This window comes from Salmo salar, chromosome ssa26 (assembly GCF_905237065.1).
Source record: "Salmo salar chromosome ssa26, Ssal_v3.1, whole genome shotgun sequence".
NCBI lineage: Eukaryota > Metazoa > Chordata > Actinopteri > Salmoniformes > Salmonidae > Salmo > Salmo salar.
In genome coordinates, this window is record NC_059467.1 from 43,359,935 (window position 1) to 43,494,587 (window position 134,653).

At 45.7% G+C, this 134,653-nt stretch overlaps 1 protein-coding gene across 1 annotated transcript; it reads right to left on the bottom strand.

The window, feature by feature from the left end:
• Positions 1-34,219: 34,219 nt before the first annotated feature.
• Positions 34,220-100,840, bottom strand: LOC106595007 (mothers against decapentaplegic homolog 3). The gene is made up of 8 exons (XM_045708292.1): positions 100,207-100,840; positions 61,483-61,676; positions 60,617-60,751; positions 53,912-54,037; positions 45,588-45,800; positions 42,280-42,417; positions 41,964-42,108; positions 34,220-34,751 (listed from the first exon to the last, which is right to left on the bottom strand). Exons 1-8 carry the CDS (start codon positions 100,407-100,409, stop codon positions 34,628-34,630), a joined length of 1,278 nt encoding a protein of 425 aa, XP_045564248.1. The 5' UTR covers positions 100,410-100,840; the 3' UTR covers positions 34,220-34,627.
• Between the last annotated feature and the right edge of the window lie 33,813 nt (positions 100,841-134,653).

A 134,653-nucleotide genomic window follows, 5' to 3' on the forward strand; every position in this document is an offset into this window, starting at 1 on the left:
AGAGATACAGAGAGAGAGAGAGAGAGATACAGAGAGAGAGAGAGAGACACAGAGAGAGAGAGAGAGAGACACAGAGAGACACAGAGAGACACAGAGAGACACAGAGAGACACAGAGAGACACAGAGAGGGTGGTGGAGTTACAGCATGCAGGACCCAATGAGTTTCCATTTGGTTGGCAGATGTTTGGACTCAAAACGTGCATTGATCAGTGACAGAATGGGACATTCATCAAGTCATTCATCAAGTCGCAATGAATGCAAAAGAAACAGAACTGGTCTGTCTTCGGCTTTAACAGGAATGAGCAAAGCATGAATTATATTAATTCAATCAATTACATACTTAGAAACATCTACTCTCAATTAATTCAATTAGCCGGCTACATGATGCCACTGGCAAGGGGTAGATTAGAGGATGTAATTATCGGCGTATGAATGTTTTGAAACACACACACATAGTGAGCACTAATTAAAAAGCAGTCTGTTTTTGGAGATGGTTCCAAACGGCAGATGACAGCTCTGACAGGGGTTTTACTGTTCTATTCATTTTAAACCATGTCTTCATGCCATGCAACACACTATGGCATTTTGCATATCAAACACATACCACACAAATAAATGTTACATTTTTAATGGCTGTTGAGGTCAAATACTGTTGCATCTCTCTCTCTCTCTCTCTCTCTCTCTCTCTCTCTTATAGAAAAATAAAAGCAATAACAATAGTAGTAGTGGACATGTGATTACCATTAACAACAACAACAATATTAATGAGAATAATAATACATTAAAGCAATAGTAGTAGACCAGTCTTAACATGACTGAGAAGACACATGACATGGTATGAAAGACAAACCAAAACAAGATGGGAAATATTATCCAGATTACATTGCATTTTTCACTGGCTGTCCCTCAGGTTGTGGCAGGAGGACACATATTTGGCTGCCAAAATTGCACATTTTGGCTTTTCACCCAATAAATATTTGATTTTTTCTTCAGCTTTTATAGTTTCAAATTCTTTGTATTGAATTATGATTTTGGGAAATAAATATTCTCTTAGGTCTGAGTATTTGTCACTGTGTAATAGGAAATGCAGTTCTGTCTCTACCTCTCCCCTGGAGCAGAGTGAGCACAGCCTGTCCTCTCTGGGCAGCCAGGTTTGCCTGTGACAACCGGTCTCTATAGCCAGACCGTGCTCACTGAGTCTGTACCTAGTCAGTGTTTTCCTCAGTTTTCTATCAGTCACAGTGGTCAGATAGTCTGCCACCATGTTACTGTCTGTTTAGAGCCAAATAGCATTGACGTTTACTTAGATTTTTTGTGGTGTCTTTCCAAAAGGTGGTATATTTTTATTTTTGCTTTCTGATGATGGTTGGGCTAGATTTTCTGAGTGCTGTCCTGAGGCTCTATGGGGTTGGTTTGGGTTAGTGAACTGAGCCTCAGAACCAGCTGGCTGAGGGGACTCTTGTCTTGTTTCATCTCTTGACATTGTAGAGCTGTGTGATGGAATGTTTTGGGGTCACTTGTTTTTAGATGGTTGTAAAATGTGATGTCTCTTTTTTCTATTTGGATGAGGAGGGGGTAATGGCCCAATTCTGCTCTACATGCGTTATTTAGAGTTTTTCTTTGAGCTTGCAATACAGTCTGGCAAAACTCTGCATGCAGTATTTCTACTGGATGTTTGTCCCATTTGGTAAATTCATTATTAGAGAGTGGACCCCATACTTCACTGCCATATAGAGCAATTGGATCTATAACTGATTGGAACATTTTGAGCCAGATTCTAATTGGAATTTAATTTTAATGTTCCTTTTAATGGCATAGATGCTCTTCTTGCTTTGTCTCTCAGCTCGTTCACAGCCATGTGAAAGCTCCCTGTTTTGCTGATATTTAGTCCCAGATACGTGTAGTTTTTGGTGTGTTCTAATAGAACTGTGTCCAAATAGAATTTACATTTGTCATCCTGATTTCCAGACCTTTTTTGGAATATCATTATATTAGTTTTTTTTAGGTTAACGGTCAGAGCCCAGGTCTGACAGAACCTGTGAAGACGATCTAGGTGCTGCTGTAACCACTCTTTAGTGGGAGACAGCAGCACCAGGTCATCTGTCTACAGCAGACCCTCTTTAGTGGGAGACAGTAGCACCAGGTCATCTGTCTACAGCAGACCCTCTTTAGTGGGAGACAGGAGCACCAGGTCATCTGTCTACAGCAGACCCTCTTTAGTGGGAGACAGTAGCACCAGGTCATCTGTCTACAGCAGACCCTCTTTAGTGGGAGACAGGAGCACCAGGTCATCTGTCTACAGCAGACCCTCTTTAGTGGGAGACAGCAGCACCAGGTCATCTGTCTACAGCAGACCCTCCTTAGTGGGAGACAGCAGCACCAGGTCATCTGTCTACAGCAGACCCTCTTTAGTGGGAAACAGCAGCACCAGGTCATCTGTGTACAGCAGACCCTCTTTAGTGGGAAACAGCAGCACCAGGTCATCTACGTACAGCAGACACTTGATTTCAGTGTTGTGTAGGGTGATACCAGGTGCTGCCGATTCTTCTAATGTTTTTGCCAATTCATTAATGTAGATGTTAAATAGTGTTGGACTTATTGGACAGCCCTGTTTCACTCCCCATCCCTGAGAGAAGAAGTCTGTTTGCTTGTTGCCAATTTTAACCGCACATTTGTTTTTAGTATACATTGATTTAATAACATCATATGTTTTCCCTCCAATACCACTTTCTATTATTTTATAAAAAATACCTGCAGTGAGGATAATGTTGAAGAGTTTGAGTATAGCCAATTTGAATTTGTGGTGTGTATATTTGATCATTTCATTTAAAATACCATCAGCACCACAGGCCTTTTTGGGTTGGAGTGTGCATAGTTTTTCCAATAATTTTTCTTCTGTATTTGGGGTATCCACAGGATTCTGATAGTCTTTGACTGCTGATTCAAGGATTTGTAATTTTTCTTGAATATCTTCTTGTTCTGGGCTCTTTGTTATATTACTGTAGAGGTTTGCAAAGTGATTTCTCCACATATCCCCATTTTGGATAGCCAATTCCTCATGATGAGGTTTGTTTAATTTATTCCAATTCTCCCAGAAGTGGTTTGATTCTCTGGATTCCTCAATTCCATCCAGCTGATTTCTAATACGCTGTTCCTTTTTTCTTCTCAGGGTGTGTTTGTATTGATTCAGTGTTTCCCCATATTGAAGGCGTCTATTTTTGTTGTCTGGTTCTCTGTGTTTTTGATTAGATATATTTCTCAATGACTTTCTAAGATTTTGCAATCATTAACAAACCATTTTCATTATCTGTTATTTCTGGTTTGCTCTTATGCTTCTTTAGATTAGCCAAGGAGGCTAATTTGTCAAATATAACGTTTATGTTCCAAATGGCCAAATGTACACCTTCATTGCTGAAGGAGAATGTTAAGGCTAAAAAGTTGTCCAGGAGAGATTGTATTTTTTGGCTACTAATTGCTTTTTGGTAGATGTCTGTACTGTTTGCACTCCATCTATAGGCCTGTTTAGTACCATGTCATTTATTGGGTAGTGATGCTTCATGGTTGGGTTCCGCTCTGCTCAGATACACTGTGATTTTACTGTGGTCTGAGAGAGGTGTTAGTGGGCTGACTGTGAAGGCTCTGAGAGACTCTGGGTTTAGGTCAGTGAGGAAGTAGTCTACCGTACTGCTGCCAAGGGATGAGCTGTAGGTGTACCTACCAAAAGAGTCCCCTCTCAGCCTACCATTGACTATGTACAGACCCAGTGTTCGACAGAGCTTCACGAGCTGTACTTTCACTTTGTCATAGTTGTTTCTGTGGGGTTCTCTCTCTCTCTCTCTCTCTCTGTGTGTGTGTAAAAGAGAAGTGTATGGGTGTGTTTGTGAAGCACATTGTGTGGAGACAGCATGCGGGCTGAGTTCACCTTTCCTATGCTGAGGTAATTCTCCAGGTGCTACAGCCATTGAGCCCTGGGGCCTGTACTGAAGCTGCTCACCTGAGCGTGAGTGCCATCCTGGAGAGTGTGCACGAGCCAAGAGATATAGATCAAATGCTGTGCAGACTGTGCACGTTCCAGGACATGATAACACTGGTAGTCTAGAAGGGACACGGGTAGTCTAGAAGGGACGGTGGTAGTCTGGAAGGGAGGCCGGTAGTCTGGAAGGGAGACCCGGTAGTCTGGAAGGGAGGCCGGTAGTCTGGAAGGGAGGCCGGTAGTCTGGAAGGGAGTCCGGTAGCCTGGAAGGGAGGCCGGTAGTCTGGAAGGGAGGCCGGTAGTCTGGAAGGGAGGCCGGTAGTCTGGAAGGGAGACAGGTAGTCTAGAAGGGAGACAGGTAGTCTAGAAGGGAGACAGGTAGTCTAGAAGGGAGGCCGGTAGTCTGGAAGGGAGGCCGGTAGTCTAGAAGGGAGACAGGTAGTCTGGAAGGGAGACAGGTAGTCTGGAAGGGAGACAGGTAGTCTAGAAGGGAGACAGGTAGTCTAGAAGGGAGACAGGTAGTCTAGAAAGGAGACAGGTCGTCTGGAAGGGAGATTGGTAGTCTAGAAGGGAGACAGGTAGTCTAGAAGGGAGACAGGTAGTCTGGAAGGGAGACAGGCAGTCTGGAAGGGAGACAGGTAAACTGGAAGTCTAGAAGGGAGACAGGTAGTCTAGAAGGGAGACAGGTAGTCTAGAAGGGAGACAGGCAGTCTGGAAGGGACACTGGTAGTCTAGAAGGGACACTGCTAGTCTAGAAGGGAGACAGGCAGTCTAGAAGGGAGACAGGCAGTCTAGAAGGGAGACAGGCAGTCTAGAAGGGAGACAGGCAGTCTAGAAGGGACACTGCTAGTCAAGAAGGGAGGCAGGTAGTCTAGAAGGGAGACAGGTAGTCTAGAAGGGAGACAGGTAGTCTAGAAGGGAGACAGGTAGTCTAGAAGGGAGACAGGTAGTCAGGAAGGGAGACAGGTAGCCTGGAAGGGAGACAGGTAGCCTGGAAGGGAGACAGGTAGTCTAGAAGGGACACTGCTAGTCTAGAAGGGAGACAGGCAGTCTAGAAGGGAGACAGGTAAACTGGAAGTCTAGAAGGGAGACAGGTAGTCTAGAAGGGAGACAGGTAAACTGGTAGTCTAGAAGGGAGACAGGCAGTCTAGAAGGGAGACAGGTAGTCTGGAAGGGAGACAGGTAGTCTAGAAGGGAGACAGGTAGTCTGGAAGGTAGACAGGTATTCTAGAAGGGAGACAGGTAGTCTAGAAGGGAGACAGGTAGTCTGGAATTGAGACAGGTACACTGGTAATGTAGAAGGGAGGCCGGTAGTCTAGAAGGGAAGCCGGTAGTCTAGAAGGGAGACAGGGAGTCTGGAAGAGAGACAGGGAGTCTGGAATGGAGACAGGGAGTCTGGAAGGGAGACAGGGAGTCTGGAAGGGAGACAGGTAGTGTAGAAGGGAGACAGGTAGTCTAAAGGGAGACAGGTAGTCTAGAAGGGACACTGGTAGTCTAGAAGAGGGACAGGTAGTCTGGAAGGGAGACAGGTAGTCTAGAAGGGAGGCCGGTAGTCTAGAAGGGACACAGGTAGTCTAGAAGGGACACAGGTAGTCTAGAAGGGACACAGGTAGTCTAGAATGGAGACAGGTAGTCTAGAATGGAGACAGGTCGTCTAGAATGGAGACAGGTAGTCTGGAAGGGAGACAGGTAGTCTAGAAGGGAGGCCGGTAGTCTAGAAGGGACACAGGTAGTCTAGAAGAGAGACAGGAAGTCTAGAAGGGAGACAGGTAGTCTAGAAGGGAGACAGGTAGTCTAGAAGGGAGACAGGTAGTCTAGAAGGGAGACAGGTAGTCTAGAAGGGAGGCCGGTAGTCTAGAAGGGAGACAGGTAGTCTAGAAGGGAGGCCGGTAGTCTAGAAGGGAGACAGGTAGTCTAGAAGGGAGGCCGGTAGTCTAGAAGGGAGACAGGTAGTCTAGAAGGGAGGCCGGTAGTCTAGAAAGGAGACAGGTAGTCTAGAAGGGAGACAGGTAGTCTAGAAGGGAGGCCGGTAGTCTAGAAGGGAGACAGGTAGTCTAGAAGGGAGGCCGGTAGTCTAGAAAGGAGACAGGTAGTCTGGTGGTTAGAGCGTTGAGCCCGTAACCGAAAGGTTAGATCCCCGAGCTGACAAGGTTAAAAATCTGTCGTTCTGAACAAGGCAGTTAACTGACTTGCCTACTTAAATAAAGGTTAAATTAAAAAAGAAGGGAGGCTGGTAGTCTAGAAGGGAGGCAGCTTTTGTGGTTTACACTATTCACCATACCTCCTATGGAAGATAGAATTCTCCCAGTCTGGCCTGAGTCCACCTACTCTTCTCTCTGTTTCAGACCAGTCATCCCTGAGGTCTACTGTAGGAAGCTCCAGTGGTTGGACTGGACCAACATTCTCCCATAACATCCCCACAGGAGACCACAGCAGAGCTACATGTGCTCCCCGTAGACTGCAGTCTGTCATGGTTAATCGTTCCTGTAGTGATGATGGTGGGGATGGAGCGTTTAAAACTGCCAACCCAATGTAGTTGTTAGAGGGTCTGGTGAGAGAGGAAGGGAACAGGACCCTGATGGCTTATTGCCTATCTCCCCTTCAATGGTTTGTTGCAGGTTTGTTTTGGACTGTACATGTCGACAGACAACCACTTCACTCTCAACGCCACACTGTCCTTATGAAGCACATCCACAGACAACCACTTCACTCTCAACGCCACACTGTCCTTATGAAGCACATCCACAGACAACCACTTCACTCTCAACGCCACACTGTCCTTATGAAGCACATCCACAGACAACCACTTCACTCTCAACGCCACACTGTCCTTATGAAGCACATCCACAGACAACCACTTCACTCTCAACGCCACACTGTCCTTATGAAGCACATCCACAGACAACCACTTCACTCTCAACGCCACACTGTCCTTATGAAGCACATCCACAGACAACCACTTCACTCTCAACGCCACACTGTCCTTATGAAGCACATCCACAGACAACCACTTCACTCTCAACGCCACACTGTCCTTATGAAGCACATCCACAGACAACCACTTCACTCTCAACGCCACACTGTCCTTATGAAGCACATCCACAGACAACCACTTCACTCTCAACGCCACACTGTCCTTATGAAGCACATCCACAGATAACCACTTCACTCTCAACGCCACACTGTCCTTATGAAGCACATCCACAGACAACCACTTCACTCAACGCCACACTGTCCTTATGAAGCACATCCACAGACAACCACTTCACTCTCAACGCCACACTGTCCTTATGAAGCACATCCACAGACAACCACTTCACTCTCAACGCCACACTGTCCTTATGAAGCACATCCACAGACAACCACTTCACTCTCAACGCCACACTGTCCTTATGAAGCACATCCACAGACAACCACTTCACTCTCAACGCCACACTGTCCTTATGAAGCACATCCACAGCGTCAGAGTCAAGAGCCTCTGATCTGTTGGTTTTCATTCAGTCGGGCTGAGGAACAGGTTCACCTATCACCAGATTCTGGATCCCCGGCCCTCACCACCAATCTGACTTACAATAACACAGCATACATTAGTAACAGGACCTCACAAGGAAATAAACCCCAAACCAGCAATTAACCTCGCCGTCACTCTGTAATCATCAATTGAATGTCTAGTGTGTGTGTGTGTGTGTGTGTGTGTGTGTGTGTGTGTGTGTGTGTGTGTGTGTGTGTGTGTGTGTGTGTGTGTGTGTGTGTGTGTGTGTGTGTGTGTGTGAGTGCGTGCGTGTGTATTCCCTGTGTTGATTTGGAAGGAAACCATGGAACATCTGGTAGTGAACAGATAGGGGCTGGCTCTACATGGGAGAACAAGTGCCTGAGAGCTCCATTATGGCCCAGCTGTTGGCTTCCTGTCCCCCTCAGCAATACAGGCACGGCGGGAAGGATTTTTTGGCAAATGTTGGACTAACAAATGAGTTGAAGAAACCTCTGTGGTTTTATTTGAAATTGTTTGAAAGGCAAAATGTGTAATATTTTCTAATGTGTTATGGTGTCATGCAGCCTCAGAAGCAGTCCTTTGAGTGTCTCGTGTTGTAGTGTTATGCGAATATTGTTCACAACGGAGGCCAAACCTGAATGTAAAACTCCAATAAAAATATAATTACCGAAAATAAAAAAGGCAAATGTGCTTTGGGTGGTGTTGTATGGTGTTGGTTACTGTTGTAACAGCTAGATGAAAAATAGCTACAAGTATTGACACTGAACAAGATGACTGTCCATGTGTAGCTCCCAACAACACAACATTCCCCCTTTAAAGTTTCCACCAACTGCAATGTATAAATGCTTAAGTTTAAAGTGGGACCATGATTACTATGCTCTTTGGGCAGCCTATTTTTCAGTCCTGTTTACCTCAACCATCATGACCAAAACCACATCTGAGCTAAGAAACAGAAGAAGAAACAGAAACCTAGTGGACACAATATACAGTTGAAGTCGGAAGTTTACATACACTTAGGTTGGAGTCATTAAAACTAGTTTTTCAATCACTCCACATATTTCTTGTTAATAAACTTCTTATGGGTACCTGGGACGGTAGCGTCTCACCTGGCCAACATCCAGTGAAATTGCAGAGCGCGAAATTCAAAAATACTGAATTCAAATATTTAACATTCTTGAAAATATATGTGTTATACATCAAAATAAAGCTTAACTTCTTGTTTATCCAGCCGCCGTGTCCGATTTCAAAAATGCTTTATGGCGAAAGCAAACCGTGCGATTATCTGAGGACAGCGCTTAGCACACAAAACATTACGTACAGTTACCAGCCAAGTAGATTAGTCACGAAAGTCAGAAATAGCAATACAATTAATCACTTACCTTCTGAGGACATCCCAGGGTCCACTCACTCAATGTTGTCATTCTCCCTAATTTTTCAGAATAAAAGCCTGAAAATGTCTAAAGACTGTTCACAACTAGTGGAAGTCATAGGGAACGGAATATGGGTCCTATCCCTTTAAATGGTGGATAGGCTTTCATTGGAAAAACAGCCATTTCAAAGTAATGGCACTTCCTGAATGGATTTTCCTCAGGTTTTCGACTGCCATTTCAGTTCTGTTATACCCACAGACATCATTTGAACAGTTTAAGAAACGTTGGAGTGTTTTCTATCCATATGCATATCCCAGCTTCTGGGCCTGAGTAGCAGGCAGTTTACTTTGGGCCCGCTTTTCATCCGGAGGTGAAAATAGTGCCCCCTACCCTAGTGAGGTTTAACAAACTATAGTTTTGGCAAGTTGGTTAGGACATCTACTTTGTGCATGACACAAGTGATTTTTCCAACAATTGTTTACGGACAGTTTATTTCACTTATAATTCACTGTATCACAATTCCAGTGGGTCAGAAGTTTACATACACTAAGTTGACTGTGCCTTTAAACAGCTTGGAAAATTCCAGAAAAGTGTGTCATGGCTTTAGAAGCTTCTGATAGGCTAACTGACATAATTTGAGTCAATTGGAGGTGTACCTGTGGATGTATTTCAAGGCCTACCTTCAAGCTCAGTGCCTCTTTGTTTGACATCATGGGAAAATCTAAAGAAATCAGCCAATTTCCAAATGCCTGAAGGTACCACGTTCATCTGTACAAACAATAGTACGCAAGTATAAACACATGGGACCACGCAGTCGTCATACCGCTCAGGAAGGAGACACGTTCTGTCTCCTAGAGATGAACGTACCTTGGTGCGAAAAGTGCAAGTCAATCCCAGAACCACAGCAAAGGACCTTGTGAAGATACTGGAGGAAACAGGTACAAAAGTATCTATATCCACAGTGAAACGAGTCCTATATCGACATAACCTGAAAGGCCGCTCAGCAAGGAAGAAGCCACTGCTCCAAAACCGCCATAAAAAAAGCCAGACTACGGTTTGCAACTGCACATGGGGACAAAGATCGTACTTTTTGGAGAAATGTCCTCTGGTCTGATGAAACAAAAATAGAACTGTTTGGTCATAATGACCATCCTTATGTTTGGAGGAAAAAGGGAGAGTCTTGCAAGCCGAAGAACACCATCCCAACCGTGAAGCACGGGGGAACAGCATCATGTTGTGGGGGTGCTCTGCTGCAGGAGGGACTGGTGCACTTCACAAAATAGATGACATCATGAGGCAGGAAAATTATGTGGAAATATTGAAGCAACATCTCAAGACATCAGTCAGGAAGTTAAAGCTCGGTCGCAAATGGGTCTTCCAAATGGACAATGACCCCAAGCATACTTCCAAAATTGTGGCAAAATCGCTTAAGGACAACAAAGTCAAGGTATTGGAGTGGCCATCACAAAGCCCTGACCTCAATCCCATATAAAATGTGTGGGCAGAACTGAATTTAAAAAGTGTGTGCGAGCAAGGAGGCCTACAAACCTGACTCAGTTACACCAGCTCTGTCAGGAGGAATGGGCCAAAATTCACCCAACTTATTGTGGGAAGGTTGTGGAAGGCTACCCGAAACGTTTGACCCAAGTTAAACAATTTAAAGACAATGCTACCAAATACTAATTGAGTGTATGTAAACTTTGGACCCACTGGGAATGTGATGAAAGAAATAAAAGCTGAAATAAATCATATTTTCTACTATTATTCTGACATTTCACATTCTTAAAACAAAGTGGTGATCCTAACTGACCTAAGACAGGGAATTTTTTACTAGGATTAAATGTCAAGAATTGTGAAAAACTGAGTTTAAATGTTTTTGGCTAAGGTGTATGTAAACTTTTGACTTCAACTGTACAACCCTCAAATTCTAAATCTGGACCTGGAAGCCAGTGTTTTTGTTTATTCTATCCCTCTAATCGGTCCCTGGTTTAGACCTGGGACACCAGATGGGCACAATTGATTGTCAGGTGGAACAGACAACCAGCAGCAGTCCGGACCTCACAGGGTAAGATTTGAATACCCCTGGTATACAGTATACTTTACCTTTACTACCCAATGTCAACAAAACAGCAGATCTGAGGTCAGACCTAAAACAACCCAGCTAGCACATAACGTTCTGAGAACCATATGTTTCTTAGAGCTTGGTGAGAGCGGTTATTATGGTTATTTTGCATAAAAACTTCCTACAACTTTGTGGTAATGGTGCAGGATAGTTGCTTGGCTTTGGAACATTCTCAGCACATTTAAAGAACTTGACAAAAAAAGATATTGGTATTTCATTACTATAGCAGAACACTTCCTAAAAGTTTAAACATGGTTACATTTAATTTCAATTTCGGTAATATTCTAGGAATGTTCTCTAAATTGTTTGACATTGGGAATGTTCTCAAATAGTTCAGAGAACGTTAAGAAACAACGTTCTTTTGTGGGAATTTCAGTACTTCAGCATAACATTTCCTACAGGTTTCCTCATGGTTCTATTTCAAGTCATGTTCTCAAATTGTTCCATGAACGTTAAAAAACGACATTCTTCTGTGGGAATTTCAGAACTTCAGCATAACGTTTCCTACTGGTTTCCTCATGACTCTATTTAGCGTAACGTTTTCAAATTGTTCAAAGAACGTTAAGAAAACTTTCCATAAAAAAAAGACATTTAGTAACATTCAGGGAATGGTCTAAGAATGTTACTTAAAAACATACATTCTGTTCTTTGCATCAACAAACTCTCTCTATCCTTTATCTTGTTAAGTGTGTAGGTGTGTTGCCACGCCCTCTAATTGACCACACCTGATCTTAATGAATGCTACTTTCCTTTGAAATGGGGTCTGTTTGACTAGACAACAAAAACTTGGCATGCTAGCTCCATCCTGTTGGTGTTGTGGACTAATTCCATGGATAGAAAACAGAAGATTATAGGTTTGAATCTCACTGATGCCATGTACAATAATGTGATTTGCATGATTAATGGCTAAGGAAATTAATTTCCATGTGTCCTATCTGTGCTTGGGGTTAAAAAAAAGCTAACCCAAAATAAGCTAGCAGTGTTTTCAAAAGTCATATTGAAACATTCAGTCAAAGTTTTAAGGAAGTAATTAAAAAAAACTCCAAATAACCTAATTTCCATTCTCAGAGCGTTAATAAAACCTCCAAGGAAAACGTTCAAGGAACCAGAGTAAAACGTTCTCAGAACCTCTCTGGAACCAGAGTAAAACATTCTCAGAACCTCCCTGGAACCTAAAAAATAAACATTCCCAGAACAGGCAAAAACATTTATTCTGTTCTCAGAACATTTAAAAAAGTACATTTTTACCAGTCAGGAAACGTATGGCTTTGTTCCAACAACCAATTTGGAACCAAAAACATACGTTCCCACAACTTCCAAGGAACCAAATGTGCTAGCTGGGAAGTGAGTTCAAAGGCATTGATAGGGACATGGTGAGCTCCTACCCTGCCTCCAGATCAAAGTCCTTGATATGGATATGGTGACCTGCTTCCCTGCCTCTAGGTCAAAGGCCTTGATATGGATATGGTGACCTGCTTCCCTGCCTCTAGGTCAAAGGCCTTGATATGGATATGGTGACCTGCTTCCCTGCCTCTAGGTCAAAGGCCTTGATATGGATATGGTGACCTGCTTCCCTGCCTCTAGGTCAAAGGCCTTGATATGGATATGGTGACCTGCTTCCCTGCCTCTAGGTCAAAGGCCTTGATATGGATATGGTGACCTGCTTCCCTGCCTCTAGGTCAAAGGCCTTGATAGGGACATGATGACCTGCTGATGACCTGCTACCCTGCCTCCAGGTCAAAGGTCTTGATAGGGACATGATGACCTGCTACCCTGCCTCCAGGTCAAAGGCCTTGATAGGGACATGATGACCTGCTACCCTGCCTCCAGGTCAAAGGCCTTGATAGGGGCATGGTGAGCTACTACCCTGCCTCCAGGTCAAAGGTCTTGATAGGGACATGATGACCTGCTACCCTGCCTCCAGGTCAAAGGTCTTGATAGGGACATGATGACCTGCTACCCTGCCTCCAGGTCAAAGGCCTTGATAGGGACATGATGACCTGCTACCCTGCCTCCAGGTCAAAGGCCTTGATAGGGGCATGGTGAGCTGCTACCCTGCCTCCAGGTCAAAGGTCTTGATAGGGACATGATGACCTGCTACCCTGCCTCCAGGTCAAAGGTCTTGATAGGGGCATGATGACCTGCTACCCTGCCTCTAGGTCAAAGGCCTTGATATGGATATGGTGACCTGCTTCCCTGCCTCTAGGTCAAAGGCCTTGATATGGATATGGTGACCTGCTTCCCTGCCTCTAGGTCAAAGGCCTTGATATGGATATGGTGACCTGCTTCCCTGCCTCTAGGTCAAAGGCCTTGATATGGATATGGTGACCTGCTTCCCTGCCTCTAGGTCAAAGGCCTTGATATGGATATGGTGACCTGCTTCCCTGCCTCTAGGTCAAAGGCCTTGATATGGATATGGTGACCTGCTTCCCTGCCTCTAGGTCAAAGGCCTTGATATGGATATGGTGACCTGCTTCCCTGCCTCTAGGTCAAAGGCCTTGATATGGATATGGTGACCTGCTTCCCTGCCTCTAGGTCAAAGGCCTTGATAGGGACATGATGACCTGCTGATGACCTGCTACCCTGCCTCCAGGTCAAAGGTCTTGATAGGGACATGATGACCTGCTACCCTGCCTCCAGGTCAAAGGCCTTGATAGGGACATGATGACCTGCTACCCTGCCTCCAGGTCAAAGGCCTTGATAGGGGCATGGTGAGCTGCTACCCTGCCTCCAGGTCAAAGGTCTTGATAGGGACATGATGACCTGCTACCCTGCCTCCAGGTCAAAGGTCTTGATAGGGGCATGATGACCTGCTACCCTGCCTCTTAAGGTCTCTGTGGTCGTACCTTCCTCTCACCACTGCTAGTACATACAAGAGAACAGAGCACGCACACTCAGGTTGGATGGCTTGTTCCAGTCCAATGTTATTAGTTTCAGGTCAGTGCCTGTGCTCTCACTACACCTTTCCACCAGGCAAGGACACGGCCAGCCATTAATCAGAGCAGTGACAGCGTGCTCATGTCAGTAAAGATTTTTTACACGCTCCCTTTTCATTCGTTCCTCCTGCTCTCTTTTACCTCGTCTTTCTCGGCTCCCTCTCTTTCTCTTTCGCTCTCTCTTTCAGGGTTCTGTGTTACACCGTTCATACTGTCTCTTTCAGGGTTCTGTGTTACACTGTTCATACTGTCTCTTTCAGGGTTCTGTGTTACACCGTTCATACTGTCTCTTTCAGGGTTCTGTGTTACACCGTTCATACTGTCTCTTTCAGGGTTCTGTGTTACACCGTTCATACTGTCTCTTTCAGGGTTCTGTGTTACACCGTTCATACTGTCTCTTTCAGGGTTCTGTGTTACACTGTTCATACTGTCTCTTTCAGGGTTCTGTGTTACACCGTTCATACTGTCTCTTTCAGGGTTCTGTGTTACACCGTTCATACTGTCTCTTTCAGGGTTCTGTGTTACACCGTTCATACTGTCTCTTTCAGGGTTCTGTGTTACACCGTTCATACTGTCTCTTTCAGGGTTCTGTGTTACACCGTTCATACTGTCTCTTTCAGGGTTCTGTGTTACACCGTTCATACTGTCTCTTTCAGGGTTCTGTGTTACACCGTTCATACTGTCTCTTTCAGGGTTCTGTGTTACACCGTTCATACTGTCTCTTTCAGGGTTCTGTGTTACACCGTTCATACTGTCTCTTTCAGGGTTCTGTGTTACACCATTCATGCTTACAACATAGTTAAATATGTAGTAGGAAAGTGTCTTGCTGTATTCTGTATGGACGTGTTTCTCTCATGCGTGGATGTTTGAGGGTCACACACACATTCAGAGTAGACAACTATAACAAAATCCCAGCCTGGCGCCAAGCATAAAAAAAACTGCTTTGAGGAGTGAAACAATTAAAGATCCTCAGGCTGCCGCCTAGACAAACAACATCCCACAACCTCTCCTAATTTCTGCATACTTTTACATTTCTCAGCTGCAGAGTTTTCAAACGGAACAGAAGCACTGGCCAGGTGCTTTTGAATGTTGTTGGAGAGAAAAGCCCTGTAGTAGTGAAAGGGTGACAGCCTCCTCGCTGGCATGGGTGACAGAGGAGGACGAGCGCTGGCTTGCACGGTAGGTGCGGCGTGGACGGCGATCGGGCAGAGGGCCAGTGGGCGCCAGTTGGGGAAGCTGACGCCCGTCTTCGTTGGCATGCAAGGCCAGGTACTCGCTTCTGTCCGGAGACAGCTGTAAACCAGCCGCCCATGGAGGAGCAATCAGGTTGGTGGCGACTTCTGCCGAATGCTGATGATGCTACAATCTGCGTTTTTTCGCCAGGGCCTGGCTGGCAGACGGAACAAAGACCCGGAAGTGACAGCCGCTTTCCTCATGACAAACTCACGGTACAGCGAGATAAGTTAACGAAGAGTGGAGAAAGGGAGGGAGAAGAGGGGAGGAGGGTGACAGAGGGAGGGGGAAGAAGACGGCGTGAAACAAATGGTGACCTTTCAGAAGATTAATTTGTTTACTAACAAATGTTCTCACTGTCATCACCTGCGCCGTAGTGACCTTCACGTCGGCCCATCTTTTTGTGGAGACGAGGCTGACTGCAGTCATCTGTTCATTTAGGCCTCTCTCATCACAACAGAGGAAGTCATAGACTACCAACCCAGTATAGACATGGGGCTGCTACAGCTCTGATCATAGACTACCAACCCAGTATAGACATGGGGCTGCTACAGCTCTGATCATAGACTACCAACCCAGTATAGACATGGGGCTGCTACAGCTCTGATCATAGACTACCAACCCAGTATAGACATGGGGCTGCTACAGCTCTGGTCATAGACTACCAACCCAGTATAGACATGGGGCTGATACAGCTCTGATCATAGACTACCAACCCAGTATAGACATGGGGCTGCTACAGCTCTGATCATAGACTACCAACCCAGTATAGACATGGGGCTGCTACAGCTCTGATCATAGACTACCAACCCAGTATAGACATGGGGCTGCTACAGCTCTGGTCATAGACTACCAACCCAGTATAGACATGGGGCTGCTACAGCTCTGGTCATAGACTACCAACCCAGTATAGACATGGGGCTGCTACAGCTCTGATCATAGACTACCAACCCAGTATAGACATGGGGCTGCTACAGCTCTGATCATAGACTACCAACCCAGTATAGACATGGGGCTGCTACAGCTCTGGTCATAGACTACCAACCCAGTATAGACATGGGGCTGCTACAGCTCTGGTCATAGACTACCAACCCAGTATAGACATGGGGCTGCTACAGCTCTGGTCATAGACTACCAACCCAGTATAGACATGGGGCTGCTACAGCTCTGATCATAGACTACCAACCCAGTATAGACATGGGGCTGCTACAGCTCTGATCATAGACTACCAACCCAGTATAGACATGGGGCTGCTACAGCTCTGATCATAGACTACCAACCCAGTATAGACATGGGGCTGCTACAGCTCTGATCATAGACTACCAACCCAGTATAGACATGGGGCTGCTACAGCTCTGATCATAGACTACCAACCCAGTATAGACATAGGGCTGCTACAGCTCTGGTCATAGACTACCAACCCAGTATAGACATGGGGCTGCTACAGCTCTGATCATAGACTACCAACCCAGTATAGACATGGGGCTGCTACAGCTCTGATCATAGACTACCAACCCAGTATAGACATAGGGCTGCTACAGCTCTGGTCATAGACTACCAACCCAGTATAGACATGGGGCTGCTACAGCTCTGATCATAGACTACCAACCCAGTATAGACATGGGGCTGCTACAGCTCTGGTCATAGACTACCAACCCAGTATAGACATGGGGCTGCTACAGCTCTGGTCATAGACTACCAACCCAGTATAGACATAGGGCTGCTACAGCTCTGGTCATAGACTACCAACCCAGTATAGACATGGGGCTGCTACATCTCTGATCATAGACTACCAACCCAGTATAGACATGGGGCTGCTACAGCTCTGGTCATAGACTACCAACCCAGTATAGACATGGGGCTGCTACAGCTCTGGTCATAGACTACCAACCCAGTATAGACATAGGGCTGCTACAGCTCTGATTATAGACTACCAACCCAGTATAGACATGGGGCTGCTACAGCTCTGATCATAGACTACCAACCCAGTATAGACATGGGGCTGCTACAGCTCTGATCATAGACTACCAACCCAGTATAGACATGGGGCTGATACAGCTCTGATCATAGACTACCAACCCAGTATAGACATGGGGCTGCTACAGCTCTGGTCATAGACTACCAACCCAGTAAAGACATGGGGCTGCTACAGCTCTGGTCATGGACTACCAACCCAGTATAGACATGGGGCTGCTACAGCTCTGATCATAGACCACCAACCCAGTATAGACATGGGGCTGCTACAGCTCTGATCATAGACTACCAACCCAGTATAGACATGGGGCTGCTACAGCTCTGATCATAGACTACCAACCCAGTATAGACATGGGGCTGCTACAGCTCTGATCATAGACTACCAACCCAGTATAGACATGGGGCTGTACTACAGCTCTGATCATAGACCACCAACCCAGTATAGACATGGGGCTGCTACAGCTCTGGTCATAGACTACCAACCCAGTATAGACATGGGGCTGATACAGCTCTGATCATAGACTACCAACCCAGTATAGACATGGGGCTGCTACAGCTCTGATCATAGACTACCAACCCAGTATAGACATGGGGCTGCTACAGCTCTGATCATATACTACCAACCCAGTATAGACATGGGGCTGCTACAGCTCTGATCATAGACTACCAACCCAGTATAGACATGGGGTTGCTACAGCTCTGATCATAGACTACCAACCCAGTATAGACATGGGGCTGCTACAGCTCTGATCATAGACTACCAACCCAGTATTGACATGGGGCTGCTACAGCTCTGGTCATAGACTACCAACCCAGTATAGACATGGGGCTGCTACAGCTCTGGTCATAGACTACCAACCCAGTATAGACATGGGGCTGATACAGCTCTGATCATAGACTACCAACCCAGTATAGACATGGGGCTGCTACAGCTCTGGTCATAGACTACCAACCCAGTATAGACATGGGGCTGCTACAGCTCTGGTCATAGACTACCAACCCAGTATAGACATGGGGCTGCTACAGCTCTGATCATAGACTACCAACCCAGTATAGACATGGGGCTGCTACAGCTCTGGTCATAGACTACCAACCCAGTATAGACATGGGGCTGCTACAGCTCTGATCATAGACTACCAACCCAGTATAGACATGGGGCTGTACTACAGCTCTGGTCATAGACTACCAACCCAGTATAGACATGGGGCTGCTACAGCTCTGATCATAGACTACCAACCCAGTATAGACATGGGGCTGCTACAGCTCTGGTCATAAACTACCAACCCAGTATAGACATGGGGCTGCTACAGCTATGATCATAGACTACCAACCCAGTATAGACATGGGGCTGTACTACAGCTCTGGTCATAGACTACCAACCCAGTATAGACATGGGGCTGCTACAGCTCTGATCATAGACTACCAACCCAGTATAGACATGGGGCTGCTACAGCTCTGATCATAGACTACCAACCCAGTATAGACATGGGGCTGTACTACAGCTCTGGTCATAGACTACCAACCCAGTATAGACATGGGGCTGCTACAGCTCTGATCATAGACTACCAACCCAGTATAGACATGGGGCTGCTACAGCTCTGATCATAGACTACCAACCCAGTATAGACATGGGGCTGCTACAGCTCTGATCATAGACCACCAACCCAGTATAGACATGGGGCTGCTACAGCTCTGATCATAGACCACCAACCCAGTATAGACATGGGGCTGCTACAGCTCTGATCATAGACTACCAACCCAGTATAGACATGGGGCTGCTACAGCTCTGATCATAGACTACCAACCCAGTATAGACATGGGGCTGCTACAGCTCTGATCATAGACTACCAACCCAGTATAGACATGGGGCTGCTACAGCTCTGATCATAGACTACCAACCCAGTATAGACATGGGGCTGCTACAGCTCTGATCATATACTACCAACCCAGTATAGACATGGGGCTGCTACAGCTCTGGTCATAGACTACCAACCCAGTATAGACATGGGGCTGCTACAGCTCTGATCATAGACTACCAACCCAGTATAGACATGGGGCTGTACTACAGCTCTGGTCATAGACTACCAACCCAGTATAGACATGGGGCTGCTACAGCTCTGGTCATAGACTACCAACCCAGTATAGACATGGGGCTGCTACAGCTCTGATCATAGACTACCAACCCAGTATAGACATGGGGCTGCTACAGCTCTGATCATAGACCACCAACCCAGTATAGACATGGGGCTGCTACAGCTCTGATCATAGACCACCAACCCAGTATAGACATGGGGCTGCTACAGCTCTGATCATAGACTACCAACCCAGTATAGACATGGGGCTGCTACAGCTCTGGTCATAGACTACCAACCCAGTATAGACTTGGGGCTGCTACAGCTCTGATCATAGACTACCAACCCAGTATAGACATGGGGCTGCTACAGCTCTGGTAATGGGGCAGGTTGGGGAGAGGCAGTCCATCGCTGTGTAATAACACTCCATTCATCTCCATTAGCTGTAATAATTTGTGTAATAATTTCTAATCAACTAGCCCCCGGAGGATGAATACAAGTCAGTATTGATGCGATACACTTAGCGGAGATGAAGAGGCAGAACATCGATAGTCTGCAGTGAAGAAATTCATAACGTTAAAGGAATTGGTGTGTGTGTGTGTGTGTGTGTGTGTGTGTGTGTGTTCTTATAACATGCCCAGAGGCTATACATAACCTAAACAATTACTCATGTGTAGCACAAACCACGCAAGTGTTCAAGTGCGGTCTCACTAAGATGGTTACGATAAATAATGTCATGCTGTACAATATATGGTAGATATTTGGTTTTGGTCCATTCGTTTATTTTTATTGTCCAAATAAATAATGACTGAATATAAAGTAATGACGTGATAAATCAGTTTAGTTCACCTTTTATTCCATCGGTATACGCAAGGACCATATTATGGACGGATGATATTCAGCAACTGCGTGAATGTGTTTGGAATCAACATGCATTGTCTAGCTGAAATACATGAGTTGCAGTGCCTTGAGATTCATAACATATTATCATATGTATTCATTGGTGGAACAAGTACTCAATTGTCATACTGAAGTAAAAGTAAAGATAGCTTAATAGAAAATGACTCAAGTAAAAGTGAAAGTCACCCAGTAAAATACTGCTTGAGTAAAAGTCTAAAAGTATTTGGTTTTAAATATACTTAAGTATCGAAAGTAAAAGTACAAGTATAAACCATTTAAAATTTCATATATTAAGCAAACCAGACGGCACGGTTTTCTTTTTTTTTTTTTTTACATTTACAGATAATCAGGGGTACACTCCAACACTGACACATAATTTACTGATAGTCAAGGGTACACTCCAACACTGACACATCATTTACAAACAAAGCATTTGTGTTTAGTGAGTCAACCAGATCAGAGGCAGTAGGGATGACTAGGGATGTTCTCTTGTGTGAGAATTGGACCATTTTCCTGAGTACTTTTGGGTGTCAGGAAAAATGTATGGAGTAAAAAGTACATTATTTTCTTTAGGAATGTACATAAATAAAATAAACGTTGGCTAAAATATAAATAGTAAAGTAGAGATACCAAAAAAACGACTTAAGTAGTACTTTCAAGTATTTTTTACTTAAGTACTTTACCACTGTATGTATTCATGTTCATTAAGGGACATACTGTGCATTTAATACTTCATCTAATGTACTGTATGATATCAAGTGAGAATACAATACTAAGGTCCAATGTTAGTTATCGCTCATTTCACTTTGCTTCAGCAGTATAGCCAGTAGATGGCGATGTTGAATTTACTACAGTTACTGAGGTGGTGTGATGATCGTCAATTCTCTACCACCATCCAGAGGTAACGTCTTCAGTTTGGACATTGACAAAAACGCCATTATTAATTATCCAGACTCATAAATGATCAGCAAATATTATAATATGACTATAACTAGCTAACCTAGTTATCTTAAGATGCATGCACTAATTGTTAGTCGCTCTGGATAAGAGGGACTACTAAATTACAAATAGTGGGCCAAAAAACACTAACGAATAAGGTCTACACCAGTTTTTGATCAATTTGTCTTTTACGAAATTCGAACGTAAGGACGGTTGTTGCTGCTTTCTTTTCTCAGCGAAGTCGGCATTTTCCCTCATTCGGGAATCTGACATGTCCAGTGTCACCACTCTAACGTCATTGAAAAAATAAAAAAAATAAAAAATAATGTTTGAAATGTATGCATTCACTACTGTAAGTCGCTCTGGATAAGAGCGTCTGCTAAATGACTAAAATGTCAAATGTCAAATGTCATTGGCTGGGCAGTGCGTCATTTGGGGTTTGTGGTTAGACGTTTGTTTACGATACGGACTACGCATCCTAAACGGTACCCTATTCCCTATATAATGCACTACATTATGACCAGGACCCATAGACTCTGGTTAAAAGTAGCTGACTATATATGGAATATGGCCCATAGATTCTGATCAAAAGTAGTGCACTATATAGGGAATAGGGTGTCATTTGCTACTCTGACAGTGTCAATGCAATTCAACCACATGCCGACAGAGGGTGTAATAATCCAATGTTTAGAATAACAGGAAGACGTGACACAGCCAGTCAGAGACAGTAGAGACATTTCTGAGGAGGACTATTGTCCTCGTGGATCTGAACTGTCCTCATGGATCTGAACTGACTGGATGTCTGACTGGATAAGTGAAAAGGATTTGAGGAAAAATCCATCTTGCCCACTAAAGGGAAAGGAGAAGCATTGTTACGTAACAACTCCTTATGTAGGATGCATAGCCACACACCGTATCAATGTCCCCAAAACAGCTGTGCTTCTAAAAGAGTGACATAACACAAGTTAATTAAGATGCAATTGCTGAAGGGGTTGAATCCCCTTTAACTGGCAACAGCAAACCAGGATAAATAATTACAGGTCCTGGTTTGGTGTTGCCAGTTGAAGGGGATATTACCAAGATGGATCCTGGTTAAATTAAGACAACGGCATGTTTATGCTAAACTAAGCTAATAACATGCTGTCAGTAAATTGAACAGGATAAATTAAGACAGCGGTCTGTTTATGCTAAGCTAATAACGTGTTTTCAGTAAATTGAAAAAATCTAATCAAATCATCAAATAAAATATTATTTGTCACATACACATGGTTAGCTGATGTTAATGCGAGTGTAGCGAAATGCTTGTGCTTCTAGTTCTGACCATGCAGTAATATCTAACAAGTAATCTAACCTAACAATTTCACAACAACTACCTTATACACAAGTGTAAAGGAATGAATAAGAATATGTACATAAAAATATATGAATGAGTGATGGCCGAACGGCATAGGCAAGATGCAGTAGATGGTATAGAGTACAGTATAAACAGATGAGATGAGCAATGTAGGGTATGTAAACATTATATAAAGTGGCATTGTTTAAAGTGGCTATTGATACATTACATCAGATGGCAAGATGCAGTAGATGGTATAGCGTACAGTATATACATATGAGATGAGTAATGTAGGGTATGTAAACATTATATAAAGTGGCATTGTTTAAAATGGCTAATGATACATTTATTACATCAATTTTGAACAGGCTAAATTAAGACAGCGGCCTGTTTATGCTAAGCTAAGCTAATAACATGCGGTCAGTAAACTGACCAGGATAAATTAAGACAGCGGTCTGTTTATGCTAAGCTAAGCTAATAACATGCGGTCAGTAAACTGACCAGGATAAATTAAGACAGCGGTCTGTTTATGCTAAACTAAGCTAATAACATGCGGTCAGTAAACTGACCAGGATAAATTAAGACAGCGGTCTGTTTATGCTAAGCTAAGCTAATAACATGCGGTCAGTAAACTGACCAGGATAAATTAAGACAGCGGTCTGTTTATGCTAAACTAAGCTAATAACATGCTGTCAGTAAACAGACCAGGATAAATCAAGACAGCAGTCTTTAACTTTATTTACACGTTGTCACTACATGGCAGGTACATTTCTAGCATGACATGACAGTTACACCTGCTGTGCTCCAGGCAATACTGTGGTTATGGAGCCTTTATGTAGGCTATATATTTATGTATGCTATATAAAGCCTTTACATGTAGACATTTGTTTAAAATGGGACCGAAGAACCAACAGTTCTCTCTGACCAGTTTGCGATCTGAGGGAAATTCCTTCACTTTCCTTCTATCTCATGAATATCCCTAACCAATCCCTATAACCAATTCCTACCAATTCACCATTACTTCTCAGCTTAGAAGAGTCTATGACTGTCTATGGCTAGTATGTGACTGTAGCGTCTCTCTCATATTCATTAGGATCTCTGTCTATGACTAGATGTGACTGTAGTGATTCTCTCCCATTTATTATGACTAGATTATGACTAGATGTGACTGTAGCATCTCTCCCGTTCATTAGTATCTCTGACTGTCTATGACTAGATGTGACTGTAGCATCTCTCCCGTTCATTAGTATCTCTGACTGTCTATGACTAGATGTGACTGTAGCATTTCTCAAAAAAATAAGTTTTCATTTAACATTTATTTAACTAGGCAAGTCAGTTAAGAACAAATTCTTATTTACAATGACGGCCTACCGGGGAACAGTGGGTTAACTGCCTTGTTCAAATCAAATCAAAGTTTATTTGTCACGTGCGCCGAATACAGTGAAATGCTTACTTACAGGCTCTAACCAATAGTGCACAAAAGGTATTAAGTGAACAATAGGTAAGTAAAGAAATAAAACAACAGTAAAAAGACAGGCTATATACAGTAGCGAGGCTATAAAAGTAGCGTGGCTACATACAGACACCGGTTAGTCAGGCTGATTGAGGTAGTATGTACATGTAGATATGGTTAAAGTGACTATGCATATATGATGAACAGAGAGTAGCAGTAGTGTAAAAGAGGGGTTGGCGGGTGGTGGATGGTGGACACAATGCAGATAGCCCAGTTAGCCAATGTGCGGGAGCACTGATTGGTCGGCCCGATTGAGGTAATATGTACATGAATGTATAGTTAAAGTGACTATGCATATATGATAAACAGAGAGTAGCAGCAGCGTAAAAGAGGGGTTGGGGGGGGGGGGCACACAATGCAAATAGTCCGGGTAACCATTTGATTACCTTTTCAGGAGTCTTATGGCTTGGGGGGTAAAAACTGTTGAAGCCTTTTTGTCCTAGACTTGGCACTCCGCTACCACTTGCCATGCGGTAGTAGAGAGAGCAGTCTATGACTGGGGTGGCTGGGGTCTTTGACAATTTTTAGGGCCTTCCTCAGACACCGCCTGGTGTAGAGGTCCTGGATGGCAGGCAGCTTAGCCCAAGTGATGTACTGGCCCGTACGCACTACCCTTGCGGTCAGAGGCTGAGCAATTGCCGTAACAGGCAGTGATGCAACCAGTCAGGATGCACTTGATGTTGCAGCTGTAGAACCTTTTGAGGATCTCAGGACCCATGCCAAATCTTTTTAGTTTCCTGAGGGGGAATAGGCTTTGTCGTGCCCTCTTCACGACTGTCTTGGTGTATTTGGACCATTCTAGTTTGTTGTTGATGTGGACACCAAGGAACTTGGTGCTCCATTACAGCCCCGTCGATGAGAATGGGGGCGTGCTCGGTCCTCCTTTTCCTGTAGTCCACAATCATCTCCTTAGTCTTGGTTACGTTGAGGGATAGGTTGTTATTCTGGCACCACCCGGCCAGGTCTCTGACCTCCTCCCTATAGGCTGTCTCGTCGTTGTCGGTGATCAGGCCTACCACTGTTGTGTCGTCTGCAAACTTAATGATGGTGTTGGAGTCGTGCCTGGCCATGCAGTCGTGGGTGAACAGGGAGTACAGGAGGGGACTGAGCACACACCCTTGGGGAGCTCCAGTGTTGAGGATCAGCGTGGCAGATGTGTTGCTACCTACCCTCACCACCTGGGGGCGGCCCATCAGGAAGTCCAGGATCCAGTTGCAGAGGGAGGTGTTTAGTCCCAGGATGCTTAGTTTAGTGTTGAGCTTTGAGGGTACTATGGTGTTGAACGCTGAGCTGTAGTCAATGAATAGCATTCTCACATGGGTGTTTCTTTTGTCCAGGTGGGAAAGGACAGTGTGGAGTGCAATAGAAATTGCATCATCTGTGGATCTGTATGCAAATTGGAGTGGGTCTAGGGTTTCTGGCATAATGGTGTTGATGTGAGCCATTACCAACCTTTCAAAGCACTTCATGGCAGAACGACAAGGGCAGAACGACAGATTTTTACCTTGTCAGGTCAGGGATTCTATCTAGCATCCTTTTGGCTAACCGCCCAATGCTCTAACCACTTGGCTACATGCCGCCCCAGCATCTCTCCTGTTACACTAGGGTATACACCCTTATGTTACACTAGGGTATACACCCTTATGTTACACTAGTGTATACACCCTTATGTTACACTAGTGTATACACCCTTATGTTACACTAGTGTATACACCCTTATGTTACACTAGTGTATACACCCTTATGTTACACTAGTGTATACACCCTTATGTTACACTAGAGAAATTGTGTTTCCATAGCTAGGGCTGACAGTGAGGACTTGTGAAGAGCAGAATCAACAACCTCTGCATCATCAAAACAGTTGCTTTGTGAGAAGGTGTTAAAGTCCACAGGCAGCCATTGTTACATAGCTGAAAAGTACCAGTTGATCGACTTTGGTTGGTCCACTGTGAGAGCAGGTCCGCTGGAGCCATGGCCCAGTGAGGCATGGGTTCCGGCCAGCGTAAATGAAACAGAAAGTCTGAGCCTTTTGGGTACAACACAATGTGCCAAGATGGCTACCCATAAAACATCCTACTACTACTCTTCTTTAATAATGAACAATGGTTTGGGGGGAAATCTACAACACAGGGGGTCTATGAATCATTGATTGAGCTCTGTCTCTATGTAGCTTGTAACTTTGGTTGTGTGGATTGACCCAGTTTGTCTACACTTTCCATCATATTTTTACTTTGAACGCTTGTTTTGACGTCATGACTGCTGCTTTCCAACATCTTATCTCCAGACCTTCAAACCACGAAGGCACTCATGTTATTCTAGTAACTATACACATGTTTATGTAAGTTATGAGGGAATACTTTATGGCAACCACAAATTTGTTGTGGCAAACCCCAATGAACTATAGAGATGCTCCAGTCACATACTAGTCATAGACAGAGTTCCTAATGAACTGGAGAGATGTTACATTCATAGACAGTCAGAGATCCTAATGAACTGGAGTGATGCTAAAGTCACATACTAGTCATAGACAGAGATCCTAATGAACTGGAGAGATGTTACATTCATAGACAGTCAGAGATCCTAATGAACTGGAGAGATGTTACATTCATAGACAGTCAGAGATCCTAATGAACGGGAGAGATGCTAAAGTCACATACTAGTCATAGACGGAGTTCCTAATGAACGAGAGAGATGGAACAATCACAGACAGTCAAAGATCCTAATGAACAGGAGAGATGCTAATGAACATAAGGGTGTATATCCTAGTGTAACATAAGGGTGTATACACTAGTGTAACATAAGGGTGTGTAACATAAGGGTGTATACACTAGTGTAACATAAGGGTGTATACACTAGTGTAACATAAGGGTGTATACACTAGTGTAACATAAGGGTGTATACACTAGTGTAACACTGGTGTTACAGTGGTAAAGCAACATAATAATATACATCTCAGCTGAAGACGTAGCCAAGGCCATCTACATGTGTACCTGCTCTAAAGGGCTGAAGGCTCAGCCTGGTAATGAGGTGAAGTGTGGCGCTGAATAAATACAAGTAGAGACGGTCAGAGACGAGAGTCATAAAGACATCAAAACACAAGGATCAAAAAGACATCAAAACACAAGGGTCAAAAAGACATAACAACATAAGACTTTAACAACAATGAGTCAGCAATCATTTCATTGGGTATATGTCTGTGAGAATGTCTGTGACTGCTAGTGGCAGGTAACCTAGCGGTTGGGTGAGTAACCAAAAGGTTGCTGGTTTGAATCCTAGAGCTGACTAGGTGAAATCTGTTGACGTGCCCTTGAGCAAGGCACTTAACCCTAATTGCTCCTGTAAGTTGCTCTGGATAAGAGTGTTTGCTAAATGACTAACATGTAAATGCTAGTAGGAATAAGCATAGGCCTAACTATCTGAATAAGATATGGTGATATCTTTCCCATTCTGGCCTGCTGAGACATTGACTGGCCTGGGACATATGCATCTCAACATAAGACTTGAGGTCTGAAAGATCTGACAGGCTTTTTGAAGTGTAATAAGGAATGTCCATCTGGACCTAAATCTCCACCCTTCAGCCCATTGTCTGTTGTGTCAGTGGGTGGTGCTTCCTGAAGTGACAGCAGGTTCTCCTTGCCCCACGGGCGTCTGAACAAAGCCCGTCTTCATATCGCAGTGGCCGGAGCTGTGATTCTCACAGACGTGGGCATGGTTTATATTAGCCGTTACCTAGAAATGGTGAAACATGGAGAGCGAAACAGCTCGCGTTGGGCTGCAAGCCTGTAATTAGTGGTCCTGTTCATGTCTGCAGCCCAGAGGAGCGTCAGATTACTCGCCAACCAGGGCCCGGCTATACCCAACCTAACAGAGGAACTATCCAGGTCTCTCTCTCTCTCCCTCTCTCTACTTTGCAGTTAACATGTAATCGAGAAGGTTTTGGGGAAAATATTTCAACCCACAACAGGTATCACATCAACTGGCTATACACAGAGTGATAGACAAACACGCGCACCACACAGACAGAAAGACAGGCAATATTGATGGAAATGAATTGGCAGATATCGTGATAGGTTTGGCTTTTTAAAGCAATAGCGGCTAACAGGGGTGGAATCATGTCAAGATTGCGTTGGTTAGATAGTAGCTGGGAGCTGCTGTGTCTGATAATTGGGAGATTTGTTTATTGCCGTTTGCGGTGGAAAACATGTACTTTCAGAATTGTTTGGCGAGCTACTCATACACTACATGACCAAAAGTATGTGGACATCTCTTAGTCGAACATCTCATTTCAAAATCATGGGCATTAATATGAAGTTGGTCCCCCATTTGCAGCTATAACAGCCTCCACTCTTCTGGGAAGACTTTCCACTAGATGTTGGAACATTGCTGCTGGGACTTGCTTCCATTCAGCCACAAGAGCATTAGTGAGATCGGGCACTGATGTTGGGCGATTAAGTCTGGCTCGCAGTTGGCGTTCCAATTCATCCCAAAGGTGTTTGATGGGGTTGAGTTTAGGACTCTGTGCAGGCATGTCAAGTTCTTCCACACCAATCTTGACGAACCATTTCTGTATGGACCTCGCATTGTGCACGGGGCATTGTAATGCTGAAACAGGAAAGGGCCATCCCCAAACTGTTGCCACAAAATGGAAGCACAGAATTGTCTAGAAAGTCATTGTATTCTGTAGTGTTAAGATTTCCCTTCACTGGAACTAAGGGGCCCAAACCATGAATAACAGCCCCCGACCATTATTCCTCCTTCCCAAAACTTTAGTTGGCACTATGCATTAGGGCAGGTAGTGTTCTCTTGGCAACCGCCAAACCCAGATTTGGACTGGCAGATTGTGAAGCGTGATTCATCCATCCAGAGAACACGTTTACACTGCTCCAGAGTCCAATGAAACCCATTTCATGAACCTCCCAACTAACAGGTATTGTGCTGACGTTGCTTCCAGAGGCAGTTTGGAACTTGGTAGTGAGTGTTGCAACCGAGGACAGATGATTTTTACACACTATGCGCTTCAGCAGTCCCTTTCTGTGAGCTTGTGTCCTATCACTTCACGGCTGAGCTGTTGTTGCTCCTAGACGTTTACAGTTGACCGGGGGCAGCTCTAGCAGGGCAGAAATTTGACAAACTGACTTGTTGGAAAGGTGGCATCCTATGATGGTGCCACGTTGAAAGTCACTGAGCTCTTCGGTAAGGCCATCCCACTGCCAATTTTTGTCTTTGGAGATTGCATGGCTGTGTGCTCGATGTTATACACCTGTCAGCAACGGGTGTGGCCGAAATAGCCGAATCCACCATTTCGAAGGGGTGTCCACATACTTCAGGTGCGCTGCGAGCTACTGGTAGCTCACTATCGACCTTTTGGAGACCCTTGGGTTATAAACTATCCAGGTAAGCGCTTTATGCTTTACACCAGGGACGGCCTTAGAGCGTTTCGTTGGCCCAACTATAGGTCCTCAACGTACAGTAGAATATCTGAACTAAAGTGCAAAACATGAAGTCATGGATCATGGCACTATCCAGATTTTACCTCAGAGAATAAAATGTGTTAAAAAAATAATTCACACAGTAGATATTTAAAGTCTTTGTAAATTGTTAATAAGAGAACTCTGAAAAACAGCGTTAAAATAACATTCTATTGGTTTTATGACTTGATTTGTGAACAGCTCTCGAACTTAATGTGTCTCATTTCCCCTCTTACAGTAGTTATCCCTACAGTATGTATATCTGATGTGGCTGAAGTAATGTCAGCCAATCTAAAACATGGAGAGTACCTCCCGATCATTAATCCCACCTGTCTCACTCCATCTAGATAAGTGCTGCCTGGACACAGAGAACATAAAAGGTTGACAGCAAAATGGCTGTAAAAGCAAGAAAATGTACATATAAATATACATGTTTTGGTGTGCGAATAAACTTAAAGATGCACTATGCAGAAATCGCTCCGGCATTTCCTGGTTGTTAAAATTCAAGTAGTTCTCCTAATTTCAGTTTATGTGACAAAATAAGCAAGTAGTGTAGAGAATCATTGTACCATCTAAACCGCTGTAAAATCTCTTTTCCATAACCAAACAGATTGTATTTCCAGCTGTTTGGTGTACAAAACCTAAAGTAAAAGAGGAAAACACAAAAACTTAAGAATGGGAAGCATAGAAATATCGAGCATAGAACCAATCTACCGCTTCTTAGACTTGCTTTCCATGACAATGACTGATCTATAACTCATATTACTATGTGAATTTGATCGGGGTGCCCCAAAAAAGTCACATATAGCAGCATTAAATGTATTGACTTGGTATAAAAAGGGATTTGTCCTAGCTAATAAATTGATAATAGGCTACACCGGAATCGTTTGAGATATGTATTTTTTTATTAAAAGACCAACAATAACAGATACAAGTATGATGCATCATTTTGACAACATTTCCTATGCAAAGAAAAAAATAAGGATATATATTTATACAAAATGACATTAAAAGATTTGGGAGCATAAAAAGGACAAACAACTAATACACAGAATAGTACGGGTGGAAACAAGAACAAGCAATACAACTTGAAGAGCAGATTAAAAACATTTCTTTGCTAATAAAATATATTCTATCAGGTAAATGCATGTACCATTGGATTTTCAATGGTCCTATAGGACGGTGAGTTTAGGTTCAATTCACCTGGACACTTGGGGACAGCTTTACAAAGAGCAAATCTCTTTCTCCAGATCGGTAGATACTACTTTTTCTGAATGTCCTTGTAGGACAATGTACATGGAGAGCAGTGAAAAACAGTGATACAGTATACCCTCATACACACTGCTCTGTGTCACTGTAATGTTAACGGATAGCACCGTTGGCTTAGCATCAATGTAATGTTAACTGCTAGCGCCTTTGGGTTAGCATCACTAATGTTAACAGCTAGCACCGTTGGGTTAGCATCACTATAATGATAACGGCTAGCAGTTAGCACCGTTGGGTTAGCGTCACTAATGTTAACAGCTAGCAGTTAGCACCGTTGGGTTAGCATCACTAATGTTAACAGCTAGCACCGTTGGGTTAGCATCACTGTAACGATAACGGCTAGCAGTTATCATCGTTGGGTTAGCGTCAAGACAGACGCTTGCGCTTGGTCAATGCACTTAAGTAACTAAGTGCTGTAGGAGACCATGGTTCAATTCCCTCCACCTCTACCAAGCACCTCCATACAGTAAGATGGGAATGGAAACACCCAAAACCCAGACCACTCCTAATAAAGACAAATGGGCTGCATCTGGAATGGCACTTAGTGCACTACTTTTGGCCAGCGCCCTATGGGTAGTAGTGCACTACTTTTGACCAGCGCCCTATGGGTAGTAGTGCACTACTTTTGACCAGCGCCCTATGGGTAGTAGTGCACTATGTAGGGAATAGGGTGCCATTCCGGATAGTGCAGTCTTCAGTGAGGGGATTTTAATAATAAGCAATGCTGTCGGTCATTACAGGGAGATCTAATCTCCCCCCTACTTCCCTTCTGTCCTCCTCTAGCCCAAAACCATCAGGACCACAATGATCATATTCATATTGACACAAACACTCATACACTTCCACGCACACAGTAAGAAGGCTTAAAATCCTGCATTTCATTAGAGGAGTAGAGTATTGAAGAAAGTACTGACTGACAGAAAGGGGACTTGGTCCTACTATGTACATAGCCTGACCGTGGCAAACATTTCCCTTAAAAAAAACTAAATAAACAAAACCTGCTTTCCCCAAAACAGTATCCTCTCCACCTGACAGCAGTATGTCTCCATCGCCGTGACGACATCAGGAGCAGAGCATATAATGCTATACCATCCCCTTTCTACAAAAATACTTGGTAGCAAAATAGAATCTACATTACAAAAGAAAGGGGACGAGTGTGAAAATAAGCATGCATTTGACTTTTTCTAGATGTATATACAAGTGTTTTTTGGGGGTGAGAGTAGCACCCCTGCTGGATCTGAGTGAGTACTACATCAAATAAACAGTGATGAAACAACCGTAATACTACAGACCATAGTTCAGGTTCAACTCTTACCCACAGTTATCACTTCCAGGGGAAACCATGGAGTCCTAGAAAATGTGCAGATTGAGACGGGTATCAGCCAAGGACGGGAGCATGGCAACTGGTGTGTGTGTGTGTGTGTGTGTGACAGAGAGAGATCAGACTAGGTAGCTTTTAACAAGTGATAGTGCACCTCTCAGGGTTTTCACATCAGCACCATACAGTCTTGCGTGGCGTTTCATTACAAAATACAGAACATTACACTTCTGTAGTAAAATAGAGATGAGGAAGGAACACTGTATCAACAGTCCAGGATACATAGCTTAATCCTAGGTTCTGAGAACAACAGCTGACTGGCAACACTCTGCAATGCCCATAAGCAGTCAATAGTCACTTTTCCAAAATGGACACTAAGAATTGCCCCTTGAAATATGTTTGCCTATATAAATTATTGGATCCCAGAATTTGAGATTTCTTGTAAAATGCAGGGGCAACGTCGCTCAACACGACCATTGCCATGACAAAAGTTTGTGTCAAGGCCTCCCGAGTCGCTCAGCGGTTTAAGGCTTGAGACGTCACTGCAGACCTGGGTTCGATCCCAGGCAGTGTCACAAACGACTGTGTACGGGAGTCTCATAGGGCAGTGCACAATTGGCCCAGCATTGTCTGGGTTAGGGGAGTGTTTGGCTTTATTTGCCTCATCGCGCTCTAGCAACTCCTAGTGGCGGGCCGGGCGCCTGCAGGCTGACCTCGGTCGTCAGTTGAACAATGTTTTCTTCGACACATTGGTGCAGTTGGCTTCTGGGTGAAGTGGGCGGGTGTTAAGAAGTGTGGCTTGGCGTGTCATGTTTCGGAGGATGTACGGCTCGACCTACGCCTGTCCCGAGCCCGTTGGGGAGTTGCAGCGATGACACAAGATCGTAATACGATCGCAATTGGATATCACAAAAATGCAGAGAAAAAGGGGATAAAATACAAAAACAATTTTTGTAAAGTTCTAATTTTGTCAAATGCTATGGATAATCAACCCACTTTCAGATGTATTGAGAAATACACTGCTATGTCAAACTCCTCAGACAGTCAGAGGATATCTGGGTGACAGTACAAATCCACAAGCCAATGGTCTCTGACTGTGCGGGAAAGAGTTTTGGCGCGCTTCAAAAAAGACGGATTACAAACACGATCTGCACTGTTCCGGGACAAACTGGAGAACATGGGAAACCCGCCCAGGGGAATGGACAGACAGGAGGACATCGACCTCGCCTAAAAGCTTCTTACTAGATTTCCCTTTACACACTACTCAGAAGTGGCAAGGGAGGAACATATTTCATTACGACAAATTCATATATTTTCAATCAGCTTACAAATGGGCGGCATTCTGCAAATTTGCAACAAAAAGACAACGAAAAAAAAACACCTAACCATAGAAACAAACTCCACTGAAATGTGTAAAACTTCATGTTATTCTAGCATGCTATATAAAAAGCAGTATCACTCACCATTCCGAAAATACCCAATCTAGTAATTATCTTGCGCCGCTACATAAACATATGTACAACTAACTACACAATGATAACAAAAACAGAAAAGAAAATGGAGGAATCTCATGCCTTAAAATCTCCCATACTACAGCGGTGTTGGCACTAGATGCCGACATATTGAACATGTTCAATAAAAAAAAATGTCTATGACAGAGGCGATAACGCCGGCCTGTTTTAATGCACACGCCCCCTTTTGCCACAAACATGTAAAAAAAAAAACGTCAAAAAAGTGCTGTCAGTTGTTGGGGAGAGCATGTCGCAGACCAGGGTCGGGGAGAGCATGTCGCAGACCAGGGTCGGGGAGAGCATGTCGCAGACCAGGGTCGGGGAGAGCATGTCGCAGACCAGGGTCGGGGAGGGTATGTCGCAGACCAGGGTCGGGGAGAGTATGTCGCAGACCAGGGTCGGGGAGAGCATGTCGCAGACCAGGGTCGGGGAGAGTATGTCGCAGACCAGGGTCGGGGAGGGTATGTCGCAGACCAGGGTCGGGGAGGGTATGTCGCAGACCAGGGTCGGGGAGGGTATGTCGCAGACCAGGGTCGGGGAGAGTATGTCGCAGACCAGGGTCGGGGAGGGTATGTCGCAGACCAGGGTCGAGGAGGGTATGTCGCAGACCAGGGTCGGGAGGGTATGTCGCAGACCAGGGTCGGGGAGAGTATGTCGCAGACCAGGGTCGGGGAGAGTATCGTCGCAGACCAGGGTCGGGAGAGTACGTCGCAGACCAGGGTCGGGAGAGTACGTCGCAGACCAGGGTCGGGAGAGTACGTCGCAGACCAGGGTCGGGAGAGTGCGCGTCGCAGACCAGGGTCGGGGAGAGTACGTCGCAGAGAGTACGTCGCAGACCAGGGTCGGGGAGAGTACGTCGCAGACCAGGGTCGGGGAGAGTACGTCGCAGACCAGGGTCGGGGAGAGTACGTCGCAGACCAGGGTCGGGGAGAGTACGTCGCAGACCAGGGTCGGGGAGAGTACGTCGCAGACCAGGGTCGGGGAGAGTACGTCGCAGACCAGGGTCGGGGAGAGTACGTCGCAGACCAGGGTCGGGGAGAGTATGTCGCAGACGAGGGTTGGGCTTTCTCAGCCTACAGGCTCTTCTTCCAAAAACTCAAAGCCTTCTCTCAATGCCTGCCGAACCCTTTCTGATCCTTTAGTTGATGTGTCTATGGTGTCTGTTTTATTCACTGGTGCTGTGACAGAGAGGTGGGAAGAGTATTCCTACGACACGCTGGAGCAGCGGATGCTAGGGGAACCCATTTGCATGAGCACCTTGTCCAGCCACTGCAGGGGGCCGTTGAGGTGCAGCTCGATCCAACAAGGGGTGCTGGTCACGGTCTGTCGCCTGGGTAGAGAGACCGAAGAGGAGGAGGAGACATAAGAGACAGAGGATTGTTCACTGCAGTACACAATCAACTAGGATCTGGATTCTACCAGTATGACAGTGACAAAGACTCATCCATTTTTTGGTAGGTTTTCAACACAGTTTGTGAGTTTGTGAATAAGACTTGCATAACAACAGCCCTTAGCTTTGGTATATTGGCCATATACCACACCACATTGTGCCGTATTGCTTAAATATATCATACAACTCAAAGCAGATCCTTTTCAGTGGGAGGAGGAACCACCCCTGTTTTTCAATGTTCGCCTAAATGACATACCCAAATCTAACTGCCTGTAACTCAGGCCCTGAAGCAAGGACATGCATGTTATTGGTACCATTTGAAAGGAAACACTTTGACGTTTGTGGAAATGTGAAAGAAATGTAGGAGAATATAACACAATAGATCTGGTAAAAGATAATACAAAGAAAAAAAACAACCGTTCTTTTGTATTGTTTTGTACCATCATCTTTGAAATGCAAGAGAAAGGCCATAATATATTATTCCAGCCCAGCTACAATTTATATTTTGGCCACTAGATGGCAGCAGTGTATGTGCAAAGCTTTAGACTGATATAATGAACCATTACGTTTCTGTTCAAAATTTTGTGTCAAGACTGCCCAAATGTGCCTAATTTGTTTATTAATAACTTTTCATGTTCAAAACTGTGCACTCTCCTTAAACAATAGCATGGTATTCATTCACTATAATAGCTACTGTAAATTGAACAGTGCGGTTAGATTAACAAGAATTTAAGCTTTCTGCCAATATCAGATATGTCTATGTCCTGGGAAATGTTCTTGTTACTTACAACCTCATGCTATTCGCATTAGCCTACGTTAACTCAACCGTCCCATGGAAGGGACACCGATCCCGAAGAAATAGACTGGTCGAGATGTCTGCTGTTTTGCCAACCCCTTAGATCTGGAACCAGGCTAGCGTAGACTGGGCAGTAATACTACAGTGATCTGGAACCAGGCTAGCGTAGACTGGGCAGTAATACTACAGTGATCTGGAACCAGGCTAGCGTAGACTGGGCAGTAATACTACAGTGATCTGGAACCAGGCTAGCGTAGACTGGGCAGTATCTACGTATCTGAACCAGCTCGAGACTGGGCAGTAATACTACAGTGATCTGGAACCAGGCTAGCGTAGACTGGGCAGTAATACTACAGTGATCTGGAACCAGGCTAGTGTAGACTGGGCAGTAATACTACAGTGATCTGGAAGCAGGCTAGTGTAGACTGGGCAGTAATACTACAGTGATAAAAAAGTCAACAGTGGGCAGTGTCTGAAGGGACAAGGAGAGCACACAACGTCCCACCCTGGGACAGAAGCACTGCGCCCCACTCCCTCCCTCGCTCGCTCTTCCGCCTCCCTCCCTCCCTCGCTCGCTCTTCCGCCTCCCTCCCTCCCTCCCTCGCTCTTCCGCCTCCCTCCCTCCCTCCCTCGCTCTTCCGCCTCCCTCCCTCCCTCGCTCTTCCGCCTCCCTCCTCCCTCCCTCGCTCGCTCTTCCGCCTCCCTCCCTCCCTCTCTCGCTCTTCCGCCTCCCTCCCTCCCTCGCTCGCTCTTCCGCCTCCCTCCCTCCCTCGCTCGCTCTTCCGCCTCCCTCCCTCCCTCGCTCGCTCTTCCGCCTCCCTCCCTCCCTCGCTCTTCCGCCTCCCTCCCTCCCTCGCTCTTCCGCCTCCCTCCCTCCTCGCTCTTCCGCCTCCCTCCCTCCCTCGCTCGCTCTTCCGCCTCCCTCCCCGCTCTTCCGCCTCCCTCCCTCGCTCGCTCTTCAGCCTCCCTCCCTCCTCGCTCGCTCTTCAGCCTCCCGTCCTCCAGTCTCTCTCCGCCTCCCTCCCTCCCTCCGCGTCTTCAGTCTCCCTCCCTCCCTCCGCGTCTCCAGCCTCCCTCCCTCCCTCCTCGCGCTCTCCAGCCTCCCTCCCTCCCTCGCTCTTCCGCCTCCCTCCCTCCTCCGGCTCTCCAGTCTCCCTCCCTCCCGGCTCTTCAGCCTCCCTCCCTCCGGGTCTCCGCCTCCCTCCCTCCCGCGTCTTCAGTCTCCCTCCCTCCCTCCGCCCTCCGCTCTCCGTCTCCCTCCCGGCGTCTCCCTCCCTCCCGCGTCTCCAGTCTCCCTCCCTCCGGTCTCCAGTCTCCCTCCCTCTCGGTCTTCAGCCTCCCTCCCTCCTCGGTCTTCAGCCTCCCTCCCTCCGGTCTTCAGCCTCCCTCCCTCCGGTCTTCAGCCTCCCTCCCTCGCACGCTCTTCAGCCTCCCTCTCTGCGTCGCTCTTCCGCCTCCCTCCCTCCCTCCCTCCGGGTCTCCAGTCTCCCTCCGGGTCTCCAGTCTCCCTCCGGGTCTCCACTCCCTCCCGGTCTCCTTCCCTCCGGGTCTCCAGTCTCCCTCCGGGTCTCCTCCCTCCGGGTCTCCGTCTCCCTCCGGGTCTCCAGTCTCCCTCCCGGGTCTCCAGTCTCCCTCCGGGTCTCCAGTCTCCCTCCGGGTCTCAGTCTCCCTCCCTCCGGGTCTCCAGTCTCGTCTCCCTCCGGGTCTCCAGTCTCGTCTCCCTCCGGGTCTCCAGTCTCGTCTCCCTCCGGGTCTCCAGTCTCCCTCCCTCCGGGTCTCCAGTCTCCTCTCCCTCCGGGTCTCCAGTCTCGTCTCCCTCCGGGTCTCCAGTCTCCCTCCAGCCCTCCGGGTCTCCAGTCTCCCTCCGGGTCTCCCTCCCTCCCTCCGGGTCTCCAGTCTCCCTCCGGGTCTCCCTCCCTCCCTCCCTCCGGGTCTCCCTCCCTCCGGGTCTCCCTCCCTCCCTCCCTCCGGGTCTCCCTCCCTCCGGGTCTCCAGTCTCCCTCCCTCCAGGTCTCGTTCCGCTCCCTCCCTCCGGGTCTCCAGTCTCCCCTCCCTCTCTGTGTGTCTTCCGCCTCCCTCCCTCCCTCCCGCCGGGTCTTCCGCCTCCCTCCCTCTGGGTCTTCCGCCTCCCTCCCTCCCTCCCGCTGGGTCTTCCGCCTCCCTCCCTCCCTCCCGCCGGGTCTTCCGCCTCCCTCCCTCCCGCCGGGTCTTCCGCCTCCCTCCCTCCCGCCCGGGTCTCTCCGCCTCCCTCCCTCCCTCCCTCCGGGTCTCCAGCCTCCCTCCGGGTCTCCAGCCTCTTCCGCCTCCTCCCTCCCTCCGGGTCTCCAGCCTCCCTCCGGGTCTCCAGCCTCCCTCCCTCCTGCCTCCCTCGCTCTACCCTCCCCCTCTTTCCTGCATTCCATCCCCCTTACACAACTCCCTCTCTGTCTCAGCCCTGTGTGCTCTGGGCTGAGCTGGTCTTTCTCTTATTGTGGAAACACATGGAAACTTTATCAATGGCTGCTGATGGAAAACGTCTGTACAACTGTACCTACGGCATGCGCATGAATAGTTCATTACAACTAAATATTTGAGTGAGGAATTGCACAGGGGGAAAAATAAGCATAGCTGGGCAGTGACTAAAAATGAAACCATCGGTAGATTAAAACAAGAGAAAATATTTCATTATTTTGTTTGCATTCTCCCCCTCACGTTCCCTTGGCGTCCTGGCACTTGGGAGAAACAGTTGAAATAAAAGTAGCCACTACAGACGGGCTTGGGCTATTGATCTCAATACCTCTCCTCCTGGTTCCCCCCACGTCTCCTTGACATTAAACCCCCTCACTGTGTGTCTGTCAGGCCAGAGAACTACCAGCAGCCAAACTCCTGCTTCTCTCACTGTGTGTCTGTCTGCCAGACCAGAGAACTACTAGCAGCCAAACTCCTGCTTCTCTCACTGTGTGTCTGTCTGCCAGACCAGAGAACTACTAGCAGCCAAACTCCTGCTTCTCTCACTGTGTCTGTCAGACCAGAGAACTACTAGCAGCCAAACTCCTGCTTCTCTCACTGCGTGTCTGTCAGGCCAGAGAACTACTAGCAGCCAAACTCCTGCTTCTCTCACTGTGTGTCTGTCAGACCAGAGATATACTAGCAGCCAAACTCCTGCTTCTCTCACTGTGTGTCTGTCAGACCAGAGAACTACTAGCAGCCAAACTCCTGCTTCTCTCACTGCGTGTCTGTCAGGCCAGAGAACTACTAGCAGCCAAACTCCTGCTTCTCTCACTGTGTGTCTGTCAGACCAGAGATCTACTAGCAGCCAATCTCCTGCTTCTCTCACTGTGTGTCTGTCAGACCAGAGATCTACTAGCAGCCAAACTCCTGCTTCTCTCACTGTGTGTCTGTCAGACCAGAGATCTACTAGCAGCCACACTCCTGCTTCTCTCACTGTGTGTCTACCAGACCAGAGAACTACTAGCAGCCAAACTCCTGCTTCTCTCACTGTGTGTCTGCCAGACCAGAGAACTACTAGCAGCCAAACTCCTGCTTCTCTCACTGTGTGTCTGCCAGACCAGAGAACTACTAGCAGCCAAACTCCTGCTTCTCTCACTGTGTGTCTGCCAGACCAGAGAACTACTAGCAGCCACACTCCTGCTTCTCTCACTGTGTGTCTACCAGACCAGAGAACTACTAGCAGCCAAACTCCTGCTTCTCTCACTGTGTGTCTGTCAGACCAGAGAACTACTAGCAGCCAAACTCCAGCACGGTCCACAGTGGTGAATGATACATCAAGACAGCCGCTCTGTCTGTCAGAGCACTTCATCTTTATAGAGAAGAAAAGAGAGGAGAAGAAGAAGAGAGGAGAAGGAGGTGGAGAAGAAGAGGAGAAGAGAGAGGTGGGTAGCTGTGATTACAATAGATTAATACTTATTGTTCTAGGAATACAGAGGGGGAAGCAAGGGCTTGAAAGGCCTCTGGTGTAGGGACTGACTTCTGAATGAGACACTGTATACAAGAACCTATCTGGGTGTTCTATTTAACATCCCAGACTGTCTCTGCTACCATCAGACTTCTGAATGAACCACTGTATACAAGAACCTTGCGACATGGGGCTGTGCATTATCATCCTGAAACATGAGGTTATGGCAGTGGATGAATGGCACAGCAATGGGCCTCATGATCTCGTCACGGTATCTCTGTGCATTCAAATTGCAATCGATAAAATGCAATTGTGTTCGTTTTCCGTAGTTTATTCCTGCCCCATACCATAACCCCACCATGGGGCACTCTGTTCACAATGCTGACATCAGCAAACCGCTTGCCCACACGATGCCATACACGTGGTCTTGAGGCCAGATGGACGTACAGCCAAATTCTCTAAAACGACATTGGAGGTGGTTTATGGTAGAGAAATTAATATTCAATTCTCTGGCAACAGCTCTGGAGGACATTCCTGCAGTCAGCATGCCAATTGCACACTCCCTCAAAACTTGACATCTGTGGCGTTGTGTAGTATGACACAACTGCACATTTTATAGTGGCCTTTTACTTTACACAGCACAAGGTGCACCTGTGTAATGACCATGCTGTGTAATCAGCTTCTTGATATGCGACATGTGTAATGACCATGCTGTTTAATCAGCTTCTTGATATGCCAGACCTGTCAGGTGGATGGATTATCTTGGCAAAGGAGAAATGCTCACCAACATGGATGTTAACAAATTTGTGCACCAAATTTGACAGAAATAAGCTTTTTGTAAATATGGAACATTTCTGGGATCTTTTGTTTCAGCTCATGGGACCAATACTTTACATGTTGCGTTTATATTTTTTCTCAGTGTAGATAGATTTCAGATTGTGGACAGGTTATAAACTGAGTAATCGTATGACCCCACAGGAATCACTGAGATTGAATGAGAGAGAGAGAGAGAGAGAGAGAGAGAGAGAGAGAGGAAGAAAAGAGAGACCCTGCACCTAAGTGTCTCCACATGCTGAGTTGGAGTCTCTGATCTCTCTCTTCCTGTGTGTGTGTGTGTGTGTGTGTGTGTGGATCTCCCTGGTGGAAAGCAATCACTGACTCCCAGTAGAGAAGCCCCTGAGGGCTCTCCCCTCTCTTCTCCGACCAGATGAGTCAGACTACAGCATGGAGAAGAGGATGAGAGGGGGGGTGGGAACTCTGACAGCTCCCTTTGACGCAGCACATGTGTGTTTGGGTGAAACAGACCTGTTTCTATGGGGAAGAGAGGGGAGACACTAGCCTGGTACAATCCATCCAGATCTCATGAGCTTACATTCTGTTTCACTACACGGATACAGTCTGGCCACGATCACATTCAAACCATCTGAGCCCTTCCACCCACCATATGGGTAGACCAATCAGCACCTTCCGATAATCTGTGGGGTGGTTTAGTTGATGACGACAACGAGAAGCGGTGTTACTTAACCCTGTACCCCTCAGCCATCCCACATAGTTGTTACTTAACCCTGTACCCCTCAGCCATCCCACATAGTTGTTACTTAACCCTGTACCCCTCAGCCATTCTACATAGTTGTTACTTAACCCAGCACCCCTCAGCCATCCCACATAGTTGTTACTTAACCCAGCACCCCTCAGCCATCCCACATAGTTGTTACTTAACCCTGTACCCCTCAGCAGCCATCCCACATAGTTGTTACTTAACCCTGCACCCCTCAGCCATCCCACATAGTTGTTACTTAACCCAGCACCCCTCAGCCATTCTACATAGTTGTTACTTAACCCAGCACCCCTCAGCAGCCATCCCACCTAGTTGTTACTTAATCCTGCACCCCTCAGCAGCCATCCCACCTAGTTGTTACTTAACCCTGCACCCCTCAGCAGCCATCCCACATAGTTGTTACTTAACCCTGTACCCCTCAGCGGCCATCCCACATAGTTGTTACTTAAACCTGCACCCTTCAGCCATCCCACATAGTTGTTACTTAACCCAGCACCCCTCAGCCATCCCACATAGTTGTTACTTAACCCTGCACCCCTCAGCAGCCATCCCACATAGTTGTTACTTAACCCTGCACCCCTCAGCAGCCATCCCACATAGTTGTTACTTAACCCTGCACCCCTCAGCCATCCCACATAGTTGTTACTTAACCCTGTACCCCTCAGCAGCCATCCTACATAGTTGTTACTTAACCCTGCACCCCTCAGCCCATCCCACATAGTCGTTACTTAACCCTGCACCCCTCAGCCATCCCACAGTTTCTCCATTCCTGTACCGTCTCACCTGAATCAACTAGTCAGCTAATCAGGTAGGAGCATGGTATCGACTCCTGACAGGGTTGACTCTTGTTTAATACATGAAACCTTAATGAGAGCGTGCAGGCCGCTGTGGACTGTGCGTTACCTGTACTCTGCTCCCCAGCCCTTGACGAAGCTCATGCGGATGGTGCACATCCTGGTGAGCTGGTAGACAGCCTCGAAGCCCTGGTTCACCGACTGGGCCAGCAGGGCAGCAAACTCCTGGTTGTTGAAGATCTTCAGGTTGCAGCCTACAGAACCGTCCGACAACCGTTACCGTCAAAACACAATGAATGAGGTGTGTGTCGTACGTGTGTTGGTGAGTAACCACAGTACGCCAGTCATTGTGGAAATTAACCTACTGTGTGTCAACCTTTTGTATCGCTCTCTTTGCCACACACCACCCCCCCCTCAGCTCTCACCTGGGGGGATCTTGCAGACCGTGGCGGGGTGCCAGCCATAACGCTGGTTACAGTTGGGACTCTGGACGAAGATGGCACTGTCGCTGAGGCACTCTGCAAACACCTCTCCTCCAATATAGTACAAACGCACCCCTCTGCCTGCAGACATACAGAGAACCATCCGTCTAGGACCAGAACCACCCCTGATGTGTACACACAGACCTCCATTCAATTCTCAACATTGATGACGATGAACATGTGATGTATACCTAAATACAGTGCATTAGGAAAGTATTCAGACCCCTTGACCTTTTCCACATTTGTTACGTTACAGCCTTACACTAAAATGGATTAAATCGTTTCCCCCCCTCATCAACATACACACAATACCCTATAATGACAAAGTAAAAAAAGTTTTTACATTTTTGCAAATGTATTAAAATACATGAAATATCACATTAACACAAGTATTCAGACCCTTTACTCAGTACTTTGTTGAAGCACCGTCGGCAGCGATTACAGCCTCAATTCAACTTGGGTATGATGCTACAAGCTTGGCACACCTGTATTTGGGGAGGTTCTCCTATTCTTCTCTGCAGATCCTCTCAAGCTCTGTCAGGTTGGATGGGGAGCGACGCTGCACAGCTATTTTCAGGTCTCTCCAGAGATGTTTGATCGGGTTCAAGTCCAGCCTTGGCTGGGCCCTCAAGGACATTGAGACTTGTCCCGAAGCCACTCCTGCGTTGTCTTGGCTGTGTGCGTAGGGTTGTTGTCCTGTTGGAAAGTGAACCTTTGCTCCAGTCTGAGGTCTTGTGCGCTCTGGAGCAGGTTTTAATCAAGGATCTCTGTACTTTGCTCTGTTCATATTTTCCTAGACCCTGACTAGTCTCCCAGTCCCTGCCGTTGAAAAACAACCCCACAGCATGATGCTGCCACCATCATGCTTCACCGTAGGGATTGGCGCCCCCCTTTGGGCTGTGCCGTGGCGGAGATCTTGGTGGGCTATACTCAGCCTTGTCCCGGGATGGTATGTTGGAGATATCCCTCCAGTGGTGTGGAGGCTGTGCTTTGGCAAAGTGGGTGGGGTTATATCCTACCCGTTTGGCCCTGTCCGGGGGTTTCATCAGATGGGGCCACAGTGTCTCCTGACCCCTCCTGTCTCAGCCCCAGTATTTATGCTGCAGTAGTTTATGTGTCGGGGGGCTAGGGTCAGTCTGTTATATCTGGAGTATTGCTCTTGTCCTTTCCGGTGTCCTGTGTGAATTTAAATATGCTCTCTCCAATTCTCCCTTTCTCTTTCTTTATTTCTCTCTCTCGGAGGACCTGAGCCCTAGGACCATGCCTCAGGACTACCTGGCTTGATGACTCCTTGCTGTCCCCAGTTCACCTGGCCGTGATGCTCCTCCAGTTCCAACTGTTCTGCCTGCAGCTATGGAACCCTGACCTGTTCACCGGACGTGCTACCTGTCCCAGAGCTGCTGTCCCAGACCTGCTGGAACCCTGACCTATTCACCGGACGTGCTACCTGTCCCAGACCTGCTGTTTTCAACTCTCTAGAGACAGCAGGAGCGGTAGAGATATGCTCAAAGATCGGCTATGAAAAAGCCAACTGACACTTACTCTTGTGTTACTGACTTGTTGCACCCTCGACAACTACTATGATTATTATTATTTGACCATGCTGGTCATTTATGAACATTTGAACATCTAGGCCATGTGCTGTTATAATCTCCACCCAGCACAGCCAGAAGAGGACTGGCCACCCCTCATAGCCTGGTTCCTCTCTAGGTTTCTTCCTAGGTTTTGGCCTTTCTAGGGAGTTTTTCCTAGCCACCGTGCTTCTACACCTGCATTGCTTGCTGTTTGGGGTTTTAGGCTGGGTTTCTGTACAGCACTTTGAGATATCAGCTGATGTAAGAAGGGCTATATAAATAAATTTGATTTGATTTGATTTTAGGGATGGTGCCAGGTTTCCTTCAGACGTGATGCTTTGCATTCAGACCAAAGAGTTCAATCTTGGTTTCATCAGACCAGAGAATGTTGTTTATCATGGTCAGAGTACTTTAGGTACCTTTTGGCAAACTCCAAGATGGCTGTCATGTGCCTTTTATTGAGGAGTGGCTTCCATCTGGCCACTCTACCATAAAGGCCTGATTGGTGGAGTGTTGCAGAGACGGATGTCCTTCTGGAAGGTTCTCCCATCTCCACAGAGAAACTCTGGAGCTCTGTCAGAGTGACCATCGGGTTCTTGGTCACCTCCCTGACCAAGGCCCTTCTCCCCCAATTGCTCAGTGTGGCCGGGCGACCAGCTCTAGGAAGAGTCTTGGTGGTTCCAAACTTCTTGCACTTAAGAATGTTGGAGGCCACTGTGTTCTTGGGAACCTTCAATGCTGTAGGCATTTTTTTGGTACCCTTCCCCAGATCGGTGCACAATGGCTTGGATTTTGCTCTGACATGCACTGTCAACTGTGGGACCTTATATAGACAGGTGTGTGCCTTTTCAAATCATGTCCAATCAATTGAATTTACCACAGCTGGACTTCAAGTTGTAGAAACATCTCAAGAATGATCAATGGAAACAGGATGCACCTGAGCTCAATTTCGAGTCTCATAGCAAAGGGTCTGAATACTTATGTAAATAAGGTATTTGTTTTTTATTTTTAATACATTTGCTAACATTTCTAAAACCTGTTTTTTCTTGCTCATTATGGGGTACTGTGTGTAATTGAATCCATTTTAGAATAAGGCTGTAACGTAACAAAATGTGGAAAAAGTCAAGAGGTCTGAATACTTTCAGAATGCACTGTATTTAGGAAACCTGTTCCCAAGTATGCCCCCCCCAAAACAAATTGACATTTGTGATCGTGTCTCACTGTAATCAAGATATGAAATTATTGTATTAGAAAATAATCAAATTTTGGGCTTAGCAGTGTACAAAATATTATAATTATGTTATGGCCTCTTGACCATTCTCTCCGACAAAAATTGTCCCGCAGGTGAATCTATTTGCCCACCCCGACCTAAGGCCCAACCCCCGATCTAAGGTCTAAGGCCCAACCCCCGATCTAAGCCGCCTAAGCCCCCCCGACCTAAGGCCCAACCCCCCCCCCTTGACCTAAGGCCCCCCCGACCTAAGGCCCAATTGTGTTTCAAGGTGCTACCATGTGTGGGCAGTACAGGTGGTTCAGGTTGGAAGTAGGGGTAGTCCTAAAGTTGACAAGTTATCCCATCTAACAAAGCTGTTTCATTTCACGTTCCCCTCATGTCAATGACCTAGCGTCGGACCAAAAGTCATTTTTGTCAGCGGTTTATTTTCAAAGTGTTAGTACCGATGTGTCTGCGTGTCAGCTCCACAGCGGCGTTCCGGTTGACGTTGGAGAGGAGGCCCAGGCAGAAGCGCTCTGAGTTGGAGGGGTCGGTGAAGCCGTCCACGGTGAGGGACGGCTGGGAGGCGTGGAAGGTCTCACCCACCCGCTGGTTCAGCTCGTAGTAGGAGATAGAACACCAGAAGGCTGGTTCACAGTACATCACAGGCTGTAGGTCTGACAGAGAGGAGAGACATGGGGAAACATTTTATTTAGATAGTCCCCAGTAGGATGTTCAATAGGATGTTGAATTACTAACCCTTAACCTTTACCCCTACCAAGATCATCTATATGGGACTATTCACAAAGTGTGAACGAGAGACTTGTTGTACTGTATCGCTTTGGCAACTTTGGATTGCTTCTTTCATGTAAACGATCAATTATATTTAACAGAGTAAAATACAGAACAGGAGCAGATAAGGAGAGAGAGAGGTGGGTAAGGACGGGGGGGAAGGAGAGAGAGGTGGGTAAGGACAGGGGAGGGAGAGAGTGGGTAAGGACAGGGGGAGAGGAGGGAGAAGTGGGTAAGGACAGGGGGGAGAGAGAGGTGGGTAAGGACAGGGGGAGAGGAGGGAGAGGTGGGTAAGGACAGGGGGAAGGAGAGAGAGGTGGGTAAGGACAGGGGGAAGGAGAGAGAGGTGGGTAAGGACAGGCGGGAAGGAGAGAGAGGTGGGTAAGGACAGGGGGAAGGAGAGAGAGGTGGGTAAGGACAGGCGGGAAGGAGAGAGAGGTGGGTAAGGACAGGCGGGAAGGAGAGAGAGGTGGGTAAGAACAGGGGGAAGGAGAGAGAGGTGGGTAAGGACAGGGGGGAGGAGAGAGAGGTGGGTAAGGACAGGGGGAAGGAGAGAGAGGTGGGTAAGGACAGGGGGGAAGGAGAGAGAGGTGGGTAAGGACAGGGGGGAAGGAGAGAGAGGTGGGTAAGGACAGGGGGAAGGAGAGAGAGGTGGGTAAGGACAGGGGGAAGGAGAGAGAGGTGGGTAAGGACAGGGGGGAAGGAGAGAGAGGTGGGTAAGGACAGGGGGGAAGGAGAGAGAGGTGGGTAAGGACAGGGGGGAAGGAGAGAGAGGTGGGTAAGGACAGGGGGAGGAGAGAGAGGTGGGTAAGGACAGGGGGAAGGAGAGAGAGGTGGGTAAGGACAGGGGGGAAGGAGAGAGAGGTGGGTAAGGACAGGGGGGAAGGAGAGAGAGGTGGGTAAGGACAGGGGGAAGGAGAGAGAGGTGGGTAAGGACAGGGGGGAAGGAGAGAGAGGTGGGTAAGGACAGGGGGAAGGAGAGAGAGGTGGGTAAGGACAGGGGGAAGGAGAGAGAGGTGGGTAAGGACAGGGGAGGAGAGAGAGAGAATGGGTAAGGACAGTGGGGAGAAGAGAGGAGAGGTGGGTAAGGACAGGGGGAGGAGAGAGAGATGGGTAAGGACAGGGGGAGGAGAGAGAGATGGGTAAGGACAGGGGGGAGGAGAGAGAGATGGGTAAGGACAGGGGGAGGAGAGAGAGAGTGGTAAGGACAGGGGGAGGAGAGAGAGATGGTAAGGACAGGGGGAGGAGAGAGAGAGATGGTAAGGACAGGGGGAGGAGAGAGAGAGATGGTAAGGACGGGGGGAGGAGAGAGAGAGATGGTAAGGACAGGGGGAGGAGAGAGAGAGATGGTAAGGACAGGGGGAGGAGAGAGAGGTGGGTAAGGACAGGGGGAGGAGAGAGAGGTGGGTAAGGACAGGGGGAGGAGAGAGAGGTGGGTAAGGACAGGGGGAGGAGAGAGAGGTGGGTAAGACAGGGGGAGGAGAGAGAGAGATGGGTAAGGACAGGGGGAGGAGAGAGAGAGATGGCTAAGGACAGGGGAGGAGAGAGAGAGGTGGGTAAGGACAGGGGGAGGAGAGAGAGAGAGATGGGTAAGGACAGTGGGGAGAAGAGAGGGAGAGGTGGGTAAGGACAGGGGGAGGAGAGAGAGAGATGGGTAAGGACAGGGGGAGGAGAGAGAGAGATGGGTAAGGACAGGGAGGAGGAGAGAGAGGTGGGTAAGGACAGGGGGGAAGGAGAGAGAGGTGGGTAAGGACAGGGGGAGGAGAGAGAGGTGGGTAAGGACAGGGGGGAAGGAGAGAGAGGTGGGTAAGGACAGGGGGGAAGGAGAGAGAGGTGGGTAAGGACAGGGGGAAGGAGAGAGAGGTGAGTAAGGACAGGGGGGAAGGAGAGAGAGGTGGGTAAGGACAGGGGAGGAGAGAGAGAGATGGTAAGGACAGGGGGAGGAGAGAGAGATGGTAAGGACAGGGGGAGGAGAGAGAGAGATGGTAAGGACAGGGGGAGGAGAGAGAGAGATGGTAAGGACGGGGGGAGGAGAGAGAGAGATGGTAAGGACAGGGGGAGGAGAGAGAGATGGTAAGGACAGGGGAGGAGAGAGAGGTGGGTAAGGACAGGGGGAGGAGAGAGAGGTGGGTAAGGACAGGGGGAGGAGAGAGAGGTGGGTAAGGACAGGGGAGGAGAGAGAGGTGGGTAAGGACAGGGGGAGGAGAGAGAGAGATGGGTAAGGACAGGGGAGGAGAGAGAGATGGCTAAGGACAGGGGGAGGAGAGAGAGAGAGGTGGGTAAGGACAGGGGAGGAGAGAGAGAGAGATGGGTAAGGACAGTGGGGAGAAGAGAGGGAGAGGTGGGTAAGGACAGGGGGAGGAGAGAGAGAGATGGGTAAGGACAGGGGGGAGGAGAGAGAGAGATGGGTAAGGACAGGGAGGAGGAGAGAGAGGTGGGTAAGGACAGGGGGAAGGAGAGAGAGGTGGGTAAGGACAGGGGGAAGGAGAGAGAGTGGGTAAGGACAGGGGGAAGGAGAGAGAGGTGGGTAAGGACAGGGGGAAGGAGAGAGAGGTGGGTAAGGACAGGGGGAAGGAGAGAGAGGTGAGTAAGGACAGGGGGGAAGGAGAGAGAGGTGGGTAAGGACAGGGGCAAGGAGAGAGAGGTGGGTAAGGACAGGGGGAAGGAGAGAGAGGTGGGTAAGGACAGGGGGGAAGGAGAGAGAGGTGGGTAAGGACAGGGGGAAGGAGAGAGAGGTGGGTAAGGACAGGGGGAAGGAGAGAGAGGTGGGTAAGGACAGGGGGGAAGGAGAGAGAGGTGGGTAAGGACAGGGGGGAAGGAGAGAGAGGTGGGTAAGGACAGGGGGAAGGAGAGAGAGGTGGGTAAGGACAGGGGGGAAGGAGAGAGAGGTGGGTAAGGACAGGGGAGAAGGAGAGAGAGGTGGGTAAGGACAGGGGGAAGGAGAGAGAGGTGGGTAAGGAAGGGAAGGAGAGAGAGGTGGGTAAGGACAGGGGGAAGGAGAGAGAGGTGGGTAAGGACAGGGGGAAGGAGAGAGAGGTGGGTAAGGACAGGGGGAAGGAGAGAGAGTGGGTAAGGACAGGGGGAAGGAGAGAGAGGTGGGTAAGGACAGGGGGAGGAGAGAGGTGGGTAAGGACAGGGGGGAAGGAGAGAGAGGTGGGTAAGGACAGGGGGAGGAGAGAGAGGTGGGTAAGGACAGGGGGGAAGGAGAGAGAGATGGGTAAGGACAGGGGGAAGGAGAGAGAGGTGGGTAAGGACAGGGGGAAGGAGAGAGAGGTGGGTAAGGACAGGGGGGAAGGAGAGAGAGGTGGGTAAGGACAGGGGGGAAGGAGAGAGAGGTGGGTAAGGACAGGGAGAGAGAGAGAGAGATGGGTAAGGACAGTGGGGAGAAGAGAGGGAGAGGTGGGTAAGGACAGGGGGAGGAGAGAGAGATGGGTAAGGACAGGGGGAGGAGAGAGAGAGATGGTAAGGACAGGGGGAGGAGAGAGAGATGGTAAGGACAGGGGGAGGAGAGAGAGAGATGGTAAGGACAGGGGGGAGGAGAGAGAGATGGTAAGGACAGGGGGAGGAGAGAGAGAGATGGTAAGGACAGGGGGAGGAGAGAGAGGTGGGTAAGGACAGGGGGAGGAGAGAGAGGTGGGTAAGGACAGGGGGAGGAGAGAGAGGTGGGTAAGGACAGGGGGAGGAGAGAGAGGTGGGTAAGGACAGGGGGAGGAGAGAGAGAGGTGGGTAAGGACAGGGGGAGGAGAGAGAGAGAGATGGGTAAGGACAGGGGGAGGAGAGAGAGAGATGGCTAAGGACAGGGGGAGGAGAGAGAGAGGTGGGTAAGGACAGGGGGAGGAGAGAGAGAGAGAGTGGGTAAGGACAGTGGGGAGAAGAGAGGGAGAGGTGGGTAAGGACAGGGGGAGGAGAGAGAGAGATGGGTAAGGACAGGGGGAGGAGAGAGAGAGATGGGTAAGGACAGGGAGGAGGAGAGAGAGAGATGGGTAAGGACAGGGGGAGGAGAGAGAGAGATGGTAAGGACAGGGGGGAGGAGAGAGAGAGATGGTAAGGACAGGGGGGAGGAGAGAGAGAGATGGTAAGGACAGGGGGAGGAGAGAGAGAGATGGTAAGGACAGGGGGGAGGAGAGAGAGAGATGGTAAGGACAGGGGGGAGGAGAGAGAGAGATGGTAAGGACAGGGGGGAGGAGAGAGAGAGATGGTAAGGACAGGGGGAGGAGAGAGAGGTGGGTAAGGACAGGGGGAGGAGGAGAGGGAGAGGTGGGTAAGGACAGGAGGGAGGAGGAGAGGGAGAGGTGGGTAAGGACAGGAGGGAGGAGGAGAGAGAGGTGGGTAAGGACAGGGGGGAGGAGAGAGAGGTGGGTAAGGACAGGGGGAGGAGAGAGAGCTGGGTAAGGACAGGGGGAAGGAGAGAGAGGTGGGTAAGGACAGGGGGAGGAGAGAGGTGGGTAAGGACAGGGGGAAGGAGAGAGAGGTGGGTAAGGACAGGGGAGGAGAGAGAGGTGGGTAAGGACAGGGGAGAGGAGAGAGAGGTGGGTAAGGACAGGGGAGAGGAGAGAGAGGTGGGTAAGGACAGGGGAGAGGAGAGAGGTGGGTAAGGACAGGGGAGGAGAGAGAGCTGGGTAAGGCCAGGGGGAGGAGAGAGAGCTGGGTAAGGCCAGGGGGAGGAGAGAGAGCTGGGTAAGGCCAGGGGGAGGAGAGAGATGGTTAAAGAGAAGGAGGGAGGAGAGAAGTGGGTAAGGCCAGGGGAGGAGAGAGAGCTGGGTAAGGCCAGGGGAGGAGAGAGAGCTGGGTAAGGCCAGGGGGAGGAGAGAGAGCTGGTTAAAGAGAAGGAGGGAGGAGAGAAGTGGGTAAGGCCAGGGGAGGAGAGAGAGCTGGGTAAGGACAGGGGAGGAGAGAGAGCTGGGTAAGGCCAGGGGGAGGAGAGAAGTGGGTAAGGCCAGGGGGAGGAGAGAGAGCTGGGTAAGGCCAGGGGAGGAGAGAGAGCTGGGTAAGGACAGGGGGAGGAGAGAGAGCTGGGTAAGGACAGGGGGAGGAGAGAGAGGTGGGTAAGGACAGGGGGGAGGAGAGAGAGGTGGGTAAGGACAGGGGAGAGGAGAGAGAGCTGGGTAAGGACAGGGGGAGGAGAGAGAGCTGGTTAAAGAGAAGGAGGGAGGAGAGAAGTGGGTAAGGCCAGGGGGAGGAGAGAGAGCTGGGTAAGGACAGGGGGAGGAGAGAGAGCTGGGTAAGGCCAGGGGGAGGAGAGAGAGCTGGGTAAGGACAGGGGGAGGAGAGAGAGCTGGTTAAAGAGAAGGAGGGAGGAGAGAAGTGGGTAAGGCCAGGAGGAAAGGTAGAGAAAGAGGGATACAATGTGAAGGTATAAAGATAGAGGGAAGAAAAAGGGAAACAGAAGTGAGGAGAAAGACATAGCTAGAGATAAAGATGGAGGGAGATAACAGCAGAGCCAGGGAAGCAGAGGATATAGAGATGGAGGGAGACTGAAGAGAGAGATAACAGCAGAGCCAGGGAAGTAGAGGATATAGAGATGGAGGGAGACTGAAGAGAGAGATAACAGCAGAGCCAGGGAAGTAGAGGATATAGAGATGGAGGGAGACTGAAGAGAGAGATAACAGCAGAGCCAGGGAAGCAGAGGATATAAAGATGGAGGGAGACTGAAGAGAGAGATAACAGCAGAGCCAGGGAAGCAGAGGATATAAAGATGGAGGGAGACTGAAGAGAGAGATAACAGCAGAGCCAGGGAAGCAGAGGATATAGAGATGGAGGGAGACTGAAGAGAGAGATAACAGCAGAGCCAGGGAAGTAGAGGATATAGAGATGGAGGGAGACTGAAGAGAGAGATAACAGCAGAGCCAGGGGAAGTAGAGGATATAGAGATGGAGGGAGACTGAAGAGAGAGATAACAGCAGAGCCAGGGAAGCAGAGGATATAGAGATGGAGGGAGACTGAAGAGAGAGATAACAGCAGAGCCAGGGAAGTAGAGGACATAAAGATGGAGGGAGACTGAAGAGAGATAACAGCAGAGCCAGGGAAGTAGAGGACATAAAGATGGAGGGAGACTGAAGAGAGATAACAGCAGAGCCAGGGAAGCAGAGGATATAGAGATGGAGGGAGACTGAAGAGAGAGATAACAGCAGAGCCAGGGAAGTAGAGGATATAGAGATGGAGGGAGACTGAAGAGAGAGATAACAGCAGAGCCAGGGAAGCAGAGGATATAGAGATGGAGGGAGACTGAAGAGAGAGATAACAGCAGAGCCAGGGAAGTAGAGGATATAGAGATGGAGGGAGACTGAAGAGAGAGATAACAGCAGAGCCAGGGAAGTAGAGGATATAAAGATGGAGGGAGACTGAAGAGAGAGATAACAGCAGAGCCAGGGAAGCAGAGGATATAGAGATGGAGGGAGACTGAAGAGAGAGATAACAGCAGAGCCAGGGAAGTAGAGGACATAAAGATGGAATATGGAATAAGAAAAGAGAGGGAGAAAAACAAAAAAGGTCAAAGTCTGCCAGTTCCCAGAAGCACAACCCAGAAATGTGGGAACTCAGCCCTCACGCGGAGACAGTGGAGACAACGGCAAATTACAGGGTTCCGTTACCAAAACATTCAGCAAACGCTTGCACAGTTCTCGTAACAGCAAAGATGTATTTTTACTTTTCCATTCTAACTACTTCCAACATTTGCCTTTGAAGTACAGTGAACTGTCTGGGCCCATGTGAAGGCCCAGTCTATTTGAAGTACAGTGAACTGTCTGGGCCCATGTGAAGGCCCAGTCTATTTGAAGTACAGTGAACTGTCTGGGCCCATGTGAAGGCCCAGTCTATTTGAAGTACAGTGAACTGTCTGGGCCCATGTGAAGGCCCAGTCTATTTGAAGTACAGTGAACTGTCTGGGCCCATGTGAAGGCCCAGTCTATTTGAAGTACAGTGAACTGTCTGGGCCCATGTGAAGGCCCAGTCTATTTGAAGTACAGTGAACTGTCTGGGCCCATGTGAAGGCCCAGTCTATTTGAAGTACAGTGAACTGTCTGGGCCCATGTGAAGGCCCAGTCTATTTGAAGTACAGTGAACTGTCTGGGCCCATGTGAAGGCCCAGTCTATTTGAAGTACAGTGAACTGTCTGGGCCCATGTGAAGGCCCAGTCTATTTGAAGTACAGTGAACTGTCTGGGCCCATGTGAAGGCCCAGTCTATTTGAAGTACAGTGAACTGTCTGGGCCCATGTGAAGGCCCAGTCTATTTGAAGTACAGTGAACTGTCTGGGCCCATGTGAAGGCCCAGTCTATTTGAAGTACAGTGAACTGTCTGGGCCCATGTGAAGGCCCAGTCTATTTGAAGTACAGTGAACTGTCTGGGCCCATGTGAAAGCCCAGTCTATTTGAAGTACAGTGAACTGTCTGGGCCCATATGAAAGCACAGTCTATTTGTTTTTTTTCTATGGTAGCTTGGGCCAGAAACAGTGATTTAATAAACAACAGGATATTATTATTGATGTCAGTGTGGGCTGACTGAGTTGGCCACAGCTCTGGGCTCAGATGGGACCGACACAAAGGCCTTTCATGAGCAGACCGGGTTTCCTCTGTTACAATACAGAGCAGTGGACTGGCTTCCCGAGGGAGGGCTGCGGTGCAACGCTTTTCAGCACACACACACACACACACACACACACACACACACACACACACACACACACACACACACACACACACACACACACACACACACACACACACACACACACACACACACACACACACACACACACACACACACACACACACACACAACCAGCTAGCAATTTATGTTTTTATTTTTTGTTCGAGGTAACTGCACCAAAAAAATAAATTCTCATGCCCTCTCATCTCTCTGCAGCAGACAATTGGTGAGCAATATGTTGGGAATATCAAATTGCAGTATTGAATCACAGTACATACAGAATGTGCACCTATGTATGGTGATAATATTGTATTGTGAGGTCCCTGGCCATACCCAGTCCTACCGCTTACCTAAATTGCTGTGTGTTGGAGACACTGGGTTTGGTGACAGGTTGGGTGAACTGGTGTCCATGCTGTGGTTCATCAGGTGATCACTGGTCTCTCCATCTTCACTGAGATAGCCAGGTGGAGGAGTCTCTGAAACACATACACGATTAGTAAACCACAGCAAATAGAGTAAACAATGATTGGTTGGTAGGTTCCTTCTAATAACATGTACCAAAGGCTCCTACACTGCTCCACATATGCATATTAACAACTCCCTTTATCATTGTGCTCTCGAACTTTTATTCAGGGAAGGGAAGGAGAACCCAGTAGAAAACAGGCTGAATGTATTGACCGAGTTGGTTCTCCTCCTGACAGGCTGAATGTATTGACCGAGTCCTCCTGACAGGCTGAATGTATTGACCGAGTCCTCCTGACAGGCTGAATGTATTGACCGAGTCCTCCTGACAGGCTGAATGTATTGACCGAGTCCTCCTGACAGGCTGAATGTATTGACCGAGTTGGTTCTCCTCCTGACAGGCTGAATGTATTGACCGAGTTGGTTCTCCTCCTGACAGGCTGAATGTATTGACCGAGTTGGTTCTCCTCCTGACAGGCTGAATGTATTGACCGAGTTGGTTCTCCTCCTGACAGGCTGAATGTATTGACCGAGTTGGTTCTCCTCCTGACAGGCTGAATGTATTGACCGAGTTGGTTCTCCTCCTGACAGGCTGAATGTATTGACCGAGTTGGTTCTCCTCCTGGCAGGCTGAATGTATTGACCGAGTTGGTTCTCCTCCTGACAGGCTGAATGTATTGACCGAGTTGGTTCTCCTCCTGACAGGCTGAATGTATTGACCGAGTTGGTTCTCCTCCTGACAGGCTGAATGTATTGACCGAGTTGGTTCTCCTCCTGACAGGCTGAATGTATTGACCGAGTTGGTTCTCCTCCTGACAGGCTGAATGTATTGACCGAGTTGGTTCTCCTCCTGGCAGGCTGAATGTATTGACCGAGTTGGTTCTCCTCCTGGCAGGCTGAATGTATTGACCGAGTTGGTTCTCCTCCTGGCAGGCTGAATGTATTGACCGAGTTGGTTCTCCTCCTGACAGGCTGAATGTATTGACCGAGTTGGTTCTCCTCCTGACAGGCTGAATGTATTGACCGAGTTGGTTCTCCTCCTGACAGGCTGAATGTATTGACCGAGTTGGTTCTCCTCCTGACAGGCTGAATGTATTGACCGAGTTGGTTCTCCTCCTGACAGGCTGAATGTATTGACCGAGTTGGTTCTCCTCCTGACAGGCTGAATGTATTGACCGAGTTGGTTCTCCTCCTGACAGGCTGAATGTATTGACCGAGTTGGTTCTCCTCCTGACAGGCTGAATGTATTGACCGAGTTGGTTCTCCTCCTGACAGGCTGAATGTATTGACCGAGTTGGTTCTCCTCCTGACAGGCTGAATGTATTGACCGAGTTGGTTCTCCTCCTGACAGGCTGAATGTATTGACCGAGTTGGTTCTCCTCCTGACAGGCTGAATGTATTGACCGAGTTGGTTCTCCTCCTGACAGGCTGAATGTATTGACCGAGTTGGTTCTCCTCCTGACAGGCTGAATGTATTGACCGAGTTGGTTCTCCTCCTGACAGGCTGAATGTATTGACCGAGTTGGTTCTCCTCCTGACAGGCTGAATGTATTGACCGAGTTGGTTCTCCTCCTGACAGGCTGAATGTATTGACCGAGTTGGTTCTACTCCTGACAGGCTAAATGTATTGACCGAGTTGGTTCTCCTCCTGACAGGCTGAATGTATTGACCGAGTTGGTTCTCCTCCTGACAGGCTGAATGTATTGACCGAGTTGGTTCTCCTCCTGACAGGCTGAATGTATTGACCGAGTTGGTTCTACTCCAGAGAGCCTGTAACAGGGGGGTCAACTTGTCCTCCAGAGGTAGTAACAGATCATGTGCTGGTCTGGTCTCCACGAGGCAGTCTGCTTCTGATGGCCTCTCAAGCCACCACAGACACCATTTGTGCCAGGCAGAGGCTGCCCACCTCCTCTGGACTCAGTGTGTGTGTGTTTGGCAACTGTTCATCCAGTCTGCTGATGTAGCTCGCACCTCTGCTAGAGTCTGTCTGAAGGTAGGGGTCTACGTGGCTGTCACCCAAACTCCCTGAGAAGGAAGGAGAGGGGTCTACGTGGCTGTCACCCAAACTCACTGAGAAGGAAGGAGAGGGGTCTACGTGGCTGTCACCCAAACTCCCTGAGAAGGAAGGAGAGGGGTCTAGGTGGCTGTCACCCAAACTCCCTGAGAAGGAAGGAGAGGGGTCTACGTGGCTGTCACCCAAACTCCCCGAGAAGGAAGGAGAGGGGTCTACGTGGCTGTCACCCAAACTCCCCGAGAAGGAAGGAGAGGGGCCTAGGTGGCTGTCACCCAAACTCACTGAGAAGGAAGGAGAGGGGCCTAGGTGGCTGTCACCCAAACTCCCTGAGAAGGAAGGAGAGGGGCCTAGGTGGCTGTCACCCAAACTCCCTGAGAAGGAAGGAGAGGGGCCTAGGTGGCTGTCACCCAAACTCCCGAGAAGGAAGGAGAGGGGCCTAGGTGGCTGTCACCCAAACTCACTGAGAAGGAAGGAGAGGGGCCTAGGTGGCTGTCACCCAAACTCCCTGAGAAGGAAGGAGAGGGGCCTAGGTGGCTGTCACCCAAACTCCCTGAGAAGGAAGGAGAGGGGCCTAGGTGGCTGTCACCCAAACTCCCTGAGAAGGAAGGAGAGGGGTCTAGGTGGCTGTCACCCAAACTCCCTGAGAAGGAAGGAGAGGGGCCTAGGTGGCTGTCACCCAAACTCCCTGAGAAGGAAGGAGAGGGGTCTAGGTGGCTGTCACCCAAACTCCCTGAGAAGGAAGGAGAGGGGTCTACGTGGCTGTCACCCAAACTCACTGAGAAGGAAGGAGAGGGGTCTACGTGGCTGTCACCCAAACTCCCTGAGAAGGAAGGAGAGGGGTCTACGTGGCTGTCACCCAAACTCCCTGAGAAGGAAGGAGAGGGGTCTAGGTGGCTGTCACCCAAACTCCCTGAGAAGGAAGGAGAGGGGTCTACGTGGCTGTCACCCAAACTCCCCGAGAAGGAAGGAGAGGGGTCTAGGTGGCTGTCACCCAAACTCCCCGAGAAGGAAGGAGAGGGGTCTACGTGGCTGTCACCCAAACTCCCCGAGAAGGAAGGAGAGGGGCCTAGGTGGCTGTCACCCAAACTCACTGAGAAGGAAGGAGAGGGGCCTAGGTGGCTGTCACCCAAACTCCCTGAGAAGGAAGGAGAGGGGCCTAGGTGGCTGTCACCCAAACTCCCTGAGAAGGAAGGAGAGGGGCCTAGGTGGCTGTCACCCAAACTCCCCGAGAAGGAAGGAGAGGGGCCTAGGTGGCTGTCACCCAAACTCACTGAGAAGGAAGGAGAGGGGCCTAGGTGGCTGTCACCCAAACTCCCTGAGAAGGAAGGAGAGGGGCCTAGGTGGCTGTCACCCAAACTCCCTGAGAAGGAAGGAGAGGGGCCTAGGTGGCTGTCACCCAAACTCCCTGAGAAGGAAGGAGAGGGGCCTAGGTGGCTGTCACCCAAACTCCCTGAGAAGGAAGGAGAGGGGCCTAGGTGGCTGTCACCCAAACTCCCTGAGAAGGAAGGAGAGGGGTCTACGTGGCTGTCACCCAAACTCACTGAGAAGGAAGGAGAGGGGTCTACGTGGCTGTCACCCAAACTCCCTGAGAAGGAAGGAGAGGGGTCTACGTGGCTGTCACCCAAACTCCCTGAGAAGGAAGGAGAGGGGTCTAGGTGGCTGTCACCCAAACTCCCTGAGAAGGAAGGAGAGGGGTCTACGTGGCTGTCACCCAAACTCCCTGAGAAGGAAGGAGAGGGGTCTAGGTGGCTGTCACCCAAACTCCCTGAGAAGGAAGGAGAGGGGTCTACGTGGCTGTCACCCAAACTCCCTGAGAAGGAAGGAGAGGGGCCTAAGTGGCTGTCACCCAAACTCCCTGAGAAGGAAGGAGAGGGGTCTAGGTGGCTGTCACCCAAACTCCCTGAGAAGGAAGGAGAGGGGCCTAGGTGGCTGTCACCCAAACTCCCTGAGAAGGAAGGAGAGGGGCCTAAGTGGCTGTCACCCAAACTCCCTGAGAAGGAAGGAGAGGGGCCTAGGTGGCTGTCACCCAAACTCCCTGAGAAGGAAGGAGAGGGGTCTACGTGGCTGTCACCCAAACTCCCTGAGAAGGAAGGAGAGGGGCCTAGGTGGCTGTCACCCAAACTCCCTGAGAAGGAAGGAGAGGGGTCTACGTGGCTGTCACCCAAACTCCCTGAGAAGGAAGGAGAGGGGTCTACGTGGCTGTCACCCAAACTCACTGAGAAGGAAGGAGAGGGGTCTAGGTGGCTGTCACCCAAACTCCCCAAGAAGGAAGGAGAGGGGTCTACGTGGCTGTCACCCAAACTCCCTGAGAAGGAAGGAGAGGGGTCTAGGTGGCTGTCACCCAAACTCCCTGAGAAGGAAGGAGAGGGGCCTAGGTGGCTGTCACCCAAACTCCCTGAGAAGGAAGGAGAGGGGCCTAGGTGGCTGTCACCCAAACTCCCTGAGAAGGAAGGAGAGGGGTCTAGGTGGCTGTCACCCAAACTCCCTGAGAAGGAAGGAGAGGGGCCTAGGTGGCTGTCACCCAAACTCCCTGAGAAGGAAGGAGAGGGGTCTAGGTGGCTGTCACCCAAACTCCCTGAGAAGGAAGGAGAGGGGTCTAGGTGGCTGTCACCCAAACTCCCTGAGAAGGAAGGAGAGGGGCCTAGGTGGCTGTCACCCAAACTCCCTGAGAAGGAAGGAGAGGGGCCTAGGTGGCTGTCACCCAAACTCACTGAGAAGGAAGGAGAGGGGTCTACGTGGCTGTCACCCAAACTCCCTGAGAAGGAAGGAGAGGGGTCTAGGTGGCTGTCACCCAAACTCCCTGAGAAGGAAGGAGAGGGGTCTAGGTGGCTGTCACCCAAACTCCCTGAGAAGGAAGGAGAGGGGTCTACGTGGCTGTCACCCAAACTCCCTGAGAAGGAAGGAGAGGGGCCTAAGTGGCTGTCACCCAAACTCCCTGAGAAGGAAGGAGAGGGGTCTACGTGGCTGTCACCCAAACTCACTGAGAAGGAAGGAGAGGGGTCTAGGTGGCTGTCACCCAAACTCCCTGAGAAGGAAGGAGAGGGGTCTAGGTGGCTGTCACCCAAACTCCCTGAGAAGGAAGGAGAGGGGTCTAGGTGGCTGTCACCCAAACTCCCTGAGAAGGAAGGAGAGGGGTCTACGTGGCTGTCACCCAAACTCACTGAGAAGGAAGGAGAGGGGTCTACGTGGCTGTCACCCAAACTCCCTGAGAAGGAAGGAGAGGGGTCTAGGTGGCTGTCACCCAAACTCCCTGAGAAGGAAGGAGAGGGGTCTAGGTGGCTGTCACCCAAACTCCCTGAGAAGGAAGGAGAGGGGTCTACGTGGCTGTCACCCAAACTCCCTGAGAAGGAAGGAGAGGGGCCTAAGTGGCTGTCACCCAAACTCCCTGAGAAGGAAGGAGAGGGGTCTACGTGGCTGTCACCCAAACTCACTGAGAAGGAAGGAGAGGGGTCTAGGTGGCTGTCACCCAAACTCCCTGAGAAGGAAGGAGAGGGGTCTACGTGGCTGTCACCCAAACTCACTGAGAAGGAAGGAGAGGGGTCTAGGTGGCTGTCACCCAAACTCCCTGAGAAGGAAGGAGAGGGGCCTAGGTGGCTGTCACCCAAACTCCCTGAGAAGGAAGGAGAGGGGCCTAGGTGGCTGTCACCCAAACTCCCTGAGAAGGAAGGAGAGGGGTCTAGGTGGCTGTCACCCAAACTCCCTGAGAAGGAAGGAGAGGGGTCTAGGTGGCTGTCACCCAAACTCCCTGAGAAGGAAGGAGAGGGGTCTACGTGGCTGTCACCCAAACTCCCTGAGAAGGAAGGAGAGGGGTCTAGGTGGCTGTCACCCAAACTCCCTGAGAAGGAAGGAGAGGGGTCTAGGTGGCTGTCACCCAAACTCCCTGAGAAGGAAGGAGAACTAAAGGAAAAGTGACTGGATAAAATCCCTTGGCTGTCACAACTAGACTGTGTGAGAGTGGGCAGACAAGACCAAATCCCAGACACTGAGCTGTGTGAAACAAGGTCATGCATTGCAAACTCTTGGCCAGTCTCCCCTACTCACCTGTCTTGTCCGCTTCAACCGGATTTTAACTTGTTTTAAGACTTTTCTCACCGACCTTACATTCATTTTAAACTTGTCTCACGTAAACCAGTAAGGCTTTCCTATAACATGCTTCATAAATCCTGACTGGTCTCACCTGCTCTAGGAATCTGTGTGAGGACTAGTTTCACCCCCTTTACCACTGGTCTCACCAGTAATATGACTGATATCGCACCTGGTATGTAGACTTGTCTCAGCAATAATATGACTGATATGTAGACATGTCTCAGCAATAATATGACTGATATGTAGACTTGTCTCAGCAGTAATATGACTGATATGTCACCTGGTATGTAGACTTGTCTCACTAGTTACATGACTGATATATCACCTGGTATGTAGACTTGTCTCACTAGTTATATGACTGATATATCACCTGATATGTAGACTTGTCTCAGCAGTAATATGACTGATATGTAGAGTTGTCTCAGCAGTAATATGACTGATATGTCACCTGATATGTAGACTTGTCTCACTAGTTACATGACTGATATGTCACCTGGTATGTAGTTGCTCTGTGGCTCGATGCCGGCGGGGAAGTTGGTGTTCTCTGGGATGGAGTGGCTGTAGTCGTCCAGAGGAGGAAACTCACTGGGGATGTCTGTGTGTCTGGGAACCAGCACAGGAGGCAGCACTGCAGACACACACACACACACAAAGAACACAATTAGACGCCACACACAAACACAATTAGACACCACACACACACACAATTAGACACCATACACACACACAAACACAATTAGACACACACACACTTAGACACCACACACACAATTAGACACAAGCACAAAGAACACAATTAGACACCCCACACACTTAGACACCACACACACAATTAGACACAAGCACAAAGAACACAATTAGACACCCCACACAAGCACAAAGAACACAATTAGACGCCACACAAACAGAAAGAACACAATTAGACACAAACAGAAAGAACACAATTAGACATCACACACACACAGACAAACACACAAACACAATTAGACATCACACACACACAGACAAACACACAAACACAATTAGACATCACATACACACAGACGAACACAAAGAACACAATTCGACATCACATGCACAGAAACACAAAGTACACAACTAGACATCACACACACACGCACACAGAAACACAAAGAACACAAATGCACAGACACGGTGCATTGTTTCTCTAACACACTAAAAGGTATAGGTAGCCTCAACTGTCATTTGTGAAAACGTAAAAGAGCTGAGCCTCTCACACCTGTCAAACTAGTAGTAGGCACAGAGGCAATACATTTACAAGATGTGCAATACATGTTAGTGAGGTGAAGCTGAGTGAACCTCTGGTGGTTTTTAATGAAAGGGGACAGTTTTTCGTACCTGGCGTCTCCACCCTCTGGTAGTGGTATGGGTTGACACACACCTCATCCTTCTTGGTGTGGAAGGCGTACTCACAGAGCTCCACGGCCCGCAGCTCGTGGTGGGACTGCAGGTCGGGCCAGCGCCACAGACGGCAGTAGATGACGTGGGGGAGGCCCTTCCTGTGGGACACCTGTAACCGTCCATCCAGAGACCTGGAAGAGACAGAGAGGTTTGTTTTGTTGTTACTGCTTTGGACTTATAAGTTCATCAACTTGTTTGCCTTTTGGCACGTTGCTTGAATAGTTTGCTGTTCTTGAAAATGGCCAAGAAGGCCAACTCCAAAAAGGTAAGTTCACAATCTCACGACTGCGAGTGTACAGAGAAGATCCCACCCCATACACTGAGTATAGGCAAAAACATTTCACCCTCCCCACCCACAATTATATACATTCTACCATTGGTCCGGAGAGAAGAGTGTGCAATTTTATACAATACATGAAATGGGTTTCCATGGCCGAGCAGCCGCACACAAGCCTAAGATCACCATGAGCAATGCCAAGCGTCAGCTGGAGTGGTGTATAGCTCACCACCATTGGACTCTGGAGCAGTGGAAATGCGTTCTCTGGAGTGATGAATCACACTTCACCATCTGGCAGTCCGACGGACGAATCTGGGTTTAGCGGATGCCAGGAGAATGCTACCTGCCCGAATGCAGTGCCAACTGTAAAGTTTGGTGGAGGAGGAATAATGGTCTGGGGCTGTTTTTCCATGGTTTGGCCCATTAGTTCCAGTGAAGGGAAATCTTAACACTACAGCATACAATAACATTCTAGACGATTCTATGCTTCCAACTTTGTGGAAGGACCTTTCCTGTTTCAGCATGCCCTGTGCACAAAGTGAGGTCCATAAAGAAATGGTTTGTCGAGATCGGCGTGGAAGAACTTGACTGGCCTGCACAGAGCCCTGACCTCAACCCCATTGAACACCTTTGGGATGAATTGGAACACTGGCTGCGAGCCAGATCTAAATCGCCCAACATCAGTGCCCGACCTCACTAACGCTCGTGGCTGAATGGAAGTAAGTCCCTGCAGCAATGTACCAACATCTAGTGGAAAGCTTTCCCAGAAGAGTGGAGGCAATTACAGCAGCAAAAGGGAGGAACAACTCCATATTAATGACCATGATTTTGGAATGAGATGTTGGACTAACAGGTGTCTACATACTTTTAGTAATGTAGTATATACAGTTGAAGTTGGAGGTTTACATACACCTTAGCCAAATACATTTAAACTCAGTTTTTCACAATTCCTGACATTTAATCCTAGTAAAAATTCCCTGTCTTAGGTCAGTTAGGATCACCACTTCATTTTAAGAATGTGAAAGGTCAGAATAATAGAAAATAATGATTTATTTCAGCTTTTATTTCTTTCATCACATTCCCAGTGGGTCAGAAGTTTACATACACTCAATTAGTATTTGGTAGCATTGCCTTTAAATTGTTTAACTTGGGTCAAACATTTCGGGTAGCCTTCCACAAGCTTCCCACAATAAGTTGGGTGAATTTTGGCCCATTCCTCCTGACAGAGCTGGTGTAACTGAGTCAGGTTTGTAGGCCTCTTTGCTCACACAGGTTTTTTCAATTCTGCCCACAAATGTTCTATAGGATTGAGGTCAGGGCTTTGTGATGGCCACTCCAATACCTTGACTTTTTTGTCCTTAAGCCATTTTGCCACAACTTTGGAAGTATGCTTGGGGTCATTGTCCATTTGGAAGACCCATTTGCGACCAAGCTTTAACTTCCTGACTGATGTCTTGAGATGTTGCTTCAATATATCCACATAATTTTCCTGCCTCATGATGCCACCTATTTCGTGAAGTGCACCAGTCCCTCCTGCAGCAAAGCACCCCCACAACATGATGCTGCCACCCCCGTGCTTCACGGTTGGGATGCTGTTCTTCGACTTGCAAGCCTCCCCCTTTTTCCTCCAAACATAATGATGGTCATTATGGCCAAACAGTTATATTTTTGTTTCATCAGACCAGAGGACATTTCTCCAAAAAGTACGATCTTTGTCCCCATGTGCAGTTGCAAATCGTAGTCTGGCTTCTTCCTTGCTGAGCGGCCTTTCAGGTTGTGTCGATATAGGACTCGTTTTACTGTGGATATAGATACTTTTGTACCCGTTTCCTCCAGCATCTTCACAAGCTCCTTTGCTGTTGTTCTGGGATTGATTTGCACTTTTTGCACCAAAGTACATTCATCTCTAGGAGAAAGAACACGTCTCCTCCCTGACCGGTATGACGGCTGCGTGATCCCATGGTGTTTATACTTGCGTACCATTGTTTGTACAAATGAACATGGTACCTTCAGGCATTTGGAAATTGCTCCCAAGGATTAACCAGACTTGTGGAGGTCTACAATTGTTTTTCTGAGGTCTTGGCTGATTTCTTTTGAATTTCCCATGATTTCAAGCAAAGAGGCACTGAGTTTGAAGTTAGGCCTTGAAATACATCCACAGGTACACCTCCAATTGACTCAAATGATGTCAATTAGCCTATCACAAGCTTCTAAAGCCATGATATCATTTTCTGGAATTTTCCAAGCTGTTTAAAGGCACAGTCAACTTAGTGTATGTAAACTTCTGACCCACTGGAATTGTGATAGAGTGAATTATAAGTGAAATAATCTGTCTGTAAACAATTGTTTGAAAAATGTACTCGTGTCATGCACAAAGTAGATGTCCTAACCGACTTGCCAAAACAATTGTTTGTTAACAAGAAATTTGTGGAGTGGTTGAAAAACTAGTTTTAATGACTCCAACCTAAGTGTATGTAAACTTCCGACTTCAACTGATATATAGAAATATAGATATATCTATCTATTATAGAAGGGGGGGGGGGCGCCAGTTGCCCATCCCTGGGCTGACTATATAACATGTATTAAATATGCTCATGTTGCTCTGTCTCATTCTGATGCACCCTGATTTAGGATCCCAGTAGCAGAGGGAGGCTGTCTTGGCCACAGAAGACCAGTTACTAGGTTACAATAGTGACAGGGTTTCTCCCCATGGCCATCTGTTGTCAATGAAACATGTAGACCACTCAGCCAGGGTACATGTAGGGGAAACAGCCTGCACTCTTGAATTGAACTGAACAAAAATGATTCCATTATAACCATGTAAACATTCAAACCACTACCAATGGAATCAAAAATGTTCCTTCATAGAATTTCAGACAGTCAGAAAGACATCTTCACAGCGTATAAAATCTAACTACACAGCAGTCACACCACAGCTTGTGAATGTTTGGTTTAATACAACCCCTTATTGTCATGGGTCAGAGCTGTGTGATAAGGGTTTTAGGTCTAATAATAATAATAGTGGCAATGATATCACTAACTCAGAGACAGGAAGTGTAAAAGGAGAAGCTACACATGGCTTTCAGCTTGTTATTAGTAGGAGACCTTGTGGTGGGGGTTATGAAATGTGCAGCTGATTCATCACGACTGAATTTCACCTTTTTTGTAACTTTAATGTTAATTCTCTGGTTACAATTACATGGTCGAAATTCTGACGTGAATTATTACCATCTTGGTAAAGAGATATTATCCTGCTGATGGTCCAAAGCAAACAATGAGAGAACATTAGGTCATTTCATGTCATTTCAGCCAGCCATGACACCCACCATCTCAGATTGTTCTGAAATAGTTTCTGTAGTTAGAAACAGATTGCCATTCCTGAAACATTTTATCGCAGAGAAATTCAGCTAATTGATTGCAACCAAATTGGCCATTTGAATTTTAATATTCAGTAAATATAATACCCAACATCCAATTTGGACCAAACTTCTTCCTACAAATGAGTAAGACACGAAGAATCCATTAATTTTTTCAAAAGACACCCAAGGACCCTATGACAATCCAACAACCAGTATACACTATCAGTTCTCTATATTTGACAAGGAGTATGGAGCTGCGGCTTGGAGTATTGTTTCGTCATCCTATGTAATATATTTTCTGTGCATCTGGTGATGTTTTTTAGAGGTCGACCGATTAATCAGCATGGCCGATTAATTAGGGCCGATTTCAAGTTTTCAGAACAATCCGTAATCTGCATTTTTGGACGCCGATTATGGCTGATTACATTGCAATCCACAAGGTGACTGCGTGGCAGGCCGACCACCTGTTACGTGAGTACAGCATCAAAGGACCTGGTGGCTGCAAGGAGCCACGGTAAGTTGCTAGCTAGCATTAACCTGTTGGGGGTAGGGGGCAGTATTTGCACGGCCGGATAAAAACGTACCCGATTTAATCTGGTTATTACTACTGCCCAGAAACTAGAATATGCATATAATTATTGGCTTTGGATAGAAAACACCCTAAAGTTTCTAAAACGGTTTGAATGGTGTCTGTGAGTATAACAGAACTCATATGGCAGGCAAAAACCTGAGAAGATTCCATGCAGGAAGTGGCCTGTCTGAAAAGTTCTTGTTCTTCTTGGCTCTCTTTAATGAAAACTGAGGATCTTTGCTGTAACGTGACACTTCCTACGGCTCCCATAGGCTCTCAGAAGGCGGAAAAAGCTGAATGATGTAATTCCAGCCACTGGCTGAAAAACATTAGCGCTTTTGGTAAGTGCTCTATCAGAGGACAATGGGACGGAGGCGCGTGCACGAGTCGACCCCATGTTTTTATTTTCTCTCTTTGAACCTAAACACGCTTTTCCGGTCGGAATATTATCGCTTTTTTACGATAAAAATTGATTTTAAACAGCGGTTGACATGCTTCGAAGTACGGTAATGGAATATTTAGTAATTTTTTGTCACGAAATGCGTCGTGCGCGTCACCCTTCTTTACCATTCGGATAGTGTCTTGAACGCACGAACAAAACAGAGGATATTTGAACATAACTATGGATTATTTTGAACCAAACCAACATTTGTTATTGAAGTAGAAGTCCTGGGAGTGCATTCTGACGAAGAACAGCAAAGGTAATAACATTTTTCTTATAGTAAATCTGACTTTGGTCAGGGCTAAACTTGGTGGGTGTCTAAATAGCTAGCCCTGTGATGCCGGGCTATCTACTTAGAATATTGCAAAATGTGCTTTTACCGAAAAGCTATTTTAAAATCGGACATAGCGAGTGCATAGAGGAGTTCTGTATCTATAATTCTTAAAATAATTGTTATGTTTTTTGTGAACGTTTATCGTGAGTAATTTAGGAAGTTTGCGGGGGGTATGCTAGTTCTGAACGTCACATGCTAATGTAAAAAGCTGGTTTTTGATATAAATATGAACTTGATTGAACAAAACATGCATGTATTGTATAACATAATGTCCTAGGGTTGTCATCTGATGATCAAAGGTTAGTGCTGCAGTTAGCTGTGGTTTGGGTTTATGTGACATTATATGCTAGCTTGAAAAATGGGTGTCTGATTATTTCTGGCTGGGTACTCTGCTGACATAATCTAATGTTTTGCTTTCGTTGTAAAGCCTTTTTGAAATCGGACAGTGTGGTTAGATTAACGAGAGTCTTGTCTTTAAAATGGTGTAAAATAGTCATATGTTTGAGAAATTGAAGTAATAGCATTTCTAAGGTATTATAATTAAGCGCTACGGGATTCAACTGGTAGGTTTAGGAGTTAGGTATAGTTTTAGGGTATAATTAAGGCTATGGGTTACAGGTAGGTTTAGGAGTTAGGTATAGTTTTAGGGTTATGGGTTAAGGGGTTAAGGTTAGGCTTGGGAGTGTATTTGAGTCAGTGTAGTATTTTCAAAAAGCGTATCAAATACATTCAACTACTTGTTTTTTTTTTTTAAACTGAAACTAACTAGATAATCTTTAGTTATCTGAATAACTGTTTTGAAATGTATTGAAAAGTAATAGAAATAGAAACCCAGGTTTGGTGTGTGTGTGTGTGTGTGTGTGTGTGTGTGTTGTAACTGCGTCTCAGGCCCATGCTCTACAGTGGGTGTATTCCTTTGGGGTTTAGGCTGGGGGTGGACACTGAACATGGAACAGACAAAAACATCCTATTCACCAAAACTATTACAGTGTGTGGAAAAACCACATTTACAGCAGAACTGTGCAGATACAACGTTTGGTAACAGAATAAACCAGAGGGAGATTTTACCGTCATTTCCAGTAACTGTTTTTAGTGTTATTCACTATGGTAATTGTTAAAAGTAGTCTTTATGCATAGAATTGTTTGGTTTGTTAAACTTTGAAAATCAATAGTTTTTGTTTGGCATACATTTTAAAGTGAAAAATCTGAGTCTCTGCGTAATTCTGTTACCTTGGAATTGCCCATTCCCTGACTTAGTCCTTCACTGGGACACTACTCTCATCACTGCACCCACGTTCAGCTTTCTGGTCTGGATCAACTCAGGTCCAGGAAACACAAGACACAGATTCAGACGCAGACTTAATGTGCTGTTCTAACGTGAGGGATCCCACTTCCACAGTCCAGGGAGGAAGGAAGGGACCGTACAACAAGCCCTAGACAAAAACGCCAACAACTTCACATACAGCCACTGAGTCACTGTTCAAGACATTTACCACAGCGATAGAAGTGAGTGAAACGTTGCCCAGAACAATCCCCAGCCATTCATAACATGCCACCGTCCCTGAGTGACTACCATGTTGTTGGAGGGACCATACCGAGCCCCAGACAACCTCACACTCTTCAAATATGCTTTGTGAGTATGTGGAGCGCGTTGTGTTTCAAATATGCTTTGTGAGTATGTGGAGCGCGTTGTGTTTCAAATATGCTTTGTGAGTATGTGGAGCGCGTTGTGTTTCAAATATGCTTTGTGAGTATGTGGAGCCGTTGTGTTTCAAATATGCTTTGTGAGTATGTGGAGCGCGTTGTGTTTCAAATATGCTTTGTGAGTATGTGGAGCCGTTGTGTTTCAAATATGCTTTGTGAGTATGTGGAGCGCGTTGTGTTTCAAATATGCTTTGTGAGTATGTGGAGCGCGTTGTGTTTCAAATATGCTTTGTGAGTATGTGGAGCGCGTTGTGTTTCAAATATGCTTTGTGAGTATGTGGAGCGCGTTGTGTTTCAAATATGCTTTATGAGTATGTGTTTCAAATATGCTTTGTGAGTATGTGGAGCGCGTTGTGTTTCAAATATGTTCCAGGGTGGTTGTGGAGGAACGGCTTGACCTCGTATGCCCTGCCGGTGGTGGTGGGCTATAACTCTGACAAGACATGAAAGATGGATCGGGTGCTGGGGAATGGAAAACACCAAATGGGTTGAGGAAGGATCCGGAGTCCAAGCCCTCCATGGACCCAGGCCAGCAGAACAGTTATTGCCAGGCCCTAGGTATGGCTGTGTGACTGAGGCTAGTTACGCTGACTGACACTCTCAGGGGGGGGAAACAGACCATATACAACAGTAATATCATTACAGTGACAGAAACTGGGTAAACAAGTACATGACCTTCCACCAGCCTACTTTCAAAAGCCTATCTAGAGTGTATCTAGGGGGAAAACTAGTGAGAAGCGGTGAGTCACTAGGCCTAGCTAGGACCAGGGTTATTCATGTTTAGCCCCAGAGCGATCCTGATTCCATTCCTATACAGCTAGGCCTAGCTAATGGAGCAGGGTTATTCATGTTTAGCCCCAGAGCGGTCCTGATTCCATTCCTATACAGCTAGGCCTAGCTAATGGAGCAGGGTTATTCATGTTTAGCCCCAGAGCAGTCCTGATTCCATTCCTGTAGAGCTAGGCCTAGCTAGGACCAGGGTTATTCATGTTTAGCCCCACAGCGATCCTGATTCCATTCCTATACAGCTAGGCCTAGCTAGGACCAGGGTTATTCATGTTTAGCCCCAGAGCGGTCCTGATTCCATTCCTATACAGCTAGGCCTAGCTAGGACCAGGGTTATTCATGTTTAGCCCCACAGCGATCCTGATTCCATTCCTATACAGCTAGGCCTAGCTAGGACCAGGGTTATTCATGTTTAGCCCCAGAGCGGTCCTGATTCCATTCCTATACAGCTAGGCCTAGCTAGGAGCAGGGTTATTCATGTTTAGCCCCACAGCGATCCTGATTCCATTCCTATACAGCTAGGCCTAGCTAGGAGCAGGGTTATTCATGTTTAGCCCCAGAGCAGTCCTGATTCCATTCCTATACAGCTAGGCCTAGCTAATGGAGCAGGGTTATTCATGTTTAGCCCCAGAGCGGTCCTGATTCCATTCCTATACAGCTAGGCCTAGCTAATGGAGCAGGGTTATTCATGTTTAGCCCCAGAGCAGTCCTGATTCCATTCCTATACAGCTAGGCCTAGCTAATGGAGCAGGGTTATTCATGTTTAGCCCCAGAGCGATCCTGATTCCATTCCTATACAGCTAGGCCTAGCTAATGGAGCAGGGTTATTCATGTTTAGCCCCAGAGCAGTCCTGATTCCATTCCTATACAGCTAGGCCTAGCTAATGGACCAGGGTTATTCATGTTTAGCCCCAGAGCGGTCCTGATTCCATTCCTATACAGCTAGGCCTAGCTAATGGAGCAGGGTTATTCATGTTTAGCCCCAGAGCAGTCCTGATTCCATTCCTATACAGCTAGGCCTAGCTAGGAGCAGGGTTATTCATGTTTAGCCCCAGAGCGGTCCTGATTCCATTCCTATACAGCTAGGCCTAGCTAGGACCAGGGTTATTCATGTTTAGCCCCAGAGCGGTCCTGATTCCATTCCTATACAGCTAGGCCTAGCTAGGAGCAGGGTTATTCATGTTTAGCCCCAGAGCAGTCCTGATTCCATTCCTATACAGCTAGGCCTAGCTAGGACCAGGGTTATTCATGTTTAGCCCCACAGCGATCCTGATTCCATTCCTATACAGCTAGGCCTAGCTAATGGAGCAGGGTTATTCATGTTTAGCCCCAGAGCGATCCTGATTCCATTCCTATACAGCTAGGCCTAGCTAGGACCAGGGTTATTCATGTTTAGCCCCAGAGCGGTCCTGATTCCATTCCTATACAGCTAGGCCTAGCTAATGGAGCAGGGTTATTCATGTTTAGCCCCAGAGCAGTCCTGATTCCATTCCTATACAGCTAGGCCTAGCTAGGAGCAGGGTTATTCATGTTTAGCCCCAGAGCGGTCCTGATTCCATTCCTATACAGCTAGGCCTAGCTAATGGAGCAGGGTTATTCATGTTTAGCCCCAGAGCGGTCCTGATTCCATTCCTATACAGCTAGGCCTAGCTAATGGAGCAGGGTTATTCATGTTTAGCCCCAGAGCGGTCCTGATTCCATTCCTATACAGCTAGGCCTAGCTAATGGAGCAGGGTTATTCATGTTTAGCCCCAGAGCAGTCCTGATTCCATTCCTGTAGAGCTAGGCCTAGCTAATGGAGCAGGGTTATTCATGTTTAGCCCCAGAGCAGTCCTGATTCCATTCCTATACAGCTAGGCCTAGCTAGGACCAGGGTTATTCATGTTTAGCCCCAGAGCAGTCCTGATTCCATTCCTATACAGCTAGGCCTAGCTAGGACCAGGGTTATTCATGTTTAGCCCCAGAGCAGTCCTGATTCCATTCCTATACAGCTAGGCCTAGCTAGGACCAGGGTTATTCATGTTTAGCCCCAGAGCGGTCCTGATTCCATTCCTATACAGCTAGGCCTAGCTAGGACCAGGGTTATTCATGTTTAGCCCCAGAGCGGTCCTGATTCCATTCCTATACAGCTAGGCCTAGCTAGGACCAGGGTTATTCATGTTTAGCCCCAGAGCAGTCCTGATTCCATTCCTATACAGCTAGGCCTAGCTAGGACCAGGGTTATTCATGTTTAGCCCCAGAGCGATCCTGATTCCATTCCTATACAGCTAGGCCTAGCTAGGACCAGGGTTATTCATGTTTAGCCCCAGAGCAGTCCTGATTCCATTCCTATACAGCTAGGCCTAGCTAGGACCAGGGTTATTCATGTTTAGCCCCACAGCGATCCTGATTCCATTCCTATACAGCTAGGCCTAGCTAATGGACCAGGGTTATTCATGTTTAGCCCCAGAGCGGTCCTGATTCCATTCCTATACAGCTAGGCCTAGCTAGGAGCAGGGTTATTCATGTTTAGCCCCAGAGCAGTCCTGATTCCATTCCTATACAGCTAGGCCTAGCTAGGACCAGGGTTATTCATGTTTAGCCCCAGAGCGATCCTGATTCCATTCCTATACAGCTAGGCCTAGCTAGGACCAGGGTTATTCATGTTTAGCCCCAGAGCAGTCCTGATTCCATTCCTATACAGCTAGGCCTAGCTAATGGAGCAGGGTTATTCATGTTTAGCCCCAGAGCGGTCCTGATTCCATTCCTATACAGCTAGGCCTAGCTAATGGAGCAGGGTTATTCATGTTTAGCCCCAGAGCGGTCCTGATTCCATTCCTATACAGCTAGGCCTAGCTAATGGAGCAGGGTTATTCATGTTTAGCCCCAGAGCAGTCCTGATTCCATTCCTATACAGCTAGGCCTAGCTAGGACCAGGGTTATTCATGTTTAGCCCCACAGCGATCCTGATTCCATTCCTATACAGCTAGGCCTAGCTAGGACCAGGGTTATTCATGTTTAGCCCCAGAGCGATCCTGATTCCATTCCTATACAGCTAGGCCTAGCTAATGGAGCAGGGTTATTCATGTTTAGCCCCAGAGCGATCCTGATTCCATTCCTATACAGCTAGGCCTAGCTAGGAGCAGGGTTATTCATGTTTAGCCCCACAGCGATCCTGATTCCATTCCTATACAGCTAGGCCTAGCTAGGAGCAGGGTTATTCATGTTTAGCCCCAGAGCAGTCCTGATTCCATTCCTATACAGCTAGGCCTAGCTAATGGAGCAGGGTTATTCATGTTTAGCCCCAGAGCGGTCCTGATTCCATTCCTATACAGCTAGGCCTAGCTAATGGAGCAGGGTTATTCATGTTTAGCCCCACAGCGGTCCTGATTCCATTCCTATACAGCTAGGCCTAGCTAGGAGCAGGGTTATTCATGTTTAGCCCCAGAGCGGTCCTGATTCCATTCCTATACAGCTAGGCCTAGCTAGGAGCAGGGTTATTCATGTTTAGCCCCAGAGCGATCCTGATTCCATTCCTATACAGCTAGGCCTAGCTAGGAGCAGGGTTATTCATGTTTAGCCCCAGAGCGGTCCTGATTCCATTCCTATACAGCTAGGCCTAGCTAGGAGCAGGGTTAATTCATGTTTAGCCCCAGAGCGGTCCTGATTCCATTCCTATACAGCTAGGCCTAGCTAGGAGCAGGGTTATTCATGTTTAGCCCCAGAGCGATCCTGATTCCATTCCTATACAGCTAGGCCTAGCTAGGACCAGGGTTATTCATGTTTAGCCCCAGAGCGGTCCTGATTCCATTCCTATACAGCTAGGCCTAGCTAGGAGCAGGGTTATTCATGTTTAGCCCCAGAGCGGTCCTGATTCCATTCCTATACAGCTAGGCCTAGCTAATGGAGCAGGGTTATTCATGTTTAGCCCCAGAGCAGTCCTGATTCCATTCCCTATACAGCTAGGCCTAGCTAGGAGCAGGGTTATTCATGTTTAGCCCCAGAGCGGTCCTGATTCCATTCCTATACAGCTAGGCCTAGCTAGGAGCAGGGTTATTCATGTTTAGCCCCAGAGCAGTCCTGATTCCATTCCTATACAGCTAGGCCTAGCTAGGAGCAGGGTTATTCATGTTTAGCCCCACAGCGGTCCTGATTCCATTCCTATACAGCTAGGCCTAGCTAGGACCAGGGTTATTCATGTTTAGCCCCACAGCGATCCTGATTCCATTCCTGTAGAGCTAGGCCTATAGCAGCGTTACAGTATAGCCTGGTATACACCCAACACTTACATGCCACTTCAGCTATCAGAATACGAAGACAGCATTGAAAAGACGGATCTAGGCCCACAAAAGTTGCATTGGCTAGAGTTATTCTAACCTGTTTGCAATCCCTTTAGCTTTGCTTGCTGGCTTGCCGGCTAGTTACAGAGGTCAGCTGGCTAGATGGCTACAGTAGTTGGCTACTACCATTAAGTTATGTTATCAGATGTAGCCTGTTCCACCGTTTGCAGAATGCATTCAGGCATTTGAATAAAGCGTGACCGTTTACAATCCGTTTACAATGTGGACATTTAACCTAGGGTAGGGGGCAGTATTTTCACGGCCGGACGAGAAACGTACCCAGATTAAACGGCCTACTCCTCGGGCCCAGGAACTAGAATATGCATATTATTAGTAGATTTGGATAGAAAACACTCTGAAGTTTCTAAAACTGTTTGAATGATGTCTGTGAGTATACCAGAACTCACATGGCAGGCAAAAACCTGAGAAAAATCTAACCAGGAAGTGGGAAATCTGGTGCTTGTAGACTTTTCAAGTCATTGCCTATCGAACACACAGTGACTTAGGGCTCATTTTGCACTTCCTAAGGCTTCCACTAGATGTCAACAGTCTTTAGAAAGTTGTTTGAGACGTCTATTGTGAACAGAGAGCGAACAGAGGAAGTTGGAAGTTGTTGACTCAGGAAAGCACATGAGTTCATTGGCGTGCATTCACGTGAGGGGTAGCTGTGTTCCAAAACGTTTTTCAAGACACTGGAATCGTCCGGTTGGAATATTATTGAAGTTCTAAGTTAAAAAGGCCCTAAAGATTGATGCTATAAAACGTTTGAACGGGGTGGAGGGGTTAGGGGTTGTGTGAGCGGGGTTCTCAGATTTAAGGGGTTGGTACAGCTGCTGCTGCTGGGGTGGAGGGGTTAGGGGTTGTGTGAGCGGGGTTCTCAGATTTAAGGGGTTGGTACAGCTGCTGCTGCTGGGGTGGAGGGGTTAGGGGTTGTGTGAGCGGGGTTCTCAGATTTAAGGGGTTGGTACAGCTGCTGCTGCTGGGGTGGAGGGGTTAGGGGTTGTGTGAGCGGGGTTCTCAGATTTAAGGGGTTGGTGGGGTGTGTATGTCTGCCTCAGATCAGAGACTCCGACTGGCCCGGGCTGAGCTGCACTAATCTGAGGGGGCAAAACAAACACTTTGAAGCACGAACAGTCACACACTGGCTACGGTTCTGTGCTCCAAGCGCCACTGAACACACACACACACACACACACACACACACACACACACCCCTCTGTGGACCAAGGCCAAAACTTTGGCCACAGTATTCTTCAACTCACTCAGCACACTCAAAAGGAAGTTTGACTGGAAGAAAAACATCCACCAGGATACATCATTGTACTTATTTAAGATATTTAAATGAATGACAGTTTATTCACTAATAATCCTAATCCCGGTTGGTCTAGCCTATAGGCTATGCTTTGATATAGAATCTAGTTAGACTAAATATTCTATTTCTGCTCCCTCATAATGACTAACTACAGTCTAGCAACACAAAGACTACCTTGCCTGTCTCTAATGTCTATAAACTACAGGTAATGATCTACAATAACAGAACAGCCATGTCCTCATACAGAGAGCAGGGAGAGAGAGAGAACAGCCATGTCCTCATACAGAGAGCAGGGAGAGAGAGAGAGAACAGCCATGTCCTCATACAGAGAGCAGGGAGAGAGAGAGAGAACAGCCATGTCCTCATACAGAGAGCAGGGAGAGAGAGAGAGAACAGCCATGTCCTCATACAGAGAGCAGGGAGAGAGAGAGAGAACAGCCATGTCCTCATACAGAGAGCAGGGAGAGAGAGAGAGAACAGCCATGTCCTCATACAGAGAGCAGGGAGAGAGAGAGAGAACAGCCATGTCCTCAGACAGAGAGCAGGGAGAGAGAGAGAGAACAGCCATGTCCTCATACAGAGAGCAGGGAGAGAGAGAGAGAACAGCCATGTCCTCATACAGAGAGCAGGGAGAGAGAGAGAGAACAGCCATGTCCTCACAGAGAGCAGGGAGAGAGAGAGAGAACAGCCATGTCCTCATACAGAGAGCAGGGAGAGAGAGAGAGAACAGCCATGTCCTCATACAGAGAGCAGGGAGAGAGAGAGAGAACAGCCATGTCCTCATACAGAGAGCAGGGAGAGAGAGAGAGAACAGCCATGTCCTCATACAGAGAGCAGGGAGAGAGAGAGAGAACAGCCATGTCCTCATACAGAGAGCAGGGGGAGAGAGAGAGAGAACAGCCATGTCCCTCACAGAGAGCAGGGAGAGAGAGCGAGAGAACAGCCATGTCCTCATACAGAGAGCAGGGAGAGAGAGAGAGAGAACAGCCATGTCCTCATACAGAGAGCAGGGAGAGCGAGAGAGAGAGAACAGCCATGTCCTCATACAGAGAGCAGGGAGAGAGAGAGAGAGAGAACAGCCATGTCCTCATACAGAGAGCAGGGAGAGAGAGAGGGGAGAGAGAGAGAGAGAGCAGGGAGAGAGAGAGAGAGAGAACAGCCATGTCCTCATACAGAGAGCAGGGAGAGAGAGAGGGGAGAGAGAGAGAGAGAGCAGAGAGAGAAGGGAGAGAGAGCAGAGAGAGAGAGCAGAGAGAGAGCAGGGAGAGAGAGCAGGGAGAGAGAGAGAGCAGGGAGAGAGAGAGAGCAGGGAGAGAGAGAGAGCAGGGAGAGAGAGAGAGCAGGGAGAGAGAGAGAGAGAGAGAGAACAGCCATGCACAGAGAGCAGGGAGAGAGAGAGAGAGAGAACAGCCATGTCCTCATACAGAGAGCAGGGAGAGAGAGAGAGAGAAACAGCCATGTCCTCATACAGAGAGCAGGGAGAGAGAGAGGGAGAGAGAGAGAGAGAGCAGGGAGAGAGAGAGAGAGAGAGAACAGCCATGTCCTCAACAGAGAGCAGGGAGAGAGAGAGGGGAGAGAGAGAGAGAGAGCAGGGAGAGAGAGAGAGCAGGGAGAGAGAGCAGAGAGAGAGAGGGAGAGAGAGAAGGAGAGAGAGAAGGAGAGAGAGAGCAGAGAGAGAGCAGAGCAGGATGTATATATGAATAACTTATATAATATTCGATATATATTACCGTATATATAGGAGCGATAATTCATATCAATATTCTAGCCATTATCAAATCATATATTGTATTATTCATTGCTCTGCATTTGGTATTATATATGACACAGATTAAATTATTGCCATTGTTATACGCTACATATTATTACATTAATTATTATATTCGCTATAATTATATTATATTGACACTATTATCTTATAATTATAATATTATTATCATACATATACTGATTTTCACATATTATTATTGTATATATTATTCATTACATATTGATATTATATTGATTCGCATATTATTATTACGATCACAATATATCCGATTTATTTTATTATTATCATTGCTAATATCCATACTACATTTCCCGCTTCGCCACATATCCGCATACTATTCGACATTATCCATTACATATTATTACATATCGCATTATTACATTGGAACCTTATTATTACCATATGATTCACATTGCATCAATATACACATTGCCATCAACATATTGCATACTTATTATTATCCATACAACATAATATATTAATATTCACAATTATTTTATTCCGCATATTTTTCGATTCGATCCATCTAAATCCATTATTATTATTATCGCATACATATTATTCGCTATAATACCATCACGTATTAATATTATCCATATTCCACATTGATTATTCGCCACCATATTATCACATTCGCAATATATTTTATATCTATTATTCACTCGCTTATTATTATTACTTACGTATAACATTCATATTATTATTATTATTCCATTCATTACATATTATCTGCTATTGCTTACTATTATTATTGCATTATCGATCATATTCTCATATGTATTATTATTCATATTACGCTTAACCATTCGCATTATTAATATCTTGACATATTCACATATATTATTCACATATTATTACTACATATTAATATTCGCATATTATATGATATTATTATAATTATTATATTTCGATATATCTATTATTACATTATACTATATATTATTACATCCACTATTGTTATTCATGATATTACGATTATATATCTATTCAATTATTATCCACATATTACATTATTACACATTGGCACATACATTCATATTATATTCTTATTATTACCTCTATTATATTACATATTATTCCTTATTATTATTATCATTATCATTATGCTATATATATTTGCATATTCATCTTCATTATTATTATCATTATACCTATTTTATTATCTCACAAATATACATATTGCACACATTATTCGATATTAAATATTTTTTATTCCTTTATTATTCCGACATATACACATATTCACACACACATATTATAATATTTATTATCCATATTCATATTATTATTCCATATATACATATTATATCGCTACTAACCTATATCATATCGACATTACACAATTATCACACACACATATTTATTACATACATTTTATCTATACTACATTATTATTATCATACATTATTATCTCTCATACATTATATATTATCGATATTGATTACATTGCATATTATTACTATCTTATTATATTGATTTATTATTATCATGCTTATTAATCCCACATTACTATTCACTTATCTGTTATTACTATCTGCTATTAATCCATTATTATTATATATATTATCATTACATATTTATTATCTACATTATTCTAATTATTATCTGCTATTTTACATATTCGTATTTTTACTATCTATTTTATATCTACATCATATATTATTATCGTATTATTATTATACGTACTATCGTACATATTGAATAATATCGAATATTCATTATACACATATTTGATTATTTCACATATTTTTACTGCGTATTATTATTCATATTGCTATCATTAATTATTCCATATTTTCAGCTATTCGATATTAATTATATTATATATTACAATTATTCATATCATATTATTAGCATTCATGCCATTATTATTCGCATATTATCTACATATCATCCTTATTATAATCGTATTATATTTCCGATTCATTATATTATTCCATTACATACATATTATCCCTATTATCCGATATTATTATCCTTATTCCACTTATACATAATTTAATCATATTACAACTATTTACCATAATTATTATTACGCATTATTATTCAATATTCATTATATCACATATCTACATTATTATCGCTATATTATTCGCATATTAACATGCATATTATTCACATATTCCGATACATATATATATTATTATCCAAATCTTACTCCGACATATTACCATATTACTATTATATTCACATATCATAAACCATACTATCTTATACATTTATTATCGTTTTTAATTATCTTATTAATACTTATCACTATATTATATATTAGTTATCGCACAATATCATATATATTAATATATTATTATTACAATATTATGCATATACACGCATATTATTACACATATTCGCTTATTATTATTACACAATATTATTAATAATATTATTATTATCATTCATATAGACATACGTTATTATACAATATTGTTATAATTCCATATTATCATATTTATCAATATCTACATATTATAGCTACTATCTATTTTATTACATATTCACATATACACGTATTACGATATTCATATTATTACAATTCCATATTATTATTATATTCAACATTACGTATTCATATATTCGACACATTACATTACCATTATTCTTCGCATATTACGCTTATTATATTCACATTACGCACATATTATTCAATTTATCACAATACATATCGTATACAAATATTCATATTATCACACATTCGCTATCATATTATTATATTATTATATTCATTATTGCTTATTATATACATATCGCTTATTATAAATTATTGCATATTACATATGCATTATCGATACTATTACCCCACATATCGTACATATCGCTATTATTCGCACATTATTATTACCTATTCATACCATATTTATTATTCCACACTATTTACATATATTACATATTATTACTTATTATTATTATCTACAATTATCAAATCGTTATTATCGATTATTATTACTATCCGCCATTACATACATATTACACACATATTACCATTATCGCTTATTATTATTCCATATCTGCTTATTATACGCTATTATTTCTATTTTATTCAAATTATCTATTATACACATATTATTATTCACATATCCATTATATATCTAATATATCGCTTATATTCACATATTATCATTATCTATTATTGCGTATTTCATATCAATATCATATACATATCCATATTATGCGCATATATACGTATTATATTATCGATATATTCCACATATACATATTAATATTTTTATGCATATTCGGATTCTTATTATTATTCACAATATTATTATTATTATATTCGCATTATTATTAGCACAATTATTACGGCATATAATATTCATTATTATTTGCTTATTTATTCATAACGCTTAATTATCGATATTCGCGATTATTATTGTCCGTATTATTAAACATATTCAAAAACACTCATTAATTATCTACATATTAATTTATCTGCCATTATTTGCTACATATTCGCTATTATATATCGCATATTATTCACATTACGCATATTTATCAATCTATTACGCATATAATATCGATATCAATTATTACGTTTATATTACCTATTATTTATTATCACATATCGACATATCATAACTAATCATTACAACTATCCAAACTATCAATATCGCTTTATTCACATATCGTATACGACACACATATTCACATTCATATTATCATTATTATCCATATCGCGTATTATTATCTCATATCATTATTATATTCGCCATATATTATTATTCAGTTATTACATCACACCATATATATTCAATCGCTTATTATTATTCGTATAATCACATATTATCACATATCACATACATATCGCTTATTATTCAGATATATTACATATCCTTATTATTATACATTACATATTATATTATTATTCACATTACATCATTTACTATATAATATCCATATACTATTATCACATATTACATCGCTTATTATTACGACATATTATCCGCAATTATTCACATATTAGCTTATTATTATTATCCAATATTACACATATTATCGCTTATTATTCGCAATTGCCAATTATCTGCTATTATTACTATATCACATATTATCGTATTACAACATATACCGCTTATTATTATCCCAACGCTTATTTATCCACATTATCGCTATATTATTCGCACATTATCATATTATTATTCACATATCGCTTATATTATTATCCACATATCAGTATTATTACCACATATCGCTTATTATTATTATCACATATCGTATTATTATTCACATATCATTATATTATTCACATATCGCACATTATCCCCACATTCATATCCGCATTATTATTATTCATATTCGCGATTATTATCTACACGCTATATTATATTCCATATGCTAATTATTACCATTATATATTACATATTATTCTATCTATTATATTATATTACTTATTATTATTCATTATTATTATTCATTATATCTTATTATTATTATCATATTATTATCTATTATATTATCTATTATTATCTATTATTATTATTCATATTTATTATACATATTACAATACATATTATTATTATTATCCGCATATTATATCACGCATATTATTATTATTCACATATTATTATTCACACAAACAATATTCACATATTATTCCACATATTATACCCATTATTATCTCCATTATCATCACACATTATTATCTTATATTATTTTATTCAATTTATTACTTACATATCACATATTAACACATACATATATACATTATTATAACATATATTATTCATATTACATTACACATCTTACACATACACAATATACCATTATTATCGCATATTCACATATTATCCATATTACTCAATCCATATCGCTTATTATTACACATATCGCATTATTATCACATATCATTATTACTATTCACAATATTATCACATACCATTATCACATATTCACATTATCGCCATTATACCACAATTATCGCATTCCCGCATTCACATTCACATCCCATTATCATGCATTCACATTACATATTCATATCTAGAGAGAGCAGGGAGCGAGAGAGCAGGGAGCGAGAGAGAGCAGGGAGAGAGAGAGAGCAGGGAGAGAGAGAGAGCAGGGAGAGAGAGAGAGCAGGGAGAGAGAGAGAGCAGGGAGAGAGAGAGAGCAGGGAGAGAGAGAGAGCAGGACAAAAGGGGGGTAAAGAATGACAGACTGTCTCAATAGATCAGGGCGGCTCAGAGTGTCTGCTGCCCCTCCCCTCCCTCCATCTGTCCCCCTGCCCCGACTACTTCTCCTCTCCACCCTCCAAGCATTGTGTGTCCCCTCATAAAGGCTTGTGGCCAGCCTAACTGGATGCGCAGTCAGTGGTAGCCTGGTAAATGACACTGCATCAGCAAGCAAAACATTGGGGGGGTGGGCCTAAATGATACCAAACACTTCCTGAACTCTACCTTTACAGCTTCCATGTCTAGGGGAAATCCTAAGGGTGTGTGCACCTGCCCTGCCAGTCATTCACCTGCTAGCTAGTTAGATATTTCCGCTCTTCCCCTCAGCTCAAAACAGCATGCAAACACATCCTGTTTCAGTTAGCACAGCTGGAGTAGAGACAATGTGTGTGTGCCTGTCTGCGTCTGGGGAGGTCTCAACACCAACATCAAACACACTGGGAAAAGGCTAGTGTTCGTTCAGCCAAGATGCAATATTAACTGAAAGTTAAAAAGGTTCAACCATTAGATGGGCAGGGAGGATCTAGCCTGGACCAAAATATGTTGTGCTTCATTTGATTTCAACTGATAAAAGGTATTGCAGAACACCCTGGATGTTGCTTTAGGGCCTTTGCTTAATGCTTAACCTAATATTGCCAAGGAAACACTAGCCTGAGCACTGGAACTATAACAAACGAACAGACAGAGAGAGAGACTAGCCTGAGCACTGCAACTATAACAAACAGACAGAGAGAGAGACTAGCCTGAGCACTGCAACTATAACAAACAAACAGACAGACACTAGCCTGAGCACTGCAGCTATAACAAACAGACAGAGAGACTAGCCTGAGCACTGCAACTAAAAACAAACAGACAGAGAGACTAGCCTGAGCACTGCAACTAAAAACAAACAGACAGAGAGACTAGCCTGAGCACTGCAGCTAAAACAAACAGACAGAGAGACTAGCCTGAGCACTGCAGCTATAACAAACAGACAGACACTAGCCTGAGCACTGCAGCTATAACAAACAGACAGAGAGACTAGCCTGAGCACTGCAGCTAAAAACAAACAGACAGACACTAGCCTGAGCACTGCAACTAAAACAAACAGACAGAGAGACTAGCCTGAGCACTGCAACTAAAAACAAACAGACAGACACTAGCCTGAGCACTGCAGCTATAACAAACAGACAGACACTAGCCTGAGCACTGCAACTAAAAACAAACAGACAGACACTAGCCTGAGCACTGCAGCTATAACAAACAGACAGAGAGACTAGCCTGAGCACTGCAGCTATAACAAACAGACAGACACTAGCCTGAGCACTGCAGCTATAACAAACAGACAGAGAGAGAGACTAGCCTGAGCACTGCAGCTATAACAAACAGACAGACACTAGCCTGAGCACTGCAGCTAAAACAAACAGACAGACACTAGCCTGAGCACTGCAACTAAAACAAACAAAACAAACACTAGCCTGAGCACTGCAGCTATAACAAACAGACAGAGAGACTAGCCTGAGCACTGCAGCTAAAAACAAACAGACAGAGAGACTAGCCTGAGCACTGCAGCTATAACAAACAGACAGAGAGAGAGACTAGCCTGAGCACTGCAACTATAACAAACAGACAGACACTAGCCTGAGCACTGCAGCTAAAACAAACAGACAGAGAGACTAGCCTGAGCACTGCAGCTATAACAAACAGACAGAGAGACTAGCCTGAGCACTGCAGCTAAAAACAAACAGACAGAGAGACTAGCCTGAGCACTGCAGCTATAACAAACAGACAGAGAGACTAGCCTGAGCACTGCAGCTATAACAAACAGACAGACACTAGCCTGAGCACTGCAGCTATAACAAACAGACAGAGAGACTAGCCTGAGCACTGCAACTATAACAAACAGACAGAGAGACTAGCCTGAGCACTGCAGCTATAACAAACAGACAGAGAGACTAGCCTGAGCACTGCAACTAAAACAAACTAAATAAACAGACAGACTAGCCTGAGCACTGCAACTAAAACAAACAGACAGAGACACTAGCCTGAGCACTGCAACTAAAAACAAACAAAACAGACAGACAGACTAGCCTGAGCACTGCAACTAAAAACAAACAAAACAAACAGACAGACACTAGCCTGAGCACTGCAACTAAAAACAAACAAAACAAACAGACAGACTAGCCTGAGCACTGCAACTAAAACAAACAGACAGAGACACTAGCCTGAGCACTGCAACTAAAAACAAACAAAACAAACAGACAGACTAGCCTGAGCACTGCAACTAAAAACAAACAAAACAGACAGACAGACAGACAAGCCTGAGCACTGCAACTAAAAACAAACAAAACAAACAGACAGACACTAGCCTGAGCACTGCAACTAAAAACAAACAAAACAGACAGACTAGCCTGACCACTGCAACTAAAACAAACAAAACAAACAGACAGACACTAGCCTGAGCACTGCAGCTATAACAAACAGACAGACACTAGCCTGAGCACTGCAGCTATAACAAACAGACAGAGAGACTAGCCTGAGCACTGCAGCTATAACAAACAGACAGACACTAGCCTGAGCACTGCAGCTATAACAAACAGACAGAGAGAGAGACTAGCCTGAGCACTGCAGCTATAACAAACAGACAGACACTAGCCTGAGCACTGCAGCTAAAACAAACAGACAGACACTAGCCTGAGCACTGCAACTAAAACAAACAAAACAAACACTAGCCTGAGCACTGCAGCTATAACAAACAGACAGACACTAGCCTGAGCACTGCAGCTAAAACAAACAGACAGACACTAGCCTGAGCACTGCAACAACTGAGCACTGCAGCTATAACAAACAGACAGACACTAGCCTGAGCACTGCAGCTATAACAAACAGACAGAGAGAGAGACTAGCCTGAGCACTGCAACTATAACAAACAGACAGAGAGACTAGCCTGAGCACTGCAACTATAACAAACAGACAGACACTAGCCTGAGCACTGCAGCTAAAACAAACAGACAGAGAGACTAGCCTGAGCACTGCAGCTATAACAAACAGACAGAGAGACTAGCCTGAGCACTGCAGCTAAAAACAAACAGACAGAGAGACTAGCCTGAGCACTGCAGCTATAACAAACAGACAGAGAGACTAGCCTGAGCACTGCAGCTATAACAAACAGACAGACACTAGCCTGAGCACTGCAGCTATAACAAACAGACAGAGAGACTAGCCTGAGCACTGCAGCTATAACAAACAGACAGACACTAGCCTGAGCACTGCAGCTATAACAAACAGACAGACACTAGCCTGAGCACTGCAACTATAACAAACAGACAGAGAGACTAGCCTGAGCACTGCAGCTATAACAAACAGACAGAGAGACTAGCCTGAGCACTGCAACTAAAACAAACTAAATAAACAGACAGACTAGCCTGAGCACTGCAACTAAAACAAACAGACAGAGACACTAGCCTGAGCACTGCAACTAAAAACAAACAAAACAGACAGACAGACTAGCCTGAGCACTGCAACTAAAAACAAACAAAACAAACAGACAGACACTAGCCTGAGCACTGCAACTAAAAACAAACAAAACAAACAGACAGACTAGCCTGAGCACTGCAACTAAAACAAACAGACAGAGACACTAGCCTGAGCACTGCAACTAAAAACAAACAAAACAAACACAGACTAGCCTGAGCACTGCAACTAAAAACAAACAAAACAGACAGACAGACAGACAAGCCTGAGCACTGCAACTAAAAACAAACAAAACAAACAGACAGACACTAGCCTGAGCACTGCAACTAAAAACAAACAGAACAGACAGACTAGCCTGACCACTGCAACTAAAACAAACAAAACAAACAGACAGACACTAGCCTGAGCACTGCAACTAAAACAAACAGACAGAGAGACTAGCCTGAGCACTGCAGCTATAACAAACAGACAGAGAGACTAGCCTGAGCACTGCAGCTAAAAACAAACAGACAGAGAGACTAGCCTGAGCACTGCAGCTATAACAAACAGACAGAGAGACTAGCCTGAGCACTGCAACTAAAACAAACTAAACAAACAGACAGACAAGCCTGAGCACTGCAACTAAAAACAAACAAAACAAACAGACAGACTAGCCTGAGCACTGCAACTAAAAACAAACAAAACAGACAGACAGACTAGCCTGAGCACTGCAACTAAAACAAACAAAACAAACAGACAGACACTAGCCTGAGCACTGCAACTAAAACAAACAGACAGACACTAGCCTGAGCACTGTAACTAAAAACAAACAAAACAGACAGACAGACTAGCCTGAGCACTGCAACTAAAACAAACAAAACAAACAGACAGACACTAGCCTGAGCACTGCAACTAAAACAAACAAAACAGACAGACAGACTAGCCTGAGCACTGCAACTAAAACAAACAGACAGACACTAGCCTGAGCACTGCAACTAAAAACAAACAAAACAAACAGACAGACTAGCCTGAGCACTGCAACTAAAAACAAACAAAACAAACAGACAGACTAGCCCGAGCACTGCAACTAAAAACAAACAAAACAAACAGACAGACAAGCCTGAGCACTGCAACTAAAACAAACAACAAGACAGACAGACAAGCCTGAGCACCGCAACTAAAAACAAACAAAACAAACAGACAGACACAAGCCTGAGCACTGCAACTAAAAACAAACAAAACAAACAGACAGACTAGCCTGACCACTGCAACTAAAACAAACAAAACAAACAGACAGACACTAGCCTGAGCACTGCAACTAAAACAAACAGACAGAGACGACTAGCCTGAGCACTGCAGCTATAACAAACAGACAGACAGACTAGCCTGAGCACTGCAGCTAAAAACAAACAGACAGAGACACTAGCCTGAGCACTGCAGCTATAAACAAAACAGACAGACAGACTAGCCTGAGCACTGCAGCTAAAAACAAACAAACAGACAGACAGACTAGCCTGAGCACTGCAGCTATAACAAACAGACAGAGCAGACTAGCCTGAGCACTGCAACTATAACAAACAAACAGAGAGACTAGCCTGAGCACTGCAACTATAACAAACAGACAGAGAGACTAGCCTGAGCACTGCAACTAAAACAAACTAAACAAACAGACAGACAAGCCTGAGCACTGCAACTAAAACAAACTAAACAAACAGACAGAGACACTAGCCTGAGCACTGCAACTAAAACAAACAGACAGAGACACTAGCCTGAGCACTGCAACTAAAAACAAACAAAACAAACAGACAGACACTAGCCTGAGCACTGCAACTAAAAACAAACAAAACAGACAGACAGACTAGCCTGAGCACTGCAACTAAAAACAAACAGACAGACACTAGCCTGAGCACTGCAACTAAAAACAAACAAAACAAACAGACAGACTAGCCTGAGCACTGCAACTAAAACAAACAAAACAAACAGACAGACACTAGCCTGAGCACTGCAACTAAAACAAACAAAACAAACAGACAGACAGACTAGCCTGAGCACTGCAACTAAAACAAACAGACAGACACTAGCCTGAGCACTGCAACTAAAAACAAACAAAACAAACAGACAGACTAGCCCGAGCACTGCAACTAAAAACAAACAAAACAAACAGACAGACAAGCCTGAGCACTGCAACTAAAACAAACAAAACAAACAGACAGACAGACAAGCCTGAGCACCGCAACTAAAAACAAACAAAACAAACAGACAGACAGACAAGCCTGAGCACTGCAACTAAAACAAACAAAACAAACAGACAGACAAGCCTGAGCACTGCAACTAAAACAAACAAAACAAACAGACAGACTAGCCTGAGCACTGCAACTAAAACAAACAAAACAAACAGACAGACTAGCCTGAGCACTGCAACTAAAACAAACAAAACAAACAGACAGACACTAGCCTGAGCACTGCAACTAAAACAAACAGACAGAGACACTAGCCTGAGCACTGCAACTAAAAACAAACAAAACAAACAGACAGACTAGCCTGAGCACTGCAACTAAAAACAAACAAAACAGACAGACAGACAGACAAGCCTGAGCACTGCAACTAAAAACAAACAAAACAAACAGACAGACTAGCCTGAGCACTGCAACTAAAAACAAACAAAACAAACAGACAGACACTAGCCTGAGCACTGCAACTAAAAACAAACAAAACAAACAGACAGACTAGCCTGAGCACTGCAACTAAAACAAACAAAACAAACAGACAGACTAGCCTGAGCACTGCAACTAAAACAAACAAAACAAACAGACAGACACTAGCCTGAGCACTGCAACTAAAACAAACAAAACAAACAGACAGACAGACAGCCTGAGCACTGCAACTAAAACAAACAAAACAAAAAGACAGACTAGCCTGAGCACTGCAACTAAAACAAACAAAACAAACAGACAGACAAGCCTGAGCACTGCAACTAAAACAAACAGACAGACACTAGCCTGAGCACTGCAACTAAAACAAACAAAACAAACAGACAGACACTAGCCTGAGCACTGCAACTAAAAACAAACAAAACAAACAGACAGACACTAGCCTGAGCACTGCAACTAAAACAAACAAACAGACAGATTAGCCTGACCACTGCAACTAAAAACAAACAAAACAAACAGACAGACAAGCCTGACCACTGCAACTAAAAACAAACAAAACAAACAGACAGACAAGCCTGAGCACTGCAATTAAAACAAACAAAACAAACAGACAGACAAGCCTGAGCACTGCAACTAAAACAAACAAAACAAACAGACAGACTAGCCTGAGCACTGCAACTAAAAACAAACAAAACAAACAGACAGACACTAGCCTGAGCACTGCAACTAAAACAAACAAAACAAACAGACAGACTAGCCTGAGCACTGCAACTAAAACAAACAAAACAGACAGACAGACACTAGCCTGAGCACTGCAACTAAAACAAACAAAACAAACAGACAGACTAGCCTGAGCACTGCAACTAAAAACAAACAAAACAAACAGACAGACACTAGCCTGAGCACTGCAACTAAAACAAACAAAACAAACAGACAGACTAGCCTGAGCACTGCAACTAAAACAAACAGACAGACAGACAGACACTAGCCTGAGCACTGCAACTAAAACAAACTAAAATAGACAGAGAGACTTTCTGGTTGACTCGCTCAACAAAGGTGTTTAATCTCAATCTGTCTGGGACAGATCCCTCAGAGCCATCAAAATGTCTCCTCACACACACCCACACACCCTTACATTTCAAAGCAGGTACCTGAGTCACAGTCCAGACTATATTGTTCTCTAGTGATGTGATACACACTGGTTCACTGAGAGTTTGTCTGTCTGCGTCTGGCTTCTCTGTGCTGTAATTACCACTGGCTGCTCAACTCAAGTCATTGTTTGATTTGTCTGACAGAAAGTGGATACTGCTGTCTGAGACATCTCTCTTTCTGTTCCTTCGGTTTGTGTCTCGGTCTGTGTGTGTGTGTGTGTGTGTGTAGTCTTGGCAGATGGGTACAGATGGACAGTGTTGCCTGTCTGCTCTGCCTGGTAGCTCCAGCGTGTACCATCACCATACCTCATTCATCCAGAACCAGGAGGGTTTTGTGTGACGATTCCCCAGTGTATGTGGGCACCGGGTCATCTGCATTTTTGGCTTGTTGACTGCTTCTGTGTCCAAGCAGAGGACATCATGGGTATTGTGCGCGTGTGTGCTGTGCCAGGTCTGGTCGTGGTATTAAGTGTGAGTGCCCCAATAGTGGTCTCCACGCTCCCTCCATGCGCTGAGTGGGTGCGGGGCTTATAGTGTGTGTGTGTGGTTAGTCAGCCCAGAGGAATGTGCTGCGGCTGGTTGCTGGGGCCTTGGGGAGGGTGTGGGCTGCTGTTTGGTTAGCAACTGCTGCTCTGTGTGGAGGCGGCAGGAGTTAGGTTATATTAGTGAGAGAAAGCTCTACTCTGCTTTGACTTGGCCTGACCACTATCTGTGGGGGAGAAGAACAGAGAAAGCTCTACTCTGCTTTGCGTTGGCCTGACCACTATCTGTGAGGGAGAGGGACACCAACTCCTCACACAGACAACAAGCCTGCTTTGTGTCCTATTGGCCACGACTACAACCACGACTACCAGCACCACCATAGTGAACAAAAATATTAAACGCAACAATTTCAACGATTTTACTGAGTTAGAGTTCATATAAGGAAATCAGTCACTTGAAATACATTGATCTGGATGTCACATTTAAAAAATATATTAAAAAAAATAATATTGAACCTAAATTTAAGTAGGCAAGTCAGTTAACCTCCCTGGGCCAGTGGGACGCTTGCGTCCCACCTAGTCAACAGCCAGTGGAATCGCGTGGCGCGAAATACCTCATTAATGCTATAACTTCAATTTCTCAAACATATGACTATTTTACACCATTTTAAAGACAAGAAGCATGTTAATCTAACAACACTGTCCGATTTCAAAAAGGATTTACAGCGAAAGCAAAACATTAGATTATGTCAGGAGAGTACCCTGCCAAAAATAATCACAGCCATTTTCAAAGAAAGCATATATGTCACAAAAACCAAAACCACAGCTAAATGCAGCACTAACCTTTGATGATCTTCATCAGATGACACTCCTAGGACATTATGTTATACAATACATGAATGTTTTGTTCAATCAAGTTTATATTTATATCAAAAACTAGCTTTTTACATTAGCATGTGATGTTCAGAACTAGTGTTTTGGAGGGGGATGTCGCTTCTTGCAATGGGGGGGGGAATGGGGGGGCAGTTCATATTATAAAGTCAAGCTCAATGTGACTTATATGGTGGAATGAAACTCTCACCCATGCTGACAATCCAATGCTTTTTAACTTGTCAGAGGCTGCAGATCCGCAGGAAAACGCCCCCCCCTGGATTCTGCTTCCCCCAGAGCTGAAGATCCCAATCACTGTTTTTCTTTACCTCTACTTTATACCCACATTGCTGTGGTCACTTTCCCTTCACATTTCTCACTGTCAAATCGTGAATTATCATTCTTCAAGTTTTACCAGTGAAATGTCCATGCAGCATCTGCATATTAACCATGTGATCTCAATCACTTTCATGGGAATATTCATTCAGATCAACTTGAGTTTTACAGTGTCTTTTTGAATTAAGTACAGTGAGCAAATTTTGGAGCAGATTGTGTTAAAGAGGCATAGCCCTTGTGACACACTTGAGTTTTGGCAACATCCTGAAATATCATAAGAAATTAGGTGGCGTTTCTTGTCTTACAGTAACTTTATACTATGCAATTACATTTGGCAGGGGCGGCAGGTAGCGTTGGGCCAGTAACCAAAAGGTCACTGGTTTGAATACCGGAGCCAACAAGGTGAAAAACCTGTCGCTGTGCCCTAGAGCAAGGTAATTAATCCTAATTGCTCCAGGAGTGCTGTACAACGGTGACCCAGGCCGTGACCCCATTCCCTGTGGGTGTGTCTCAGGGGGAGTTGGGATATGCAAGAAACACATTTGCAAAACACACGTGTGTAACAGGACAAATATAAGCACCCCACAAATAATACATTTTTATTCATTTCTGTTATGAAGAATACTATCACTATGTGATCTTGCAGACTTTGATCTCACATCATTAAAGGAGCACCATTCACCAGAGTAGCCTGTTCTCTACGAGTAAAGACGGTGTTAAGTAGAGTACTGCACATGAGCAGAAGCTTCGGGACCTTCAGTGTTCAGGAAGAGGAGTCCCGAAAAGTCAAGATCCGCAGCAACAGTTTCAACTATAGTAGTACGTGTTAGAAGACTGACGTTAGCTACCTAGACTATGTTTTTCCATGTTAGTTAGCGATGCCTTGGAAAAGCGATGCCTCGGAACAAGCTAGGCCTTTTTGAAACAAGCTAGGCCTTTTTGAAACAAGCTAGGCCTTTTTGAAACAAGCTAGGCCTTTTTGAAACAAGCTAGGCCTTTTTGAAACAAGCTAGGCCTTTTTGAAACAAGCTAGGCCTTTTTGAAACAAGCTAGGCCTTTTTGAAACAAGCTAGGCCTTTTTGAAACGTCTCCATCTCCTGGCTACATTTACCCACCAGATTCAGCAGCTTGAAAACCACATTAGATTTTTAGAATATATATATATTTTTTTAGATGAACATAATTCATGATGGTTTATATTTTAGCTTTGTTGGTTTTTGGAGTCAAAGTTAATATCATGACATACTTTATCTAATAGACACCAGCACCCACGCTTCTATTGATGTACAACAGCACTGTAGACCACTTGTGGTGAGAAAACAAAAAGATTAAACAGATTGGTTATCAGCTCAAGTTCCTCCCTCTGTTCTTCCTGCTCCCATCTCTCTCCCTCCCCACTTCCTCTCCCTTAGTGTTGTCACAATACCAGAATTTTGACTTCGATACCGATACCAGGTTAAGTAACAATACTCAATACTCTTTACCAAAACAATACTACAGTAAATAAATAAGGCATATTAGCCAAAGTCACAGAATGGCCCTTAATCCAGACACAAACTCAGGGACTGTCTTTCTCATGCTCAAACATGCTGCAGTGTGAGTCGGTGGCACCAGACTGCAGCCCTGCAGCCAGAGGGACGTGTGTGGACAAGACAGGCCCAGAACCATTACATTTACATTTACATTTAAGTCATTTAGCAGACGCTCTTATCCAGAGCGACTTACAAGTGAGAGAGAGATGAGTGAGAGAGAGAATTCTGTGCCGTCTGTTGCAGTTCTGCTCTCTCAGCTCTGCTCCACAGTAAAGGCCTACAGTTTGGGACGGGTCAAGAGGGAAGACCAGTTAAAATACAGTCAACTCATGAAACTAATTGACAATTGCTCCTAATTTTCAAATAGGATTGTCAATTCCATTCTATTTTATTCATTTTAATGTATTGAATTGACAGCCGCTGAGAAGGAATTGACTCGAAGTGACTTCCTCCTAATCATTAAAACTGTTGATTTTATTTATTTAACTCGGCAAGTCAGTTAAGAACAAATTATTATTTACAATGACGACCTAGCAGGGAACAGTGGGTTAACTGCCTTATTCAGGGGCAGAACGACAGATTTTTACCTTGTCAGCTCGGGGATTCGATCTAGCAAGCTTTCGGTTACTGGCCCAACGCTCTAACCACTAGGCTACCTGCTGGTTACTGGCCCAACGCTCTAACCACTAGGCTACCTGCTGGTTACTGGCCCAACGCTCTAACCACTAGGCTACCTGCTGGTTACTGGCCCAACGCTCTAACCACTAGGCTACCTGCTGGTTACTGGCCCAACGCTCTAACCACAAGGCTACCTGCTGGTTACTGGCCCAATGCTCTAACCACTAGGCTACCTGCTGGTTACTGGCCCAACGCTCTAACCACTAGGCTACCTGCTGGTTACTGGCCCAACGCTCTAACCACTAGGCTACCTGCTGGTTACTGGCCCAACGCTCTAACCACTAGGCTACCTGCTGGTTACTGACCCAACGCTCTAACCACTAGGCTACCTGCTGGTTACTGGCCCAACGCTCTAACCACTAGGCTACCTGCTGGTTACTGGCCCAACGCTCTAACCACTAGGCTACCTGCTGGTTACTGGCCCAACGCTCTAACCACTAGGCTACCTGCTGGTTACTGGCCCAACGCTCTAACCACTAGGCTACCTGCTGGTTACTGGCCCAACGCTCTAACCACTAGGCTACCTGCTGGTTACTGGCCCAATGCGCTTACCACTAGGCTACCTGCTGGTTACTGGCCCAATGCTCTAACCATTAGGCTACCTGCTGGTTACTGGCCCAATGCTCTAACCACTAGACTACCTGCTGGTTACTGGCCCAATGCTCTAACCACTAGACTACCTGCTGGTTACTGGCCCAATGCTCTAACCACTAGGTTACCTGCTGGTTACTGGCCCAATGCTCTAACCATTAGGCTACCTGCCGCCTCGAAATTGTTGATGCAAAAATCTAACATAATAAAAACATCCCCATCAAAATCCAGCAGTTTAAACTAGGGATGTCTGTTTGTTTTCAATGGGCTGCGTCTCAATACACTGCATCCCCCACGTCGGCCTTCCGCATCTGTGGTGGAAAGTGTCAGAGCTACAGTGCCGTTTGTCAGACCAGGGGACATCCCTAAAAATTGGACTTCTCACGAAAACGTCTGTAGCGAGCGTAAAGTTTGACCTAATAACTGATATGACCACTATGGTGAGCCTCTCACCAACACCATGGTGTTCTCCGTTTTGCTCTAAGACCCCCACAAGCTACGGACTAGTCTGAAGTCGGTACTGCCGATGTGCCAACTTCTGTCTGTAGCGTCCAGATCGTTTGAGATACAAACTAATATGACCCCACTATGGAAAGGGGAGACTCTCATGAAAACAATAGTGTTGTCCATTTTGCTTTAGGAAGGCCACACGTGTCACGGGACTCATCTAGCCTACAGTTCACTAAACCACATTTAAAGGACAGGGAGAGAACATTCGTCTTCTCCCCACTCAAACAGCGCAGGCTCGTTCACTTAACAGCCGCCTCCACCGGCTCTGAGAAAGTCACTCTTAAATGACTTGACAGATGTGAGAATGTTTGTTTTAGGCGGAAGTGGGCCTCTAAGCAGGCCTCTCATACCAAAGTTCCTGCCAGTGCCATCAGCATTGCTCAGGCGAGAGAGAGTGTGAGAGAGAGTGTGAGTGAGAGACATCACAAAGCCATAAGTACATACTGCAGAATGACTAAGATATGAATTTGGCCCAGAGCCCTAGTTACTCAGAGCTACACATTATTTAAAAAGCAAAAATGACTGTCAAAACCACAAAAGTGTAGAGAGGCTAAAAAGCATGCCGAGCAATAGCTTTGCACCACAAAATAAGATAAACTCTGGGTAGAAAACTGCCATTTGTTGCGCAACATTTTGGAAAAGAAAAATCTAACAAGAAATAAGAGTACTGGTTTCCAAACAAACAAATCATGAATTCGATGTTTTGTATTCAGACAATCAGGAGGGAAAAAAGAATGATGAGGTCTAAAACTGCTCCATGACCCACTAGGCCAGCTATAGGCTAGAATTCTCTCTGATTACACGGATTCTTAGAGGAGATTGCTGCTGTTAAACCCATTTGAAACATTATCTAACAACTCAGGGCCTCTAAATCCACACCGAGCACTGAGGCTTTGGTGTTTAACGCAGCTCCTGTTTCAATATGAAATGATTGTGCTTCATTCAGATCAGGTCAGTTGCTCAACTTCCTCAGGTTTAGGATTTGGGGTCTAGATCTGGCAGGTCAGTTGCTCAACCTCCTCAGGTTTAGGATTTGGGGTCTAGATCTGGCAGGTCGGTTGCTCAACTTCCTCAGGTTTAGGATTTGGGGTCTAGATTTGGCAGGTCGGTTGCTCAACTTCCTCAGGTTTAGGATTTGGGGTCTAGATTTGGCAGGTCGGTTGCTCAACTTCCTCAGGTTTAGGATTTGGGGTCTAGATCAGTGAGTACCTTGATCTGATGTGTTACTGGGGAATCCCATGTTGACTTCCCTCAATGGACCTTTCCATGGATTTCATCTCAGAAGGATCCAAAACATCATGAATATATTTATTTTGGGCCAATCTGGCATGAACTGCCCTACTCTAAAAACAGAAAGCCTAAGTGGGTAATAACCATTGTTCATAGTAAATGATTCAAAGTAGGCCTATTTACAATATGACAAGATTTTACAGACATTTTTTTATTCTCATTTGTCAACTAGGGTGTCCTCACAAACACCTGTCCTATAGGCTAAACATGTTACCGTTGCATACAAGTCCACCAGCATCAGCTCTATCAAGCCAGCTGTGACTCAGTGAAACCCGGCACAGTACAGAGAGTGTGGTGAGTTACCGTAGCTTAGCTAGCTCATCAGCTGTGACTCAGTGAAACCCGGAGCACAGTACACAGAGTGTGGTGAGTTACCGTAGCTTAGCTAGCTCATCAGCTGTGACTCAGTGAAACCCGGCACAGTACACAGAGTGTGGTGAGTTACCGTAGCTTAGCTAGCTCATCAGCTGTGACTCAGTGAAACCCGGCACAGTACACAGAGTGTGGTGAGTTACCGTAGCTTAGCTAGCTCATCAGCTGTGACTCAGTGAAACCCGGCACAGTACAGAGAGTGTGGTGAGTTACCGTAGCTTAGCTAGCTCATCAGCTGTGACTCAGTGAAACCCGGCACAGTACACAGAGTGTGGTGAGTTACCGTAGCTTAGCTAGCTCATCAGCTGTGACTCAGTGAAACCCGGCACAGTACACAGAGTGTGGTGAGTTACCGTAGCTTAGCTAGCTCATCAGCTGTGACTCAGTGAAACCCGGCACAGTACAGAGAGTGTGGTGAGTTACCGTAGCTTAGCTAGCTCATCAGCTGTGACTCAGTGAAACCCGGAGCACAGTACAGAGAGTGTGGTGAGTTACCGTAGCTTAGCTAGCTCATCAGCTGTGACTCAGTGAAACCCGGCACAGTACAGAGAGCGTGGTGAGTTACCGTAGCTTAGCTAGCTCATCAGCTGTGACTCAGTGAAACCCGGCACAGTACAGAGAGTGTGGTGAGTTACCGTAGCTTAGCTAGCTCATCAGCTGTGACTCAGTGAAACCTGGAGCACAGTACAGAGAGTGTGGCGAGTTACCGTAGCTTAGCTAGCTCATCAGCTGTGACTCAGTGAAACCCGGCACAGTACAGAGAGTGTGGTGAGTTACCGTAGCTTAGCTAGCTCATCAGCTGTGACTCAGTGAAACCCGGCACAGTACAGAGAGTGTGGTGAGTTACCGTAGCTTAGCTAGCTCATCAGCTGTGACTCAGTGAAACCCGGCACAGTACAGAGAGTGTGGTGAGTTACCGTAGCTTAGCTAGCTCATCAGCTGTGACTCAGTGAAACCTGGAGCACAGTACAGAGAGTGTGGTGAGTTACCGTAGCTTAGCTAGCTCATCAGCTGTGACTCAGTGAAACCCGGACACAGTACAGAGAGTGTGGTGAGTTACCGTAGCTTAGCTAGCTCATCAGCTGTGACTCAGTGAAACCCGGAGCACAGTACAGAGAGTGTGGTGAGTTACCGTAGCTTAGCTAGCTCATCAGCTGTGACTCAGTGAAACCCGGAGCACAGTACAGAGAGTGTGGTGAGTTACCGTAGCTTAGCTAGCTCATCAGCTGTGACTCAGTGAAACCCGGCACAGTACACAGAGTGTGGTGAGTTACCGTAGCTTAGCTAGCTCATCAGCTGTGACTCAGTGAAACCCGGCACAGTACAGAGAGTGTGGTGAGTTACCGTAGCTTAGCTAGCTCATCAGCTGTGACTCAGTGAAACCCGGAGCACAGTACAGAGAGTGTGGTGAGTTACCGTAGCTTAGCTAGCTCATCAGCTGTGACTCAGTGAAACCCGGCACAGTACAGAGAGTGTGGTGAGTTACCGTAGCTTAGCTAGCTCATCAGCTGTGACTCAGTGAAACCCGGCACAGTACAGAGAGTGTGGTGAGTTACCGTAGCTTAGCTAGCTCATCAGCTGTGACTCAGTGAAACCCGGCACAGTACAGAGAGTGTGGTGAGTTACCGTAGCTTAGCTAGCTCATCAGCTGTGACTCAGTGAAACCCGGAGCACAGTACAGAGAGTGTGGTGAGTTACCGTAGCTTAGCTAGCTCATCAGCTGTGACTCAGTGAAACCCGGCACAGTACAGAGAGTGTGGTGAGTTACCGTAGCTTAGCTAGCTCATCAGCTGTGACTCAGTGAAACCCGGAGCACAGTACAGAGAGTGTGGTGAGTTACCGTAGCTTAGCTAGCTCATCAGCTGTGACTCAGTGAAACCCGGCACAGTACAGAGAGTGTGGTGAGTTACCGTAGCTTAGCTAGCTCATCAGCTGTGACTCAGTGAAACCCGGCACAGTACAGAGAGTGTGGTGAGTTACCGTAGCTTAGCTAGCTCATCAGCTGTGACTCAGTGAAACCCGGAGCACAGTACAGAGAGTGTGGTGAGTTACCGTAGCTTAGCTAGCTCATCAGCTGTGACTCAGTGAAACCCGGAGCACAGTACAGAGAGTGTGGTGAGTTACCGTAGCTTAGCTAGCTCATCAGCTGTGACTCAGTGAAACCCGGAGCACAGTACAGAGAGTGTGGCGAGTTACCGTAGCTTAGCTAGCTCATCAGCTGTGACTCAGTGAAACCCGGCACAGTACACAGAGTGTGGTGAGTTACCGTAGCTTAGCTAGCTCATCAGCTGTGACTCAGTGAAACCCGGCACAGTACAGAGAGTGTGGTGAGTTACCGTAGCTTAGCTAGCTCATCAGCTGTGACTCAGTGAAACCCGGAGCACAGTACAGAGAGTGTGGTGAGTTACCGTAGCTTAGCTAGCTCATCAGCTGTGACTCAGTGAAACCCGGAGCACAGTACACAGAGTGTGGTGAGTTACCGTAGCTTAGCTAGCTCATCAGCTGTGACTCAGTGAAACCCGGAGCACAGTACAGAGAGTGTGGTGAGTTACCGTAGCTTAGCTAGCTCATCAGCTGTGACTCAGTGAAACCCGGCACAGTACACAGAGTGTGGTGAGTTACCGTAGCTTAGCTAGCTCATCAGCTGTGACTCAGTGAAACCCGGGCACAGTACACAGAGTGTGGTGAGTTACCGTAGCTTAGCTAGCTCATCAGCTGTGACTCAGTGAAACCCGGGCACAGTACAGAGAGTGTGGTGAGTTACCGTAGCTTAGCTAGCTCATCAGCTGTGACTCAGTGAAACCCGGCACAGTACAGAGAGTGTGGTGAGTTACCGTAGCTTAGCTAGCTCATCAGCTGTGACTCAGTGAAACCCGGAGCACAGTACACAGAGTGTGGTGAGTTACCGTAGCTTAGCTAGCTCATCAGCTGTGACTCAGTGAAACCCGGCACAGTACAGAGAGTGTGGTGAGTTACCGTAGCTTAGCTAGCTCATCAGCTGTGACTCAGTGAAACCCGGCACAGTACAGAGAGCGTGGTGAGTTAGCGTAGCTTAGCTAGCTCATCAGCTGTGACTCAGTGAAACCTGGAGCACAGTACAGAGAGCGTGGTGAGTTAGCGTAGCTTAGCTAGCTCATCAGCTGTGAGGATAGTGATGAGGCGCTGGGGAATGCATGTGTCAGCCAGGAGAGCTCCCCCATGACCACCTCGACAGGCCTGAGCAAGCAGCTGCTGTCAGCCCCACCACAGGGGAATAAATAGGAACAGACCTCCCGGGCAATGTGGGCCGTTATTCAGGGGCAGGAAGTCCCCCTAAGCACTGCTCTAGGATCAGCTTTCCCCATTCCAGTCCCAGCATTGACTATATGACACTGGTCTGTGACAAGGGCTTTTGCACTACAGCCAGGGTATTAGGGAGATATTACCATGTTATACTTCTGGACGGATATCTTCAGCGCTACAAGCCTGGCTAAGAGGATATTCAATTGACTGAAGAATGCACAACACTTGTGATGGTGAAACAAGAATGTGGGAGTGGCTGATTAGCTAAATATATCCAACTTTAGCCCACACCACCGCAGCTTGCTAACCCACAGTCCATGTCAGACAAAATTGGAGATGGGATTTTGAAGGCCGATTCATTGATAAAGATGTGAGATGTTATTTTGTTGTAGACACAAGAAGAAAAACGTGTGTATTAACTGCTGAAATTCAAGGGACAACATCACTGACATTGACTAAAGTTTCAGGCAATCACAGGTCTGCTTTGTGGTGAGGTTCTGAAATAACAACAGCGACAGCAGTAGGGACACAGAAGTTACCCAAACTTAAGCATTACATACTAGTGTGGCTGCAAATAAACCAAACAGGACATGAAAGCTCTCTGAAAAATAAACATGGATGAGTTTACAAACACATTGACTGAGCTGACAAGGAGGTGGAAGTAGATGCTAGCTTCTCAGCATTACAGTGACATGACAAGCTGACAAGGATGTAGCTGAAGAACTAGGCTAGGCCTAATTGATGGTTTTAAAGAGAATACGTTTGGGTACTGTGTAAGGGTTGAAATCTGTCAAGACAGCAGTGGATGTATTGCACTGCATGGCGAAAACGATGATTCAGTCTCGCCTACGCACCACCCTAGTAGAAAGCGCCCCAGATTAAGGCCAAATTATATAACTTCGTCACCCATTTGTGTTTAGACTTTTACAGCTGTCTATTGCACTATGCAGATTCGCCTCGTTTTCTGCATCATAAATATATCTACCGAGTGTAGTGTGTAGTTTGCTAGTTAGGACAGTGAACTAGAATTCGTTGTGCAACAAAAGTCCCATGTAATGATGATTGTTGAAAACAAACATGGGCAACCCTCAAAACATTCAACGCTGGCTAGCTAGCTACATTTGTTACCTAGCTATGTTTACTGTACTATGATTGCTGATGCAGACAAGAGGCAGCTCACTGTATAACTTGCTCAGTTAGCTAGCTGGCTAACGTTAGCTAGCTAGCTAGTTACCTACCCATGGCTTGTGCAGGATGCCCAAAAACCAAACTATTCTTGAATGAGAAATATTCAATGGCTACAATATCAAATTGTTTGCGAGTAAGGGAAAGCTACAACTGGAAAGTCCAACCTAACTACCTAGCCAGTTTTGTGTTTGAAAACTGTCACATTCAATCGATTCTATTTCTTGCGCAAACATTGCAATGTATGTTTCTAGTCGCCTACCTTGGTATGGTAATACATTTCGTGTTGATATTCTGTGTCGTTATGGCTTTTTCCAATTCATCCAGTTGCCCTGTTTTCTTCAACTTCTTCACCAGGCTTTTCACAGCTTTTTCACACCATTTCTCCTCCTGTCCGTTCTGTTCGCCTTTTTTCCAACCCAAAAGCCTTTTCACAATGGGGGGAGTAAAAGGCAGAATTGACATCTTGAGGTCAGTAAAGTCCTTCCAGTATTGTGGTCCTTGGTTTCGCAAGATACAGATGTAAATATGTTGTAAAACTATCCAAAGGACAAAATGAAGTGGTCGCTTGAACAACGACTTAGTTAAATGAACACATAGGCTGCACAGCCAAAGTTGATGTGTAGCTAGCGGTGTTAGTGCAGCCAGACCAGCTCTGTCTCAGCGACTACCGCACACTATTCACATCACTAACACTCCGCCGCGAAACCTAGTTCGCTCTAGTCCATTCTAAATGCATTCTCCATCCTCGCCTAAATTAAAGCCGTAGGTGAAAACCAAAAAACATCCGTCATTTTGGACTAAGGATTTTGAATTTAAAAATATGTAATATGGCCTCCTACGCGTTGGTATACGTGTGATTATCAACGAAGTTTGGCCAAATTCATAGTCATCCGCCGTCGTAGGCTCCGTCTGAAGTCTACTAAAAAGTCTGCTTCAAATGCAAACGCAGGACGACTACCCTCCGTAGACTCCCCACTCAGACTGCCAAGTAGGTCTGTGAAGCCCATATGCTGCAGCTGACCAAAATGTGCTGCATCTGCATTGCATGGGCCCTGCCTTTCGCCCGGCCCCCCGCCCCACCGGCCCGGTCCATGGTCCCGGCCCATACCAATTGCCAACAGTTGTGATAAAAACTCCACATAACGCTCAAATCTGATACATTATGTAACATTCCACAATGCATGCAGCACCATCACGTAATAAAACATAGAGGCCTATAGAAGATCACTAGGTTCCTTTCATCAATGAGAACTGACATTGTACACAACCTTATGCATATTGCATAAAGTGTGTAATCTCTGCTCATTATTAGAAACAAATAACAAACAATATTTCAGTCCAGAAGTCAGGAGAGGCTTTGCTCTTGTCTAAGCATTTGGGAAACTTTTTGAAGGGGCCCACTCCCAATGTGTTCCAGATTATTGGACAGAATCCACACAACACACCACTGAAGGACCTGTCATACTTTCCTCTCCGTAGAACACAATCTTAAAACTGTGATTGCTACAAGAGTGTGGCAATCAAATCAAATTGTATTTGTCACACATGCCGAATACAAAAGGTGTAGACTTTTACTGTGAGATGCTTACTTACAAGCCCTTTCCCAACAATGCAAAGTTAAACAGTAAGAAACATGTGCAAAAAAGGAAATAGTAACATAATAAAATAACAGTAATGACACTATATACAAGGAGTACCAGTACCGAGTCAATGTGCAGGGATACGAGGAAGTTGAGGTAATAACGAGGCTATATACAAGGAGTACCAGTACCCAGTCAATGTGGAGGGGCACGAGGTAGTTGAGGTAATAACGAGGCTATATACAAGGAGTACCAGTACCGAGTCAATGTGCAGGGATACGGGGTAGTTGAGGTAATAACGAGGCTATATACAAGGAGTACCAGTACCCAGTCAATGTGGAGGGGCACGAGGTAGTTGAGGTAATAACGAGGCTATATACAAGGAGTACCAGTACCCAGTCAATGTGGAGGGGCACGAGGTAGTTGAGGTAATAACGAGGCTATATACAAGGAGTACCAGTACCGAGTCAATGTGCAGGGATACAGGGTAGTTGAGGTAATACCAAGGCTATATACAAGGAGTACCAGTACCCAGTCAATGTGGAGGGATACGAGGTAGTTGAGGTAATAACAAGGCTATATATAACGAGTACCAGTACCCAGTCAATGTGCAGGGATACGGGGTAGTTAAGGTAATAACAAGGCTATATACAAGGAGTACCAGTACCCAGTCAATGTGGAGGGGCACGAGGTAGTTGAGGTAATAACGAGGCTATATACAAGGAGTACCAGTACCGAGTCAATGTGGAGGGGCACGAGGTAGTTGAGGTAATAACGAGACTATATACAAGGAGTACCAGTACCGAGTCAATGTGGAGGGGCACGAGGTAGTTGAGGTAATAACGAGACTATATACAAGGAGTACCAGTACCGAGTCAATGTGCAGGGATACGGGGTAGTTGAGGTAATAACGAGGCTATATACAAGGAGTACCAGTACCCAGTCAATGTGGAGGGATACAGGGTAGTTGAGGTAATAACAAGGCTATATATAAGGAGTACCAGTACCCAGTCAATGTGGAGGGATACGGGGTAGTTGAGGTAATAACAAGGCTATATATAAGGAGTACCAGTACCCAGTCAATGTGGAGGGATACGGGGTAGTTGAGGTAATAACGAGACTATATACAAGGAGTACCAGTACCCAGTCAATGTGGAGGGATACGGGGTAGTTGAGGTTATAACGAGGCTATATACAAGGAGTACCAGTACCCAGTCAATGTGGAGGGATACGGGGTAGTTGAGGTTATAACGAGGCTATATACAAGGAGTACCAGTACTGAGTTAATGTGCAGGGGCACGAGGTAGTGGAGGTGATTGAGGTAATATGTACAGTACATGTAGGTGGGGTAAAAGTGACTTGGCAATCAGTATAAATATCGGTGTGTGTGTGTATGTGTGAGTGTGCGGGTATAGTCCAGTGAGTGTGCAGAGAGTCGGTGAAAATAAAAAGAGGGTCAATGTAAATAGTCAGGGTAGATAAATTATTAACTGTTCAGCAGTCTTATGGATTGGGGGTAAAAGCTGTTCAGGAGCCTTTTGGTTCCAGACTTGGCGCTCCGGAGAGATAGGAGAATAGTTCTGTAGTGTACTGTTGTTATGTAGAGTAGTTCTATAGTATAGTGTTGTTATTGTGGGGGGGTGGGGGGTGTAGAGAGATAGGAGAATAGTTCTGTAGTGTACTGTTGTTATGTAGAGTAGTTCTATAGTATAGTGTTGTTATTGTGGGGGGGGTGGTGTAGAGAGATAGGAGAATAGTTCTGTAGTGTACTGTTGTTATTGTGGAGGGGGGTGTAGAGAGATAGGAGAATAGTTCTGTAGTGTACTGTTGTTATTGTGGGGGGGGTGTAGAGAGAGGAGAGTATGTCTATAGTATAGTGTTGTTATTGTGGGGGGGGGGTGTAGAGAGAGGAGAGTAGGTCTATAGTATAGTGTTATTCTTGTGGGGGGTGGGGGGGTGTAGAGAGAGGAGAGTAGGTCTATAGTATAGTGTTGTTATTGTGGGGGGGGTGTAGAGAGAGGAGAGTAGGTCTATAGTATAGTGTTGTTATTGGGGGGGTGTAGAGAGAGGAGAGTAGGTCTATAGTATAGTGTTGTTATTGGGAGGGGGTAGAGAGAGGAGAGTAGGTCTATAGTATAGTGTTGTTATTGGGGTGGGGGGGTGTAGAGAGATAGGAGAATAGTTCTGTAGTGTAATGTTGTTATGTAGAGTAGTTCTATAGTATAGTGTTGTTATTGTGGGGGGGGGTGTAGAGAGATAGGAGAATAGTTCTGTAGTGTACTGTTGTTATTGTGGGGGGGGGTGTAGAGAGATAGGAGAATAGTTCTGTAGTGTACTGTTGTTATTGTGGGGGGGGTTGTAGAGAGATAGGAAAATAGTTCTGTAGTGTACTGTTGTTATTGTGGGGGGGGGTGTAGAGAGAGGAGAGTATGTCTATAGTATAGTGTTGTTATTGTGGGGGGGGGTGTAGAGAGAGGAGAGTAGGTCTATAGTATAGTGTTGTTATTGTGGGGGGGGTGTAGAGAGAGGAGAGTAGGTCTATAGTATAGTGTTGTTATTGGGAGGGGGTAGAGAGAGGAGAGTAGGTCTATAGTATAGTGTTGTTATTGTGGGGGGGGTGTAGAGAGAGGAGAGTAGGTCTATAGTATACTGTTGTTATTGGGAGGGGAAGAGAGAGGAGAGTAGGTCTATAGTATAGTGTTGTTATTGGGGGGGTGTGGAGAGAGGAGAGTAGGTCTATAGTATAGTGTTGTTATTGGGGTGGGGGGGTGTAGAGAGAGGAGAGTAGGTCTATAGTATAGTGTTGTTATTGGGGTGGGGGGTGTAGAGAGAGGAGAGTAGGTCTATAGTATAGTGTTGTTATTGGGGTGGGGGGGTGTAGAGAGAGGAGAGTACGTCTATAGTATAGTGTTGTTATTGTGGGGGGGGTAGAGAGAGGAGAGTAGGTCTATAGTATAGTGTTGTTATTGTGGGGGGGTGTAGAGAGAGGAGAGTAGGTCTATAGTATAGTGTTGTTATTGGGGGGGTGTAGAGAGAGGAGAGTAGGTCTATAGTATAGTGTTGTTATTGTGGGGGTGTAGAGAGAGGAGAGTAGGTCTATAGTATAGTGTTGTTATTGTGGGGGGGTAGAGAGAGGAGAGTAGGTCTATAGTATAGTGTTGTTATTGGGGGGTGTAGAGAGAGGAGAGTAGGTCTATAGTATAGTGTTGTTATTGTGGGGGGGTAGAGAGAGGAGAGTAGGTCTATAGTATAGTGTTGTTATTGGGGGGGTGTAGAGAGAGGAGAGTAGGTCTATAGTATAGTGTTGTTATTGGGAGGGGGTAGAGAGAGGAGAGTAGGTCTATAGTATAGTGTTGTTATTGGGGTGGGGGGGTGTAGAGAGAGGAGAGTAGGTCTATAGTATAGTGTTGTTATTGGGAGGGGTAGAGAGAGGAGAGTAGGTCTATAGTATAGTGTTGTTATTGTGGGGGGGGTAGAGAGAGGAGAGTAGGTCTATAGTATAGTGTTGTTATTGGGGGGGGTAGAGAGAGGAGAGTAGGTCTATAGTATAGTGTTGTTATTGGGGGGTGTAGAGAGAGGAGAGTAGGTCTATAGTATAGTGTTGTTATTGTGGGGGGGTAGAGAGAGGAGAGTAGGTCTATAGTATAGTGTTGTTATTGTGGGGGGTAGAGAGAGGAGAGTAGGTCTATAGTATAGTGTTGTTATTGGGAGGGTGTAGAGAGAGGAGAGTAGGTCTATAGTATAGTGTTGTTATTGTGGGGGGTAGAGAGAGGAGAGTAGGTCTATAGTATAGTGTTGTTATTGTGGGGGTGTAGAGAGAGGAGAGTAGGTCTATAGTATAGTGTTGTTATTGGGGGGGTGTAGAGAGAGGAGAGTACGTCTATAGAATAGTGTTGTTATTGTGGGGGGGGGGTAGAGAGAGGAGAGTAGGTCTATAGTATAGTGTTGTGATTGGGGTGGGGGGTGTAGAGAGAGGAGAGTACGTCTATAGTATAGTGTTGTTATTGTGGGGGGGGTAGAGAGAGGAGAGTAGGTCTATAGTATAGTGTTGTTATTGGGGTGGGGGGGTGTAGAGAGAGGAGAGTACGTCTATAGTATAGTGTTGTTATTGTGGGGGGGGTAGAGAGAGGAGAGTAGGTCTATAGTATAGTGTTGTTATTGTGGGGGGGTGTAGAGAGAGGAGAGTGGGTCTATAGTATAGTGTTGTTATTGGGGTGGGGGGTGTAGAGAGAGGAGAGTAGGTCTATAGTATAGTGTTGTTATTGTGGGGGTGTAGAGAGAGGAGAGTAGGTCTATAGTATAGTGTTGTTATTGGGGGGTGTAGAGAGAGGAGAGTAGTTCTGTAGTATAGTGTTGATATTGTGTGGGGGGTGTAGAGAGAGGAGAGTAGGTCTATAGTATAGTGTTGATATTGTGGGGGGGGGTGTAGAGAGAGGAGAGTAGGTCTATAGTATAGTGTTGTTATTGTGGGGGGTAGAGAGAGGAGAGTAGGTCTATAGTATAGTGTTGTTATTGGGTGGGTGTAGAGAGAGGAGAGTACGTCTATAGAATAGTGTTGTTATTGTGGGGGGGTAGAGAGAGGAGAGTAGGTCTATAGTATAGTGTTGTTATTGGGGGGGTAGAGAGAGGAGAGTAGGTCTATAGTATAGTGTTGTTATTGGGGGGTGTAGAGAGAGGAGAGTAGGTCTATTGTATAGTGTTGTTATTGGGGTGGGGTAGAGAGAGGAGAGTAGGTCTATAGTATAGTGTTGTTATTGGGAGGGTGTAGAGAGAGGAGAGTAGGTCTATAGTATAGTGTTGTTATTGTGGGGGGGTGTAGAGAGAGGAGAGTAGGTCTATAGTATAGTGTTGTTATTGGGGTGGGGGGGGTAGAGAGAGGAGAGTACGTCTATAGAATAGTGTTGTTATTGTGGGGGGGAGTAGAGAGAGGAGAGTAGGTCTATAGTATAGTGTTGTGATTGCGGTGTGGGGGGTGTAGAGAGAGGAGAGTACGTCTATAGTATAGTGTTGTTATTGTGGGGGGGTAGAGAGAGGAGAGTAGGTCTATAGTATAGTGTTGTTATTGTGGGGGTGTAGAGAGAGGAGAGTAGGTCTATAGTATAGTGTTGTTATTGTGGGGGGGTAGAGAGAGGAGAGTAGGTCTATAGTATAGTGTTGTTATTGGGGTGGGGGGGGTGTAGAGAGAGGAGAGTACGTCTATAGTATAGTGTTGTTATTGTGGGGGGGTAGAGAGAGGAGAGTAGGTCTATAGTATAGTGTTGTTATTGTGGGGGGTGTAGAGAGAGGAGAGTGGGTCTATAGTATAGTGTTGTTATTGGGGTGGGGGGTGTAGAGAGAGGAGAGTAGGTCTATAGTATAGTGTTGTTATTGTGGGGGGGTAGAGAGAGGAGAGTAGGTCTATAGTATAGTGTTGTTATTGGGGGGTGTAGAGAGAGGAGAGTAGGTCTATAGTATAGGGTTGTTATTGGGGGGTGTAGAGAGAGGAGAGTAGGTCTATAGTATAGTGTTGTTATTGTGGGGGGTAGAGAGAGGAGAGTAGGTCTATAGTATAGTGTTGTTATTGGGGGGGTGTAGAGAGAGGAGAGTAGGTCTATAGTATAGTGTTGTTATTGGGGGGTGTAGAGAGAGGAGAGTAGGTCTATAGTATAGTGTTGTTATTGGGGAGGTGTAGAGAGAGGAGAGTAGGTCTATAGTATAGTGTTGATATTGTGGGGGGTAGAGAGAGGAGAGTAGGTCTATAGTATAGTGTTGATATTGTGGGGGGGGTGTAGAGAGAGGAGAGTAGGTCTATAGTATAGTGTTGTTATTGTGGGGGGTAGAGAGAGGAGAGTAGGTCTATAGTATAGTGTTGTTATTGTGGGGGGGGTAGAGAGAGGAGAGTAGGTCTATAGTATAGTGTTGTTATTGGGAGGGTGTAGAGAGAGGAGAGTAGGTCTATAGTATAGTGTTGTTATTGTGGGGGGTAGAGAGAGGAGAGTAGGTCTATAGTATAGTGTTGTTATTGTGGGGGTGTAGAGAGAGGAGAGTAGGTCTATAGTATAGTGTTGTTATTGGGGGGTGTAGAGAGAGGAGAGTACGTCTATAGAATAGTGTTGTTATTGTGGGGGGGGTAGAGAGAGGAGAGTAGGTCTATAGTATAGTGTTGTTATTGGGGTGGGGGGGTGTAGAGAGAGGAGAGTACGTCTATAGTATAGTGTTGTTATTGTGGGGGGGTAGAGAGAGGAGAGTAGGTCTATAGTATAGTGTTGTTATTGTGGGGGGGTGTAGAGAGAGGAGAGTGGGTCTATAGTATAGTGTTGTTATTGGGGTGGGGGGGTGTAGAGAGAGGAGAGTAGGTCTATAGTATAGTGTTGTTATTGTGGGGGGGTGTAGAGAGAGGAGAGTAGGTCTATAGTATAGTGTTGTTATTGGGGAGGTGTAGAGAGAGGAGAGTAGGTCTATAGTATAGTGTTGTTATTGTGGGGGGGGTGTAGAGAGAGGAGAGTAGGTCTATAGTATAGTGTTGTTATTGTGGGGGGTGTAGAGAGAGGAGAGTAGGTCTATAGTATAGTGTTGATATTGTGGGGGGGTCGAGAGAGGAGAGTAGGTCTATAGTATAGTGTTGTTATTGTGGGGGGGTGTAGAGAGAGGAGAGTAGGTCTATAGTATAGTGTTGATATTGTGGGGGGGGTGTAGAGAGAGAGAGTAGGTCTATAGTATAGTGTTGTTATTGTGGGGGGGTAGAGAGAGGAGAGTAGGTCTATAGTATAGTGTTGTTATTGTGGGGGGTAGAGAGAGGAGAGTAGGTCTATAGTATAGTGTTGTTATTGTGGGGGGGTGTAGAGAGAGGAGAGTAGGTCTATAGTATAGTGTTGTTATTGTGGGGGGGTAGAGAGAGGAGAGTAGGTCTATAGTATAGTGTTGTTATTGGGGGGGTGTAGAGAGAGGAGAGTAGGTCTATAGTATAGTGTTGTTATTGGGGGGTGTAGAGAGAGGAGAGTAGGTCTATAGTATAGGGTTGTTATTGGGGGGGTGTAGAGAGAGGAGAGTAGGTCTATAGTATAGTGTTGTTATTGGGGTGGGAGGGGGTAGAGAGAGGAGAGTAGGTCTATAGTATAGTGTTGTTATTGTGGGGGGGGTAGAGAGAGGAGAGTAGGTCTATAGTATAGTGTTGTTATTGTGGGGGGGTAGAGAGAGGAGAGTAGGTCTATAGTATAGGGTTGTTATTGGGGGGTGTAGAGAGAGGAGAGTAGGTCTATAGTATAGTGTTGATATTGGGAGGGGGTAGAGATAGGAGAGTAGGTCTATAGTATAGTGTTGTTATTGGGAGGGTGTAGAGAGAGGAGAGTAGGTCTATAGTATAGTGTTGTTATTGTGGGGGGTGTAGAGAGAGGAGAGTAGGTCTATAGTATAGTGTTGTTATTGTGGGGGTGTAGAGAGAGGAGAGTAGGTCTATAGTATAGTGTTGTTATTGTGGGGGGTAGAGAGAGGAGAGTAGATCTATAGTATAGTGTTGTTATTGTGGGGGGGTAGAGAGAGGAGAGTAGGTCTATAGTATAGTGTTGTTATTGGGAGGGTGTAGAGAGAGGAGAGTAGGTCTATAGTATAGTGTTGTTATTGTGGGGGGGTAGAGAGAGGAGAGTAGGTCTATAGTATAGTGTTGTTATTGTGGGGGGGTGTAGAGATAGGAGAGTAGGTCTATAGTATAGTGTTGTTATTGGGGGAGGTGTAGAGAGAGGAGAGTAGGTCTATAGTATAGTGTTGTTATTGGGAGGGTGTAGAGAGAGGAGAGTAGGTCTATAGTATAGTGTTGTTATTGTGGGGGGGTGTAGAGAGAGGAGAGTAGGTCTATAGTATAGTGTTGTTATTGGGAGGGTGTAGAGAGAGGAGAGTAGGTCTATAGTATAGTGTTGTTATTGTGGGGGTGTAGAGAGAGGAGAGTAGGTCTATAGTATAGTGTTGTTATTGTGGGGGGGTGTAGAGAGAGGAGAGTAGGTCTATAGTATAGTGTTGTTATTGTGGGGGGTCGAGAGAGGAGAGTAGGTCTATAGTATAGTGTTGTTATTGTGGGGGTGTGGGGGTGTAGAGAGAGGAGAGTAGTTCTATAGTATAGTGTTGTTATTGGGAGGGGGTAGAGAGAGGAGAGTAGTTCTGTAGTATAGTGTTGTTATTGTGGGGGGGTGTAGAGAGAGGAGAGTAGGTCTATAGTATAGTGTTGTTATTGTGGGGGGGGGTGTAGAGAGAGGAGAGTAGGTCTATAGTATAGTGTTGTTATTGGGGGGTAGAGAGAGGAGAGTAGGTCTATAGTATAGTGTTGTTATTGGGGGGTGTAGAGAGAGGAGAGTAGGTCTATAGTATAGTGTTGTTATTGTGGGGGGTAGAGAGAGGAGAGTAGGTCTATAGTATAGTGTTGTTATTGTGGGGGGTGTAGAGAGAGGAGAGTAGGTCTATAGTAAAGTGTTGTTATTGGGGGGTGTAGAGAAAGGAGAGTAGGTATATAGTATAGTGTTGTTATTGTGGGGGGTCGAGAGAGGAGAGTAGGTCTATAGTATAGTGTTGTTATTGGGGGGGGTAGAGAGAGGAGAGTAGGTCTATAGTATAGTGTTGTTATTGGGGGGGGTAGAGAGAGGAGAGTAGGTCTATAGTATAGTGTTGTTATTGGGGGGTGTAGAGAAAGGAGAGTAGGTCTATAGTATAGTGTTGTTATTGTGGGGGGTCGAGAGAGGAGAGTAGGTCTATAGTATAGTGTTGTTATTGGGGGGGTAGAGAGGAGAGTAGGTCTATAGTATAGTGTTGTTATTGTGGGGGGTAGAGAGAGGAGAGTAGGTCTATAATATAGTGTTGTTATTGTGGGGGGGGTAGAGAGAGGAGAGTAGGTCTATAGTATAGTGTTGTTATTGTGGGGGTGTAGAGAGAGGAGAGTAGGTCTATAGTATAGTGTTGTTATTGTGGGGGGGTGTAGAGAGAGGAGAGTAGGTCTATAGTATAGTGTTGTTTTGTGGGGGGGGGTGTAGAGAGAGGAGAGTAGGTCTATAGTATAGTGTTGTTATTGGGGGGGTGTAGAGAGAGGAGAGTAGGTCTATAGTATAGTGTTGTTATTGGGGGGGTGTAGAGAAAGGAGAGTAGGTCTATAGTATAGTGTTGTTATTGTTGGGGGGTGTAGAGAGAGGAGGGTAGGTCTATAGTATAGTGTTGTTATTGGGAGGGGTAGAGAGAGGAGAGTAGGTCTATAGTATAGTGTTGTTATTGTTGGGGGGTGTAGAGAGAGGAGGGTAGGTCTATAGTATAGTGTTGTTATTGTTGGGGGTGTAGAGAGAGGAGAGTAGGTCTATAGTATAGTGTTGTTATTGGGGTGGGGGGGTGTAGAGAGAGGAGAGTAGGTCTATAGTATAGTGTTGTTATTGTTGGGGGGTGTAGAGAGAGGAGGGTAGGTCTATAGTATAGTGTTGTTATTGGGAGGGGGTAGAGAGAGGAGAGTAGGTCTATAGTATAGTGTTGTTATTGGGGGGGTGTAGCGAGAGGAGAGTAGGTCTATAGTATAGTGTTGTTATTGGGGTGGGGGGTGTAGAGAGAGGAGAGTAGGTATATAGTATAGTGTTGTTATTGGGGTGGGGGGGTGTAGAGAGAGGAGAGTACGTCTATAGTATAGTGTTGTTATTGTGGGGGGTAGAGAGAGGAGAGTAGGTCTATAGTATAGTGTTGTTATTGGGGTGGGGGGGTGTAGAGAGAGGAGAGTACGTCTATAGTATAGTGTTGTTATTGTGGGGGGGGTAGAGAGAGGAGAGTAGGTCTATAGTATAGTGTTGTTATTGTGGGGGGTAGAGAGAGGAGAGTAGGTCTATAGTATAGGGTTGTTATTGGGGGGGTGTAGAGAGAGGAGAGTAGGTCTATAGTATAGTGTTGATATTGGGAGGGGGTAGAGATAGGAGAGTAGGTCTATAGTATAGTGTTGTTATTGGGAGGGTGTAGAGAGAGGAGAGTAGGTCTATAGTATAGTGTTGTTATTGTGGGGGGTGTAGAGATAGGAGAGTAGGTCTATAGTATAGTGTTGTTATTGGGGGGTGTAGAGAGAGGAGAGTAGGTCTATAGTATAGTGTTGTTATTGTGGGGAGGTGTAGAGAGAGGAGAGTAGGTCTATAGTATAGTGTTGTTATTGGGGGGGTGTAGAGAGAGGAGAGTAGGTCTATAGTATAGTGTTGTTATTGGGAGGGGTAGAGAGAGGAGAGTAGGTCTATAGTATAGTGTTGTTATTGGGGTGGGGGGTATAGAGAGGGGAGAGTAGGTCTATAGTATAGTGTTGTTATTGGGGGGGTGTAGAGAGAGGAGAGTAGGTCTATAGTATAGTGTTGTTATGGGGGGGTGTAGAGAGAGGAGAGTAGTTCTGTAGTATAGTGTTGTTATTGGGGGGAAGAGAGAGGAGAGTAGGTCTATAGTATAGTGTTGTTATTGGGAGGGGGTAGAGAGAGGAGAGTAGGTCTATAGTATAGTGTTGTTATTGGGGTGGGGGGGTGTAGAGAGAGGAGAGTAGGTCTATAGTATAGTTTTGTTATTGTGGGGGTGTAGAGAGAGGAGAGTAGGTCTATAGTATAGTGTTGTTATTGTGGGGGGGTGTAGAGAGAGGAGAGTAGGTCTATAGTATAGTGTTGTTATTGTTGGGGGTGTAGAGAGAGGAGGGTATGTCTATAGTATAGTGTTGTTATTGTGGGGGGTGTAGAGAGAGGAGAGTAGGTCTATAGTATAGTGTTGTTATTGGGGTGGGGGGGGGTAGAGAGAGGAGAGTAGGTCTATAGTATAGTGTTGTTATTGTGGGGGGGGGTGTAGAGAGAGGAGAGTAGGTCAATAGTATAGTGTTGTTATTGGGGGGGTGTAGAGAGAGGAGAGTAGGTCTATAGTATAGTGTTGTATTGGGGGGTGTAGAGAGAGGAGAGTAGGTCTATAGTATAGTGTTGTTATTGGGGTGGGGGGGTGTAGAGAGAGGAGAGTAGGTCTATAGTATAGTGTTGTTATTGGGGTGGGGGGGTGTAGAGAGAGGAGAGTACGTCTATAGTATAGTGTTGTTATTGTGGGGGGTGGTAGAGAGAGGAGAGTAGGTCTATAGTATAGTGTTGTTATTGTGGGGGGGGTGTAGAGAGAGGAGAGTAGGTCTATAGTATAGTGTTGTTATTGTGGGGGGTGGGTAGAGAGAGGAGAGTAGGTCTATAGTATAGTGTTGTTATTGTGGGGGGGGGTGTAGAGAGAGGAGAGTAGGTCTATAGTATAGTGTTGTTATTGTGGGGGTGTAGAGAGAGGAGAGTAGGTCTATAGTATAGTGTTGTTATTGGGGGGGGTGTAGAGAGAGGAGAGTAGGTGTATAGTGTTGTTATTGGGAGGGGTAGAGAGAGGAGAGTAGGTCTATAGTATAGTGTTGTTATTGGGGTGGGGGGTGTAGAGAGAGGAGAGTAGGTCTATAGTATAGTGTTGTTATTGTGGGGGGGTAGAGAGAGGAGAGTAGGTCTATAGTATAGTGTTGTTATTGGGGGGTGTAGAGAGAGGAGAGTAGGTCTATAGTATAGTGTTGTTATTGGGGAGGTGTAGAGAGAGGAGAGTAGGTCTATAGTATAGTGTTGTTATTGTGGGGGGGTGTAGAGAGAGGAGAGTAGGTCTATAGTATAGTGTTGTTATTGTGGGGGGTGTAGAGAGAGGAGAGTAGGTCTATAGTATAGTGTTGTTATTGGGAGTGGGTAGAGAGAGGAGAGTAGGTCTATAGTATAGTGTTGTTATTGGGAGGGGGTAGAGAGAGGAGAGTAGGTCTATAGTATAGTGTTGTTATTGGGGTGGGGGGGTGTAGAGAGAGGAGAGTAGGTCTATAGTATAGTGTTGTTATTGGGGGGGTGTAGAGAGAGGAGAGTAGGTCTATAGTATAGTGTTGTTATTGTGGGGGGGTCGAGAGAGGAGAGTAGGTCTATAGTATAGTGTTGTTATTGTGGGGGTGTGGGGGTGTAGAGATGGGAGAGTAGTTCTATAGTATAGTGTTGTTATTGGGAGGGGTAGAGAGAGGAGAGTAGTTCTGTAGTATAGTGTTGATATTGTGTGGGGGGGTGTAGAGAGAGGAGAGTAGGTCTATAGTATAGTGTTGATATTGTGGGGGGGGTGTAGAGAGAGGAGAGTAGGTCTATAGTATAGTATTGTTATTGTGGGGGGGTGTAGAGAGAGGAGAGTAGGTCTATAGTATAGTGTTGTTATTGGGGGGGTAGAGAGAGGAGAGTAGGTCTATAGTATAGTGTTGTTATTGTGGGGGGTGGAGAGAGAGGAGAGTAGGTCTATAGTATAGTGTTGTTATTGTGGGGGGGTAGAGAGAGGAGAGTAGGTCTATAGTATAGTGTTGTTATTGGGAGGGTGTAGAGAGAGGAGAGTAGGTCTATAGTATAGTGTTGTTATTGGGGGGGTAGAGAGAGGAGAGTAGGTCTATAGTATAGTGTTGTTATTGGGGGGGTAGAGAGAGGAGAGTAGGTCTATAGTATAGTGTTGTTATTGGGAGGGTGTAGAGAGAGGAGAGTAGGTCTATAGTATAGTGTTGTTATTGTGGGGGGGTGTAGAGAGAGGAGAGTAGGTCTATAGTATAGTGTTGTTATTGGGGGGTGTAGAGAGAGGAGAGTAGGTCTATAGTATAGTGTTGTTATTGTGGGGGGTAGAGAGAGGAGAGTAGGTCTGTAGTATAGTGTTGTTATTGTGGGGGGTAGAGAGAGGAGAGTAGGTCTATAGTATAGTGTTGTTATTGGGAGGGTGTAGAGAGAGGAGAGTAGGTCTATAGTATAGTGTTGTTATTGTGGGGGGGTAGAGAGAGGAGAGTAGGTCTATAGTATAGTGTTGTTATTGGGAGGGTGTAGAGAGAGGAGAGTAGGTCTATAGTATAGTGTTGTTATTGTGGGGGGTGTAGAGAGAGGAGAGTAGGTCTATAGTATAGTGTTGTTATTGTGGGGGGGTGTAGAGAGAGGAGAGTAGGTCTATAGTATAGTGTTGTTATTGTGGGGGGTCGAGAGAGGAGAGTAGGTCTATAGTATAGTGTTGTTATGGGGGGGTGTAGAGAGAGGAGAGTAGTTCTGTAGTATAGTGTTATTATTGGGGGGGTAGAGAGAGGAGAGTAGGTCTATAGTATAGTGTTGTTATTGGGGGGGTGTAGAGAAAGGAGAGTAGGTCTATAGTATAGTGTTGTTATTGGGGGGGTGTAGAGAAAGGAGAGTAGGTCTATAGTATAGTGTTGTTATTGTGGGGGGGTAGAGAGAGGAGAGTAGGTCTATAGTATAGTGTTGTTATTGTGGGGGGGGTAGAGAGAGGAGAGTAGGTCTATAGTATAGTGTTGTTATTGGGAGGGTGTAGAGAGAGGAGAGTAGGTCTATAGTATAGTGTTGTTGTTGTGGGGGGGTAGAGAGAGGAGAGTAGGTCTATAGTATAGTGTTGTTATTGGGAGGGTGAAGAGAGAGGAGAGTAGGTCTATAGTATAGTGTTGTTATTGTGGGGGTGTAGAGAGAGGAGAGTAGGTCTATAGTATAGTGTTGTTATTGTGGGGGGGTAGAGAGAGGAGAGTAGGTCTATAGTATAGTGTTGTTATTGTGGGGGGGTAGAGAGAGGAGAGTAGGTCTATAGTATAGTGTTGTTATTGGGGTGGGGGGTGTAGAGAGAGGAGACTAGGTCTATAGTATAGTGTTGTTATTGTGGGGGGGGGTGTAGAGAGAGGAGAGTATGTCTATAGTATAGTGTTGTTATTGTGGGGGGGGCGAGAGAGGAGAGTAGGTCTATAGTATAGTGTTGTTATTGTGGGGGGTGTAGAGAGAGGAGAGTAGGTCTATAGTATAGTGTTGTTATTGTGGGGGTGTAGAGAGAGGAGAGTAGGTCTATAGTATAGTGTTGTTATTGTGGGGGGGTGTAGAGAGATCAGAGTAGGTCTATAGTATAGTGTTGTTATTGTGGGGGGGGTGTAGAGAGAGGAGAGTAGGTCTATAGTATAGTGTTGTTATTGGGGGGGTGTAGAGAGAGGAGAGTAGGTCTATAGTATAGTGTTGTTATTGGGAGGGGGTAGAGAGAGGAGAGTAGGTCTATAGTATAGTGTTGTTATTGTGGGGGGTGTAGAGAGAGGAGAGTAGGTCTATAGTATAGTGTTGTTATTGGGAGGGTGTAGAGAGAGGAGAGTAGGTCTATAGTATAGTGTTGTTATTGTGGGGGGGGTAGAGAGAGGAGAGTAGGTCTATAGTATAGTGTTGTTATTGGGGTGGGGGGGTGTAGAGAGAGGAGAGTACGTCTATAGAATAGTGTTGTTATTGTGGGGGGGTAGAGAGAGGAGAGTAGGTCTATAGTATAGTGTTGTTATTGGGAGGGGGTAGAGAGAGGAGAGTAGGTCTATAGTATATTGTTGTTATTGGGGAGGTGTAGAGAGAGGAGAGTAGGTCTATAGTATAGTGTTGTTATTGGGAGGGTGTAAAGAGAGGAGAGTAGGTCTATAGTATAGTGTTGTTATTGGGGGGGTGTAGAGAGAGGAGAGTAGGTCTATAGTATAGTGTTGTTATTGTGGGGGTGTAGAGAGAGGAGAGTAGGTCTATAGTATAGTGTTGTTATTGGGGGGGTGTAGAGAGAGGAGAGTAGGTCTATAGTATAGTGTTGTTATTGGGAGGGGTAGAGAGAGGAGAGTAGGTCTATAGTATAGTGTTGTTATTGGGGTGGGGGGTGTAGAGAGAGGAGAGTAGGTCTATAGTATAGTGTTGTTATTGGGGAGGTGTAGAGAGAGGAGAGTAGGTCTATAGTATAGTGTTGTTATTGTGGGGGGTGTAGAGAGAGGAGAGTAGGTCTATAGTATAGTGTTGTTATTGTGGGGGGTAGAGAGAGGAGAGTAGGTCTATAGTATAGTGTTGTTATTGGGAGGGTGTAGAGAGAGGAGAGTAGGTCTATAGTATAGTGTTGTTATTGTGGGGGTGTAGAGAGAGGAGAGTAGGTCTATAGTATAGTGTTGTTATTGTGGGGGGGGTAGAGAGAGGAGAGTAGGTCTATAGTATAGTGTTGTTATTGTGGGGGGAGGGGGTTGAGAGAGGAGAGTAGGTCTATAGTATAGTGTTGTTATTGGGGTGGGGGGTGTAGAGAGAGGAGAGTAGGTCTATAGTATAGTGTTGTTATTGTGGGGGGGTGTAGAGAGAGGAGAGTAGGTCTATAGTATAGTGTTGTTATTGTGGGGGGTCGAGAGAGGAGAGTAGGTCTATAGTATAGTGTTGTTATGGGGGGGGTGTAGAGAGGAGAGTAGTTCTGTAGTATAGTGTTGTTATTGGGGGGTAGAGAGAGGAGAGTAGGTCTATAGTATAGTGTTGTTATTGGGGGGTGTAGAGAAAGGAGAGTAGGTCTATAGTATAGTGTTGTTATTGGGGGGTGTAGAGAAAGGAGAGTAGGTCTATAGTATAGTGTTGTTATTGTGGGGGGGGTAGAGAGAGGAGAGTAGGTCTATAGTATAGTGTTGTTATTGTGGGGGGTAGAGAGAGGAGAGTAGGTCTATAGTATAGTGTTGTTATTGGGAGGGTGTAGAGAGAGGAGAGTAGGTCTATAGTATAGTGTTGTTGTTGTGGGGGGGTAGAGAGAGGAGAGTAGGTCTATAGTATAGTGTTGTTATTGGGAGGGTGAAGAGAGAGGAGAGTAGGTCTATAGTATAGTGTTGTTATTGTGGGGGTGTAGAGAGAGGAGAGTAGGTCTATAGTATAGTGTTGTTATTGTGGGGGGTAGAGAGAGGAGAGTAGGTCTATAGTATAGTGTTGTTATTGTGGGGGGGCGGTAGAGAGAGGAGAGTAGGTCTATAGTATAGTGTTGTTATTGGGGTGGGGGGTGTAGAGAGAGGAGACTAGGTCTATAGTATAGTGTTGTTATTGTGGGGGGGGTGTAGAGAGAGGAGAGTATGTCTATAGTATAGTGTTGTTATTGTGGGGGGCGCGAGAGAGGAGAGTAGGTCTATAGTATAGTGTTGTTATTGTGGGGGTGTAGAGAGAGGAGAGTAGGTCTATAGTATAGTGTTGTTATTGTGGGGGTGTAGAGAGAGGAGAGTAGGTCTATAGTATAGTGTTGTTATTGTGGGGGGGTGTAGAGAGATCAGAGTAGGTCTATAGTATAGTGTTGTTATTGTGGGGGGGGTGTAGAGAGAGGAGAGTAGGTCTATAGTATAGTGTTGTTATTGGGGGGGTGTAGAGAGAGGAGAGTAGGTCTATAGTATAGTGTTGTTATTGGGAGGGGGTAGAGAGAGGAGAGTAGGTCTATAGTATAGTGTTGTTATTGTGGGGGGTGTAGAGAGAGGAGAGTAGGTCTATAGTATAGTGTTGTTATTGGGGGGGTGTAGAGAGAGGAGAGTAGGTCTATAGTATAGTGTTGTTATTGTGGGGGTGTAGAGAGAGGAGAGTAGGTCTATAGTATAGTGTTGTTATTGGGGGGTGTAGAGAGAGGAGAGTAGGTCTATAGTATAGTGTTGTTATTGGGAGGGGGTAGAGAGAGGAGAGTAGGTCTATAGTATAGTGTTGTTATTGGGGAGGTGTAGAGAGAGGAGAGTAGGTCTATAGTATAGTGTTGTTATTGTGGGGGGGTGTAGAGAGAGGAGAGTAGGTCTATAGTATAGTGTTGTTATTGTGGGGGGTGTAGAGAGAGGAGAGTAGGTCTATAGTATAGTGTTGTTATTGGGAGGGGTAGAGAGAGGAGAGTGGGTCTATAGTATAGTGTTGTTATTGGGGAGGTGTAGAGAGAGGAGAGTAGGTCTATAGTATAGTGTTGTTATTGTGGGGGGGTGTAGAGAGAGGAGAGTAGGTCTATAGTATAGTGTTGTTATTGGGAGGGGGTAGAGAGAGGAGAGTAGGTCTATAGTATAGTGTTGTTATTGGGGTGGGGGGGTGTAAAGAGAGGAGAGTAGGTCTATAGTATAGTGTTGTTATTGTGGGGGGTGTAGAGAGATCAGAGTAGGTCTATAGTATAGTGTTGTTATTGTGGGGGGGTGTAGAGAGAGGAGAGTAGGTCTATAGTATAGTGTTGTTATTGGGAGGGGGTAGAGAGAGGAGAGTAGGTCTATAGTATAGTGTTGTTATTGGGGTGGGGGGTGTAAAGAGAGGAGAGTAGGTCTATAGTATAGTGTTGTTATTGGGGGGGTGTAGAGAGAGGAGAGTAGGTCTATAGTATAGTGTTGTTATTGTGGGGGTTCGAGAGAGGAGAGTAGGTCTATAGTATAGTGTTGTTATTGTGGGGGTGTGGGGGTGTAGAGAGGAGGAGAGTAGTTCTATAGTATAGTGTTGTTATTGGGAGGGGGTAGAGAGAGGAGAGTAGTTCTGTAGTATAGTGTTGATATTGTGTGGGGGGGTGTAGAGAGAGGAGAGTAGGTCTATAGTATAGTGTTGATATTGTGGGGGGGTGTAGAGAGAGGAGAGTAGGTCTATAGTATAGTATTGTTATTGTGGGGGGTGTAGAGAGAGGAGAGTAGGTCTATAGTATAGTGTTGTTATGGGGGGGTGTAGAGAGAGGAGAGTAGTTCTATAGTATAGTGTTGTTATTGGGAGGAGGTAGAGAGAGGAGAGTAGTTCTGTAGTATAGTGTTGTTATTGGGGGGGGTAGAGAGAGGAGAGTAGGTCTATAGTATAGTGTTGTTATTGGGGGGTGTAGAGAAAGGAGAGTAGGTCTATAGTATAGTGTTGTTATTGGGGGGGTGTAGAGAGAGGAGAGTAGGTCTATAGTATAGTGTTGTTATTGTGGGGGGGTAGAGAGAGGAGAGTAGGTCTATAGTATAGTGTTGTTATTGGGATGGTGTAGAGAGAGGAGAGTAGGTCTATAGTATAGTGTTGTTATTGTGGGGGGTAGAGAGAGGAGAGTAGGTCTATAGTATAGTGTTGTTATTGGGAGGGTGTAGAGAGAGGAGAGTAGGTCTATAGTATAGTGTTGTTATTGTGGGGGGTGTAGAGAGAGGAGAGTAGGTCTATAGTATAGTGTTGTTATTGTGGGGGGGTAGAGAGAGGAGAGTAGGTCTATAGTATAGTGTTGTTATTGTGGGGGGGGGTAGAGAGAGGAGAGTAGGTCTATAGTATAGTGTTGTTATTGGGGTGGGGGGGGTAGAGAGAGGAGAGTAGGTCTATAGTATAGTGTTGTTATTGTGGGGGGGTAGAAAGAGGAGAGTAGGTCTATAGTATAGTGTTGTTATTGTGGGGGGGTCGAGAGAGGAGAGTAGGTCTATAGTATAGTGTTGTTATTGTGGGGGTGTAGAGAGAGGAGAGTAGGTCTATAGTATAGTGTTGTTATTGTGGGGGTGTAGAGAGAGGAGAGTAGGTCTATAGTATAGTGTTGTTATTGTGGGGGGGTGTAGAGAGATCAGAGTAGGTCTATAGTATAGTGTTGTTATTGTGGGGGGGTGTAGAGAGAGGAGAGTAGGTCTATAGTATAGTGTTGTTATTGGGAGGGGTAGAGAGAGGAGAGTAGGTCTATAGTATAGTGTTGTTATTGGGGTGGGGGGGTGTAGAGAGAGGAGAGTAGGTCTATAGTATAGTGTTGTTATTGGGGGGTGTAGAGAGAGGAGAGTAGGTCTATAGTATAGTGTTGTTATTGTGGGGGGGTCGAGAGAGGAGAGTAGGTCTATAGTATAGTGTTGTTATTGTGGGGGTGTGGGGGTGTAGAGAGAGGAGAGTAGTTCTATAGTATAGTGTTGTTATTGGGAGGGGGTAGAGAGAGGAGAGTAGTTCTGTAGTATAGTGTTGATATTGTGTGGGGGGGTGTAGAGAGAGGAGAGTAGGTCTATAGTATAGTGTTGATATTGTGGGGGGGGTGTAGAGAGAGGAGAGTAGGTCTATAGTATAGTATTGTTATTGTGGGGGGTGTAGAGAGAGGAGAGTAGGTCTATAGTATAGTGTTGTTATGGGGGGGGTGTAGAGAGAGGAGAGTAGTTCTATAGTATAGTGTTGTTATTGGGAGGGGTAGAGAGAGGAGAGTAGTTCTGTAGTATATTGTTGTTATTGGGGGGGGTAGAGAGAGGAGAGTAGGTCTATAGTATAGTGTTGTTATTGGGGGGTGTAGAGAAAGGAGAGTAGGTCTATAGTATAGTGTTGTTATTGGGGGGTGTAGAGAGAGGAGAGTAGGTCTATAGTATAGTGTTGTTATTGTGGGGGGGTAGAGAGAGGAGAGTAGGTCTGTAGTATAGTGTTGTTATTGTGGGGGGGTAGAGAGAGGAGAGTAGGTCTATAGTATAGTGTTGTTATTGGGAGGGTGTAGAGAGAGGAGAGTAGGTCTATAGTATAGTGTTGTTATTGTGGGGGGGTAGAGAGAGGAGAGTAGGTCTATAGTATAGTGTTGTTATTGGGAGGGTGTAGAGAGGAGAGTAGGTCTATAGTATAGTGTTGTTATTGTGGGGGTGTAGAGAGAGGAGAGTAGGTCTATAGTATAGTGTTGTTATTGTGGGGGGGTCGAGAGAGGAGAGTAGGTCTATAGTATAGTGTTGTTATTGTGGGGGTGTAGAGAGAGGAGAGTAGGTCTATAGTATAGTGTTGTTATTGTGGGGGTGTAGAGAGAGGAGAGTAGGTCTATAGTATAGTGTTGTTATTGTGGGGGGTGTAGAGAGATCAGAGTAGGTCTATAGTATAGTGTTGTTATTGTGGGGGGGTGTAGAGAGAGGAGAGTAGGTCTATAGTATAGTGTTGTTATTGGGGGGGTGTAGAGAGAGGAGAGTAGGTCTATAGTATAGTGTTGTTATTGGGAGGGGGTATAGAGAGAGGAGAGTAGGTCTATAGTATAGTGTTGTTATTGGGGGGGTGTAGAGAGAGGAGAGTAGGTCTATAGTATAGTGTTGTTATTGGGGGGGTGTAGAGAGAGGAGAGTAGGTCTATAGTATAGTGTTGTTATTGTGGGGGGGGGTAGAGAGAGGAGAGTAGGTCTATAGTATAGTGTTGTTATTGGGAGGGTGTAGAGAGAGGAGAGTAGGTCTATAGTATAGTGTTGTTATTGTGGGGGTGTAGAGAGAGGAGAGTAGGTCTATAGTATAGTGTTGTTATTGGGAGGGGGTAGAGAGAGGAGAGTAGGTCTATAGTATAGTGTTGTTATTGGGGTGGGGGGGTGTAGAGAGAGGAGAGTAGGTCTATAGTATAGTGTTGTTATTGTGGGGGGTAGAGAGAGGAGAGTAGGTCTATAGTATAGTGTTGTTATTGGGAGGGGGTAGAGAGAGGAGAGTAGGTCTATAGTATAGTGTTGTTATTGGGGTGGGGGGTGTAGAGAGAGGAGAGTAGGTCTATAGTATAGTGTTGTTATTGTGGGGGGTAGAGAGAGGAGAGTAGGTCTATAGTATAGTGTTGTTATTGGGGAGGTGTAGAGAGAGGAGAGTAGGTCTATAGTATAGTGTTGTTATTGTGGGGGGTGTAGAGAGAGGAGAGTAGGTCTATAGTATAGTGTTGTTATTGTGGGGGGTGTAGAGAGAGGAGAGTAGGTCTATAGTATAGTGTTGTTATTGGGAGGGGGTAGAGAGAGGAGAGTGGGTCTATAGTATAGTGTTGTTATTGGGGAGGTGTAGAGAGAGGAGAGTAGGTCTATAGTATAGTGTTGTTATTGTGGGGGGTGTAGAGAGATCAGAGTAGGTCTATAGTATAGTGTTGTTATTGTGGGGGGGTGTAGAGAGAGGAGAGTAGGTCTATAGTATAGTGTTGTTATTGGGAGGGGGTAGAGAGAGGAGAGTAGGTCTATAGTATAGTGTTGTTATTGGGGTGGGGGGGTGTAAAGAGAGGAGAGTAGGTCTATAGTATAGTGTTGTTATTGGGGGGTGTAGAGAGAGGAGAGTAGGTCTATAGTATAGTGTTGTTATTGTGGGGGGGTCGAGAGAGGAGAGTAGGTCTATAGTATAGTGTTGTTATTGTGGGGGTGTGGGGGTGTAGAGAGAGGAGAGTAGTTCTATAGTATAGTGTTGTTATTGGGAGGGGGTAGAGAGAGGAGAGTAGTTCTGTAGTATAGTGTTGATATTGTGTGGGGGGTGTAGAGAGAGGAGAGTAGGTCTATAGTATAGTGTTGATATTGTGGGGGGGGGTGTAGAGAGAGGAGAGTAGGTCTATAGTATAGTATTGTTATTGTGGGGGGTGTAGAGAGAGGAGAGTAGGTCTATAGTATAGTGTTGTTATGGGGGGGGTGTAGAGAGAGGAGAGTGGTTCTATAGTATAGTGTTGTTATTGGGAGGAGGTAGAGAGAGGAGAGTAGTTCTGTAGTATAGTGTTGTTATTGGGGGGGGTAGAGAGAGGAGAGTAGGTCTATAGTATAGTGTTGTTATTGGGGGTGTAGAGAAAGGAGAGTAGGTCTATAGTATAGTGTTGTTATTGGGGGGTGTAGAGAGAGGAGAGTAGGTCTATAGTATAGTGTTGTTATTGTGGGGGGGTAGAGAGAGGAGAGTAGGTCTATAGTATAGTGTTGTTATTGGGAGGGTGTAGAGAGAGGAGAGTAGGTCTATAGTATAGTGTTGTTATTGTGGGGGTGTAGAGAGAGGAGAGTAGGTCTATAGTATAGTGTTGTTATTGTGGGGGGGTAGAGAGAGGAGAGTAGGTCTATAGTATAGTGTTGTTATTGTGGGGGGGGTAGAGAGAGGAGAGTAGGTCTATAGTATAGTGTTGTTATTGGGGTGGGGGGGGTAGAGAGAGGAGAGTAGGTCTATAGTATAGTGTTGTTATTGTGGGGGGGTAGAAAGAGGAGAGTAGGTCTATAGTATAGTGTTGTTATTGTGGGGGGGGTCGAGAGAGGAGAGTAGGTCTATAGTATAGTGTTGTTAATGTGGGGGTGTAGAGAGAGGAGAGTAGGTCTATAGTATAGTGTTGTTATTGTGGGGGTGTAGAGAGAGGGGAGTAGGTCTATAGTATAGTGTTGTTATTGTGGGGGGTGTAGAGAGATCAGAGTAGGTCTATAGTATAGTGTTGTTATTGTGGGGGGGTGTAGAGAGAGGAGAGTAGGTCTATAGTATAGTGTTGTTATTGGGAGGGGGTAGAGAGAGGAGAGTAGGTCTATAGTATAGTGTTGTTATTGGGGTGGGGGGGTGTAGAGAGAGGAGAGTAGGTCTATAGTATAGTGTTGTTATTGGGGGGGTGTAGAGAGAGGAGAGTAGGTCTATAGTATAGTGTTGTTATTGTGGGGGGGTCGAGAGAGGAGAGTAGGTCTATAGTATAGTGTTGTTATTGTGGGGGTGTGGGGGTGTAGAGAGAGGAGAGTAGTTCTATAGTATAGTGTTGTTATTGGGAGGGGGTAGAGAGAGGAGAGTAGTTCTGTAGTATAGTGTTGATATTGTGTGGGGGGGTGTAGAGAGAGGAGAGTAGGTCTATAGTATAGTGTTGATATTGTGGGGGGGTGTAGAGAGAGGAGAGTAGGTCTATAGTATAGTATTGTTATTGTGGGGGGGTGTAGAGAGAGGAGAGTAGGTCTATAGTATAGTGTTGTTATGGGGGGGGTGTAGAGAGAGGAGAGTAGTTCTATAGTATAGTGTTGTTATTGGGAGGGGGTAGAGAGAGGAGAGTAGTTCTGTAGTATAGTGTTGTTATTGGGGGGGGGTAGAGAGAGGAGAGTAGGTCTATAGTATAGTGTTGTTATTGTGGGGGGGGGTGTAGAGAGAGGAGAGTAGGTCTATAGTATAGTGTTGTTATTGGGAGGGGGTAGAGAGAGGAGAGTAGTTCTGTAGTATAGTGTTGTTATTGTGGGGGGGTAGAGAGAGGAGAGTAGGTCTGTAGTATAGTGTTGTTATTGTGGGGGGGTAGAGAGAGGAGAGTAGGTCTATAGTATAGTGTTGTTATTGGGAGGGTGTAGAGAGAGGAGAGTAGGTCTATAGTATAGTGTTGTTATTGTGGGGGGGTAGAGAGAGGAGAGTAGGTCTATAGTATAGTGTTGTTATTGGGAGGGTGTAGAGAGAGGAGAGTAGGTCTATAGTATAGTGTTGTTATTGTGGGGGTGTAGAGAGAGGAGAGTAGGTCTATAGTATAGTGTTGTTATTGTGGGGGGGTAGAGAGAGGAGAGTAGGTCTATAGTATAGTGTTGTTATTGGGGTGGGGGGTGTAGAGAGAGGAGAGTAGGTCTATAGTATAGTGTTGTTATTGTGGGGGGGGTGTAGGGAGAGGAGAGTAGGTCTATAGTATAGTGTTGTTATTGTGGGGGGGTCGAGAGAGGAGAGTAGGTCTATAGTGTAGTGTTGTTATGGGGGGGTGTAGAGAGAGGAGAGTAGTTCTATAGTATAGTGTTGTTATTGGGAGGGGGTAGAGAGAGGAGAGTAGTTCTGTAGTATAGTGTTGTTATTGGGGGGAGGGGGTAGAGAGAGGAGAGTAGGTCTATAGTATAGTGTTGTTATTGGGGGGGTGTAGAGAGAGGAGAGTAGGTCTATAGTATAGTGTTGTTATTGTGGGGGGGTAGAGAGAGGAGAGTAGGTCTATAGTATAGTGTTGTTATTGTGGGGGGGGTAGAGAGAGGAGAGTAGGTCTATAGTATAGTGTTGTTATTGGGAGGGTGTAGAGAGAGGAGAGTAGGTCTATAGTATAGTGTTGTTGTTGTGGGGGGGTAGAGAGAGGAGAGTAGGTCTATAGTATAGTGTTGTTATTGGGAGGGTGTAGAGAGAGGAGAGTAGGTCTATAGTATAGTGTTGTTATTGTGGGGGTGTAGAGAGAGGAGAGTAGGTCTATAGTATAGTGTTGTTATTGTGGGGGGGTGTAGAGAGATCAGAGTAGGTCTATAGTATAGTGTTGTTATTGTGGGGGGTGTAGAGAGAGGAGAGTAGGTCTATAGTATAGTGTTGTTATTGGGGGGTGTAGAGAGAGGAGAGTAGTTCTATAGTATAGTGTTGTTATTGGGGGGGGTAGAGAGAGGAGAGTAGGTCTATAGTATAGTGTTGTTATTGGGGGGGTAGAGAGAGGAGAGTAGGTCTATAGTATAGTGTTGTTATTGGGGGGGGTAGAGAGAGGAGAGTAGGTCTATAGTATAGTGTTGTTATTGGGAGGGTGTAGAGAGAGGAGAGTAGGTCTATAGTATAGTGTTGTTATTGGGGGGGTGTAGAGAGAGGAGAGTAGGTCTATAGTATAGTGTTGTTATTGGGGGGGTGTAGAGAGAGGAGAGTAGGTCTATAGTATAGTGTTGTTATTGTGGGGGTGTAGCGAGAGAGAGTAGGTCTATAGTATAGTGTTGTTATTGTGGGGGGGTGTAGAGAGAGGAGAGTAGGTCTATAGTATAGTGTTGTTATTGTGGGGGGGGTAGAGAGAGGAGAGTAGGTCTATAGTATAGTGTTGTTATTGGGGTGGGGGGGTGTAGAGAGAGGAGAGTATGTCTATAGTATAGTGTTGTTATTGTGGGAGGGGGTAGAGAGAGGAGAGTAGGTCTATAGTATAGTGTTGTTATTGGGGTGGGGGGGGTGTAGAGAGAGGAGAGTATGTCTATAGTATAGTGTTGTTATTGTGGGGGGGGTGTAGAGAGAGGAGAGTAGGTCTATAGTATAGTGTTGTTATTGTGGGGGGGTGTAGAGAGAGGAGAGTAGGTCTATAGTATAGTGTTGTTATTGTGGGGGTGTAGAGAGAGGAGAGTAGGTCTATAGTATAGTGTTGTTATTGGGAGGGTGTAGAGAGAGGAGAGTAGGTCTATAGTATAGTGTTGTTATTGGGGGGTGTAGAGAGAGGAGAGTAGGTCTATAGTATAGTGTTGTTATTGGGGGGTGTAGAGAGAGGAGAGTAGGTCTATAGTATAGTGTTGTTATTGTGGGGGTGTAGCGAGAGAGAGTAGGTCTATAGTATAGTGTTGTTATTGTGGGGGGGTGTAGAGAGAGGAGAGTAGGTCTATAGTATAGTGTTGTTATTGTGGGGGGGGGTAGAGAGAGGAGAGTAGGTCTATAGTATAGTGTTGTTATTGTGGGGGGGTGTAGAGAGAGGAGAGTAGGTCTATAGTATAGTGTTGTTATTGTGGGGGGGTGTAGAGAGAGGAGAGTAGGTCTATAGTATAGTGTTGTTATTGTGTTTAGGAGAATGTGGGGAGGGGGAGAGGAGGGGATTTACCAGGGTAGACTGAGTATGTAATGCATCACCCTGGTATGGACTTTACAGTAGTAGCTCTCCTTTCTCCCAGCCTCCAGCAGTAGTATCTCTCCTTTCTCCCAGCCTCCAGCAGTAGTATCTCTCCTTTCTCCCAGCCTCCAGCAGTAGTATCTCTCCTTTCTCCCATCCTCCAGCAGTAGTAGCTCTCCTTTCTCCCAGCCTCCAGCAGTAGTATCTCTCCTTTCTCCCAGCCTCCAGCAGTAGTATTTCTCCTTTCTCCCAGCCTCCAGCAGTAGTATCTCTCCTTTCTCCCAGCCTCCAGCAGTAGTATTTCTCCTTTCTCCCAGCCTCCAGCAGTAGTATCTCTCCTTTCTCCCAGCCTCCAGCAGTAGTAGCTCTCCTTTCTCCCAGCCTCCAGCAGTAGTATCTCTCCTTTCTCCCAGCCTCCAGCAGTAGTATCTCTCCTTTCTCCCATCCTCCAGCAGTAGTATCTCTCCTTTCTCCCATCCTCCAGCAGTAGTATCTCTCCTTTCTCCCAGCCTCCAGCAGTAGTATCTCTGCTTTCTCCCAGCCTCCAGCAGTAGTATCTCTGCTTTCTCCCAGCCTCCAGCAGTAGTATCTCTGCTTTCTCCCAGCCTCCAGCAGTAGTAGCTCTCCTTTGTCCCAGCCTCCAGTAGAAGTTTCTCTCCTTTCTCCCAGCCTCCAGCAGTAATATCTCTCCTTTCTCCCAGCCTCCAGCAGTAGTTTCTCTCCTTTCTCCCAGCCTCCAGCAGTAGTATTTCTCCTTTCTCCCATCCTCCAGCAGTAGTATCTCTCCTTTCTCCCAGCCTCCAGCAGTAGTATCTCTCCTTTCTCCCAGCCTCCAGCAGTAGTATCTCTCCTTTCTCCCAGCCTCCAGTAGTAGTATCTCTCCTTTCTCCCAGCCTCCAGCAGTAGTATCTCTCCTTTCTCCCATCCTCCAGCAGTAGTATCTCTCCTTTCTCCCAGCCTCCAGCAGTAGTATCTCTCCTTTCTCCCAGCCTCCAGCAGTAGTATCTCTCCTTTCTCCCAGCCTCCAGCAGTAGTTTCTCTCCTTTCTCCCATCCTCCAGCAGTAGTATCTCTCCTTTCTCCCAGCCTCCAGCAGTAGTTTCTCTCCTTTCTCCCAGCCTCCAGCAGTAGTATCTCTCCTTTCTCCCAGCCTCCAGCAGTAGTATCTCTCCTTTCTCCCAGCCTCCAGTAGTAGTATCTCTCCTTTCTCCCAGCCTCCAGCAGTAGTATCTCTCCTTTCTCCCATCCTCCAGCAGTAGTATCTCTCCTTTCTCCCAGCCTCCAGCAGTAGTATCTCTCCTTTCTCCCAGCCTCCAGCAGTAGTATCTCTCCTTTCTCCCAGCCTCCAGCAGTAGTATCTCTCCTTTCTCCCAGCCTCCAGCAGTAGTTTCTCTCCTTTCTCCCATCCTCCAGCAGTAGTATCGCTCCTTTCTCCCATCCTCCAGCAGTAGTATCTCTCCTTTCTCCCAGCCTCCAGCAGTAGTATCTCTCCTTTCTCCCAGCCTCCAGTAGTAGTATCTCTCCTTTCTCCCAGCCTCCAGCAGTAGTTTCTCTCCTTTCTCCCATCCTCCAGCAGTAGTATCTCTCCTTTCTCCCAGCCTCCAGCAGTAGTTTCTCTCCTTTCTCCCAGCCTCCAGCAGTAGTATCTCTCCTTTCTCCCAGCCTCCAGCAGTAGTATCTCTCCTTTCTCCCAGCCTCCAGCAATAGTATCTCTCCTTTCTCCCAGCCTCCAGTAGTAGTAGTGAAGTGAGTATGTACTTGTTGCTATAAGTAGTGTGGTGAAGGCAGGCATGCACACAACCTGCCCCAGCTTGTCGAGGCTAGGCTAACATAACCTAGCTCATCAAGATACATTTAACATTTAATGGGCAGTATTCACACACGCACACACACACACACACACACACACACACACACACACACACACACACACACACACACACACACACACACACACACACACACACACACACACACACACACACACATACGCACGCACAAGCACACACACCCTCACATGCGAAAGGTGTAGAATAGTCAGAGAGCGGGGTAGCGAGGGTCAGATATACAGTTGAAGTCAGAAGTTTACATACACCTTAGCCAAATACATTTAAACTCAGTTTTTCACAATTCCTGAGATTTAATCACAGTAAAAATTCCCTGTTTTAGGTCAGTTAGGATCACCACTTTATTTTAAGAATGTGAAATGTCAGAATAATAGTAGAAATAATGATTTATTTCAGCTTTTATTTCTTTCATCACATTCCCAGTGGGTCAGAAGTTTACATACACTCAAATAGTATTTGGTAGCATTGCCCTTAAATTGTTTAACTTGGGTCAAACGTTTCGGGTAGCCTTCCACAAGCTTCCCACAATAAGTTGGGTGAATTTTGACCCATTACTCCTGACAGAGCTGGTGTAACTGAGTCAGGTTTGTAGGCCTCCTTGCTCGAACACACTTTTTAAATTCTGCCCACAAATGTTCTATAGGATTGAGGTCAGGGCTTTGTGATGGCCACTCCAATACCTTGACTTTTTTGTCCTTAAGCCATTTTGCCACAACTTTGGAAGAATGCTTGGGGTCATTGTCCATTTGGAAGACCCATTTGCGACCAAGCTTTAACTTCCTGACTGATGTCTTGAGATGTTGCTTCAATATATCCACATAATTTTCCTGCCTCATGATGCCATCTATTTCGTGAAGTGCACCAGTCCCTCCTGCAGCAAAGCACCCCAAAACATGATGCTGCCACCCACGTGCTTCACGGTTGGGATGGTGTTCTTCGGCTTGCAAGCATCCCCCTTTTTCCTCCAAACATAATGATGGTCATTATGGCCAAACAGTTCTATTTTTGTTTCATCAGACCAGAGGACATTTCTCCACAAAGTACAATCTTTGTCCCCATGTGCAGTTGCAAACCGTAGTCTAGCTTTTTTATGGCGGTTTTGGGGCAGTGGCTTCTTCCTTGCTGAGCGGCCTTTCAGGTTATGTCGATATAGGACTTGTTTTACTGTGGATATAGATACTTTTGTACCTGTTTCCTCCAGCATCTTCACAAGGTTCTTTGCTGTTGTTCTGGGATTGATTTGCACTTTTCGCACCAAAGTACGTTCATCTCTAGGAGAAAGAACACGTCCCCTTCCGGAGCGGTATGACAGCTGCGTGGTCCCATGGTGTTAATACTTGCGTACCATTGTTTGTACAGATGAATGTGGTACCTCAGGCATTTGGAAATTGCTCCCAAGGATGAACCAGACTTGTGGAGGTCTACAATGTTTTTTCTGAGGTTTTGGCTGATTTCATTTGATTTTTCCATGATGTCAAGCAAAGAGGCACTGAGTTTGAAGGTAGGCCTTGAAATACATCCACAGGTACCACTCCAATTGACTCAAACTATGTGAATTAGCCTATCAGACGCTTCTAAAGCCATTACATAATTTTCTGGAATTTTCCAAGCTGTTTAAAGGCACAGTCAACTTAGTGTATGTAAACTTCTGACCCACTGGAATTGTGATACAGTGAATTATAAGACAAATAATCTGTCTGTAAACAATTGCTGGAAATATTACATTGTACATTATTCTACATTGTAGAATAATAGTGAAGACATCAAAACTATGAAATGACACATATGGAATCATAAAGTAAGCAAAAAAGTGTTAAACAAATCAAATTATATTTAATATTTTAGATTCTTCAAAGTGGCCAGCCTTTGCCTTGATGACAGCTTTGCACACTCTTGGCATTCCCCCAACAAGCTTCATGAGGAATGCTTTTCCAACAGTCTCAAAGGAGTTCCCACATATGCTGAGCACTTGTTGGCTGCTTTTCCTTCACTCTGCACTCCAACTCATCCCAAACCATCTCAATTGGGTTGAGGTCGGGTGATTGTGGAGGCCAGGTCATCTGATGCATCACTCCATTACTCTCCTTCTTGGTAAAATAGCCCTTACACAGCATGGAGGTGTGTTGGGTCATTGTCCTGTTGAAAAACAAATGATAGTCCCACTAAGCGGCAAACCAGATGGGATGGCATATCGCTGCAGAATGCTGTGGTAGCCATGCTGGTTAACTGTGACATAAATCATGCTGGTTAACTGTGACTTAAATTCTAAATAAATCACTGACACTGTCACCAGCAAAGCACCACCACACCATCACACCTCCTCCTCCATACTTCATGGTGGGAACCACACATGTGGAGATCACCTACTCTGTGTCTCACAAAGACACGGCGGTTGGAACCAAAACTCGCAAATTTGGGCTCTTCAGGCCAAACGACAGATTTCCACTGGTCTAATGTCCATTGCTCATGTTTCTTGGTCCAAGCAAGTCTCTTCTTCTTATTGGTGTCCTTTAGTAGTGGTTTCTTTGCAGAAATGTGTCCATGAAGGCCTGATTCACGCAGTCTCCTCTGAATAGTTGATTTTGAGATGGGTCTGTTACTTGAACTCTGTGAAGCATTTATTTGGGCTGCAATTTCTGAAGCTGGTAACTCTAATGAATTTATCCTCTGAACATATCCTCTGGAGCGGGACTCTCACCTGGAAGCTTATAAGAAATCCCGCTATGCCCGCCAACGAACCATTAAACAGGCAAAGCGTGAATACAGGACTAAGATCGAATCGTACTACACCGGCTCCGATGCTCGTCGGATGTGGCAAGGCTTGGAAACTATTACAGACTACAAAGGGAAGCACAGCCGAGCTGCCCAGTGACACAAGCCTACTAGACGAGCTAAATAACTTCTATGCTCGCTTCGAGGCAAGTAACACTGAAAGAAGCATGAGAACATCAGCTGTTCTGTACGACTGTGTGATCACCCTCTCCGCAGTTAATGTGAGTAAGACCTTTAAACAGGTCAACATTCACAAGGCCGCAGGGCCAGACGGATTACCAGGACGGGTACAGCGAGCATGCGCTGACCAATGGGCAAGTGTCTTCACTGACATTTTCAACATGTCCCTGTCTGAGTCTGTAATACCAACATGTTTCAAGCAGACCCCCATAGTCCCTGTGCCCAAGAACACTAAGGTAACCTGCCTAAATGACTACCGACCCGTAGCACTCACATCTGTAGCCATGAAGTTCTTTGAAAGGCTGGTCATGGCTCACATCAACACCATTATCCCAGAAACCCTAGGCCCACTCCAATTTGCATACCACACCAACAGATCCAGAGATTATGTAATCTCCATTGCACTCCACACTGCCCTTTCCCACCTGGACAAAAGGAACACCTATGCGAGAATGCTATTCATTGACCACAGCTCAGCGATCAACACCATAGTGACCTCAAAGCTCATCACTAAGCTAAGGACCCTGGGTCTAAACACCTCCCTCTGCAACTGGATCCTGGACTTCCTGATGGGACGCCCCCAGGTGGTAAGGGTAGATAACAACACATCCACCACACTGATCCTCTACACGGGGGCCCATCAGGGATGCGTGCTCAGTCCCCTCCTGTACTCCCTGTTCACTAACTTCTTCACGGCCAGACACGACTCCAACACCATCATTAAGTTTGCTGATGACACAACAGTGGTAGGCCTGATCACCGACAATGATGAGACAGCCTATAGGGAGGAGGTCAAAGACCTGACCGTGTGGTGCCACGACAACAACCTCTCCCTCAACGTGATCAAGACAAAGGAGATGATTGTGGACTACAGGAAAAGGAGGCACGTCCCCACTCTCATCGACAGGGTTGTAGTGGAGCAGGTGGAGAGCTTAAAATTCCTTGGTGTCCACATCACCAACAAACTAACATGGTCCAAACACACCAAGACAGTCATGAAGAGGGCATGACAAAACCTATTCCCCCTCAGGAAACTAAAAAGATTTGGCATTGGTCCTGAGATCCTCAAAAGGTTCTACAGCTGCAACATCGAGAGCATCCTGACCGGTTGCATCACTGCCTGGTATGGCAATTGCTCGGCCTCTGACCGCAAGGCACTTCAGAAGGTAGTGCGTATGGCCCAATACATCACTGGGGAAAAACTGCTTGCCATCCAGGACCTCTACACCAGGCGGTGTCAGAGGAAGGCTCTAAAAATTGTCAAAGACCCCAGCCACCCCAGTCATAGACTGCTCTCTCTACTACCGCATGGCAAGTGGTAGCGGAGTGCCAAGTCTAGGACAAAAAGGCTTCTCAACAGTTTTTACCCCCAAGCCAGAAGACTCCTGAATAGGTAACCAAATGGTTACCCGGACTATTTGCATTGTGTGCCCCCCCCCAACGCCTCTTTTACACTACTGCTACTCTCTGTTCATCATATATGCATAGTCACTTTAACCATATCTACATGTACATACTACCTCAATCAGCCTGACTAACCGGTGTCTGTATATAGCCTTGCTACTCTTATTTTCAAATGTATTTTACTGTTGTTTTATTTATTTCTTTACTTACCTACACACACACACACACACACACATACCTTTTTTTTGCACTATTGGTTAGAGTCTGTAAGTAAGCATTTCACTGTAAGGTAAACTTTGATTGGAAGTGCATACGGCCCAGTACATCACCGGGGCCAAGCTTCCTGCCATCCAGGACCTCTATACCAGGCGGTGTCAGAGGAAGGCCCTAAAAATTGTCAAAGACTCCAGCCACCCTAGTCATAGACTGTTCTCTCTGCTACCACACGACAAGCGGTACCAGAGCACCAAGTCTAGGTCCAAGAGGCTTCTAAACAGCTTCTACCCCCAAGCCATAAGACTCCTGAACAGCTAATCAAATGGCTACCCAGACTATTTGGATTGCCCCCCCCCCCCCCCACATCACTACTGCTACTCTCTGTTATTATCTATGCATAGCCACTTTAATAACTCTACCTACATGTACATAATTACCTAAATTACCTCGACACCGGTGCCCCCGCACATTGACACATTGACTCTGTACCGGTACCCCCTGTATATAGCCTCCACATTGACTCTGTACCGGTACCCCTGTATATAGCCTCCACATTGACTCTGTACCGGTACCCCCTGTATACAGCTTTTGTTATTTACTGCTGCTCTTTAATTATTTATTATTCTTATCTCTTACTTTTTTGGGTTTTTCTTAAAACTGCATTGTTGGTTAAGGGCTTGTAAGTAAGCATTTCACTGTAAGGTTGTATTCGGCGCATGTGACAAATACAATTTGATTTGATTTGAAATGTAACTCTGGTTCTTCTTTTCCTGTGGCGGTCCTCAGAGAGCCAGTTTCATCATAGCGCTAGATGGTTTTTGCGACTGCACTTGAAGAAACTTTCAATGTTCTTGAAATGTTCCGTATTGACTGACCTTCATGTCTTAAAGTAATGATGGACTGTCGTTTATCTTTGCTTATTTTAGCTGTTCTTGCCATAATATGGACTTGGTCTTTTACCAAATAGGGCTATCTTCTGTATACTACCACTACATTGTCACAACACAACTGATTGTCTCAAACGCATTAAGGAAAGAAATTCCACAAATTAAGTATTAACAAGGCACACCTGTTAATTGAAATGCATTCCAGGTGACTACCTCATGAAGCTGGTTGAGAGAATGCCAAGAGTGTGCAAAGCTGTTATTAAGGCAAAGGGTGGCTACTTTGAAGAATTTCAAATATAAAATATATTTTTATGTGTTAAACACTTTTTTGGTTACTACATGATTCCATATGTGTTATTATTCTACAATGTACAAAATGGTAAAAATAAAGAAAAACCCTTGAATGAGTAAGTGGGTCCAAACGTTTGACTGGTACTGTCTGTAAGTAGCAGCACTGCTGAGAGGATTAGTAGGGTGATTTCTCAAGGTGAAAGTGTTTCAAATCTTTTGCTATATTCAGCCTACTGTCATTTTCTGTAGTCATATCTATTAGCTTCATCACTGTACCAGTCGTCTGTACTTTTGCCTTAGAATGAGAAAAAGAAAGAACTGTCAGTGTGCAGATCAATCTCCTCCAAGCTCCAACCGTTGATCAATCCAACAATTGACAGTTCACAGTCTTCCGAGAATAGTAACATTGACCCGCTGTTGCTATTTGACCAGCGTCCAACTTGTCTTCCTCCCTTAACACACTGCATAGCCTGTTGTAAAAATACAGCTCCCTTGAAGCTCAGCACGACAGCCCCTTTCCCTTGGATCTATTTCCATGAGACGG

Coding starts and splice junctions, on each gene's coding strand:
- LOC106595007 (XM_045708292.1), bottom strand. CDS start 100,409: ATGTCAATTCTGCCTTTTACTCCCCCCATTGTGAAAAGGCTTTTGGGT. Junction 61,677..100,206: donor AAATGTATTACCATACCAAG/GTAGGCGACTAG, acceptor TGTCTCTTCCAG/GTCTCTGGATGGACGGTTAC. Junction 45,801..53,911: donor TCCAACACACAGCAATTTAG/GTAAGCGGTAGG, acceptor CCTCTCTGTCAG/ACCTACAGCCTGTGATGTAC.